This window comes from Entelurus aequoreus, linkage group LG23, assembly GCF_033978785.1.
Source record: "Entelurus aequoreus isolate RoL-2023_Sb linkage group LG23, RoL_Eaeq_v1.1, whole genome shotgun sequence".
Classification (NCBI taxonomy): Eukaryota; Metazoa; Chordata; class Actinopteri; order Syngnathiformes; family Syngnathidae; genus Entelurus; species Entelurus aequoreus.
The window spans coordinates 20,351,388-20,495,566 of NC_084753.1; the positions used below are offsets into that span (position 1 = coordinate 20,351,388).

The 144,179-nt window shown below is 39.0% G+C and overlaps 9 protein-coding genes and 1 non-coding gene across 12 annotated transcripts in view; 9 read left to right on the top strand and 1 right to left on the bottom strand.

Moving 5' to 3' along the window:
• The first annotated feature begins 2,317 nt into the window (after positions 1-2,317).
• LOC133641000 (histone H2B 1/2-like) lies at positions 2,318-3,073 on the top strand. The gene has a single exon (XM_062034775.1). It carries the CDS (start codon positions 2,330-2,332, stop codon positions 2,705-2,707), a length of 378 nt encoding a protein of 125 aa, XP_061890759.1. The 5' UTR covers positions 2,318-2,329; the 3' UTR covers positions 2,708-3,073.
• A 14,404-nt stretch (positions 3,074-17,477) lies between these two features.
• On the top strand, positions 17,478-17,817 carry LOC133640501 (histone H4). The gene has a single exon (XM_062033955.1). The coding sequence runs from the start codon at positions 17,492-17,494 to the stop codon at positions 17,801-17,803; it is 312 nt and encodes a 103-aa protein (XP_061889939.1). The 5' UTR covers positions 17,478-17,491; the 3' UTR covers positions 17,804-17,817.
• Positions 17,818-19,947: 2,130 nt separating this feature from the next.
• On the top strand, positions 19,948-20,424 carry LOC133640499 (histone H2B 1/2-like). The gene has a single exon (XM_062033953.1). It carries the CDS (start codon positions 19,953-19,955, stop codon positions 20,328-20,330), a length of 378 nt encoding a protein of 125 aa, XP_061889937.1. The 5' UTR covers positions 19,948-19,952; the 3' UTR covers positions 20,331-20,424.
• Positions 20,425-23,070: 2,646 nt separating this feature from the next.
• On the top strand, positions 23,071-23,475 carry LOC133640505 (histone H2B 1/2-like). The gene has a single exon (XM_062033958.1). It carries the CDS (start codon positions 23,074-23,076, stop codon positions 23,449-23,451), a length of 378 nt encoding a protein of 125 aa, XP_061889942.1. The 5' UTR covers positions 23,071-23,073; the 3' UTR covers positions 23,452-23,475.
• A 3,026-nt stretch (positions 23,476-26,501) lies between these two features.
• On the top strand, positions 26,502-26,900 carry LOC133640504 (histone H2B 1/2-like). Its single transcript, XM_062033957.1, has one exon. It carries the CDS (start codon positions 26,523-26,525, stop codon positions 26,898-26,900), a length of 378 nt encoding a protein of 125 aa, XP_061889941.1. The 5' UTR covers positions 26,502-26,522.
• An 8,352-nt stretch (positions 26,901-35,252) lies between these two features.
• On the top strand, positions 35,253-35,670 carry LOC133640498 (histone H2A). The gene has a single exon (XM_062033952.1). It carries the CDS (start codon positions 35,285-35,287, stop codon positions 35,666-35,668), a length of 384 nt encoding a protein of 127 aa, XP_061889936.1. The 5' UTR covers positions 35,253-35,284; the 3' UTR covers positions 35,669-35,670.
• A 4,804-nt stretch (positions 35,671-40,474) lies between these two features.
• Positions 40,475-40,793, top strand: LOC133640503 (histone H4). The gene has a single exon (XM_062033956.1). The coding sequence runs from the start codon at positions 40,482-40,484 to the stop codon at positions 40,791-40,793; it is 312 nt and encodes a 103-aa protein (XP_061889940.1). The 5' UTR covers positions 40,475-40,481.
• Positions 40,794-55,054: 14,261 nt separating this feature from the next.
• On the top strand, positions 55,055-55,127 carry trnat-ugu (transfer RNA threonine (anticodon UGU)). Its single transcript has one exon. It is a non-coding gene; the product is annotated as a tRNA-Thr (tRNA).
• Positions 55,128-57,150: 2,023 nt separating this feature from the next.
• Positions 57,151-119,903, top strand: extl3 (exostosin-like glycosyltransferase 3). The gene is made up of 6 exons (XM_062033806.1): positions 57,151-57,337; positions 104,077-106,634; positions 108,816-108,943; positions 113,062-113,206; positions 113,276-113,404; positions 117,738-119,903. Exons 2-6 carry the CDS (start codon positions 104,496-104,498, stop codon positions 117,945-117,947), a joined length of 2,751 nt encoding a protein of 916 aa, XP_061889790.1. The 5' UTR covers positions 57,151-57,337; positions 104,077-104,495; the 3' UTR covers positions 117,948-119,903.
• Positions 119,904-124,502: 4,599 nt separating this feature from the next.
• The window catches only part of syt14b (synaptotagmin XIVb), a 23,746-nt gene continuing 4,069 nt past the window's right edge, over positions 124,503-144,179 (bottom strand). Inside the window, exons 2-10 of one of the 3 annotated variants that reach the window (XM_062034772.1) lie at positions 142,592-142,663; positions 141,164-141,211; positions 137,307-137,453; positions 133,494-133,601; positions 133,175-133,431; positions 129,565-130,002; positions 129,316-129,496; positions 129,093-129,149; positions 124,503-127,774 (exon numbers count right to left, since the gene is read on the bottom strand). In XM_062034772.1, coding sequence (XP_061890756.1) covers positions 127,458-127,774; positions 129,093-129,149; positions 129,316-129,496; positions 129,565-130,002; positions 133,175-133,431; positions 133,494-133,601; positions 137,307-137,453; positions 141,164-141,211; positions 142,592-142,663 — 1,625 coding nt within the window. In that variant the 3' untranslated portion in view covers positions 124,503-127,457. Of the gene's footprint in view, positions 127,775-129,092; positions 129,150-129,315; positions 129,497-129,564; positions 130,003-133,174; positions 133,432-133,493; positions 133,602-133,739; positions 134,573-137,306; positions 137,454-141,163; positions 141,212-142,591; positions 142,664-144,179 lie in introns of those variants that run through there. The other 2 variants (XM_062034773.1, XM_062034771.1) reach the window with 2 other exon arrangements.

Here is a 144,179-nt window from a genome sequence, read left to right on the forward strand (position 1 = left end):
CACAATCACGGAGTACTAACAAGCAGTGTGTAGACAGAAAAGGGAGAATGGACGCATTTTGGCTTAAAAACTAACGATAAAGGTGAAGTTATAACACTGAAACACCCTTGTGTGGTGTTCGGGTCTGTGGGACCGGTTTTCATTTTTTACTAAAAGAAAAATGATACAATTAATTAATTTTTCAAACTGAGACTCACTGATTTTGGCTCATTTTCTGTGAAGAACATATATCAGAATACATATTTAATGACCACACACCATACACCCCCCTACACATTTCTATTACATATAAGATGTCCGGGTTCACTGGACCCGGGGCTAATAGAAGTGTGGAAATTGATGTTCTGTGTACCACACGCACCCATCCACCCACCCACACGCACGCACGCACGCACGCACGCACGCACGCACGCACACACACACACACACACACACACACACACACACACACACACACACACACACACACACACACACACACACACACACACACACACACACACACACACACACACACACACACACACACACACACACACACACACACACACACACACAGCAGGCCTAGACAGGAGGAGGACAGAGGGTGTACACAGTACATCAGAGGGTCAAATGTGCGAGAAAATGAGAGCAGACAGTGTTGACAAACAATGTTGCAACCTTGTGTGAGAACCGCAGGTGCAGAAGCACAAAAGAAGAATCCCTGTGGGATGCAGAAACTGGCAGATAAATTTTCCATGCAACGTTCATATTGTTGTTACTCAGCCAGCATTTGTGGGTCTGATGGACCCGTTACATTTTGTGGCTTTTAATGCCTCACAATCAAACACTTTTATGTTAAAATACTGAACAGATGTTTATTGGGATAAAGTAAACATCTCTTCAGTATTTTAACATAAAAATGTTTGATTGTGAGGCATTACAAGCCACAAAATGCAACGGGTCCATCAGACCCACAAACACTGGCTGAGTAACAACAATATGAACATTACACAAGGGTTAAGACATGGCTAGCTAGCTAGCGGCTAAAGTCCAGCTCCAGTCGGCAGTGTTTTAGCTACTTCTAAATCACTAATCCTCGCCTCCATGGCGACAAATAAAGTGAGTTTCTTACAAGTATCATCCCTGCAGGATGAGGAATAGCTGAACATGCTTCACTACACACCAGTGTCAAAATGTAAACAAACGTCATTGGTGGATCTACTCCTAACATCCACTGTAATGATGCCAAATACAGTAGCATATCTAGTCGATGCTACTATGATTATGTCGATATTTTTTGGCATAACATCTTTTTTCATTTAAAAAAAATTAATATATATTATGTTTATAAACTCAGGAAAAATGTACCTGGACACATGAAGACTTTGAATATGACCAATGTATGATCCTGTAACGACTTGGTATCGGATTGATAGCTAAATTTGAATCAAACAACACAAGAATAAATTATTATTACATTTTAACAGAACTTTAGATAGAACATGTTAAAAGTATGCTGATGTTAACAGTAAATTAACGAGTAGATTAATAATTTATTTTCTACCGCTTGTCCTTAATAATGTTGAGAAAATAATAGAATGATAAATGATACAATATCTTACTGCATACGTCAGCAGCTAGATTAGGAGCCTTTGTTTGTTTACTTTCTACTAAAAGACAAGTTGTCTAGTATGTTCACTATTTTATTTAAGGACAAACTTGCAATAAGAAACATATGTTTACCGAAAAGTATCGAAATAATTTTGGTACAGGTACCACAATATTGGTTTCAGGACAACACTAGTCTTTGTCTTTATGTACATCAGTGCATAAACATCTATGCACTGATGTATCTGCATTTTAAGGCTTTTTAATTGCTTATCTCAGGGCATTCAATCGGTCGCAACTGGACTGTTTGGTTTGTCTTAGAAGACGTTTCGGCTCTCATGCGAGTAAGCTTCATCAGTTCGTGCTCACAGACTTAGCACTGGTCAGATCTGGTTTAAAAACTAGAGTGCGCTCTGTTTTCCTTGACCCTGATTACTTTCCTTGTGCATCTAGACTAAACTAGATCTGACCAATCTAAGTCTATAAGATTATAATAACCTGGATGAATAAATCGCTTGCCATTCACAATGTAGCATCAAGACAGCTACACGTTTCTTTTCAACGGGTATCACGTGACTATTATTGTTGCACTACCGCGCATTTTTAAAACCACCTCCCAGTGCAAAACCACGTCAGCCAATCAGCAAACGGCGTTGTCACAGTCAAATTTGCATGACGCTACTACAAGACCACAACAGACAACCTGAAGCGTCATTCGTTTGTCGAAATCTCAATCACAATGCCTGAACCACAAGCCAAGGCTGCGCCCAAGAAGGGCTCCAAGAAAGCCGTTACCAAGGCTGCCGGCAAGGGCAAAGGAAAGAGGAGAAAGGCCAGGAAGGAGAGCTATGCCATCTACGTGTACAAGGTGCTGAAGCAGGTCCACCCTGACACCGGCATCTCGTCCAAGGCCATGAGCATCATGAACTCCTTCGTCAACGACATCTTCGAGCGCATCGCTACTGAGGCTTCTCGTCTGGCTCACTACAACAAGAGATCCACCATCTCTTCCAGGGAGATCCAGACTGCCGTGCGTCTCCTGCTGCCCGGCGAGCTGGCCAAGCACGCTGTGTCTGAGGGCACCAAGGCTGTCACCAAGTACACCAGCTCCAAGTAAATTGATCTCTCGATTTACACAATCAACGGCTCTTTTAAGAGCCACTCACTTCTTCATAAGAGTTATTCCTACACAAGTTGTGGCTTTTTCTCCTGCCTAAGTTAGAACTCCACGGTTAAAGTGTATGCAATTGACCCTCATAAGCCTATTATAATGTAACAATACATGTGTGATATTGAACGCTAGTGGCCTCCTGGATAGATCAGTATATTGTAGGATTATGTTTAATTTTGTCAGTGACAGCTCAGAAATAATTGTAATTTCTACTTTTTGTTGTAAACCATGCATGTAAATTAACACTCAACTGTATAAATTCGACGGTAAATTCCTGGCATGAGCATTTTAACAAAACCGACAAAATATACAATGGGCATGAGTAAAATGCATGTGTGTGTGTGTATGGATAAGTAAAGCAACTAGAAATAAAATCAAAACATGTTATCAGTTATTAATACAATTGTATCAAAGTTTGAAATCTAAAAAAAAATATCTCTATTGGATCAATAGTTTGTCTGTTAATGAAGAAACATGTAACCTATATATTGGATATGTGTATGCTTGAGCTATTGTGTAATAAAACAAACCAGAAAAGTACATTCAAATAAAAATAGTTTATCAAGCCAAAGTTAACTTATTTTTGATTTCACAATTGTATAATTAATACTGTTATCTTTTATAGTTGTGTGGGTTTATTTAAATGATAATTACTTGTTAAATATGTGCGCGCACCCCTCGCAACGGTTGACTGCGACACTTCTTTCAGTGGCCAATCATGTGCAACGTTCTACACATGCGCCCTGTGATGCGTGAATCGCCTCACCGCCCATGCGCGCGCTTTTGCGCATGCGCTGTGTGACAAGTAAATCAAGTGAACCAATTGTATCTTATCACTTCGGTGCGTGACTCATCAGACTTGGTAAAAATAATCACGTTTACCATCACTACATCACTTTGATGAACCACTACATGTGCAATATGACAGCAGGATCAAGGCCAAAAAATGAAAGAATAACAACACTCAGGCGGTGAGCTGTGCCTATGTTCTCTATACAATGCACATTTAAAAGTCAACATGTCTCATAAGAGCCTTTCTTCTGACTTCAGAGTCCACATCTTCCAACTGTTTCCCACAATGCATGCGTGTATATAGTCCTGTATTCATATATTTCAATACACGCACATACATAAGTTCAGATAATGATAGCCATAAAACAATATTTACACACATGACAAAGGCACATTAACATGTTTCAGAGGTGTCCACAAAAGGGACAGCGCCCACACAATTTGATTACAAATAAAACCCAAGACAATGTTATATATTTCTACTTGATAATATATATTCTGTTTAATTTATGAGTCTAATCAAGCATTTTAACACACAATCAGATATTATAAGCAAGCATTGCATGGTTGATTTTCCTCTTAATTTCTTTTTGAGATCAAAGGAGTGTGGAATAATTATTAGATAATTACTTGGACTCCTACTTGCACATACGTATGTGTGATTCTTAAATTGAAAAATATATTTCGACACACAATATATTTTTATAACATAATATACACAATAGTGTATTATTATAACATCCATCCATCCATCCATTCTACCGCTTGTCGCTGATATAGTTTAATATAGGCATATTGACGTAATAACGTTAGAGGTCGCTGTAGAATTGTCGCTGATGATTGGCTCAAGTCTGTCTTTTCCTCCAATAATTGGTTAGCTCTAGCTCACGTGATACTCAAATGGACCAATCAGCGCTCTCAAGCTTGATATAAAAAGGGCCGCTCGCTCTCTCTTTTCTCACATTACTTCAGTGTAACACACAATGGCAAGAACAAAGCAAACAGCGCGTAAGTCCACTGGCGGCAAAGCTCCACGGAAGCAGCTGGCCACGAAGGCTGCCCGTAAGAGTGCTCCTGCCACCGGCGGTGTGAAGAAACCTCACCGTTACAGGCCCGGTACCGTGGCTCTCCGAGAGATCCGTCGGTACCAGAAGTCCACCGAGCTGCTCATCCGCAAGCTGCCCTTCCAGCGCCTGGTGAGGGAAATCGCACAAGACTTCAAGACTGACCTGCGCTTCCAGAGCTCGGCCATCATGGCGCTGCAGGAGTCCAGCGAGGCTTACCTGGTGGGGCTTTTCGAAGACACCAACCTGTGCGCCATCCACGCTAAGAGAGTTACCATCATGCCCAAAGACATCCAGCTGGCCCGACGCATTCGCGGCGAGAGAGCATAAATAACCTCTTTCCCCACCTCAACGGCTCTTTTTAGAGCCATCTCACTTAACTTAAAGAGCAATTCCCATCTGACATTTTATAATATCAATCAATCAATGTTTATTTATATAGCCCTAAATCACAAGTGTCTCAAAGGGCTGTACAAGCCACAACGACATCCTTGGTACAGAGCCCACATACAGGCAAGGAAAACTCACCCCAGTGGGACGTCAATGTGAATGACTGAGAAACCTTGGAGAGGACCGCATGTGTGGGTAACCCCCCACCCCCCTCTAGGGGAGACCGAAAGCAATGGATGTCGAGTGGGTCTGACATAATATTGTGAAAGTCCAACACTCAGCGAAAGTCCAGTCCATAGTGGGGCCAGCAGGAACCATCCTGAGCGGAGACGGGTCAGCAGCGTAGAGATGTCCCCATCCGATGGACAGGCTAGCGGTCCACCCCAGGTTGGTAGCAGAGCAGAAAAGAAAAACGGCAGATCAACTGGTCTAAAAAGGGAGTCTATTTAAAGGCCTACTGAAAGCCACTACTACCGACCACGCAGTCTGATAGTTTATATATCAATGATGAAATCTTAACATTGCAACACATGCCAATACGGCCGGGTTAACTTATAAAGTGACATTTTAAAATTCCCGGGAAATATCCGGCTGAAACATTGCGGTATGATGACGTATGCGCGTGACGAAGTCCGAGTAACAGAAGTTATGGTACCCCGTAGAATCCTATACAAAAAGCTCTGTTTTCATTTCATAATTCCACAATATTCTGGACATCTTTTGCAATTTTTTAAATGAACAATGAAGGCTGCAAAGAAGACAGTTAAAGGTGGGATCAGTGTATTAGCAGCGGACTACAGCAACACAACCAGGAGGACTTTGTTGGAGCGCTAGCCGCGCTAGCCGCGCTAGCCGCCGACCTCACCTTGACTTCCTACGTCTCCGGGCCGCCAAACGCATCAGGTGAAGTCCTTCGTCTTTCTGCCGATCGCTGGAACGCAGGTGAGCACGGGTGTTGATGAGCAAATGAGGGCTGGCTGGCGTAGGTGGAGAGCTAATTTTTTATCATAGCTCTGTGCAGTAATCACGTTAGCTCGTAGCTAAAGCATTTCGCCGATGTATTGTCGTGGAGATAAAAGGCACTGAATGTCCATTTCGCGTTCTCGACTCTCATTTTCAAGAAGATATAGTATCCGAGGTGGTTTAAAATACAAATCTGTGATCTACAATAGAAAAAGGAGAGTGTGGAATCCAATGAGCCAGCTTGTACCTAAGTTACGGTCAGAGCGAAAAAAGATACGTCCATCGCTGCCTCTCAAGTCATTCACTGTAACGTTCCTCATCTACGAATCTTTCATCCTCGCTCAAATTAATGGGGTAATCATCACTTTCTCGGTCCGAATCTCTCTCGCTCCATTGTAAACAATGGGGAATTGTGAGGAATACTAGCTCCTGTGACGTCACGCTACTTCCGGTACAGGCAAGGCTTTTTTTTATCAGCGAGCAAAAGTTGCGAACTTTATCGTCGATTTTCTCTACTAAATCCTTTCAGCAAAAATATGGCAATATCGCGAAATGATCAAGTATGACACATAGAATGGATCTGCTATTCCCGTTTAAATAAAAAAAAAATCATTTCAGTAGGCCTTTAAAGGCTAGAGTATACAAATGAGTTTTAAGATGAGACTTAAATGCTTCTACTGAGGTAGCATCTCTAAATTTTACAACACATTAACCATATCACATTTGACAGTTTTATTCCAATGCAATGCACGACATGACAATAGCTTGTATCTTTTGACCCTATAATGGGATACAAAATCCGTTTAGATGCATATTATCCAAAATTTCTAAATAGAAAGAGTGGACTTTATTGTCATTATGTTTGCATACAACGAGATTAAGGACTCCAATTTAAAGTGCGGTAGTGGGAACAAATACGGTATAAAAATAAATTACACAAGAAGTAATACAGATAGTGATGGGTTGATGAGGCGTCATGAAGCGTTTTGACACATTGCAAAACTGTATTGATACTGTGTAGATCAGGGGTCACCAACCTTTTCGAAACCAATAGATACTTCTTGGGTACTGATTAATGCGAAGGGCTACCAGTTTGATACACACTTAAATAAATTGCCAGAAATAGCCAAATTGCTCAATGTACCTTTAACTCTATGTTATTATTGATAATTAATGATATTTATCTTTGTGGAAACACTGATCATCTTAATGATTTCTCACAATAAATATACTGTATATAGAAACAGATAAATATCAATATGCAACACTTTATTTTTATATTTTCTCTAAGTGCACATTTTTCAAATTGAACATTTTCAAATGATCACTTTTGTGAAATCACAATATCCCATTTTAACTAGCTAGCCACTAACATTTTTGAACAAATCATGAATTACTTTGCACCATGTTTGTACAAATAATATCTCATGTAAAATACAAAAGTCAACTCTCAAATTTTTAAATAAATCATTGAACTGGACACCAAATCTGTTATCTGTTTCTTTGTCAGTTAGTGAAGACCAAGTCTTTAAAATATTTTCTTGGATTTTTTTTTTTTTTTTTTAGTTTTGTCTCTCTTAGAATTAAAAATGTAGAGCAAAGCGAGACCAGCTTGCTAGTAAATAAATAACATTTAAAAAATAGAGGCACTGGTAAGTGCTTGTCAAGTGTTTTGCTTTTTTCACTGTGCTTATCCCACACTTGAAGGGATGTACCAATGCTGAATGTGGCTTCTGGATTTCACTCAAAAGACCAGACCGTAGTTACTTTTTTCCTTTTATTTTCCTTTAGTTTGCAAGTTTTTCCAACGAAGAAACAGCTTCTTTTTTCTTCTTTAGTCTTTTTAGCAGTGTTAGTAGACTTTAGTTTCTTTAGCTGTCATTAGCTGTCTTTAGTAGCCTTTAGCTTCTTTAGTAGGTGATAAACCTTTAAGGACAAAACACCACAAGATTAACATGCTGTAAAAAATCAATCAATTATCAATCCCATAATTTACAATTACTAATCAGGCTATCAAACACCTAACAATCAAACAAGTGCAAGAAAATGGATTAATATTTTCCCTTTAAGTTAATTCAGATTTTAAATAAATTGTCTCAACATAAATGCACCAAGATACATATAAAATACATTTAACACCAGAAACACAATAGATACATGCAGCAGAAAACCCAATATGCAAATACATAAATACCTAACCAATTAACCACCTATTTTAGATACATATTTAAAATCCATATCCTATATAAATATATTATTAATTTAGCAGTGAAACACTCAATCTTAAACGCTGTCTGCTGGTAGAAAAATACCCCTTTTCTATGCCCTCACTAGCAGCCAATGATCCAACACAGTTAAATCCAACACTTTAAAGGCCTACTGAAACTCACTACTACCAACCACGCAGCCTGATAGTTTATATATCAATGATGAAATCTTAACATTGCAAAACATGCCAATACGGCCGGGTTAACTTATAAAGTGCAATTTTAAATTTCCCGCTAAACTTCCGGTTCAAAGCGCCTTTGGAGGATGACGTATGCGCGTGACGTCGAGAGATCCACGGAAGTGTTTGGACCATATTGGACACAATACACAGAGCTCTGTTTTCTTCGACAAAATTCCACAGTGTTCTGGACATCTGTGTTGGTGAATCTTTTGCAATGGAGGCTGCAAAGAAGAACGTTGTAGGTGGGGTCGGTGTATGCGGCTGGCTGTAGCAACACAACAAGGAGGACTTTGACTTGGATAGCAGACGCGCTAGCGGCGAACTCACCTTGACTTCCTACGTCTCCGGGCCGCCGACCGCATCGTCAAACGCTGGAACGCAGGTGAGCACGGGTGTTGATGAGCTGAGGAGGGCTGGCTGGCGTAGGTGGAGCGCTAATGTTTTTATCATAGCTCTGACGAGGTCCCGTTGTTAAGTTAGCGTCGTTAGCAACAGCATTGCTTGGCTTCGACAGGCCTCGAATACACATTAACCGTGTATTTACATGTCCAGTGTTTGGTTCGGTGTCTCCTGATAGTAGTATTGTTGATCTTCTGTCTATCCTTCCAGTCAGGGGTTTATTTCTTTTGTTTCTATCTGCATTTGAGAACGATGCTATCACGTTAGCTCAGTAGCTAAGTGTGTCACCGATGTATTGTCGTGGAGATAAAAGTCACTCTGAATGTCCATTTCGCGTGCTCGACTCTCATTTTCAAGAGGATATAGTATCCGAGGTGGTTTAAAATACAAATCCGTGATCCACAATAGAAAAAGGAGAGAGTGTGGAATCCAATGAGCCAGCTTGTACCTAAGTTACGGTCAGAGCGAAAAAAGATACGTCCTGCACTGCCCCTAGTTCTTCACTCTAACGTGCCTCATCCACGAATCGTTCATCCTCGCTCAAATTAATGGGGTAATCGTCGCTTTCTCGCTCCTAATATCTCTTGCTCCATTGTAAACAACGGGGAATTGTGAGCAGCACTACCGCTTGTGACGTCACGCTACTTCCGGTAGGGGCAAGGTTTTTTTTATCAGCGAGCAAAAGTTGCGAACTTTATCGTCGATTTTCTCTACTAAATCCTTTCAGCAAAAATATGGCAATATCGCGAAATGATCAAGTATGACACATAGAATGGATCTGCTATTCCCGTTTAAATTTAAAAAATTCATTTCAGTAGGCCTTTAAGTTGAGCGACTTCACCCTCCTGATGAAGCAAACTGCTCCAACATTTATCAAACTAAGCAAAGAATATCAACACTTCCTTACCAAACAACAGTTACACAAAACACCGTGTGTATTTAGCCTCCAGACTAAGCACCCACTATTTTTTATTTTAGGCCGGTCTGAAGTGAGAATGAGATCTATGGTTGATTGGGTGGAATCACACACCCTTGTAGGTAGCGCTATTAGCTGGGAAAGACCGTGCAGATTACAAAACTTGCTGAAGGATCTGAAGACAGGCGCATCTTTGCGTTGAATATCTGTGTTCAGATCCCCAGTTATAATTTTCTCCACGTTGTCTATCCCCGCCAAGCATTCTTCCAAAACCCCATAGAAATCACTCTGATTAGGGGGTCTATAAACAGTCCCTATTAGTACCGGCTTAGCGTTTTTAATTTTGATTTCCGCCCACACAGATTCCAGGTCATTGTGGTTAAGATCAGTGCGAGTTATGTATTTAATATCTTGGTGAATATACATACAAACGCCCCCACCGTGTTTATTCCTGTCCTTTCTGATAACCGAAAAGTTTTCTATTTCTATCTCTGAGTCAGAAATACTTTGATCAAATTTGGTTTCAGAGAAACACAATATTTTTACCTTCGTGTTGAGGAACATTTCTCTGATTTGGTCGAGTTTGGCTCCAGAGAGGCTGTTCACATTAAGGTGGATGATGTGTAGTCCCCTGGAACCAAAAAGGGCATTAGAGTCCGCTGTGTTGTGGTACTGACCAGAAAAGTTGTTGGTTATTATTGCTGTTGAAGTTGAAGAATAGAAGGAAGAGAAAGGAGAGAGAGAGAGAGGCATATCGTTCTTCCTCCAGGTGAAGGGGGAGGGGCGGAGTTGGAGAGGGGGAGAGAGGGATGCCAGGTAGGGTTGCTGGGGGTGGATTTCCTTTTGGCAGGCTTTTTTGAAGACAAAGAGAACAACGAAAATGTTTTTGTAAAGGCGCCTCTAAATCCAGTGTATGCCGCGTCCTCGACCGTCATGGACCGGGGAGAGGCCGCGTGGACCCCCGTCATCTCGTGCAGTTCCCCGCCATCACCGATGGCTGGGTCGCCATCCACCGCCGCCGTGTCGTTCACCGCCGCTGAGTCGTTCACCGCCGCTGAGTCGTTCACCGCCGCTGAGTCGTTCACCGCCGCTGAGTCGTTCACCGCCGCTGAGTCGTTCACCGTCGCTGAGTCGCTGCCTTCTCTGATGACTGGGTCGTCCTCCAACGCCGCCGCCGAGCCTCCGACCGTGTCGATGAACGGGGCGAAGTCCTCCGCCGAGCCGCCGACTGCTGGAGCACAGGTGAGCTTGAGCTGAGATGAGCCGGTAGCTGAGTTAGCTTCGATGGCGACGCTAGCAGTAGCATTGCTAGTCTTCGCCAGTCGGGACAACATTAACCGTGTTGTTACAGGTCCAGGGTTGAGGTCAGTGTCTCCTGATAGTAGAAGTAATAGTAGTATTATTGACTTTCTGTCTATCCTTCCAGTCAGGGGCATGTTCACTTTGCCTCGATGTGCAGTCAAGCACGATGCTAACACGTTAGCTCCAAAACCAAGGTGCTTCGCCGATGTATTGTCGTGGAGATAAAAGTCACTATGGATGTCCATTTCGCGTTTTTGACTCTCATTTTCAAGAGGGTGAAGTATCCGAGGAGGTTTAAAATATAAATCCGTGATCCACAGTACAAAAAGGAGGAAGTGTGGGATAATCCGAGCAGTTGTTTGAATTCCCGATCGGGAGCGAAAGAGGGTGCGACCGCTCATCTCGGCGCCCTACAACAATGAGTCAATCCATTCACAACATAGAGGCTAATGCCACAACTTTTGCTCACAATACAAAAATTGTTTGTTCCCAAATATTTTGAAGTTGCACAGATTACATTTTGGGCACATATGTGACTAAAATGGTTGTAAATTCAAGCCCTGGAAATATTACTTAATTACTTGAATTAAAGTAATATCTGGATTGGGATAATTTGGCTTGTATATAATATATATATATATATATATATATATATATATATATATATATATATATATATATATATATATATATATATATATATATATATATATATATATATATATATATATATATATATATATATACATATATTATGGCAAGCCGTTAAGGAAATTAAATATATATGGAAGTATGAATAGAAATGAGAAACTTTTATATATACTGTAAATAAGAAAGACTTAGTCTACTGATCTGAAAAAGAGCCAAAGCTGTCAAAGAGCTGAGGGACCATCTTCAAAGTGCAATGCTGAAACAAATAATGCAAACAATAAAATGTAACTTCCAGTGCTTGAGATTAACGTAGTCCTGTCGTCCCGGGGACGGTAAAAAAAATGCACGGGACGAAATTAAATGCTCCCCGGGATGATGGCTTTTAACCATTTTTTTTCTTTTTCTTTTTATGTATTTATTCTTTTTACATTTTAGATTAAATGTCTTGGTTTTTCCACCCTCTGAAAATCCTATGAAATGTTTAACAAGCCATCCTATAATAATACAACAGCTATTAATGTAACAATACAATAAAACAAATATATTTAATGATGTTGTTTTCATTATTTTAACAATAGGTGAATGTATATTACTTTATATAGATTCTACAAGAAACCCAAAACTTAAAAACTACATTATTTACAATTGCAGACACAAGGTTCTTGTTCTGCAGTGCTGTGTGCTAACGTGCTTCGTACACCTGCAGGACCGCAAGCAAGGTCGCAGAGGAAATGCGGACTGGATTTTGAGTGATGTGGGCATTTTCTATATGAAAAAGTGGAATGGATTGGATACCGACGCACTAAAGGGGCTCTCTACCTTACACTATGAAGTGAGGGGAAACTGAGTGAATAATGACAGGTTATATGATTATTTATTTAAACTCATATTCGGGCCACTTTATAATGAATATGTCGGCATGTATTTGTAAAAAAAAAAAAAAATTTTTTTTTTTTTTTTTTTAACATCAAATTATTTAGGGGGGCTTGAGCCCCTCTAAAATAGGCCTAACAACGCCAATCATATAAACCAAGTCATTGTATTTCATTTAGGATTGTTTCATATCTTCATTTGAATAAAAATATATTTTGATCTTTTTTAGATACAGTCAATAAATAATGTGAACATGTATCATAACATGGAAGCTAAGAGAACGTGTTGTGAATGAGGATGCTTGTGGACTGGGAATTTTTTTGTTTTGTTTTTTTAGACATTTTTATTAAAAAAAAACAGTTTTTCCAACGTATTAAATTTTAGACGATTTGTCTTCATAGTTATTATCCTGAGTGTCTCTGGAACTTCATTTTCATGCCTGGCCCTATAATGCCTCAGCATTGAGTAGGTGGATTTGTTAATGTACGACAATTCTGTCGTACAAAATTTAACCTGCAGAAAATATGAATAGTAAACTAAGAATCCTTTTGAAGAGATTTTGAATTCTAATAGATCAAGTGGAAACTTTGAGAGAACAGGATGAAACGACAAGGAAATTAACACAAATACCTTTTTTTCCGATATATGATCAAAATATTCCCACACGGTGGAAATCTTTATTTTTGCCTGAGGCTGCTCCATGATCTCCGATGACGATAAATTACAAATGACCAACGACAGAAGTGCGGCGATTCAGTTGGCAGCAGCATCTCGTTGACAGATGCGCTTCCTTATAAACAGTTTGGCGCGCAGGCGTCAGTTCGACACAGTTCGCGTATCGGTCACGTGACCGAAACAGCTAATGATCGGTCACGTGACTTTCTAAAAGTGGTACGCGCACCGACACAGGGTTTTGCTCTATGAGCTCGACGCATGCGCCGATGCATCGGTGTTGCCGGACCCATCACTAAATACAGGTAAAACTAAGAATTGAAATAGACTACTATCCAATAAAAATAAGCAATCCTGTACAATATACAAAACAATATACAAAATACTGTACAATATACAGAACAAGAAGAGTACCGGAGTGATAATCAGTGTATCGGATGTATTGCACTCGAATGGTAATATTGCACAGTAGGGTATTAGGGTAGGATATTGTATAGGTTTATGATGGATGTTTATTTCAATTCATAACAAATATCAAAAGTCTGCTTAAAGTGGTGGATGTGGGAGTTGTTCCATCCTGCATATAATTCCCTTAAAACATCCAAACCCCTCTAGGGTTGTGTGTGTGTGTGTGTGTGTGTGTGTGTGTGTGTGTGTGTGTGTGTGTGTGTGTGTGTGTGTGTGTGTGTGTGTGTGTGTGTGTGTAAGGAACTAACCGACACTTTTTTTTAACATTTACGTATTTCGATAATTTCAAGCATAAGCGGCACATTAATTAAAAAAACACATCATGATGTTCGCTGTTTTTTTATGGACGTCGCTGATTACTGCTCACTGAGCCAACCAACAAAACATCACCGTACAAGGTCGGCTGTCATTAGGATGCCAACTGCTAGGATGTTCATTTATTCCCATTTACATCAATGACTTGCAACACTCGCGAAAAAAAGAGGGGTGGAACAAAGCTTCTTTTCGTGCAGTTCTCACCATTTCCAGATCTAAATTAGCTGTCAAAGAGCACCAAATTGTCAGAATATGTCATCTTTCTACTGTCAGGGTGAGAGCCATGATTGATGATCTAGAATAAACTTTCACAATGTCTGAGTAGAGGAAGCAACTTATTAGTCAATGTCAACATAGGCACACAAGCTTGTAATCATGGCGCCGCTATAAATAGTCTGCGTTAGCACTTAACAATATCACTAATTCTTGGTTAATATTCAAATCATGACATGTAAATGAAGTATTGATGGCGCTTTTCCACTCTCCAAATATGTTGGCATTTGCACTTCTTCCATAACATCTTAAATAATTCAAATTATCTTTTTTAATCAATCAATCAATCAATGTTTATTTATATAGCCCTAAATCACAAGTGTCTCAAAGGGCTGTACAAGCCACAACGACATCAGGTAGTTTCCGAAACATGATATAGCTTAATCGGTCTTCTCCTGTAACAGAATGTTGTATTCTGTTTGTTACCAGTATTAATTCATTCATATTAATATCAACATCCATAACGCTTTACTAATTCTCTCTTTTAACCATCACATTTTTATTTGAATATTTGTTCTTTAATTTTTTTATGTGTGTTCTCTAGTCTAGGTGATCTCTACTATGCACATTTGCAAACTTTTCCCCAATGTGTTTGCTTTTTCCTTATCACTAATTGCTATTCCTCCATTTCCTTCTTTTACCGGTATTTTTTATAATACTTTTTTACCACTCATCTTCTTTAACATTGACCACACATCTCCTTATTTCACCTCCCTTCCAATATTTGAGCAATACCTCCACAATGCATTGTGTTTGCTATTCCACCATGGGACCAGGTTCTTTTACCCCCCAACTGACCTGGGCCGCGACCGTTTATTTTCATTATAATTCAATTATTATTATTTATTTAATTAATTTTTGTTTAAATAGGGATGACATACATATGTTATTGTATAATTTAAGTTTGTGTGCGTGATTGACAGCCTAAGGCTTATGAGGCACTTATTTTATTTATTTTTTTATTTGAACTTAAAAACGTATGAGCCTATGCCTATGCCTACAACATAGGCTATGGGTTTATCTTTATTTTCCTGCCTGTCGTTGACAATGGAGATTGTCTGATATTTTGTCCATGGCTGCAGATCAACTCAATAAAGGTTCATCTTTGTCACGAAATTGTTCACTGTTTCACTGTGCACCCCGCCCTCATCCTATTTGAGCATTATAACGTGTAACAAGTTAATATTCATTGAAATAAATTCAGAATTTTTTTTTTACCTAACGAAAATATAGGCCTAGTCTTTCTAAAACATTTTTTTAACTTCTTAAAAGCATCGTTCTGCTTGCTGCAACTGCGTACACAAAGTGTGAGGAACACACTTCTGATCTGAGGGCATTGGCAACAATAGTCAACACTTTCTTAATGGAAATGACAATAATATTATAATAATGATAAATAATATTATCACGCATTAATATCTCTTAGCCTCTACTATGTGTGGCCAAGAGATATTAATGCGTGGCACGCATTGAATGTCTCTGCTGCATTGGATCAGTCTCCTTTCTTTAACAGGCAAAAGCTTTCTAACCTCACTAATGCCTTGCATCGTCTATATTAGATATATAACAACGGGCGGGTGGCGGGTGGGTGTAGTTTTGATAAAATGTTGGTTTGGGTGGATGGCGGTGGATGGCGGAGTGGATGACGACTTTTGTGATGCGGTTGCGGATGAAATAATTGCCTATACCGCGCATCTCTAATGCATAGTGTGCAGAAATGGGTTATTGTTTAGTTTTTTCTCCTTGTAACTTTTGTCTTTCTTTAAAATATGGTATTAATTGTATTTTTAGTTTGTGTGGTGGAAAAAAGAAGCAATATTAAAAATATATATATAATGTATTGTTTGCTATATCATTGCAATAAGAAAAACCAAAATGATTTTTATCTTATTGAAAACGGTTTGACCAGCATGTCATATTTTACATTTGTTGACGATATTTCCAAAAACTCATAAATACAGAATTATTTTTAATGTGTAAAATCAATTTTCACAAGTCTATAATGGATGGGGCAGCACGGTTGCACAGGGGGTTAGTGAATGTGCCTCACAATACAAATGTCCTGAGTAGTCCGGCTTGGGATCTTTCTGTGTGGAGTTTGCATGTTCTCACCGTGACTGCGTGGGTTTCCCTCCGGGTAGTCCGGCTTCCTCCCACCTCCAAAGACATGCACCTGGGGATAGGTTGATTGACAACACTAAATTGGCCCCCAGTGTGTGAATGTGAGTGTGAATGTTGTCTGTCTATCTGCTGTTAGCCCTGCGATGAGGTGGCGACTTGTCCAGGGTGTACCCCGCCTTCCGCCCTAATGCAGCTGAAATAGGCTCCAGCAGCCCCTCCCGCGACTCCAAAAAGGGTTCAAGCGGTAGAAAAGGGATGGATGGATATAATGGATGGATGATAATGTGTGTGTGTATTCCAAAATTAGGATTGACTTGATTTGATCCACCTGCTCAGTGACCTTGTGGTTAGAGTGTCCGCCCTGAGATCGGTAGGTCGTGAGTTCAAACCCCGGCCGAGTCATACCAAAGACTGTAAAAATGGGACCCGTTACCTCCCTGCCTGGCACTCAGCATCTAGGGTTGGAATTGGGGGTTAAATCAAGTGCTGCTCACTGCTCCCCTCACCTCCCAGGGGGTGATCAAGGGTGATGGGTCAAATGCAGAGAATAATTTCGCCACACCTAGTGTGTGACAATCATGGGTACTTGAACTTTATTTGGTTTGCATTAAACTAATAATTAGGAGGAACTCCCAAAAGCCAACAATTAAAGTGATCAGGAAATGGAAACTGTTTGCATGGCAGCTCCCGCCATCAGTGTGTGAATGTGTGTGTGAATGGGTAAATGTGGAAATACTGTCAAAGCGCTTTGAGTACCTTGAAGGTAGAAAAGCGCTATACAAGTATAACCCATTTATCATTTAATTTATCATTTTCATGGTAATCTGCTGTGATACAATCATGTACATGGCAACATTCTTGTTGGTTATATGACTAACTGCAACATTTCAATCAAAGTTAATACACAATGCATACTGAAATAGATCATTCTTCCTAGTGACGTCATGGGGGAGGGCTGATCACTCAAGGACCGCCTATCCCACATTACCTTAGTAGTCTTCTCTAAGGTCCGCAGTTATGTGATAAGTTGGCCGCTCAACTGCTTGCTTAGTCACTCACACATTTTACTATCATCTATCAACATGTCTGGAAGAGGCAAAGGAGGCAAAGGTCTGGGAAAAGGAGGCGCCAAGCGTCATCGCAAAGTCCTCCGTGATAACATCCAGGGTATCACCAAGCCCGCAATCCGCCGCCTGGCGCGCCGCGGAGGTGTGAAGCGTATCTCTGGCTTGATCTACGAGGAGACTCGTGGTGTCCTGAAAGTGTTCCTGGAGAATGTCATCCGTGATGCGGTGACTTACACCGAGCACGCCAAGAGGAAGACTGTGACCGCCATGGATGTTGTGTACGCGCTCAAGAGGCAAGGGCGTACTTTGTACGGCTTTGGAGGTTAAGGTCTGCCTATACATCAAGATAACAAACGGCCCTTTTAAGGGCCACGCAATTAATCTACTAGAGCATGTTTACGTTTCGCATTCATTAATGTATATGTTGCACTTACTGACCCAAATACTGGTACCACCAGTTAGTGAGATCGGCAGTTCTTTTGACTGTACTGAATCACTAGAATCAGTTCCTTAAATTGATTCGTTCAAAATATTCGTTCACCGAATCAACCCCCCAACCCCCCCCCCCAAAAAAATGGGGGGTGGGAGTGCGTGCGTAGTACAGACATTCGCGCACTGCGTAGGGACTCGCGTTAATCTAACAACGACAACAGTTGCAGTAGAAGGGATAATAATAATAATAATATGAATCAGAATTGATCCCCAAGGAGACATTTATTTTTGTTACAATAACTGTAAATAATAGCCCATGTATGTGTACATACATTAGTTATTATTTTTTATTTTAAATCTTCTCAAAACAGCCTGCTTACACTTTACCACCCCGCCCCTTCTTTCTGTCTCCTCTACTAGTCTACTCTTCATTTTGTTTTCATGTGGCTTGTTTTCATGGATCGGCAGTTCTTTTGACTGTACGAATCAGTGACTGACAACGCCACACTGTGAGCCGCAGTTCATTACGTGTACCGAATCTCTTCTGCAGTTTCTTCTTTGACAGTACGGATCACTAGAATCAGTGACTGACAACACACTCTGGCCAGTTCAGTACGTGTACCGATCACTTCTTGCAGCAGCAGTAGAGTTTAATTGCAAATCAGCATTATTATAATGATGATGACTAGCTACTAAAAACAACAACAACAGTTGCAGTAGAATGGATAATAATAATAATAATAATATGAATCAGAATTGATCCCCAAGGAGACATTTCTTTTTTCTAGAGTCCAGCAGTGAAAAACACCCCACCAAGGACTGTTTCACTCGTCAAACCTACCCCTTCATTCTAAACTATTTTAGTCTATCTTGAATCTGTCGCTACCAAGTTAATAACTAGGTTAATTGTAATTAATACTAATAAGGTTAATTGTTGATGAGACATATCAAGTCTTTTTGGACAGCTATCTAGATGATTTGAGAAATGATTTGCAAAAAATAGTGCTAAATGTTGATTTCAATTACTTTAATCAAATTTAAACAAAAAAAAAATAGATTCATTTTATGGTTTGTTCTGATATAGGTCAAGTGTACAAATTAGATAAAGTTGTACAAGTTTGTATTTACATTTTTACTATACCCTATTTTTTATTCGAATTTAATGAGCACTTTTATTAGCATACGCATTGTATTCTTACGTGTGTTTTTATCTGTATTAAAATGCTACAGAAATCTCAGTTAGGGAACATTGGAGATAGTGATACCATTGCCAATGCATGAGGATATGACACTGAAAAACAAAAAAACAAACAAAAAACATTACAACTAGCCAGTCTTTTGAACAGCTCAACGTTTCCACAACATCCGGCTCCCTTCAAAAAGCCATAAATCCCTTCTGTCATATAAAATCACAGGACAAAACAGATAACAGTGTTGTTCTGCACTAAATGCGTATCTCATTAATGTTCAACATTATATGCAGTGTATCCAATCAGCTAACAATAAAAGGACACACTTGCTGTTTTGTAATATTGAGTGACTCATTTTATTGCCAGTTATCTTATTTAAAAAATGACAGCTCAAATGACTGAGAACAGCAAAGTGTGGGGTTTTCTGGCTGAAATCAGTAAACCGACTTCCTGGAATAGTTTGGAAACTGCTCGAGCCTATTTGAACATTTTAGTCAATCTTACTTTAAGCTTTACTTTCCTAAAACATATGCCATTAAATGAATTGAAATTATTGTAACAAAAAAACAACAACAACCTGTATGTCTATATATTTATGTACATCATTGCTTGACATATAGCTGCATTTGAAGACTTTTGTCAAATTTAGAACCAAAACGGCCACACATTTCTGTTCAACGGGTATCACGTGACTATGTTGTTGCACTGCCGCGCATTTTTAAAACCGCCTACCAATGCGAAACTATGTCAGCCAATCAGCAAACGGCGTTGTCACAGTCAAATTTGCATAACATTACTACAAGAGCACAACAGGCACCTTCCGGGGTCATTCGCTTGCCGAAATCTCAATCACAATGCCTGAACCACAAGCCAAGGCTGCGCCCAAGAAGGGTTCCAAGAAAGCCGTCACCAAGGCTGCCGGCAAGGGCAAAGGAAAGAGGAGAAAGGCCAGGAAGGAGAGCTATGCCATCTACGTGTACAAGGTGCTGAAGCAGGTCCACCCTGACACCGGCATCTCGTCCAAGGCCATGAGCATCATGAACTCCTTCGTCAACGACATCTTCGAGCGCATCGCTACTGAGGCTTCTCGTCTGGCTCACTACAACAAGAGATCCACCATCTCTTCCAGGGAGATCCAGACCGCCGTGCGTCTCCTGCTGCCCGGCGAGCTGGCTAAACATGCTGTGTCTGAGGGCACCAAGGCTGTCACCAAGTACACCAGCTCCAAGTAAATCGATCTCTTGATTTACACACCTAACGGCTCTTATAAGAGCCACCCACTTTTACTGAAGGTTCACGTTTCTGCCTATCCTTCAAGTGTTCTACTCCCTGTATAAGGTCACTATGCTCCCATGAACCAACGATATGGATTTTTTTGACCAAATTATTGGATCTGTGCTAACTATTTGAATAATCTGATCCCATAAGGACTATTGTTGCTCAAAGCAGTTATCAAATCAATTGTATATCTTATGAAATACACATTCAAAATAACCTGTATATTAGAAATGGTGAACGTGGTTCGTTATACTGACTGATTCCTGTGTGTCACTCACCAAAGGGAATCGTTTCATTCCACATAAAACACGTGCTGAAGCTTGCACAAGGTTACTGCATGCTGATGCTTGCCCCCCCCCCCCCCCCCCCCCCCCACACACACACACACACACCACTTAATTCACTCAGCTATAGCGCATGCGTAGAACATTGTTCGATTGGGATTGCACAAGTCTTGCGGTCAGTCAACCGTCACAAGGTGCGTGCGAAGGGACTTGCACGTAATGTAACAAGTACTGGCATTTACTGGCACAACTTTAACCGTAACTGTATTGATTCTACAATTATGACAAAGATAAATGTAACTTTGTCTTGATGAACCGCAGTCTCTATTCAGTTAATATATCCACAGCAACAGTTGTAGTTGTTGCCCAACACGCTTGTCCCTCTCTGCCTGTTGGCTCTTCATGCAACTAAAAATATTAACGCAAAATTAGCAAACTGAATGAGATCGCTATATCGCCATTGTGGGACAAATAAGCCGTTGGGCATCCAAACATGCCTGGGTTATTTCTACTAACTACAAATCAGTTCTCAACGTTCGCTTGTCCCTCTCGAGGTGGCGGGGGGTGGCTTGAGTCTATTTCAGCGGCACAACCTGGACAAGTCGCCAACTTATCGCAGGGCCAACACATAGACAACATTCACACACTCGGGTTAATTTAGTGTTGCTAATCAGTCTATCCCCAGGTGCATGTCTTGGGAGGTGGAAGGAAACCTGAACGCATCGTCGTCACGTTGTCATTGCTGGTTTATGAGCAGGCGAGCATGTTCGGCAGCGCACAATCACGGAGTACTAACAAGCAGTGTGTAGACAGAAAAGGGTGAACGGATGCATTTTGGCTTAAAAACTATAGATAAAGGTGAAGTTATAACACTGAAATGCCCTCAGTAAGAGGTGCTTTAAAACATGGCTAGCTAGCTAGCTAGTGGCTAAAGTCCAGCCCCAGTCGGCAGTGTTTTAGCTACTTCTAAATCACTAATCCTCGCCTCCATGGCGACAAATAAAGTAAGTTTCTTACAAGTATCATCCCTGCAAGACAAGGAATAGCTAAACATGCTTTTCTACACACCGTAGCTCACCAGCGTCAAAATGTAAACAAACGCCATTGGTGGATCTACACCTGACATCCACTGTAAGGATACCAAGTACAGTAGCATATCTAGTCGATACTGCTATGATTACGTTAATATTTTTTGCCATCACATCTTTCATTTAAAAAAAATATATATATGTTTATAAACTCAGGAAAAATGTCCCTGGACACATGAGGACTTTGAATATGACCAATGTATGATCCTGTAACGACTTGGTATCAGATTGATAGCCAAATTTGTGGTATCATCCTAAACTAATGTAAAGTATCAAACAACAAAAGATTAAATGATTGTTACATTTTAACAGAAGTTTAGATAGAACATGTTAAAAGAGAAAATACGCAGATATCAATAACAGTAAATGAATATATTAGTAATATTGTATTATATATATTATATTATTTATTATCATTCGTGTCTACTTTGAGCAAACTGTGGTGCTGAATTTCCCCCAGGGATCAATAAAGTACTTTCTATTATATTCTATTAAATGAACAAGTAGATTAATAATTTATTTTCTACCAAGTTGTCCTTAATAATGTTGAGATAATAATAATATATATAATAATAATAGAATGATAAATGACACAATATGTTACTGCATACGTCAGCAGCTAAATTAGGAGCCTTTGTTTGTTTACTTACTACTAAAAGACAAGTTGTCTAGTATGTTCACTATTCTATTTAAGGACGAGCTTGCAATAAGAAACATATGTTTACCGAAAAGTTTTAAAATAATTTTGGTTCCGGTACCACAATATTGGTTTCGGGACAACACTAGTCTTTGTCTTTATGTACATCAGTGCATAAACATCTATGCACTGATGTATCTGCATTATAAAGCTATTTAATTGCTTATCTCAGGGCATTTAATCGGTCGCAACTGGACTGTTTGGTTTGTCTTAGAAGACGTTTCGCCTCTCATCCGAATAAGCTTCATCAGTTCGTGCTCACAGACTTAGCATTGGTCAGATCTGGTTTAAAAACTAGAGTGCACTCTGTTTTCCTTGATCCTAATTCATTTCCTTGTGCATCTAGACTAAACTAGATCTGACCAATCTAAGTCTATAAGATTACAATGACCGGGATGAATAAATTGCTTGCCATTCACATAGCATCAAAACAGCCACACGTTTCTTTTCAACGGGTATCACGTGACTATTACTGTTGCACTACCGCGCATTTTTAAAACCGCCTCCCAGTGCAAACCACGTCAGCCAATCAGCAAACGGCATTGTCACAGTCAAATTTGCATGACGCTACTACAAGAACACAACAGGCATCTTCCGGGGTCATTCGCTTGTCAAAATCTCAAATACAATGCCTGAACCACAAGCCAAGGCTGCGCCCAAGAAGGGCTCCAAGAAAGCCGTCACCAAGGCTGCCGGCAAGGGCAAAGGAAAGAGGAGAAAGGCCAGGAAGGAGAGCTATGCCATCTACGTGTACAAGGTGCTGAAGCAGGTCCACCCTGACACCGGCATCTCGTCCAAGGCTATGAGCATCATGAACTCCTTCGTCAACGACATCTTCGAGCGCATCGCTACTGAGGCTTCTCGTCTGGCTCACTACAACAAGAGATCCACCATCTCTTCCAGGGAGATCCAGACCGCCGTGCGTCTCCTGCTGCCCGGCGAGCTGGCTAAACATGCTGTGTCTGAGGGCACCAAGGCTGTCACAAAGTACACCAGCTCCAAGTAAATCGATCTCTTGATTTACACACCTAACGGCTCTTTTAAGAGCCACCCACTTTTACTGAAGGTTCACGTTTCTGGCTATGCTTTCAACTTTTCTACTCCCTGTAAGGTCACTATGCTGCCATGAACCAACAATATGGATTTTTTGACCAAATTATTGGATCTGTGCTAACTATCTGAATCATCTGATCCCATAAGGACTATTGTTGCCCAAAGCAGTTATCAAATTAATTGTATATCTAATGAAATACACATTCAAAATAACCTGTATATTAGAAATGGTGAACGTGGTTCGTTATACTGACTGATTCCTGTGTGTCACTCACAAAGGGAATCAATTCGTTCCACATAAAAAATGTGCTGAAGCTTGCACAAGGTTACTGCATGCTGATGCTTGCTCCCCCCCCCCACACACACACCACTTAATTCACTCAGCTAGAGCGCATGCGTAGAACATTGTTCGATTGGGATTGCACAAGTCTTGCGGTCAGTCAACCGTCACAAGGTGCGTGCGAAGGGACTTGCTCGTAATGTAACAAGTACTGGCATTTACTGGCACAACTTTAACCGTAACTGTATTGATTCTACTATTATGACAAAGATAAATGTAACTTTGTCTTGATGAACCGCAGTCTCTATTCAGTTAATATATCCACAGCAACAGTTGTAGTTGTTGCCCAACACGCTTGTCTCTCTCTGCCTGTTGGCTCTTCATGCAACTAATAATATTAACACACAATTAGCAAACTGAATGAGATCGCTATATCGCCATTGTGGGACAGATAAGCCGTTGGGCATCCAAACATGCCTGGGTTATATCTACTAACTGCAAATCAGTTCTCAACTTCTCATCATTCATTTAAAAGAGCCGTTCAAAAGACTTGACTCGTTCACAGACATCACATTGTTGACTGTGATGTCTATAGATCCGGGGTGGGCAATTAATTTTTACCGGGGGCCGCATAAGCAACCCGAGCACTGGTGGAGGGCCACACTGACAATATTTCAATTAAATTTTGCTCAATATTATTTTTGATATACCATAAGATAAATAATAATAATTTCATTTAACCTAACTTAACTTTACACAAAAGCAGATTGCTTTTGATGGTTTTATTTTTTAACACTGTCTTACACAACACTTCCTGATGTATAATACAATGCAAAAATGTCAATTTCTGAACAGGGTTAATTTCTGTGACTTTATCCTGCATTATCCAACATTTTTCCCAGTCAGATTTGGACAACCATCTGTTAAAAATCGTTTTTAATCATATTTATTTTATATTGTTTTTATATTGGTTGTATATGTAATTATTTTTTGTTTTTATTCAGTCATTGTTGGTGGAGCTACGGATAATATTTGAATATTGTTCTTAATATTGTTGAGCAGCACTTTGGAAGCATTTTGTTGTTTAAATGTGCTATATAAATAAAGTGGATTGGATTGGATTGTCACACCTGCCAGCTTGTCCCATTTCAGTCCTAACATGTCCAAACACGCATTTACCTATGTGAACAAGTCATTACCTGTGGTTGTCTCTTTAATTGACTGCATGGCTGCCAGCTCCTTTGGGGTGTGAAAGTCTGTAGTTATCCCACGTAAGAAGGTGAGCAGCTGGGCGGTGTCACGTACATTACAGCTCTCATCCAAAGTCTCCGGGCATTATCAGCGCAACAGAGTCCAATAAACTCTCCGTCAAAAAACGCCTTACTTTTTCTGGCGATTTTGTGAGAAATGACGAAACTTGTCCTGACTGCTGCATCTCTGGGGGTGTGAAATATGGCAAAAAGTCCTTGTTGGGTTTGCAGTTTTACCATCAACGCATCAGCCTCTCTTGCCCGCGATTCATCAGACAGATTCCGGTATTTTTCCTCGTGCTTCGTCGTGTAGTGGCGTTTCAAATTATATTCTTTAAACACAGCAACCGGTGTACCACAAATTAAGCACACGGCTTTACCTTTAATTTCTGTAAAGAAATACTTGAGAGTCCATGTCTTGTTGGAAACACGGCATTCGTCATCAACTTTTCTCTTTTCAGCGTCTCATCACTTGTCGCTGTGCACCTTCGCTTACAGGTTACACACGGACATACGCCCATAAATAACACTTTTAAAAATAAAAGCAGCACAGTTGTATTGCACGCACGACATAGATGTTTTTTAAACTTTATTTTGTAATATGTGATTGCCGCTGTTCACATTCACTCACACACGCGCATACGTCCACACGGAAGTAATACAAATAACGCTTTTCAAAACAAAAGCAGCACCGCTGTATTGCACACTCGACATAGATACTTTTTTAAATGTATTTTGTCATTTATGATTGGCCTCAAGCGGGCCGGACAGGGACGCACAAGGGGCCGGATGTGGCCCGCGGGCCGCAGAATGCCCAGGTTTGCTATAGATGGATGATCAAAAGACTGTCTTGCCTTTGTGTTTTTTTTTTTTAATCAAGGGAATAATCATTGGTAGTAGTTATAAGACACAATGTAAAATTAAATCATTAAAAAAATTACACACTTATTTATAGGTAGGAATCTTTCTGAAATATTGGCTATAATTTGTTTGGTTTTCATTGTAAAAAAAAAATATACATACAGCGGTGCCATATCCCCATGCTTTGACAGTAACATTATTTTGAATTGACCTTCACCTAAAAAAACCTTTCTAGCAGAAGAGTTTTTTAAAAATTCAGAAATAAATCTCAAACGATAAAGTGTATGTGTGTAACAAAAACTAGGGATGGCATTTATGGCTCTTTCATTCATTTCCTTGTGCATCTAGACTAGACTAGATCTGACCAATCTAAGTCAAGAAGATTACAATGACCTGGATGAATAAATTGATTGCCATTCACAATGTAGCATCAAAACAGCCACACGTTTCTTTTCAACGGGTATCACGTGACTATTACTGTTGCACTACCGCGCATTTTTAAAACCGCCTCCCTGAGCAAAACCATGTCAGCCAATCAGCAAACGGCATTGTCACAGTCCAATTTGCATGACGCTACTACAAGAACACAACAGGCATCTTTCCGGATCATTCTCTTGTCGATCTCCAATCACAATGCCTGAACCACAAGCCAAGGCTGCGCCCAAGAAGGGCTCCAAGAAAGCCGTCACCAAGGCTGCCGGCAAGGGCAAAGGAAAGAGGAGAAAGGCCAGGAAGGAGAGCTATGCCATCTACGTGTACAAGGTGCTGAAGCAGGTCCACCCTGACACCGGCATCTCGTCCAAGGCCATGAGCATTATGAACTCCTTCGTCAACGACATCTTCGAGCGCATCGCTACTGAGGCTTCTCGTCTGGCTCACTACAACAAGAGATCCACCATCTCTTCCAGGGAGATCCAGACCGCCGTGCGTCTCCTGCTGCCCGGCGAGCTGGCTAAGCACGCTGTGTCTGAGGGCACCAAGGCTGTCACCAAGTACACCAGCTCCAAGTAAATTGCACTCACAATTTACATAATCAACGGCTCTTTTAAGAGCCACCCACTATGTCAAAAGAGAAAGTTTCAAAGATAAAGCAGATATTGGGATATGTAACTTATATCAACAAATACACGTTCATGATGTGTATGTGTCAATGATATTAATTATGACGTACAATCAGGTAGTTAACAAAAGGAAAATCTGTAGTACAGACAGTACAGTGCAGACATTCGCGCACTGCGTAGGGACTCGCGTTAATCTAACAACAACAACAGTTGCAGTAGAAGGGATAATAATAATAATAATAATAATTAAAGCTGCAAGCAGCGTTGGTCGGGTCCGCATATTGGCAGGTGCTAGTCCTAGGTGTCCCAATACTTTTGTCCAGTGGTAGTCCTGAGTGAGACCTACATAGAGGTTTTTGTTCGTGTCTCTACGATATTCGTACTGGGAGTTAGAGGAAGTTGTGTCTGTTTTTTTCCTAGGTGCTGCGGCACAGTGGTTCTTTTCTTTGAAGTCTCGTAAAATCAAAACCGTAGCACTTATTAAAACGCTTTCGCCAACTTTTAATCAGAAGGGTTCAATCTCTCTCCTGTAGTAGTTTGAAGCCAAAACGACAAACGCGCTCAGAGGAGATAATGTTTGATGTTTGGTGACCGCTTTTTAAAAAAAAATTGTTTTGAAGTGGGGATATCAAACTTCCTGTTGATTTTTGCTGAAAAATTTCAATCTAGGAAATGTAGGTCTAAGTAAGACCTACGTAGAGGTTTTTGTTTCATGTCTCTAAAACGTTCCTACCGGAAGTTACAAGCAGTTTTGTCTGTGTTTTCCTCTGAGGAGCAGTTTTGTCTCTGTTTTATTCAAAAATTGCGCAAAAGCGCGATTTTGAGTTTTGGGATTCAGTTTTTTTTTTAGATCGCAATTTCTACCAGACCCAATGTGTGTAAAAATTTTGGTGAGTTTTGAAGTATTTTAAGGGGGTCAAATTACAGCTCAAAGAGGCAAAAACGAGTGTTTTTAGTCATTTTTTGTGTTGAAGGGGAAATTGCCAACTTCCTGTTGGTTTTTGCCCGAGGATGGGAAATTAGGAATTGTAGGTCTAAGTGAGACCTACATACAGGTTTTCGTTTCATGTCTCTACAACCTTCCTAGTGGGAGTTACAGGCAGTTTGTTTTTGTTTTTTTCCTAGGGGGCGCTAGAGCGCAATTTTGATTTTTGGGGTTTGGTTTTTTTTACTAAAGTGTGCTGTCCCAGTTTTTCTATGTGTGTATAAAATTTGGTGAGTTTTGAAGCATGTTAAAGGGAAACTTCGGTTTTTTTCAACCTGGGCCCTGTTTTCATAATTTTTTCTGTATATGTGAGTGCTGGATAAAAAATTTTTTGAGGTCGCGCCAGTATTGAGCAGGGCAGGCAGCCTCCAGCCCAGCTAACGCTCGTACACAGGGCAACTGGCTCTCGTCAAAATTCGGCCTATAAACATGCATTTTTTTCACACTGACAGGCTCAGATAGTTACAATGAGTGTCCGACAACATACTAGAAAGGAGAAATTAACGTATGTCTCTACCTTTAGCTGGAGTCATCTCTCTTCACCTCAGTCAGGTAACTGTTTTTCCACCGGTGTTTTGTCGCGAGTTATCGCGAGATTTCGGAACGAGATTTGTAGCGTGGTGAGATTTGGACACAGCTCACAACAAACAGCGATCTCCAGCTAAAGGTAGAGACATACGTTAATTTCTCCTTTCTAGTATGTTGTCGGACACTCATTGTAACTATCTGAGCCTGTCAGTGTGAAAAAAATGCATGTTTATAGGCCGAATTTTGACGAGAGCCAGTTGCCCTGTGTACGAGCGTTAGCTGGGCTGGAGGCTGCCTGCCCTGCTCAATACTGGCGCGACCTCAAAAAATGTTTTATCCAGCACTCACATATACAGAAAAAATTATGAAAACAGGGCCCAGGTTGAAAAAAAACCGAAGTTTCCCTTTAAGGGGGGCAAAATAGTGCGCAAAGCTGTGGAATAATAATCAACCTTACAATTTCAATAGGTTCCTTTGTACCTGTACAAAGGACTCCCTGAGGGAAAATCACGGATTTTCAGTGACTGACAACGCCACACGGTGGCCAGTTCAGTACGTGTACCGAATCTCTTCTGCAGTTCTTTTGACTGTACGGATCACTAGAATCAGTGACTGACAACGCCACACTGTGGCCAGTTCAGTACGTGTACCGAATCTCTTCTGCAGTTCTTTTGACTGTACGGATCAATAGAATCAGTGACTGACAACGCCACACGGTGGCCAGTTCAGTACGTGTACCGAATCTCTTCTGCAGTTCTTTTGACAGTACGGATCACTAGAATCAGTGACTGACAACGCCAAACTGTGGCCAGTTCAGTATGTGTACCGAATCACTTCTGCAGCAGCAGTAGAGTTTAATTGCAAATCAGCATTATTATAATGATGATGATTGCTACTAAACAACAACAACAGTTGCAGTAGAATGGATAATAATAATAATAATAATAATATTAATCAGAATTGATCCCCAAGGAGAAATGTATTTTTGTTACAATAACTGTGTAAATAATAGCCTATGTATGTGTACATACATTAGTTATTATTTTTATTTTAAATCTTCTCAAAACAGCCTGCCCTACACGTTACCCTCCGCCCCTCCCCCTTGCGTCGCTGCTGCTCAGCCTGCACGGATTTTCTTTAACTTTATGTGTTGAGATAATGGGGACGTGTGTTTGTTTTCATGTGGCTTGAGTCAACATTAGCCGTTAGCTTGGAGAATGAATGGAGAACGGATGCCAATGGCATGAAACATATCCCCGCGACGGGGGGAGAATCACTCGCGGCATTGGGGCGAGCAGAGCAGAGAGCGAGAGCGTTGTCGTTCACTGAGTGATTCATGTCGTTAATCCGCGGTGAACGAATCGTTCGCTCAGTCCCTCCCCCCGCCCTCTCATTGGCTGCGTCGTTCGCCGACGTCGAGGGTTCAGTGAGTCACAGAATGCGCCAGTTCCACTCATACCGGCATGGTCGCAGCGGAGCTCAACTGAACTGAGAAAGGAACGAATCAGTTCATGAAGTGATTCGGTTCAGTACGTTCACTCAAAAGATTCGTTCTTTCGAACGAATCGTTCGCGAACGACACAACACTAACTAGGATGGCAGAAGCGGGGATCGAACCTGGAACCTACCGAGCTATACCGCCCCAATCACTAATCATATAAAGAGGAAATCTGGAATTTTTTAACTAATTATTTAAAAAATTCACTTTAATAAGTAGTTTGTCTTTCAATCTAAAAAAAAAAAATCAGTTTCAAGCATTTTTTTTGTTTTTAAATAAAAATCAAACATTTCCTTCCACATTTGATGGTTCAGTATGTGGCCCTTGTGGGGAAAAGTTTAAACACCCCTGATCTAAAAATATTAGGTCTTGAATAAAAATAAAATACTCAAGATAAAAAGTTTAGTTCATTTAAAAATAATATGGTAAAAATGTCTGAATTAAGTTACAATGACGACAACCATAAACGCTGTTAACTACGTAAGTCAGTGGTACCCAAACTACGGCCCGCCAGCTTCCAAAATCCGGCCCGCGGGAAGTCTCAAGGTTTTTTTAGTTTTTTTTTAAAATGTGTCCTTTTTAATCTATTTTCTACCGTTTGTTACTCTCGGGGTCTCCTAGCCGCTCTGGCAAATCATATTGTCAAAAAACGCATTTTCCCATCGATAATGTGACATCACGATCGCGCCGCAGTGTCGGACGAGCAAGCGGCAAGTGTGCACTCTTTTAGACAATTAGTGCGTGAGGAATATATATATATATATATATATATATATATATATATATATATATATATATATATATATATATATATATATATATATATATATATATATATATATATACACGTACACACAGCCCGGCCCCCGGCCACATTTTTTTTAACCCAATGCGGGCCCCGAGTCAAAAAGTTTGGGGACCCCTGATGTAAGTGAACATTAATATTTTCATACAGGCAGAAGTTCTGACACACAAGGTTATGCAGTTACACAATAGTGTTATCATTCTTTCTCACATGGGACAGTAAAAAAAGAAAACAAGTATAAAACAATTGTATAGTATGAGGAAAAAACTGAAACGTTCTAATATGTATTGATATTATACTTAGTCAAGTATAATACAAAAGCTGACATTTTTTTAGCATTTTTTTTTTTCATAAAAATTATCAGTTTGACTTGGTTTAAAAAGTTTGGACACCCCTGAGCTAAAGTATCACAAGTATTGATATTTGAGCATAAAGATCTAGTATTGACATTACAGTATTGATCCACACATCACTAGTAATGTGTAGATATGGGGTTGATGGTCTTTTGAAGCAAACTGAGTCCCGGGGACCAATCCATCCATCCATTTTCTACCGCTTGTCCCTTTTGGGGTCGCGGGGGGTGCTGGAGCCTATTTCAGCTGCATTCGGGTGGTAGGCGGGGTACACCCTGGACAAATCACCCCCTCATCGTTCTTCCCAAATAACCGTCCCAAAGATTCGACTTTTTTTTTAAATCAAGAAATCAATCATTTGTAGCAGTTATAAGATATTGTGTGAAACTAAATAATGTAAATTTACACTAATAATTATTGTTGGGATATATTCTGAAATATTGACTATATTATTTTGTTTAGGCTACATTTAGTGGTACGCCAAATAATCTGTTAAATATTCAAACACAGTGTTACTGATCAAATTGTGTCTAATGTTGCAGAGGCCAAAATTTTTTATAAAAAAACTACGCTACTGTATTTTGATGTTGGTCATTATGGTGGTACATGGAGAGTCAAGTATTTTCTGAGGTGATACTTTGTGGGGGAAAAAATGATTAAGAACCACTGCTTTACATGTCAGAACATTTAACCACAAATGTGAAAATAATAAGAAAAAATAATAATATGTGAATCCATATGCAGCTACATTTTCTTTGACTGACTAATTTTAAGTCAGTTTGCTAGCTGGATGACACTGATTTGCATGTGCATAAAACAAGCTCCCAAATTCTCATCTCTCTGAGGCGTATGGCTGAAAATTTGGCAAGAAAAAAAAAAAAAAAATAATATATATATATATATATATATATATATATATATATATATATATATATATATATATATATATATATATATATATATATATATATATATATATATATATATATAGTGTTGATGTCAAGCTACTTCAGCTGTGTAAACTGTCATGTAGATTGCTACAATTCTCTGGGGATATCTTCCCTTGTAGCTGAGCTTAATTTAATCGAGTGTAATTACAAGCCTAGTTTACTATATTTTCTAGATATCTTGCCCATCACTGATTGGAACATTCAATAGTTTTATATAGACATATTAAGGCATGTTGTATTGAAACTGCACATACAACGCCCCAACGTTAGAGGTCGCTGTAGAATTGTCGCTGATGATTGGCTCAAGTCTGTCTTTTCCTCCAATAATTGGTTAGCTCTAGCTCACGTGATACTCAAATGGACCAATCAGCGCTCTCAAGCCTGATATAAAAAGGGCCGCTCGCTCACTCTTTTCTCACATTACTTCAGTGTAACACACAATGGCAAGAACAAAGCAAACAGCGCGTAAGTCCACTGGCGGCAAAGCTCCACGGAAGCAGCTGGCCACGAAGGCTGCCCGTAAAAGTGCTCCAGCCACCGGCGGTGTGAAGAAACCTCACCGTTACAGGCCCGGTACCGTGGCTCTCCGAGAGATCCGTCGCTACCAGAAGTCCACCGAGCTGCTTATCCGCAAGCTGCCCTTCCAGCGCCTGGTGAGGGAAATCGCACAAGACTTCAAGACTGACCTGCGCTTCCAGAGCTCGGCCATCATGGCGCTGCAGGAGTCCAGCGAGGCTTACCTGGTGGGGCTTTTCGAAGACACCAACCTGTGCGCCATCCACGCTAAGAGAGTTACCATCATGCCCAAAGACATCCAGCTGGCCCGACGCATTCGCGGCGAGAGAGCATAAATAACCTCTTTCCCCACCTCAACGGCTCTTTTCAGAGCCACCACACTTTCAACTATACGAGCGGTTCCAAGTTCCTCGCGTGAAATACCCTTCTTACAACGAATAAACTCCAACACAAAGGGATTATGGTAAAAGAACCTGTGGATGCTTGACCTAAAATCAATAAGTGAATTGGCCAGTAGTTGGCGTTGTTAATCAAAACCTACTCATAGCCCATTGAGGTTAACAATGAGCGGTACCACTGTTCTATCCGATGCCTATTAAAGTTCATGCTTGGAAGTGGCAATAATATACACAATAAAATATCTTAAAATAACATGGCTAGTGGCATAAACATAAGGTTATATAATCGAAACTGAAGTGTGTTGAGATAGTGGCATGAATAAAAGTCAAGCTAATGCAACAGAAAAAAGCAGGACTAAGTCTGAAAATGGTGCAGAGAAGCATAACGGAAATGAGTTTAAAAGTATTACAGTGTATTAGAAACTACTATTTGCATACAGACTAATTCACAAATCAGTTACATGAACATGTTAACATGAAAACACAACACAACAAAATCATCCAGCATCAACACACTGCCTCATTCACAAGTTTAGTTACGATGCTCTTGTTACTTTATTTGAGATAATGTATATTATCAGCAATATCAAATGTTTTGATTTCCATCCATCCATTTTCTACCGCTTGTCCCTTTCGGCAAGTCGCCACCTCATAACAGGGAGGAATCCGGGGTACCCGGAGGGAACCAACGCAGTCACGGGGAGAACATGCAAACTCCACACATAAACATACCAAGCCCATGATCAAACCCAGGACCTTCGTATTGTGAGGCACATGCCCTAACCCTTGTTCCACCCTGCTGCCATCTGATTTGATATCGATAATATAAAAAATGTCTGGTATTGGCGGTATCGATATTTCAGTATTGATCTGAACATCACTAGTTCAAATGTCATAGATTAATGGACTACAACAACAAGCATATATTCAATGTTTACTTGGTAGTAGTGATGTGCGATACCACTAATTTTCTCTCCATTCAGATACCATGTACATTTCAGGCTGGTGTCGGCGACATATATATATATATATATATATATATATATATATATATATATATATATATATATATATATATATATATATATATATATATATATATATATATATATATACATTATATATATATACATATATATATATATATACATACATATATATATATATGTATATATGTATATATATATACATGTATATATATATATACATGTATATATATATATATATATATACATATATGTATATATATATACATATATATATATACATACATATATATATACATATATATATATACATATATATATATACATATATATATATACATACATATATATATATATATATATATATATATATATATATATATATATATATATATATATATATATATATATATATATATATATATATATATACACGGCCTATTCTAAGCATATATATATATATATTAAACATTTGTTAATCACTTCATCCTTCATTATCTTAATTATATCCCAACAGTGTATATGTATATACAGTGGGGCAAAAAAGTATTTAGTCAGCCACCCATTGACAATCAATGGGTGGCTGACTAAATACTTTTTTGCCCCACTGTATGTGAACATTCAAAATAGTACTATCACTGTTAAAGCAAGATGGTTGTTTTGATAATGTCGGTTGGAAGTGTGCTGTGCAACAAAATTATGTAACCATATCGGCAAAACATTTCCTGCTTCATTCCCTACTGTAACCATTTCCTTTATTTTTGCAAAACAAATCAATAGTTACATATAGTTATTCAAATTTGACTTTGATGGCAGATGTTAGTTGATACACTAAGAGTCCTAATGTAAAATGATCAGAGGTTATATTCAACTAAAATTGGAATAACAGTTAAAGGTAGATATGTATTTTCTTTTGACTGGTCCTCTCAGTCCACAACACAAAAATCTCTACTAAATTGTTTCTCTTTATGATACGGAGAGGCACACGTCGATTATATTGAATAACTATAAAACAAGAAAAAGCATATTGTTTTTAGTCATGAAGTACATTTCTAGTTTTTAGCATTCGACGTGCACATATTTTTTACTTCATTAAATGCTGTGGATTAATAAGCTTGCAATGATTTCCAAACTACTTGTAGTATGATGACGTTTATATGGCAGGAGGAGCAATTTGCTGATTGGTCAACGCTGTTTCAGCTTGAACTAGCCAATCACTGAGCAGCAGATGCGTGGATAAAAGGTATGCGCCTAGGCTTGGTTGTCAGAGTGATTCAACAACTCAAACCCAATACTCGACGAAAAATAAATCATCATGTCCGGACGTGGAAAAACCGGTGGCAAGGCTAGAGCAAAGGCCAAGACACGTTCATCCAGGGCTGGGCTCCAGTTCCCGGTAGGTCGTGTCCACAGGCTGCTGCGTAAGGGTAATTACGGCGAGCGTATCGGTGCTGGTGCTCCCGTCTACCTGGCTGCAGTGCTAGAATATCTGACCGCCGAAATCCTGGAACTGGCAGGGAACGCTGCCCGGGACAACAAGAAGACTAGGATCATCCCACGTCACTTGCAGCTGGCCGTCCGCAACGATGAGGAGCTCAACAAACTCCTCGGAGGGGTGACCATTGCCCAGGGCGGTGTCTTGCCCAACATCCAGGCCGTCCTTCTGCCCAAGAAGACCGAGAAAGCCGCCAAGAAGTAGTCCACTACTACACCAGTAACACAACGGCTCTTTTAAGAGCCACCCACTCCTCTAAAAAGAGTTTTCCTAGATCCAACCAGAAACCTACATAGTAGATTCTGACCCGTTGTAGCAAGGATTTAGCAATATTGACTTAAACTAATCATGAATCTCCAAGGGGTGCTATAAAAACCCGGGCATATGACGCAGCATTTTTAATACACGGAATAGACATAAGACAGTTACATAAATGCACTGCTAAGTGTATGAAATTAGTGTCATATTTCGCGTTGAGCCATCCTGTGAGGGGGTGCCATATCGTGCTTTGACATGGACATCTCTACAAAAAATTGTATGACAGGAGCATTATAACCATACAAATGGGCATATATACAAATGAAATGAAACACAATTAAACTACTTCAGGACAACAACCTGGAAAAGTGAATCTAAAATAAACAAAAATACAAATTTTAAAATATAAATGATTAAATATTTAAAAAAAAAAATACAAGTCGATCAAAATGCTATGCTTCCTTAAACTAATTTTTTTTATATATTTCTATATAGATAGGTAGATGTGTGAATGTATATGTGTGTGTGTGTATGCATATGTGTGTATGTGTGTGTGTGTGTATGTATATGTGCGTATGTGTGCATCTATATATATATATGTATATGTGTGTATGTATATATGTGTGTTTATGTATGTATATGTGTGTATGTATATGTATACGCGTGTATATATGTATGTATACGTGTGTGTATGTATATGTATACGTGTGTATATATATATATATGTATATGTGTATATATATGTATACGTGTATATATGTATACGTGTGTATGTATATGTATACGTGTGTATATATATGTATACGTGTGTGTATATATATGTATACGTGTGTATATATATGTATACGTGTGTGTATATATATGTATATATATATATATATATATATATATATATATATATATATATATATATATATATATATATGTATGTATATATATATATATATATATATATATATATATATATATATATATATATATATATATGTGTGTGTTTATGTATATATATGTGTGTTTATGTATGTATATGTGTGTGTGTGTGTGTATGTATATGTGTGTTTATGTATGTATATGTGTGTGTGTGTGTATGTATATGTATACGTGTGTATATATGTGTGTATGTATATATGTGTGTTTATCAGGCACGTGCACATATAGGGCCCTATGGGTGCTCGAGCCCCTGCCCTTTTTTGCCTCATCATAAAAAGTGCCCTCTGCCTGTGTGTGTGTGTTTTTTTTTTTTTTCCTTTAAACAACATTAATAAATTCCTTTCAGAGATGTAAAAAAAAAAACAGCGGTACAAAAACTCCACGTTTTCTTGTAATACCGGGTGAGTGAGTGAGTAAGTGAGAGGAGAGAGAGCCAAGTTACTGCGCCCCTGAGACGTGACAGTGGAGCAACTTGAACCTGTGAGTTATGGTCTAGTCGCCGTCCACTTATTCAGCATCTAATATGGGTAATATTTCAGAAAAACGCTGTATTATTCTATTATTCAATGTGTCAGCTTCTGTTTTTGCCGGACGTCGGAGCACGGCGCATCAATTGAGCACGGCACATCAAGTCCGCACAGCAGAGCGGACCGTGCGGGACAGGAAGTAGTGAACAAAATACAAAATAAAACACAGAGTTAATTTTCAAAATAAAATGCACTGTTTACGGCAGATCACATTTTTCTCACAGTAGAGTTTTAGATATAAAGTTTATTGTGACTTTGCTATTACTGTGTGAGTTAACAAAATAATAATACTGATAATAATGATAATAATAACAATAATAAGAAGAATAAACATGATAATGATAATAATAATAATAATTATTATTATTATTATTTATAATAATAATAATTTCAGCATTCTGGGGATATAAGATGTAGGTTATCTGTTAGGAATATTGCCATCTGTATTTAAACTTGATTCATGTTGATTATGCCTGCAGCACAATGCCAAAAAAGAAAGGATACAGCCCTCTACTGGCCCCTGGTCAATATTTTTGGCCCTGTATTGAATTTCAGTTGTTTAGTCTGAGCATTAAGTGGGAAAGACCATAAGTTACAACTTGATGGTGTTTTCATCAAGTTAAGGGAAGATGGACAGATTTTCACATTAAAGTTTTTTCCATTTGGGTATTTATTTTTGTATTTTTTTTCAAAGTTCATGTTGCACTGTTCAATCTTCAATATTAAAGTGCTTATCTTTAACAATAAATAGCCTAATAATAAACCAGTGTTTTGTTGCTTTTCATGTCTTCCAAGCCTATGATAATGTGAATTAACTCATTATGACCATAATTTGTTGACACAAAAGAAATGGCAATCACTTTTAACTACAAAGGGCACACAGCTAAGTAGTTAGCTTCCTATTAGCAAATTTAATTTTACATTAATTTCCATATTGTGTAAAGCAGTGGTTCTCAACCTTTTTTCAGTGATGTACCCCCTGTGAACATTTTTTTTAATTCAAGTACCCCCTAATCAGAGCTAAGCATTTTTGGTTGAAAAAAAAATAGATAAAGAAGTAAAATACAGCACTATGTCATCAGTTTCTGATTTATTAAATTGTATAACAGTGCAAAATATTGCTCATTTGTTGTGGTCTTTCTTGAACTATTTGGAAAAAAAGATATAAAAATAACTAAAAACTTGTTGAAAAATAAACAAGTGATTCAATTATAAATAAAGATTTCTACACATAGAAGTAATCATCAACTTAAAGTGCCCTTTTTGGGGATTGTAATAGAGATCCATCTGGATTCATGAACTTCATTCTATACATTTCTTCACAAAAAAAGAAATCTTTAACATCAATATTTATGGCACATGTCCACAACAAATCTAGCTGTCAACACTGAATATTGCATTGTTGCATTTCTTTTCACAGTTCTTTTTGACAGACATTTAAAAAAAATCTCACGTACCCCTTGGCATACCTTCAAGTTCCCCCAGGGGTACGCGTACCCCCATTTGAGAACCACTGGTGTAAAGGACCAAAAAAAAAATTCCTGCCCTTTTCTGACTTTGAGCCCCTGCCCCTCTATAATCATGTGCACGTCCCTGGTGTTTATGTATGTATACGTGTGTGTATGTATATGCATACGTGTGTGTATGTATATGCATACGTGTGTGTATGTATATGCATACGTGTGTATATAAATATGTATACGTGTGTATATATGTATACATGTGTGTGTATATATATATATATATATATATATATATATATATATATATATATATATATATATATATATATATATATATATTTATATATATACATGTGTATATATGTGTGTATGTATATATGTGTGTGTATGTATATGCATACGTGTGTATATAAATATGTATACGTGTGTTTATATGTATACATGTGTATATATATATATGTATATATATACATGTGTGTATATATATATATATATATATATATATATGTGTGTGTGTATATATGTATACGTGTGTATATGTATATATATGTGTGTGTATATATGTATACGTGTGTATATGTATATATATATATATATATATATATATATATATATATATATATATATATATATATATATATATATATATATATATATATATATGATATATGCATATGTATATATGTGATATAATGTACAATTAACAAGTGTGTGTAAGCATACATAAAGTGTGCAGAAATTGTGAGTTTTTAATTCGTTTTTCTTCTTCATGATTTGTTTTGTGTTCCTTTAACATGATATTCATTGCAGTTTGAGTTTAAAATTGTTTTGTGTGGTGGGAGAAAAGAAGAAATATTGAAAAAAAAAAAGTATTTTTGCTCAATCATTGCAGTAAGAAAAATTCTAACGTTTTGTCTTTTTTAATTAAGCTTGACCGTTGGCTGTGTAGATGCCGATTGCATAATTTTGTCAATCATCTCAAAAACAGTTCAAGCCAGGATTTTGTTCCACGATGTTTGTCGGTATTTCATAAAAGATTGATACAGAAGTCATTTATTTTCAGTGTGTTAATTCAATTTTCACAATTGTGGTTCGACGAGAATGTGTACATACATGTGTTTCTAATTTTGATTTTACTTATTTTTAAAGTTAAAGTACCAATGATTGGCACACACACACACGAGGTGTGGCAAAATTATTCTCTGCATTTGACCCATCACCCTTGACCACCCCCTGGGAGGTGAGGAGAGCAGTGAGCAGCAGTGGTGGCTGCACCCAGGAATCAATTGCAGCTGAGATAGGCTCCAGCACCCCCCGCGACCCCGAAAGGGACAAGTGGTAGAAAATGGATGGATGGATGTTTGGTTTGCATTAAAACTATCATGAATTGATTAACGTGGACCCCGACTTAAACAAGTTAAAAAACGTATTCGGATGTTACCATTTAGTGGTCAATTGTACGGAATATGTACTGTACTGTGCAATCTACTAATAAAAGTCTCAATCAATCAGGTAGAAACTCCCAAAAGCCAGCAATTAAAGTGAAAAGGAAATTGAAACCGTTTTAATGGTAATCTAATGTGATATAATCATATGTTTTGCAAACCTTTTTTTTTGGTAACTCCACTACTAACTGCACTATTTGAGTCAAATTCAGTATACAATGCAACAGCCTGTAATTCTTCCTAGTTACGTCATGGGGGAGGGAGGGCTGCTCACTCAAGGACCGCCCAACCCAGATCACTGTGGCAGTCTTCTATTAGGTCCGCAGTTATGTAGTAAACTGGCCGCCCAGTAGCATTCCCGCTTAAATCATCGCTACACATCACATCGCTAAACATGTCTGGAAGAGGCAAAGGAGGCAAAGGCCTGGGGAAAGGAGGCGCCAAGCGTCACCGCAAAGTTCTCCGTGATAACATCCAGGGCATCACCAAGCCCGCAATCCGTCGTCTTGCTCGTCGTGGCGGAGTGAAGCGTATCTCTGGCCTGATATACGAGGAGACCAGAGGTGTGTTGAAAGTGTTTCTGGAGAATGTCATCCGTGACGCTGTCACTTACACCGAACACGCTAAGAGGAAGACGGTGACTGCAATGGATGTTGTTTATGCTCTTAAGAGACAAGGGCGCACTCTGTACGGCTTTGGAGGTTAAATCTGATCATTTCAACAAATATAAAGGCCCTTTTCAGGGCCACACACACCACTAAGAGTACAGTTCCTTAAACAAATTGCTAAATTTTATTTGTAATACAGAACCCATTTGGTATATAATTGATACTCTTATAGAGTATGTACACATTTGCAGAGATGTCACTGACATGACCAGTTCATATCATGCCCAGGTCAAACTAGCTCTATTCACCTGGTACTAGGTTCCTTATAGCCTTTCTTGTAAAAAATAAAATGCCTTATGCCAGGGGTGTCCAAACTTTTTCCACCGAAAAATCAAAGCAAGCGGGGTCCATTTTGTTATTTTTTTATTTTAAAAACTAATACAATCCATCCATCCATTTTCTATATATGTATAAAATATACATTTAGGCCTCCACTCAGGCTTGATCCCAGGGACCCCAAAGGATTTTGGTGAAAAAAATATTTAAAATGTGTCATTATTTTACAGAGGTGTGGACTCGAGTCACATGACTTGGACTCGAGTCATGAATTTGATGACTTTAGACTCGACTTGACAAAATGTAAAGAGACTTGCAACTCGACTTAGACTTTAACATCAATGACTTGTGACTTCACTTGGACTTGAGCCTTTTGACTTGACATGACTTGCTACTTTCCCCAAAACCCAAAGCTTAAAAAGTTATTTGGGAGCGCTCCGTATTTTTCATTTTCTTCGTCTGTGTCTATCAGCGTGTTGTTCCTGTCAGTGTGTGTGCTCTCAGTACAACAGCTAATCAGATTAGATATACGTTGTTTTCATCACACAGCATTCATCCAATCAAATTGCAGGACAACCAATGAAGAAGAGTTGTCAAACAACGCAGCAGTGAGAAACAATTATGCCAAAATTGGTTTTCCTTCGGGTATAAAAACTACGACTTGGTCAACAAAAAACGAATTGCCGTATGCAAATCACGCAGGTGGAATATTACAGACGGAGATGCAACAACTTCCAACTTCGTTCGACATTTGAAGTTGCACAAAGAAGGGTAAGTTTTGAATGTAAGATAACGTTTATTGGCTAAGTAACGTGACTTTTATTTGCTGTGTAGTTAAATCAGTGAGGCTGTAAACTCACTGCTAACGTTATAACCATAGACATCTTATAAGTAGACGCAGCATCGAGGGCTACTGCCTACGCGGGGCCGCCATCTTGGAGTGGTGATCCGCTCCACTCAGTGCAATTCATTTGGCAGGAGCAATGAACTGTCAGCGCATTTAATTCATTTTACCTCACTGAATACCACTGATTTTCACATGCTTTTTTGTCATACGTGTAGCTATGATAACGGACACATGTTTTGGCGTGTTTTATTATTCATAGTTTGCTTAACATTAATAGAATATTCTTATATGCTATAAGTGACCAGACGTCCGAGATCAAAACTGGAAATATAATCCCAGAGAAGGTGAAAAAAACGGTCAGCTATTTTTAAGTTGAAGAAACAATATGATTAGGTTATATATACATGCTACATAAACAATGTATGAATACATTAGATATCTATATATCTTATAGACCGTATCTCTGTTGCTGCAGCAGCAGAGAGTTTATTCTGTCTTGACACTTTGTATTGATATTTTGTATTACATTCTTCCCTTAAATTATCATGTTTACAGTGATTGTTATATATGTATTTTTTATGTATGTCGCTTTGGATAAAAGCGTCTGCCAAATACTTAAACATAGACATACCGGTATATAAACACCTGAAAGTCTTTATATCAGCTAAAACCACCAATCTGTTTCATTGGATTCAGAATAAAACCAAATTCTGTTTTACCCAGCAATGTTAGTATTTGAATATTGTTACTTGAAGACTTATTCCTGGTTACAATTATACTGTTAAGAAAGTATTGTCTTATATTTTGCCTAAAATGAGAATGCATCATCATCAGTGGCGGCTGGTGAATTTAGTTTTAGGTGGGGCTGAAAGTTTGTAAACCAAACCCCTGTAGGGGGTCATCCTCCCCCAGAAGATGTCTTTGTGATTTTCACATACAAATATTGAAGATCTTTGTTCCTTCTCAACTGTGTGGTAATATTATTTTCATAAAATACAACCAATAGTACGTTAATGTTAAATCTTACTTGTGAAAAGTAATCCCCCGATTCCTATTTTCAACAGTCCGCTCATTTGAGTAGAAAAACGCTGAACACCAGCTCGGCATCTTTGTTTCCTACCTGTCAACTGTTAGTTTAGGCTGCTCGCCGGCTCCTCATCACCACTTCAAGATGGCAGACGAATTTCTCGCATCACAGCAGCCAATGCTGCGTCTACTTATAAGATGTCTGTGGTTATAACGTCATTGCAAACACGGCAATCTGTTGCGTCCACTGCAGTTTGCTACCTTATTCATACTTTTTGTCAAGTGATTTGTTTTAAGCAGGGTTGCATGAGGTACCTATTAATAACGTTACGTTAGTCAATGTATCACACACAGTAACTTAACGTTAGACAGCGGTCAGCAGCACCGCGTATTTTAGCCACCTACCAAAAGACAAACATAGTCAAATAAAGGTCAGTTAAAATGTATACTATATTAAGAATATGTGTACATATTGCATAGGGCACTGACATCTAAAAAGTACAACTCTGTTCATTGTTTTGTTCATGTATTTGTTATGTTTTTCATGTGTACGCACACATAAACACACATTGAGTATGAGATGAGATCAATGAGATAAGGTAAGAACAGGATAGAAACTGCTGTGGAACTAGTTACAATACAATATGCCATGGAAATACAATGTTAACACTTTTGTACAAATAAGTACAGTTGCACTTGTTTTTTCAAATGTGTTTATTCTGTAAAGGAATGAGTTAAATGTTTAAAATGACTGGTTAATAGTGCTATTATGAAGTGCAATGTCAGCACTATTTTTTTCCTGCAATTTCAAATGCACTTGTTTTAATAAATAAATACAGCGTTTTAAAAGCATACACAATATGTGTAAATATATTGGTCTGTGGTTAAAAGGACTTGAAAGGACTCGAAACTCAAAATGCAGGACTTGGGACTTGACTTGAGACTTTCCAGTCTTGACTTTGGACTTGACTCGGGACTTGCCTGTCTTGACTCGGGACTTGACTCGAGACTTGAGGGCAACGACTTGAGACTTACTTGTGACTTGCAAAGCAATGACTTGGTCCCACCTCTGTTATTTTGTATTATTATTATTCAAGGTTTAAATCTCTAAATCAACATTAGGTCTATCTGTCAATATAACGTTTTTAAAGATTTAAGTTGTATGCCTTTTTTGTCAAAGAAAACCCTGTTTTGTTATGGAAAAAACACAAAATATGCAATAGTTTCCCCCAATAAAATTTTAAAGTGGAATATTTGTGATTATATAATAATTGGAGCCTTAAAAATGTAAGCTCATAACAACATTGATTTGAATGTATTATTATTTTTTGAGCAATGACAAAAAATTATTGGGGATCCAAAAGGGTCCTACTCATTAAAGTGTTAAAAAATAAATTATACATTTTTTTTACTGTTTACTTTAAACACAATCGTCTTGAGATCAACTTCAGATCCAACCGTCAATTATAACTTGTATTGTTGTTTAAGTTTTTTGTTTGTTCTTTTTAGGCCCTTCTTTAGGAAAAAAAAACAACTTTGTTGTTTATATGGCAAACACAAAATATGCAACATTTTCCCCAAAAAATATCTCAAAGTGGAATATTTAATGTGATGTAGTTGGAGCCTTGAATAGGTCAATAATCAATAATTCATAATGACTGATTTTGATTCATTATTATTTTTTAAAGGAAACAGCCAGCATGTTAGCTTTGTGTCATTGGAGTAAACATTGCAACATTTTCTTGTCACCTGTTTGCTTTTTTATACAACTTTTTATGTTTTTTATTTATTTAATCGTATTTTTAGAATGTGTCGTGGGGCCGTTAAAAAATTACCTGCGGTCCGCAAATGGCCCCCGGGCCGGACTTTGGATACCACTGCCTTATGCATTTAATGTTTCTAGCTGTTCAGATCGTGAAAAGGATCGATTATACATATATATATATATATACTTTTTATTTTTTTCCCCCAAGATGGTGCTGCTGTTGGCAGGAGCTCTGTGCTCTTGTGTCATCCTTTTGTGTTTCCCTCTTGTTTTCATGTGTTATATATATATATATATATATATATATATATATATATATATATATATATATATATATATATATATATATATATATATATATATATATATATATATATATATATATATATATATATATATATATATATATATATATATATATATATATATATATTAGGGCTGTGAATCTTTGGGTGTCCCACGATTCGATTCAAAATCGATTCTTGGGGTCACGATTCGATTCAAAATCGATTTTATTTTTTTCAATTCAACACGATTCTCGATTAAAAAACGATTTTAAAAAAAAAAAAATGTTATGAAAACAAAACAAAACAAAACAATACCATAATAATGCAATACAATTTCAAAACCAAACCCGACCCAGCAACATTCAGAATAGCAATAAACCGAGCAATTGAGGACACACAAACATGACACGGAACAATCTAAAAGTAGTGAGACAAAAATGAATATTATCAACAACAGTATCAATATTAGTAACAATTTCAACATAGCAGTGATTAAAAATCCCTCATTGATATTATCATTACAGACATTAATAAAAAAAAAAAAAAAAGAAAAAAAAAAAAGAACGATAGTGTCACAGTGGCTTACACTTGCATCACAACTTGAAAACACATTGTGTCCAATATTTTCCACAATGATATAGTAAGTCATATTTTGGTTAATTTAATAGTTAAAACAAATTTAAATAATGGATCCCATATTCCAATATATGACTCATTATTATCTAAACTAAATGCAGTTTTTTCTACTGATATCATCTCCATAGCTTGTGTGTACCAGTCAGTATGAGTTGGACTATTAACATATATCCATTTTTTAAATATTACCCTTTTTGTTATTATGCATATTGAAAGAAATGCATTTTTATTCTTTGATGACACGTTACTAAATGGATGGAGATCCCCAAGAATACAAGTTTGCAGTGTCATTGGGATATTTATATTAAGGACTGTGATTGCTTCTTTTGTTGTTTTCAACCATAACTCTTTTATTCTCTGACATTCCCACAATAAATGAACAAGAGTTGCCTCGGCTGCCCGACACTTCATACATAACTTGCTATCTACTACACCAATTTTAAACAGCTGAGAAGATGTAAAATACAATGTATTCAAGATCTTAAATTGAGTCAGTTTATATTTAATGCTTCTAAAGGGCTTATTGGCATTTTTCCAAATATCATTCCATGATATGTCTCTTTCATCTAAAATGTTTAAGTCCATCATCCATTTCCCAACACATGCATCATTTGCATTTCTAGTGTGGTGTTCATTTATTATTCCATAAAATAGTTTAATTAATTTCTTAAATGTATCTTGATTAAAAAGTGCATCTTCCAGTTCATGATTTAAAGACATACTTTCAGAGGATATGCATTCATTTACAACGTGTTTTAAAGAAATACAATTTAAAAAAGATTTCTGGGTACATTATATTGATCAACTAAATCATTGAACGGTTTAAAAGAGTTTTTATTAATAATATGATGAGGTTTAGTAATACCTCTGTCTTTCCATGTTGTCCATTTAACCACATTGTTATTAATTATGATATTAGGATTGTACCAAAGCGGTTGATTTACAGATGTCATTGACTTGATTCTTAGTATTTTCTGACACAGTTTTAGAATGTAAAAGGTGGCTTCTAGTGGGCTCTGCCTCAATTCATTAGGTTTTTAAAAAATATATAATGTAAACTCCCCACATCAATGTCCAAATTCATTAACATATTTTTTTCTATGTTAATCCAGTCCTTATCTGCAGAAGAATGGAATAAGTGGCTTGCTTGTTCACAACCGAAGGAGATATAATAATGTAAGAAGTTTGGTAATTGTAGTCCTCCTTTATCTTGTGTACAAGACAACCTTAAGTATGAACAACTGGCCTTCTTTCCACACCATATAAAATGTGATATCATTGTATGTATTTTCTTAAACCAACTTTTATTAATTAGGACAGGCATCATTTTCAGTATATAATTAACTGCTGGCAGTATACTCATTTATACTATGTTCACCCGACCCCAAAGTGATATTTGGAGACGTGACCAGCGTTCCATTTTGGATTCTATCTTATTTTTTAAATGTTTAATATTTAGATCTCTACTTGCATAAAGGTTTGGTGTAATGTGTAGTCCTAGATATATGATTTCTGCCACTTTCAATTTAATTTTGGAGTTCTGAACTTGTGATTTCTTGCAGTGTTTATTAAGTGGTAATATGTCACATTTGTCCCGATTGACTTTATACCCTGATAAACAGCCATATTCAGTGATGACATTATTGATATAGTGAAGAGAGGAGTTAACATGTGACAGGTAGAGAATTATGTCGTCACAATACATCGATAGCTTATTATACTGAGAGCCAATTTTTATGCCATGAATATTATTTTCACTTCTTATTTTTGCAGTTAAGGGTTCAATACCAAAGACTATAAAAATGGGACCCATTACCTCCCTGCTTGGCACTCAGCATCAAGGGTTGGAATTGGGGGTTAAATCACCAATATGATTCCCGGGCGCGGCACCGCTGCTGCCCACTGCTCCCCTCACCTCCCAGGGGGTGATCAAGGGGATGGGTCAAATGCAGAGGTCAAATTTCACCATACCTAGTGTGTGTGTGACAATCATTGGTACTTTAACTTAACTTAACTTTAATAACCAAATTAAATAATAATCCAGATGCAGGACATCTCTGTTTTACTCCTCTTTTTAACGAAAAAGGTTCTGAAATATGATTATTGGTTTTGAAATATATTTTGCAAAAAATATTTTTTGCAAACCAGTAATTATAGTCTGCAAATTATGTGTTGTTGTTGAGTGTCGGTGCTGTCAAGAGCTCGGCAGCATAACCATGTAATACTCTTCCATATCAGTAGGTGGCAGCAGGTAGCTAATTGCTTTGTAGATGTCGGAAACAGCGGGAGGCAGCGTGCAGGTAAAAAGGTGTCTAATGCTTAAACCAAAAATAAACAAAAGGTGAGTGCCCCTAAGAAAAGGCAGTGAAAGTTAGGGAAGGCTTTGCAGAACGAAACTGGCTACAAAGTAAACAAAAACAGAATGCTGGACAACAGCAAAGACTTACTGTGGAGCAAAGACAGCATCCGAATGTACATCCGAACATGACATAACAATGTCCACACAAAGAAGGATAAAAACAACTGAAATCTTCTTGATTGCTAAAACAAAGTAGATGCGGGTAATATCGCTCAAAGGAAGACATGAAACTGCTGCAGGAAAATACCAAAGAAAGAGAAAAAGGCCACCAAAATAGGAGCGCAAGACAAGAACTAAAACACTACACACAGTCATGGCGTGATGTGACAGGTGGTGACAGTACACCTAATTTGAGACAAGAGCTATAGTGATGCATGCTTGGTTATGGTTTAAATTCATATCCAACAACTGCGACAACGACCTTTTACTGTCAACTGAGTTGTTTTTTTCATGATTTCTGCTGGTGGTGTGCCACCGGATTTTTTCAACGCAAAAAATGTGCCTTGGCTCAAAAAAGGTTGAAAAACACTGGGTTAAGGGATACTTCTAGCATAGTAAATAACATTAAACAATGTCCTTGTATTGTCTGAAGATTGTCGACCTTCCATGAAGCCAGTTGGGTCAGTATGAATTAATTTTCCTATTACATTTGATAATCGTGTGGCTAAGATTTTTGCCAAGATTCAAAAGGATTCTCTCTTCATTCAATACATAGGATTTCAGCAGGATCTACCCCAGTCTGCTGACATGCAAGCAGAGTAGTAGATTTTTGTCAAAAGCTTTTATAATTGTAAAGGACAATGTTTTATCAACTGATTGCAATAATGTAAATTTGTTTTAACTATTAAATGAACCAAAAATATGACTTAATTTATCTTTGTGAAAATATTGGACACAGTGTGTTGTCAAGCTTGTGAGATGTGATGCAAGTGTAAGCCACTGTGACAGTATTGTTCTTTTTTTTTATTTTTTAAAAATGTTTTATGATAATGTGAATGAGGGATTTTTAATCGCTGCTATGTTGAAATTGTAACTAATATTGATACTATGGTTGATAATATTAATTTTTGTTTCACTACTTTTGGTTTGTTCTGTGTCGTGTTTGTGTCTCCTCTCAATTGCTCTGTTTATTGTAGTTCTGAGTGATACTGGGTCGGGTTTGGTTTTGGAATTGGATTGCATTGTTATGGTATTGCTGTGTATTGTTTTGTTGGATTGATTAATTAAAAAAACAAAAAACAAAAAACAATTTAATAAATTATAAAAGTAAAATAAAAATCGATTTTTAAAAATGAGAATCGATTCTGAATCGCACAAGGTGAGAATCGTGATTCGAATTCGAATCGATTTTTTCCCACACCCCTAATATACATATATATATATATATTTATATATATATATATATTTATATATATATATATATTTATATTTATATATATATATATATATATATATATATATATATATATATATATATATATATATATATATATATATATATATATATATATATATATATATATATATATATATATATATATATATATATATATTTTTGCATTTTGCATTTTGCTTCGAGACCCTTTGTGACTGTGTGACAAGGGGTGGCACTTTCGTGACTTCTGCGGTGCTTTTTTGTGGACTTCTGGATCTGCCTCCCGGGATCCTTTTGGCCATGGAGACCAGCTGCTGGGTCTCTGCCACACCAGAGTCCGTTTGGAGAGACTGGAGGAGATGCGGATGAAGAGACAGGGCTGCGGAGCTAGCGCTGAGCGCCGGGACGGACAAGCTTCACAGTGTCTTGGCTGAATGAGCAGGTATCGGACACCTCAGTCTCCCTGGACGTATCCTCGCTCATCCATGCAGACTGGACTCTGGCTGAGAGCTAGTTGGCAGCCGAGAGTGGAGTCTGCTCTCTTGGTTGCTTTGTTGGGTCTGCTCCTGTCTCTGGCCATGCTCCCTCCACCCCAGCAGACGATGGCGTGGAACACCGCAGAGGCTACCACAGTGTATATGTTTCTTTTACTTTTTATTCATAGCTGTATGTAGAAGTGGCTGGTTGCATCAGCTCTGCTCTTTTAATGTCTTTGATGTCCTTTGTGTTCTTTGATGTTTCCTTCTTACACACATTTAAGAGGGATGTGTGCTATGGCTATGAGTTATTTTTTCCCTTGGCCTCAGTCTGGACCCCCTCTCCAGGAGACCAGGCTTAGACCGATTTTTTTTTCCCCTCACCCCCCAGTGTTTACCTGTTTCTCACCTTTTTTGTAAGGGGCACCGGAAGTTGGCAGACCCGTCAGCGATCCTGTTCTGTCTCCCTGTAATGTTTGATCCTGTTCTGTCTCCCTGTAATGTTTGTCTGATCTTGAATGGGATTGTGCTGAAAATTTAAATTTCCCTTCTGGGATTAATAAAGTATTTCTGATCCTGATTCTGATGTGTATATGCCTGTGTATACACATGTGTGTGCCCTAGTGTGTGAATGTAAGTGTCCGTCTATCTGTTGGCCCTACGAAAAGGTGGCGACTTGTCCAGGTTGCACCCCGCCATCTGCCCGAGTGCAGCTGGGATAGGCTCCAGCACCCCCCTGTGACCCTGAAAATGGATGAATATGTGTAAATGGGTTATACGGTACTTGTATAGCACCTTTCGACCGTCAAGGTACTCAAACCGCGACACATTCACCCATTCAGTTTCAGTTCAGTTTCAGTTTATTATCGAACATGCATACAATACAATACAATGAATCACATATTTCCAGTTGTTTCATTACAGCACGCCGAAAAGGAGTAGGAAGATGCTGAGCTTATTTAATCCTACCCCTTTTCATACCATAGCAAATTTACCCTATTTCCTTGTTCTCTGTAACATAACAGTGAACAAATAAATAAATATACCACAGTTAAGTAAACAAATATTAAATACATAAATAATTTTTGTCTCAATAAAAAAAAAGGTTCAAGATGTCCACCACAATTCTTGTTCTGTGTACTTTGAACAGTCTCTTAAACTGAATCATATTGGTGATTTGTTTGATTTCTTTGGTTAATCCATTCCATAATTTAATTCCACATACTGATATGCTAAAGCTTTTAAGTGTTGTTCGAGCATAGTAATGTTTTCAAGTAGATTTTCCTCTAAGGTTATATTTCTCCTCTTTTGTTGAGAAGAATTGTTGTACATTCTTGGGTAGCAGGTTATACATAATTTTAGCCGTTTGCAAATGCACCAAATCGTAGAATTTTTCAATATTTGTGATTCACACACTGATGGTGGGAGCTGCCATTTAAGGCCTTAACCATGACCCATCAGGAGCAAGGGTGAAGGACACAACGGACGTGACTTGGGTGGTGGAAGCCGGAGATCAAACAGGCACTGCCGCTCTCCCAACTGAGCCACGCCGTCACATACGTGTGTGTGTGTGTGTGGGTGTGGGTGTGTGTACACATTTGTATATATGTGTATATGTATACGTTAGGTCAGGAAAAAAACACAGAGGCTATGTCATCCCTACAAGCCTGTTCCACAGGTTTCCCTGCTCATCAGGGGATTTTATTGTTTATAGTGTTTATATATATACAGTCGTGGTCAAAAGTTTACATACACTTGTGAAGGACATAATGTCATGGCTGTCTTGAGTTTCCAATCATTTCTACAAGTCTTATTTGTTTGTGATAGTTTGATTGGGGCACATGCTTGTTTGTCACAAAATACCTTCATGAAGTTTGGTTCTTTTATGAATTTATTATGGGTCTACTGAAAATTTAACCAAATCTGCTGGGTCAAATGTATACATAAAGCAACATACATTATCAATTTTGGTGATGTAGAAAAGTTACAATCAAATCCAATTAGCTTCATGGCATGGCCTCTTAACTGCATGTGAGTGATTATGATTGACGACACCCGTTGACTTCTCTCAGCCCATTTAAATAGGGCTCATGTGATGCAGTCATTAGACTCGGTTACAAACGCGTCAATGGGAAAGTCAAAGGAGCTCAGCACTAATCTGAAAAAACGAATCATTGACTTGAACAAGTCAGGAAAGTCACTTGGAGCCATTTCAAAGCAGCTTAAGGTCCCAAGAGCAACTGTGCAGACAATTGTTCGTAGGTATAAAGTGCATGGCAAAGTTTTGTCACTGCCACGATCAGGAAGAAAACACCTGCTGCTGAGAGAAAATTGGTCAGGATGACCAAGAGTCAACCAAGAACCACCAAAAAGCAGGTCTGCAATTAATTGGAAGCTGCTGGAACACAAGTGTCGGTCTCCACAGTCAAGCGTGTTTTGCATCGCCATGTACTGAGAGGCTACCATACAAGAAGGAAGCCCTTGTTCCAGAAGCGTCTAAAGTTTGCTGCTGATCACATGGACAAAGATAAAACCTTCTGAAGGAAAGTTCTGTGGTCAGATGACACAAAAAATTTGCTGTTTGGCCACAATACCCAGCAATATGTTTGGAGGAGAGAAGGTGAGGCCTTCAATCCCAGGAACACCAAGCCTACCGTCAAGCATGTATTATGCTCTGGGCCTGTTTTGCTGCCAACGGAACTGGTGCTTTACAGAGAGTAAATGGGACAATGAAAAAGGAGGATTTCCTCCAAATTCTTCAGGACAACCTAAAATCATCAGCCCGGATGTTGGGTCTTATGCACAGTTGGGTGTTCCAACAGGACAATGACCCCAAACACACGTCAAAAGTGGTAAAGGAATGGCTAAATCAGGCTAGAATTCAGGTTTTAAAATGGCCTTCCCAAAGACCTGACATAAACGTGTGGACAATGCTAAAGAAACAAGTCCATGTCAGAAAACCAACACATTTAGCTGAACTGCACCAATTTATGTTGCATCGGCGACATACATGGCGGACAATAACTGATACAGTCTTCGTTGCCAGTCCAAATGCATTCGTTGTTTTCTGTAGTCTTCCCTTGACGGCCAGGTAATACAAAGCACAGGCTACCTTTTTTTTTTATCACATCCACGGGAGCTCGCATTCTCGTTGACTCTCCTTCGACAAATGGATGAAGTTTTTCTGTAAGTAGTATCACAGCAGACCACGACATTGGAAAGTTCTCTTGCCGTCTGAGAAGTGTTGTATCCCAAATAGCTGCAATCGCTTTCTCTTAAGGTATTCATGTGTGATTTCCACAAGCGTCTGTACAGAGAGAAGGAGATACACAGGCATGTCTGGATGACTCATCTCCATATTTTCGGTGTTTACCTCTGAGTTACGAAACCGCTTTATTATGAAGCTGGCAGTGGCGCGTTTTTTCTGACGTCACTTGCTGTGTGGGGCGTTGTCTTTCTGGCGTCACTTCCTCTCCGAACTTAGTTTGTAAACGATCAATGAGTCCATACAAAGTTAAGAGCCGGAGATTCAAGAAATACACGGCGCACTTACCCGTGTAAAAAAATGGATAGTTTAGTGTGGCTGAAATGGGGCTTAGGCTAAATAATTATTTGTTTAAGGCAGGGGTGTCCAAAGTGCGGCCCACAAATTATTTTTTAACGGCCCCGCGGCACATTCTAAAAATACGATTTAAAAAAAATAAAAAACAGAAAAAGTGGTATAAAAGAGCAAACAGTGAAATGTAACAAGAACATGTTGCAATGTTTACTCTAATAACACAAAGCTGCCATGCAGGCTGTTTCTTTCTTTAAAAAATAATAATGAATCAAAATCAATGTCATTATGAATTATTGACCTATTCAAAGCTCCAATTACGTCACATATGCGGTCCTCTCCAATGTTTCTTATAGTCTTTCACATTGACGTCCCACTGGGGTGAGTTTTCCTTGCCCGTATGTGGGCTCTGTACCGAGGATGTCGTTGTGGCTTGTACAGCCCTTTGAGACACTTGTGATTTAGGGCTATATAAATAAACATTGCTTGATTGATTGATATACATGTATTGTATTGTTTTTTTAAATAAAAAATATCAAAATGGCCCCGGCTTACTTTAATATTTCAGTGTGCGGCCCTCAGTGGAAAAAGTTTGGACACCCCTGGTTTAAGGGGTTATCCAGCTTAATGTAGACATAGCCTCAGAAAAGTAGCGTCAGATTTACCGCCCATCCGAACACCCACTGGCAGAAATGTAGATCGGCGCCTATGCTAATAGGTAAGATCAAACTAATTCAAAATTAACTACTAACAGTTTTTGGAGGCCACTAAGGTCTCTGTTTGTAAAAATGCATATTGTGATTTTGTAAATTTATAAAGATGATGGATGTTGGTAAAACTTTACAAATATAGCAACGGTAATTTTGTGGTTGTAGTAGTATTTGTTTCAGTAGTGTTGTAATATTGCTTTACAGTACAAGTGTTTTGTGTTTGTATTGTGTTTTGTGTGTATTGTAATATTGTAAAAGAAGAAATACAAGCCACACACTAAATCTGCTCCTGCTAGCCCATGTTTTCCTGTTTGCAGTTATTGCAAAAATAAACATGTTCAAGGGGAGATGAGTTGGCCCATAGCTAAACTCCCTGCTGTTAAGAGTTAGAGAGATTTTATCACACAGTCGAGAGGAAATTACATCACAAACGGTCACTTAAAGCGCGCAATAGTCCAAATCCCGAGATGCCTCTTCAGTAATCACGAAAAGATTTGGAGGATGCGGGCATCGATCCCGCTACTTCTCGCATGCTAAGCGAGCGCTCTACCATTTGAGCTAATCCCCCGATACAAAATGTCACTGGACTAAAGAAATTGTCCTAACACAGCAGCAGTGAAAAGCTGTTTTCGGTATGTAAGAGGATGAATGCTGCAGAGTGGTTAGCTGATAATCCTAATTAAGACATTATATTCAAATTCCACTGCAGCATATCCTTACATATTTGTATGTACACTAATAAAAAACGGTCCATAGACGCTCATGAGGGGGATTAGCTCAAATGGTAGAGCGCTCGCTTAGCATGCGAGAAGTAGCGGGATCGATGCCCGCATCCTCCAGTCTTTTTTGTCAGAATGACAATCTTTTTTACTCATGACCTTTAACGTGAAGCAAACGTTAGTTACTGGGTTATGTACAAAACAAATTACGCAAGAACGGGTGACTCATAGCTAATAGTTAATTTGTCTTCCGATGCAAATGGTGCCGGCTCCATAGCTCAGTGGTTAGAGCACTGGTCTTGTAAACCAGGGGTCGCGAGTTCGATCCTCGCTGGGGCCTCGGAAGTTAATTACTTTTAGTATATTTATGTTTATTGTCGATTATGTTTTGCTATACAGTCGTACTTCACTGCATCCTATGAAGGCTTTTTATTACATCTTAAAATAATTAGCATTAAAAAAATCAGTGCAAAAATATGTCCAGTGTATAAGAATTCAGTGTAAAAAATCAGTGCTGAAAAATTCGCTGCAAAAATATTCATTGCTTCAAAATTCAAGACCCACTTCCGGTCATTTCAATAGTGTCTGCAGACCCCGAGGCTGCTTATCGGTAATTTAAGACTAAAGCGCCTCATGTGCTGGTTCTGATACAGAATCGATTGCTTCAGTTTTAATTTACCGAAAGTGAGTCTTTAGTTTTGAAGCAAAACAATATTTCTGCACTGTATTTTTTAAATTAAAATTGTTTTATACTGAATCGTTTCTATACACTGATTTTTTAAATTTTTTTTTTACACAACAATTTCACTCAATTCATTTTAAAACACTGTATGTTACTGTTTTGTTTAAACATACACTTTGCTCACAAATTTTTAGTCAATTAAATTGTAACCATTAATTATAAATTGGAGAAATTTACTTCATACTGGGAAAATTGGGTCAACTATGTCACGCCCCATAAACCTGACTTAAATTTTTCGAATTAGTGATTGTACTGCAAAAAAACAAAACGGATTACTAATATATACCTATATGTGTATATGTATGTATGTATGTATGTATGTATATATATATATATATATATATATATATATATATATATATATATATATATATATATATATATATATATATATATGTATCTGTTTATATTTTATTCTATTTCAGATTATTATTATTATTGATGTATTATTATTATTTATTTTTTCTGTTTATTTAATCCATGGGTGTCAAACTCGGGCCCGTGGGCCCAATTTGGCCCGCCGTGTAATTTCCCTTGGCCCTTGAGGCAATATCAAATTAACACTAAAGCTGGCCGGCTGATTATATATTGCCGCGGTAACACCGCATTCACCGCTAATTCTAATACTTGCCAACCCTATAATTCTACTAATACTTGCCAACCCTCCCTAATTCTAATACTTGCCAACCCTCCCGGAAGTCTTCCAAACTTCAGCGCCCCACCCGAGAATCATAACATGTGTGGCTTCTGCACGCACGCACGCACACGCGCGCGCACACACACACACACACACACACACACACACACACACACACACACACACACACACACACACACACACACACACACACACACACACACACACACACACACACACACACACACACACACACACACACACACACACAGGGAGGGAGCTTTGGTGGTAGCGGGGGTATATTTTGTAGCGTCCCGGAAGACTTTTTATATAACCAAGGCTTATATAAAAAGTTATATAAGCCTTGCTTGTTCAATATTCAATGCAAAACCTGTTTGGGTCCCTATTAAAAGGTTCATTTGTTCAACCTTGGCCCGCGGCTTTGTTCAGTTTTAAATTTTGGCCCACTCTGTATTTGAGTTTGACACCCCTGATTTAATCGATGTATTTGTAGATATTACTTCGTTTTTTGTTGTTGTTTCTTTCTTTTTTGGGGGGGGATGTGGGTGGTACGGCTGGGATATAAACACAAATATTTTGACATTTAGGGCAGACAATAGATGTATGATTTATGTGAATATGATGTAATGGATATGAATGTTGATGCTGGATGTCAATAAAAATAAAATGAAAAAAAAATCAAATAAATTGTCACCATAATTTAATTCCGTTCACAAAGTTTAAATGCAAACAATTCAGTGTTTCATAAAAGGACACGTATTAACCTCCATATTAAACAATATTTCACAAAGCTTATCAATTATGAGATATTTGCTTATTGTACAAATTCAAAATGTGGAATAAAAACACACCATCAAGGAATTGAAGTACTATTTGTAACCAGCAGATGTCGTATTTTCACCACCTTTTTAATGCCATGTTAAACAGCACAGATTCTACCCACAATGCCTTGTGGCGCCGTTCTCCGTGCTGTTTGTGCGGGCCGTCTCAGCAGCAACAATGCCCGTTTTAATGGTGCGCTGAGCTCCTCCACAGCCTCGCCCGGAATATCGATTCGTGCAAAATCATCGCAAGGGAGGATTTACGAGCTGACAAACCTTCGGTGCGGCTGTGGCTGATCCAGTCGGACATCCCGGAGGGTCTTGAGAGGGTGAGTAGCCGCTGAAGCTAACATTGGAGGGCCAGTGAAGAAGGGATAGAGAACTGCTGGCTAACATGCGAGCTAACAGACGTTCCGTAGCCCCCTTCTACATACATTTATTACACTTCTCACCTTCATTCCCAATACTTTAACTATTTACATTTAATTAACCTCATTGGATATTTTACTGTGTTGTGTTGCTCGTTTTCTGCAGCTGTTCGGACCCTACACACACGTCAACCAAGTTAGTGTGGTATGAACCTTGCGATTTTCTTCAGTAAATATTTTTATTTAGTCCACAGTCTTAACAAATTACATTAAAAAGCTTGGATTCCGTGCTGACAAATCCCCGTTTCCATTAAAACATAGTTAAACATACTGTATACTGTAGATGTAAAGTTGTGTAAATGTCTTATTTTCTGTATGCAAATTTGCAACTCTTACTTTTGATACAATCTGGTACTGTAATGTCATATGTTTGTTGTAATATTGTTTGCCAAATTAGATTTGTTTTATTTGATTTTATACATTTTTATTTCAAATATGCAAAAAAACAAGAGCAAGCCTGAGCCAATACAGTGCTGTAGCCTAAACAGCCATTATAACAAAATGAAAACAATGGAGGATAAAAAACGATACAAAAATAAACAAAATGAGCAATGGACTTTTTTTTTTTTTTTTTTTTACATATTTGAAAAGGAGTGAGAAGAAGTTTACACTTCTTAATTAATCAAACACAATTTGTTGATGACCGCCCAAAGACGTCTTATTTGAGAATGCACCTCATAGGAATAAGTGAAAATAGAAATAATCTGTTCCAGTGTCAAACTGTCACATCTGTGTGTTCATGTAAACCTGTTTTTTTCCTCCTTTTTTATAATAAATTATCTTAATTTGACTGCATCTCGGCCTCGACAAAATACTGACCTACAAATTGATTATAAACCATAATATTGTCAACGTTATTTTGAGACTAAATGAACCACTGATGAAATAATAATCCAATCATACCCTTTCAAATGCAATGAACTTGTATTTCTCATATATTTTAACATTGTAACTAGAATGTTAACTTTTAAATATACTCGTTAAAAAAGACAAACACATAAAATAAAATAAAATATACTATATATATATATATATATATATATATATATATATGAGTAAACATTTTCACTAGATTGAAAATCACAACCAAAGGCAATGTAATAGGTTCTGTCTCTGTTAAAAATACACAACCAAGTCAATAATTAATACGGCTAAATAAAGTTATTGTGACCAAAAGGATCAGGGTTATCATTACTGGTTAATTAACTTTTTGAATATCGACTCAGGTCACTGGGGATGTGAGTGACCGGAAGAAAAGCGCTGACTTGATCTGCGAAAAGTAATGTTGCACCACCTTTGCATGTATACATTTGTAGACCTCGAATGTAAGACGACCCAACTTTTTTTTAGACTTTTTTTTCTGGAAAATGATTGTCCTAAATTCCGGTCAATACATATATTGGGACATGGGAGTCGGGCTATACGTTTTGATTATGTTAGTTATCAAGTAATATATCAATTTATTTTAATAATCGAGTAATCTATTAATTAGTTTGGCAAATCGGGTAATCAGATTCAAAACACTTTATAGCCTCAATGACGTTTTAGGGGAAATAGTTTTAATAAACAACATTTTTCTGCTTTCTATAACCTTAAGTAGGGCTGGGTGATATGGCTGAAAACTGTATCACAATACAAGTGTTTTATATATCGTTCAATATTATTGATATTTTTTTATGACGCGTGACGTCAATCGTTGAACCGGAAGTATTGGTACACCATTGAATCCAATACAAAAAAGCTCTGTTTTCATCTCAAAATTCTACAGTGTTCTGGACATCTGTGTTGGTGAATCTTTTGCAATTTGTTTAATGAACAATGAAGACTGCAAAGAAGAAAGTTGTAGGTGGGATCGGTGTATTAACGGCGGACTACAGCAACACAACCAGGAGGACTTTGAGATGGATAGCAGACGCGCTAGCCGCCGACCTCACCTTGACTTGCTCCGTCTCCGGGCCGCCGACCGCATCTATGATCGTCGCTCCGTCGATCGCTGGAACGCAGGTGAGCACGGGTGTTGATGAGCAGATGAGGGCTGGCTGGCGTAGGTGGAGCGCTAATGTTTTTATCATAGCTCTGTGAGGTCCCGTTGCTAAGTTAGCTTCAATGGCGTCGTTCGGTAACAGCATTGTTAAGCTTCGCCAAGCTGGAAAGCATTAACCGTGTATTTACATGTCCATGGTTTAATAGTATTGTTGATTTTCTGTCTATCCTTCCAGTTGGGGGTTTATTTATTTTGTTTCTATCTGCATTTAAGCCTGATGTGCTATCACGTTAGCTCCGTAGCTAAAGAGCTTCGCCGATGTATTGTCGTAGAGATAAAAGTCACTGTGAATGTCCATTTCGCGTTCTCGACTCTCATTTTCAAGAGGATATAGTATCCGAGGTGGTTTAAAATACAAATCCGTGATCCACAATAGAAAAAGGAGAAAGTGTGGAATCCAATGAACCCTTGTACCTAAGTTACGGTCAGAGCGAAAAAAGATACGTCCTGCACTACACTCTAGTCCTTCACTCTGACGTTCCTCATCCACGAATCTTTCATCCTCGCTCAAATTAATGGGGTAATCGTCGCTTTCTCGGTCCGAATCGCTCTGGCTGCATTGTAAACAATGGGGAAATGTGAGGAGCCTTTCAACCTGTGACGTCACGCTACTTCCGGTACAGGCAAGGCTTTTTTATCAGCAACCAAAAGTTGCGAACTTTATCGTCGATGTTCTCTACTAAATCCTTTCAGCAAAAATATGGCAATATCGCGAAATGATCAAGTATGACACATAGAATGGATCTGCTATCCCCGTTTAAATTTTAAAAAAATCATTTCAGTAGGCCTTTAAAGTGTAACAAAGCGGTGCAAAGTGTGAAAATGTAGACAGAGAGAAACCTGAGAAGAACTAATTGTTGCACATTGAGTGCCGGGAAGTTACAGCTGTGCTCAGGTGAGCGCGGTGAAGGTAGTCTGACTACGGTCCGTTTAAAAAAAAAAAAAAAAAAAAAAAAAACCTGTCATAATGTGGAGGTGACTTTTCCTTTTTTATCAACAATTTGTTTGCACTCTGCAGAACTCGTTTTTACTTTCTCTTCTCACTCCATGAACACAATCAACAAGATGGCGCAACCAACCTTGATAGTGGATACTGTTCCCTTATTAGCTGTTTGCATGTCCCACCCACTGTTCAGGGATCACTTCCTGTGTTGCTCTGTTACCAGACAGTACGTGCTTTTGTTCATGCAACCAACCTTGCTTCGCAACTTCTGTTTTTTTCGTCAAACCGAACACATTTTTTATTGATACATCGCGATATAGCATTTTTTTTGCCCACCCCTAACCTTAATAATTTTTTTCTAATTTGATATCATTATCAACTGGGAAATTGCTCTTTTAGTATGTGTGCACTAATAAAAAATAAATAAAAAAGTTTGCCCCCACACCTACACAGCACCGCTCTTATGTGCACTGACCGGGCGCAAACTATGTCTGCGTTTAAAAAGTTCTGTGCACTTGTGGTACGGAATTTATGAATGTTTATTACTTACACTCATTAACCGATTAATCAAAGCAACAGAATATAAATTGAAGCTTTTTTTCCCCCAATCATATTTATCGATCAATCGTTGCTATTGATGGAAAATGGCCCTGTACGAAGTCCGGTATACTGTATTTATTGCAATTTATTGTATGACCATTAATATCCGCTGTGACTTCCAAATAAACATTAAAAAGGTAAAATAAGTATTAATGGTATGAATTATTTATGTGAGTACTTGATTCCTAACAAATGTGCTGTAGTATGAATAGCAACATGGCGGTCAGCTCTTATACAGTATTAATACGGTAATAATATTATGCATTTGTTTTAAAGAAATGGAATTTCTAGTGTGAAAATGATTGGATGCTCGCTGAAAAAAACAATGTCATGAATTTAGACACCCTCGCTCATCTCCTGGCAGCACCGCAACAATTAAAGGCCACAATTTCTGTAATAGAGTGTGGTTGTAAAACTGTAATACGAGACGTTGTGTAACTCGCCATGTCTCCGGAGATTAGACCGACGTGTTGACGGGCCCCATTATGACTGAGGCTCTATCGATCGCGATGTGACCTTGAGAGTAGAATGCAATGCAGCCGAGAGAAAGGAAAAAAAAATAAAAATTTGAAAAGGTTGCAGCAAATTAACTCGCGTTGTGCATGATTCTCTGCAGGATCTTTGCAGTTATGTAAAAAAAAAAAAAAAAAAGGTTTACATCACCGACCTCAGCCATCTGCTACCCTTCTCAGACCTTGGCTGGCTATATCCTCACTAGAACACTCTGTGCCTTGCACACAAAGCAGGAAAATACACCTAATTTGATATTTACCGTTGTTCATTTATTTGACAGCAAATCGTTTACAAAACATTTTGCACTCTTAATTAAAAAGAGTGCTCATTTGGGCACCACTAAGGCCCCTGGCTCATCAGGATAGCATGATGTGATGTGCGTTCAAGACTACTAGGAACCAAAAATAAATAATAAAATAAAAAGTGTAAGGTCTAACCCAGGGGTGTCAAACTCGTTTTATTGAGGGCCACATCGCAGTTATGGTTGCCTTAAGAGGGCCGCTTTTACAATGAGTAATATATGAATATAAATGTGTATATATATATATATAGGGATGATACTCGAAACCGGTTTTCCCGGTTGTTCGATAAGAAAATAACCGAGTCCTCGGACTCGAATCCCTTATCGAGACCACTATAGTAAAGAAAAGAGTTGGTTCTTTATTCGAATCCCTCGGAACGAATCCCGTCCCGACCAGAAATGCTCCGTTTGACATCACAATAAATCAGTCACGTAGCTCAGTCATTAGGCGCAGATAGCGAAAACAGGAAAACAATGGACGGGAAAAAGCGCTCCAAAGTGTAATAAAGTTCAAAACAAAAGGTATAATCCAATGAATAACTTTACTGAGAGATTTGAGGAGGGTACAAACTCATGAAGAACACTTTTACGACCCACCGGAAACATAGCAACCAGGCTAGCAACGCACCTCCTTTACGGCAGCTGGCGCAACGTTCTTAAAGCAACCGCAGCACATACATATATATACAACACATCTCCCTTTTTTAACTTTTGTTTTTCACACTGTATATGTGTTGTCTGTCTAATTATAAATAATGCAGACGAGGCGTGTTGGCTGAGTTCTTGACGTTTACTTTCACGGGTGACGACATGCAACAACACTTTTCGGGGCTACCGCGCATGCTCGTCACTCCCGTTGCATGATGGGTAGTGTAGTTGTTATATTCCCTAGCTCATAACATATTTCCCCCTATAAAGAAATAATGTTAACTCAATAAAGTGTATTTCTTTTTTTAGCTTTAACTTTTCATTTTTTAGCATTGTAACCACATTTGCAAAAAACTTTTCTCTTCATAGAATTTTCTTTCTTTCTTTAAAGTGCAAAAATGTCAAAGCATCATAAACAGTTATGTCAAATAGCAGCAGAATTGCACTTTTTGGAGAGCTGTATTATTTCCAGTTTTGTGCCCGAGGGACTGATTTTATTTAACACTATATTATTATTTATACACCTATAGTGATCACAGAGACAGGTTGTTTTTGTGTTACTGTATATATTTGTTTTTCTGAAAAATCCCACTTAATATACTTTGGGTAACAACAGTCAATGTTAATTTTTTTTTTTTTTTTTTTTTAGGGGGGTAACAGTCAATATTTATTTATTTATTAGATTAAATTGTTTTCTTATATAATAAAAGTGAGCTTTTGTTAAACCAAATATTGTGTGTGTTTTTCCATATACAACAACCTATCTGGACTCGATAAGAGAATCGATAAGGAATCGGTTCGATAAGAGGATTCGATAATAGACTCAAACTCGATAATTTCTTATCAAACATCATCCCTATATATATATATATATATATATATATAAGACATTAACAATATATAAGCTGCAAAAAAAATATAAACATTTTAATTTAAAAACTGGCAGCTCAGTCACGAGAATTTTACAGTAAAAGCAGTGTTTTTTGTTTTTTTTTACATCATATCAAAACATTTAATAAATGGAATGGAAAAACAATACCACTGTCTTTAGCGGTAACATTCAGACAACAGAGCTGCCAGGTTTTTTTTACCGTAAATCGTGTTGTTTTAATGTTTTTGTTTGTTTGTTTTTTAATGCTTTAGTGTCTTCTTGCATATGGAAAAAAACGGTACCAAAGTGGATTTTACGGAAAAAAACTGAGTCGGCGGAATTTGACCGTAAAATCTATATTAAATTTTACAGTTTACAATTTGATTGATAATTTGTTTTGAAATCTTAAGTCAAGCAGATATTTAAGTACAGTATTTATCTTTATTTTAACAAAAAATATTTTTGGTATACATGATGATATAATATTTTGATAATATTGCATTATAAAATATATGCAATTGCATGCAGTACATTATTTTTAATGTCAAAAGGGAAATAAATATATTTAGTAAGAAAGGATTAAAGGCCTACTGAAACCCACTACTACCGACCACGCAGTCTGATAGTCTATATATCAATGATGAAATCTTAACATTGCAACACATGCCAATACGGCCGGGTTAACTTATAAAGTCCAATTTAAAATTTCCCGGGAAACTTCCGGCTGAAAACGTCTATGTATGATGACGTATGCGCGTGACGTCAAGGGTTGAAGGAGACATTTTGGAATAGCACGGTCGCCAGCTTAAATCGTCTGTTTTCATCGCTAAATTCCACAGTATTCTGGACATCTGTGTTGGTGAATCTTTTGCAATTTGTTCAATTAACAATGGAGACTGCAAAGAAGAAAGCTGTAGGTGGGATCGGTGTATTAACGGCTGGCTGCAGCAACACAAACAGGAGGACTTTGAGTTGGATAGCAGACGCGCTACCGTGAGTACAGCTTTGGCTTCCAAACGTTTGATCGCTTGCCCGTACGTGCGTGGCGCTATGTGCATGTCACGTACGTAACTTTGGGGAAATATATGTTTCTTGCCGACTCTGACAACGCCCTTCGCCGCGCCGCTGTCCTCACCTTGACTTCCTCCGTCTCCGGGCCGCCGACCGCATCGATGATCGGGTGAAGTCCTTCGTCGCGCCGTCGATCGCTGGAACACAGGTGAGCACGGGTCGTGATGAGCAGATGAGAGCTGGCGTAGGTGGAGAGCTAATGTTTTTAGCATAGCTCTGTCGAGGTCCCGTAGCTAAGTTAGCTTCAATGGCGTCGTTAGCAACAGCATTGCTAGGCTTTGCCAGGCGGTACAGCATTAACCGTGTGGCTACAGGTCCAGGGTTTGGTAGTATTGTTGATCTTCCGTCTATCCTTACAGTCAGGGGCTTATTTCGTCTGTTTCTATATGCAGTTAAGCACGATGCTATCACGTTAGCTCCAAAGCTAAAGTGCTTCACCGATGTATTGTCGTGGGGATAAAAGTCACTGTGAATGTCCATTTTGCGTTCTCGACTCTCATTTTCAAGAGTATATAGTATCCGAGGTGGTTTAAAATACAAATCTGTGATCCACAATAGAAAAAGGAGAGAGTGTGGAATCCAATGAGCCCTTGTACCTAAGTTACGGTCAGAGCGAAAAAAGATACGTCCTGCACTGCACTCTAATCCTTCACTCTTACGTTCCTCATCCACGAATCTTTCATCCTCGCTCAAATTAATGGGGTAATCGTCGCTTTCTCGGTCCGAATCGCTCTCGCTGCTGGTGTAAACAGTTCAAATGTGAGGAGCCCTTCAACCTGTGATGTCACGCTACTTCCGGTACAGGCAAGGCTTTTTTTTTATCAGCGACCAAAACGTTATCGTCGATGTTCTCTACTAAATCCTTTCAGCAAAAATATGGCAATATCTCGAAATGATCAAGTATGACCATACTTGCCAACCTTGAGACCTCCGATATCGGGAAGGGGGGGGGGGCGTGGCTAAGGGCGTGGTTAAGAAGAGAGTATATTTACAGCTAAAATTCACCAAATCAAGTATTTCATATATATATATATATACATATGTATGAAATACTTGACTTTCAGTGAATTCTAGCTATATATATATATATATATATATATATATATATATATATATATATATATATATATTTTTTTTTTTTTTTTAAATTTTATTATACATATACATAAAATACTTGGATTTCAGTGTTCTGCAGGCTATCCAGTAGATGGCAGTATTGTCCTGTTTAAGAGTGTCACAACATTGCTGTTTACTGCAGACGAACTGCTTTACGGTAGACTAAACGTGACTGCTGTTGTTGTGTGTTGGTACCGCGCTGGGAGGACGTTAATGAAACTGCCTAACAATAAACCCACATAAGAAACCAAGAACTCTCTCCCCTTGTTGTGCACTCTACTCTCTAAAAGCCGTAGATGTTATGACGTCATTGGGCAGGCAAGCTGTTTATATTGTGGGAAAGCGGACGTGAGAACGGCTGTCTCCACTCAGGTCCGCATTGAGCTGGAGGGGGCGTGGCCTCCAGCTCCGGCTGAATACCGGGAGTTTGTCGAGAGAAAATCTCTGCCGGGAGGTTGTCGGGAGAGGCGCTGAATACCGGGAGTCTCCCGCTAAAAACGGGAGGGTTGGCAAGTATGAGTATGACACATAGAATGGATCTGCTATCCCCGTTTAAATAAGAACATTTCATTTCAGTAGGCCTTTAAGCATTTTATTAGCGCATATTATTTCCAGGCTTTCGTGGGCCACATAAAATAATGTGGCGGGCCAGATTTGGCCCCCGGGCCTTGAGTTTGACACCTGTGGTCTAACTTCAAGTTTCGTTCCATTCCAAAAAGTCAAGATGAAAACAATTTTCTCATTAGAAATAATTTAAAAAATCCAATTAATCTACTTCACACACTGAAAAATTGAAACACAAAAAACACTTTTTACATAAAATTATAGTTTTTAAATGCGAAAATATTGAACTCAAACTTGATTTATTTAGCACATTAAAACAACTTTGATTGACCACAGTGCTGCACATGGCACATAAGACAATGCAATAACAGCAATACAATCATATAATATAGAGCAATAAAATAACACATTTTAGCTAAAATTGTTGAGGTACTAACACAAGATTAAAAAAAACTTGTACCGCCAAAAAAAATTAAAGACTCTTGTTGGCGAGATTGGGAGGGAAGAGCCTTTTGAATGTCAACACAGCACAATTTTAACACAAAACATGCCTTTTAAAAAGAAAAACAAACATTTAAATCGGAATTATTATATAAAAGCAATACAGTGTAATGTGGTACACACAACTACAGTAGTTTTATGAAGTAATGTAATAATAATGTACAGTACTTACCTTGGAGAGTAGACTTCTCCAGCAGTGATACTGTAACACTGGGATTCGTGTACCACTAGTAGTACTGTACGTGTGTACCACTAGTAGTACTGTACGTGTGTACCACTAGTAGTACTGTACGTGTGTACCACTAGTAGTACTGTACGTGTGTACCACTAGTAGTACTGTACGTGGGCTCAATCAAGTGGTACGCCAAGGAATCACTTAATCATATTTTTGGTTTTATTGTCCTATATTCAAACACATCGTTACTGTCCAAACTGTGTGTAATGTTACAGTGGCAAAAAATACTTGTTAAACAAAACCTCTGCCTTGTTTTTAATGAATGCTTAGGCCTACTACTACTACCGGTTAGTAATGTTGGTCATATGGTAGTACATGGAGAGCTAAGTGTTTTCTGAGGTGGTACTTGATGAAAACAAGTTTGAGAACCACTGTTCCACAGTATCTCCTTCCAGCTGCTTCTGTCAAATCCACCTTCAGCAGCTTTTCCATAATTTTCTGGATAAATGTCTGCCCTTTAGATATTATTTTTATAGTCCTTGGCTAGCGATTATTTATTCCTTCTGTTTCAGTATGGTGCAGACTAGCTCAAACTGCTTCCCCAAATCGGCTACATGTTCTTGTCATGTTTTTGATCATGTTTTTCTCTAATTCAATGAATATCATCCGCCTCTCTTCTCAGTAAGCTAATGCTAGCAAATAAGACCAGGGGCCGTACTTATCAAGCTTCTCAGAATTACTCCTAAGAAGTCTGCTAAGAGTTGACTTAAGAGTAAATAAATTATTCGCTGAAAGCTGCACTTAAAAGTTAGTTATCAAGCGTCTTACTCACACTTTCAGCGAAGTGTAAGACTGAATCTTAAATGTCACACTCAGAGCTGAATTACGACATTACTATGTGCCGTAAATGGAATTTTAGGTGACTTCATTTCTGTGTCCATAGAAATGACCAATCACGAAAGGGAATCCGTTGTCTAAGAATAAAGAAATATCTTGGAAATATTTAAGTGGACAATGGGAGTGTATATTTTGACAATAAACAACAAAATAATACAAAACAAACTAGTCCCCGCCGGCACTCACGCTACCGCTCCCTCTCTTCTGTCGCCCACACACTCACTGACGTCACTCACCTCACGGCCACACACATACGCTACTGTCATAACATTTTCTTTCCAATTCATTAATTAGGCAACTAATTTGAAACTGGTGTGGGTGGCTCTATATATACTAGCCCACTGCAGCCACATGCAGAAATCAACATGGAATCGAAAAGTATTAAATCTGTGACAAAAATAATACCCGCTCTGTCTAAACGATACCGTTTGATCAGCTGCTCGTCATCAAACAAATCCAGAACATCGTTCTGCTCCCTGAATGTTCGCGCACGTCTCTCTCGCCTCAGTGCCATCCCCTGCTGGCAACTCCTAACCACTTAAGACACCTCTGAAGGTCTCTTAAATATTGTGGAGAGTAGGAGTGATTCTTAGACTTAAGAACGTTGATAAAAAGCTTTTATTCTTAAGTTTGAGAGTAGGACTAAATTTCGCAAATTCTCAGGACTTAAATGTAAAATGGCACTCTAAGAAGCTTGATAAGTACGGCCCCAGATGTTTTTGGCAGATCTTACAGGGTTAATTGAGACATTCGCTATGGCAACTAACGGCAGGGATGCTCGTAATTCCAATTTTTGCTCTCAACCTAAAGCGTAACGACTAGCCGAAATAAAACGTATCTCAAAACATTTGTAAATTGGGGCAGAATGTTGGCGAAAATTGACGCTTGACTGTACACTCAAGTAGGGCTGGGCGATTATATGATCGTGATTGATGATAGTTCGATCACAGTGATCAGCTGTTACCATAATTACCTCAATCAAACATGGCGGAAATGTCTGTTAGAAGATACTGCAGTAGTAAACATCAGGGAAGCAATGGTATAATCCTGCACAGAACATTCCGTCTTTATTGACGGAATGGTGCATGTCTGTGAGTGTGTTTGTGTACTGTACTGTGATTGTTTGTGTCCATGTATGTGCAAAACCGTCCCTGTACTCCGTCGCGAAAGTCAGGCTCGTCACGACGTAGTTAATGTCCAATTAACGTTGTCTCTTCCCCCTTACACAGCTGGGAGTGCAGCCCAGAAGAACAAAATATAGAAATATGGACAACACTTAGGGATGATGTTTGATAAGGAATTATTGAGTTCGAGCCTATTATCGAATCCTCTTATCGAACCGATTCCTTATCGATTCTCTTATCGAGTCCAGATAGGTTGTTGTATATGGAAAAAAACACACAATATTTGGTTTAACAAAAGCTCACTTTTATTATATAATAAAAAAATAAAATTTAATAAATAAATAAATATTGACTGTTACCCACCTAAAAAAATAAAATAAAATAAATAAATATTGACTGTTGTTACCCAAAGTATATTAAGTGGGATTTTTCAGAGAAACAAATATATACAGTAACACAAAAACAACCTGTCTCTGTGATCACTATAGGTGTATAAATAATAATATAGTGTTAAATAAAATCAGTCCCTTGGGCACAAAACTGAAAATAATACAGCTCTCCAAAAAGTGCACTTCTGCTGCTATTTGACATAACTGTTTGTTATGATGCTTTGACATTTTTGAACTTTATTTCTTTATTGAAAGAAAATTCTATGAAGAGAACATTTCTTTGCAAATGTGGTTACAATGCTAAAAATGAAAAGTTAAAGCTAAAAAAAGAAATACACTTTATTGAGTTAACATTATTTCTTTATAGGGGGAAAAATGTTATGAGCTAGAGAATATAACAACTACACTACCCAACATGCAACGGGAGTTACGAGCATGCGCGGTAGCCCCGAAAAGTGTTGCATGTTGCCACGCTGTGAAAGTAAACGTCAAGAACTCAGCCAACACGCCTCGTCTGCATTATTTATAATTAGACAAACAACACATCTACAGTGTGATTTTGTTTTGTTTACAAGGAAAGAAAAACAAAAGTTAAAAAAGGGAGATATGTTGTATATATATGTATGTGCTGCGGTTGTTTTAAGAACGTTGCGACAGCTGCCGTAAAGGAGGTGCGTTGCTAGCCTGGTTGCTATGTTTCCGGTTGGTCGTAAAAGTGTTCGTCATGTGTTTTACCCTGCTAAAATCTCTCAGTAAAGTTATTCGATGGATTATAGCTTTTGTTTTGAACTTTATTACACCTTGGAGCGCTTTTTCCCGTCCATTGTCTTCCTGCTTTCGCTATCTGCGCCTAATGACTGAGCTACGTGACGTCAATTCTTGTGATGTCCCACGGGGCATTTCTGGTCGGGACGGGATTCGAATAAAGAATCAACTCTTTTCCTGTACTATAGTGGTCTCGATATCGGGTACCGGTTCTCAAAAAGGGATTTGAGTCCGAGGACTCGGTTCTTTTCTTATCAAACAACCGGGAAAACCGGTTTCGAGTATCATCCCTAACAACACTAGCTTAGAAGTTCAAACAAAACATTAAGAAGGAGCAGCAACTTCCGTGACAGACTTCAGTCTCACTGACGTCGTTGTGTGTGCAGTAATCCTTCCCTGAATGTGGTCTCGCAGGCAGGCACAGGATGTCTATTAATCCCGACTGGGAGAACAAACGCCTACTAATTCAATCAGGAACAAAACACATTTTATATGTAGATATTTTTTAATCAGACTTTTTGTTTGTGTTTTCTTTGATTCAACTCCTCTGATATAACATGTAGTGAAACATATTTAAGAAAAACTGGAGACAGGTTTTGTTCAAATAATTTTTGAGTCTGTGGATGAAAAACATTGTTTTCCTAAAATAATAATTAAACATGTTTTATGTCTTGGTGCACATTATTTTGCAGTACCTCAAATTCAAACTTCACTTTAATGTATTAGACAAGTCACAAATCTAGTAGGGAGCACTATTATTAATCTGCTTTTCTCCGTTTCTCTCATAGCACAAATGCTGTTATGTGGAATAGTGGATGACTTTATTTTCCACAGAGCTTGCAACTTCTTAGCTGGTTATTATCAATGTGTGCCACTGTTTTCTAGCTATGAAAAATTACTGAAAGTGTAACAGCACTTTTTTGGTATTTTACCTATAATTCACAATCCTTATGTGAGACAAGAATGCTTATGTTTTTCTCTTTTTTATGCATTCTAACTCATAAATAAACGCTAGCAAGGGGTCGCTAACAATGCAGATAATGGGGATTCGATACAGTATATTCCGCCTATAAAGTGCTCTGAAAACCTCCATCAACGTTTTATATATATATATATATATATATATATATATATATATATATATATATATATATATATATATATGTATGTATATGTATGTATGTATATGTATATATGTATATATGTATATATATATATATATATATATATGCTGTATGTATATATGTATGTAATGACATATTTTGCTCATTCTGATCATATGGCGGTGCATCACAATGTTTGCTATTTCCTTCAACAACAACAACAACACTAATCATTGCAGACTTAATGAGATCCAATGACTACTTTGGGACAAATGGTAATCCAGAACTTTATATTTTTTAGCCTGATTATACGGAGGATGATCTACAAGTTGTAGAAGCTTAGTGATCAGCAGATCCAGTGAAACACTAAGCATCATGTAGCAGTATTGCTAAGTGCTGAAAAATAAATACAAACTAGAAACATAATAAAACAATCACTTACTGTACAATGTCTTTTCTCAATAGGATGCCAACTAATGGGATGTTTATAGCTTTTAGCACAAAACTTGTTTTCCCCATTTAGAGGAATTCATCATAATCCTCACTCAGGTAAAATAAACAAATAAAATAAAATAAAAAGTGGGTGCAAACGCGCGTTGTTGACCAACTTCTCGGTTCATGACCACAGCCTTTGACTATACAAGTGAGAGGCATGAATTAAAATCTAGAATAAACTTTCACAAACTCAGAGGCGATGCAGCCCCTCACCGACTCAGTATGTCATAGCTGCATAAGCTAGTTACCTCTCTGTGATCACGGCACCACTAAAAGTAGTTCCTCGGCATTAGCTCTTATAATAACAATTGGTAATATGCAGGTCATGACATGTAAATGGAGTTTTGTGGCGGTTTTTGGATTTTTTTTTATGGGCGGAATAGGATTACTCCCATTTGCTACAACTGTTGGTTCACTAGTACGAGTCATTGTTTAAAAATTAGACTGTATAAAAAAAGAGAAAAACATGTGTTCTTGTGGATTGTGAACAATAGGCAATATTCCATTAAATTGCAGTTCCCTTTTAAAGTTTTTGAGCATACATTTATTGACTGAACATGGCAGCTCGTACTGTGAAAAACGATATCGATTTTTTTCAAAGTCACAATCGCCGATTTGTCTTTGACATTATGTGTGCTCTCAAATTGATCTCCTCTCGTCACAGTGTTGAACAATGACATATTGGCATCAGCCCTGCAGTTATTATCTTATATTATCCTGAGCACTATGGCTTATGCCAGGGGTCGGCAACTCAAAATGTTGAAAGAGCCATATTCGACCAAAAATACAAAATAGAAATCTGTCTGGAGCCGCAAAAAATTAAAAGACTTTTATAAGTGTTGTAATGAAGGCAACATATGATATGTCTATATTAACTATATTAGCCTACTATCACAATGGCTTTGTGTCGCAGGCTGATGCAAATCGTTGTTAAAGGCCTACTGAAATTTTTTTTTTTATTTAAACGGGAATAGCAGATCCATTCTATGTGTCATACTTGATCATTTCGCGATATTGCCATATTTTTGCTGAAAGGATTTAGTAGAGAAAATCGACGATAAAGTTCGCAACTTTTGCTCGCTGATAAAAAAAAGCCTTGCCTGTACCGGAAGTAGCGTGACGTCACAGGAGCTAGTATTCCTCACAATTCCCCATTGTTTACAATGGAGCGAGAGAGATTCGGACCGAGAAAGTGATGATTACCCCATTAATTTGAGCGAGGATGAAAGATTCGTAGATGAGGAACGTTACAGTGAAGGACTTGAGAGGCAGTGATGGACGTATCTTTTTTCGCTCTGACCGTAACTTAGGTACAAGCTGGCTCATTGGATTCCACACTCTCCTTTTTCTATTGTGGATCACGGATTTGTATTTTAAACCACCTCAGATACTATATCCTCTTGAAAATGAGAGTAGAGAACGCGAAATGGACATTCAGTGCCTTTTATCTCCACGACAATACATCGGCGAAATGCTTTAGCTACGAGCTAACGTGATAGCATCGTGCTTTAACTGCATATAGAAACAAAAAAAATAAACCCCTGACTGGAAGGATAGATAGAAAATCAACAATACTATTAAACCGTGGACATGTAAATACACGGTTAATGCTTTCCAGGCTGGCGAAGGTTAACAATGCTGTGCTAACGACGCCATTGAAGCTAACTTAGCAACCGGACCGCACAGAGCTATGCTAAAAACATTAGCTCTCCACCTACGCCAGCCAGCCCTCATCTGCTCATCAACACCCGTGCTCACCTGCGTTACAGCGATCGGCAGAAGGACGAAGGACTTCACCCGATGCGTTTGGCGGCCCGGAGACGTAGGAAGTCAAGGTGAGGTCGGCGGCTAGTGCGGCTAGCCCGGCTAGCGCGGCTAGCGCGGCTGCTCTCCATTAAAGTCCTCCTGGTTGTGTTGCTGTAGTCCGCTGCTAATACACCGATCCCACCTACAACTGTCTTCTTTGAAGCCTTCATTGTTCATTAAACAAATTGCAAAAGATGTCCAGAATACTGTGGAATTATGAAATGAAAACAGAGCTTTTTGTATGGGATTCTATGGGGTACCATAACTTCCGTTACTCTGACTTCGTCACGCTCATACGTCATCATACCGCGACGTTTCAGCCGGATATTTCCCGGGAAATTTTAAATGTCACTTTATAAGTTAACCCGGCCGTATTGGCATGTGTTTCAATGTTAAGATTTCATCATTGATATATAAACTATCAGACTGCGTGGTCGGTAGTAGTGGGTTTCAGTAGGCCTTTAACAAAAATGCTAAAATGTAATATTTATTCTACACATTTTTACAACACTGGAAAAAACGGAGGGTTCTCAGAGAGTAACATAACTCCTGGAATTTACTGGCTTAAAGTGGTCAAAGGTATAGATGTCTGTGTCAAAGGCAGGCTGTCTTCTTTTGATGGATTTATTCCAGACTTTGCAAGCTGGGTAATGTTTGCAGTGGTCTATAATGGCACACAAACAACTATTAAAAATGCAGCCAATATTACATACAGATAATGTGTCATGACACATGCAAACATAAATTAAATACACAGAGGAAATAGTGACGGAAATTAAATGAACTCAAATGCCTACAAACGAGGGACAATGATACGTACATACAGCTAGCCTAAATGGTATGTTAGCATCGATTAGCTTGCAGTCATGCAGTGACTAAATATGCCTGATTAGCACTCCAACAAGTCATTATTCTCAACAAAGCTCATGTTTGTGCATTCACGCACAGCATAAAAAGTTCGGTGGACAAAATGAGACAAAGCAGGAGTGGCAGAAAAACACGTCTTACTGTGGCAGCGTCGGAGAAAGTTTTACATGTAAACAAACTACGGTAAGTTCAAGGACCGGCGAAATTAGTAGGACAAAGCGGTGCTCGCCAAATACTCTAATCAGTGAAGCATGTTTAATATAAACAGCGGGATTTCTAACAATTAGGAAGTTTTGTGTCCTGTTCGTCCTCCTACAAAAAACATATTAAAACAAATCCATCTTTTTACCAGTTTCATACATTTTTGCAAAAGCTCCAGGGACCCACTAGAGCGGCGCTCAAGAGCCACATGCTGCTTATGCAGTACAATGATAGATGAGTTTGAGCAAGAGATTGGACTTTCTAACAGAATCAGTTTGGGATCGCAGCAAGAGGAGGCGAGCAAGTGACAGTGATGGAGAAGTTTTTGAGAAGGGAAAATGCAAATGCCGAACAGGGTCCTGGACAAAATTCTGACACAGATGAAGGCCCTAGTATGAGTGGTCAACAAAATAAAAAAGACAAGACGGTGAGCTCGAGGCAATACAGCGAAAGCTACCGTATTTTCCGCACTATAAGGTGCACCTAAAAACCTCAAATTTTCTCAAAAGCTGACAGTGCGCCTTCTAATCCGGTGCGCCTTATATATGGACCAATATTGAGCCACAACAAACCTAAACTTAATTTTCATAAAGTTTAGGTCTCGCAACTACGGTAAACAGTTGCCAACTTCTTTTTCCCCGTAGAAAAAGAAGTTCTTCTTCTATGGTAAGCAGCCGCCCCCGTAGAAGAAGAAGAAGCGTGCGGTGCATGCTGGGATATATGACGTTTCATTTCCATTTGTGTGTTTATGAAAAGACCCCAAAATGGCTCCTATTAAGAGACACGCTTACGACGCAGACTTTAAACTCAAGGCGATCAGTCACGCAGTAGAACACGGATGACAGAAGGCGAACACACGTTCACCAAGACAGGGAGACAGCGCCGGACGACATACGCCACTATCTGCCAGTGGATCGAAAATGCCTGGGCTGATATATCAGTCTCAACTGTGGTCCGAGCTTTCAGGAAGGCAAGAATTGTCACTGAACTGCTAGACAACAGCAGTGACACTGACTCGATTAATGACGACTTCGACGAGACGGAGCAGGGCATTTTGGGTGCTGTATTCGCCCAACTGTCCAATTCGGACACTGAAGAAGAAGAATTTGAGGGATTCGTGGATGAGGAATAACTTCATAAAGTGAGCTTTACATGTTTATTTTGTGTGTTGTGTTGTGTGACATTAACGTTTGGGCAACGTTGAGTTATTGATATATTGTTATTGCTCTGCACTATTTCGAGTGTTACTATATTGTGATTGCACTAACGTTTGATTTACCGTAACACAAGTAAATCAGCTGTTTATTCATTTTGGGAGTGAACAGAGTTGTCAGAACGCTGGTTTGTAATCTATTAATAAAGTTTGACTGACCTATCTGACTGTTTTGTTGACATTCCCTTTAGCGCAGCTCCATCTAATGGATGCATAAGTGTGCCTTATAATCCGGTGCGCCTTATATATGAACAAAGTTTTTAAAGGCCTACTGAAACCCACTACTACCGATCACCCAGTCTGATAGTTTATATATCAATGATGAAATCTTAACATTGAAACACATGCCAATACGGCCGGGTTAACTTATAAAGTGCAATTTTAAAATTCCTGCCACACTTCCGGTTGAAAATCTCCTTTGGATATGATTTATGCGCGTGACGTCATAAAATGCACGGAAGTGTTTGGGCCCTATTGGACACAATACACAAAGCTCTGTTTTCTTCGACAAAATTCCACAGTATTCTGGACATCTGTGTTGGTGAATCTTTTGCAATTTGTTAAATGAACAATGGAGGCTGCAAAGAAGAATGTTGTAGGTGGGATCGATCGGTGTCTTAGCGGCTAAGTACAATACTTACAGCAACACAACAAGGACTACTTACCCTGATAGAAGACGCCTAGCTGATGCTTGCCGCCAAACCCACGGATGAAGTCCTTCGTCGCGCCGTTGATCGCTGGAACGCAGGTGAGCACGGCTGTTGATGGGAAGATGAGGGCTGGCTGGCGTAGGTGGAGCGCTAATGTTTTATCATAGTTCTGTGAGTTCCGGCTGCTAAGTTGCTAAATTAGCCTTAGCGTCGTTAGCAACAGCATTGTTAAGCCTTACCAGGCTGAGAATTTTTAACCGTGTAGTTACATAATAGTATTTTTGCTCTTCTGTCTATCCTTCCAGTCAGGGGTTTATTTATTTTGTTTCTATCTTCATTTGAGAACGATGCTAGCACGTTAGCTCAGTAGCTAAGTGTGTCACCGAAGTATTGTCTTGGAGATAAAAGTCACTTTAAATGTCCATTTCGCGTGCTCGACTCTCATTTTCAAGAGGATATAGTATCCGAGGTGGTTTAAAATACAAATCCGTGATACACAATAGAAAAAGGAGAGAGTACATAGTTCTGTGAGTTCCGGTTGCTAAGTTGCTAAACATAGTTTATTTGCTGCCATGAGGTGAGCATACTTGCCAACCCTCCCAAATTTTCCGGGAGACTCCCGAAATTCAGCGCCTCTCCCGAAAACCTCCCGAGACAAATATTCTCCCGAAAATCTCCTGATTTTCAGCCGGAGCTGGAGGCCACGCCCCCTCCAGCTCCATGCGAACCTGAGTGAGGACAGTCTGTTTTCACGTCCGCTTTCCCACTATATAAACAGCGTGCCTGCCCAATCACGTTATTCCACACGAGGCGTCCGGCATTCTGCCGATGAGCATGGTGCAGGGGGAGAAGATCTTCACGGCGTCCATGTTGGCGCACACGTTGCCAAAGCCGACGCTAGTCAGGCTGCTGAGGGTGAAGTAGAGGGCGGCGATGAACAGCTGCGCACCGACGGGCTGCCAACCGTGTTGTTGACGTAGGACATCTCCAGGCGTTTGCCCAGCTCATGGAGCCATCCTCGGGGAAGAGACGGGAGGACAACAGGGACAACTAAATCATCCAGACTAGAGATAAATTGTGTTATTATGTTTACCTTACCTAAAAATAAATATATTTATTAATTTTAAAAAAAAAACAAATACATTTTTACTATATTTTGCTAAAAACATCAAAATTAATTGTATTTTTATTTGTATTTTTTCTGACTCCTTATTACATCCAGCCATAGAATTATACATTAAAATAAACATATTTAAAATAATTAATTTTAAATGATCATAATAATTCATTTTAAAATGACCATATTTAATTATTAAAATAATTGCTTGTTTATCAACAACTTTAGCATTTTATTCGTTACATTTTAAAGCTCTCAGAAGCCAAGTTATGTTATGTTCCTTAAGATTTATTTATGCAAGTTTGAAGTATAAATGATCTAAACACAGTTTTGTTTGCATATTTTCAGGATGTAGATATATATATATATATATATATATAGCTGGTGAATTCTAGCTGTAAATATACTCTTCCCCTCTTAACCACGCCCCCACCTCCCGAAATCGGAGGTCTCAAGGTTGGCAAGTATGGAGGTGAGGATTGCTGACTTGGAAGCTGCTTTGCACTGTGGAGGGATGTTAGCCGCTAGCTTGCTAACGAGAATGCTACATTGTCTTGAGGACGCGGTCATTGGCTTGCTGCGGTCAAACTGGTGTTATACAGCTCGATTGTGTAATCAACATGCAGTGTCACAATATGATGATAGTATTAAAGCTCTGTGGTCGGCCAAATTGCTATCATTTATGTTGTACTCTTACTACTGTGCATAAGTCATTGACCATATGATTATTAAACTTTGAGAACATGTGTCACATGTATGCTAGCATGTCTACCAAAGCATTTTGAGTACAAACTATAGGTGGTGCCGCAATTGTTCTCATTGGACTAGTGCTTGATTGCATTGTGTATCCGACGCGTGTGTACATCACCAATTGGAAATATATGATCATCTTTCATCTGTTGTATCGACACTGGCGTTCATCCATATCGTGACACTGGCGTAACTCTACCATGTCAAGGATTAATCACCCTGGCTCTTCTCCCGCAGTCCATCGGTGTCCTGGAAGATGAGGCTTCCGGCGGGGTTCTAGCAGCTGTTGTCGGCTCGAGTCAATCTGTTACAGTCCAGTCCATGTGGCGTGTGGAGTCTCGAGAAGATGCAGCCAAGATATATATATTTTTAGATGTTTCTGGGCTCGTTTTTCCACGGAAATATTAACAACTAATGTTAGGACTTTGAGTGCTGTAACAACACCAGGATTACCGCCTTCCTCATGCGATGATTAGTCAGCTGTTTTAATAATCACCATGAAATGCTCCTTATGTTGTCTGTAAATTGTCAACTAGTTAAAATTCAAACAAGCTAAAATAATATCGAGCAATAGTCATCTGATGTTGCTGGATGAAATATCAACATAACACCTAAGTCTTCAGTGTGCATATCTTCACGCAGCATGGTCCTTCTTTAAAGAGGACAGTGTTCTAGTGAATTTAAATAACTTATAAAGCTGGACGAGCCTTCGTTTTTCTACATTCTTTACGCACATTTCTTACGAGTCCTATTAATGGATTTATCTCACATTCCCTATTGCATGAGCTGCCAGAGACATACATAGTGGCAAGAAAATGAAATTGGCTGACCATTGAGAGTCCAGGCAAATATTTCCGTACGTCAATGCCTGAATGAATGTGTTTTCTGTGGGCAGGCAGAAGTATAATATTTTGTGAGGTGGTTGAAACATGATGGATGACAATAAACCAGCTCCCTGACACGTTCATGTTACTTTGTACACTTGTGTTTGACAAGCCAGAATGTCTGCTACCAAGAAAAGCCTGCAGCCATGTTTGTTTTCAGACAGCGGTTTCAATAATCGTATTTCCGAGAAGCTGTTAGTGTTTGCATAACTGACATCAACAGCTCTTATCAACAAATACATATAAAAAAAAGTTGCTGACCTTCAAGTTGTTTACATTTCCAAAGGACTGCAATCTATTTGGGGTGGTGCGTTGGGCGACGGGGGTAGATTACAGAATCGTCTAATTTGCAGAATTGAAATGATGCTTGATCGTGTAATTGTAACGGATGAAATAAAGTTGTAAGAGAGACAAAATGTGACTACAAAACATATTTAGAAGTCCAAATTAGCTTTAGTTTTTTTCCCACTAACAAAACGGAGCCTCCTTCTTTTAGATAAGTAAGGGGCCCACAGCAATACCTTATTCTTATGATTACAGTACTTTCCGGGCTGTAGAGCACATCAGTATTGAAGCCGCACCCACCAAATTTTGGAAAAATAAATATTTTTGCATATATAAGCTGCCCTGGACCATAAGCCACAGATATATACCGGTACAAAATAATTAGAAAATGTTTATTTACAAACAGAAGTCATCGTCATCGCCAAACAGACTCAATAACCTCCATGGTGACGTTTTGGTTTATTTTTGGAACTAAATCAACAAAAAGAATGCCATTTTTACTTAATAATACTAACACAGACTCTTGTAAACATGTTAGCATATTTGTTAATGCTAATGATGTTATCTTAATAACGTTACAATAGCACTTAAAGGCCTACTGAAACCCACTACTACCGACCACGCAGTCGGATAGTTTATATATCAATGATGAAATCTTAACATTGCAACACATGCCAATACGGCCGGGTTAACTTATAAAGTGCAATTTTAAATTTCCTGCTAAACTTTCGGTTGAAAACGTCTATGTATGATGACGTATGCGCGTGACGTCAATAGTTAAACGGAAGTATTCGGACACCATTGAATCCAATACAAAAAAGCTCTGTTTTCATCTCAAAATTCCACAGTATTCTGGACATCTGTGTTGGTGAATCTTTTGCAATTTGTTTAATGAACAATGAAGACTGCAAAGAAGAAAGTTGTAGGTGGGATCGGTGTATTAGCGGCTGGCTGTAGCAACACAACCAGGAGGACTTTGACTTGGATAGCAGACGCGCTATCCGACGCTAGCCGCCGACCGCACGGATGATCGGTTAAAGTCTTTCGTCCTTCCGTTGATCGCTGGAACGCAGGTGAGCACTGGTGTTGATGAGCAGATGAGAGCTGGCGTAGGTGGAGCGCTAATGTTTTTATCATAGCTCAGTGAGGTCCCGTTGCTAAGTTAGCTTCAACGGCGTCGTTAGCAACAGCATTGTTAAGCTTCGCCAAGCTGGAAAGCATTAACCGTGTATTTACAGGTCCATGGTTTAATAGTATTGTTGATTTTCTGTCTATCCTTCCAGTCAGGGGTTTATTTCTTTTGTTTCTATCTGCATTTAAGCATGATGCTATCACGTTAGCTCCGTAGCTAAAGAGCTTCGCCGATGTATTGTCGTGGAGATAAAAGTCACTGTGAATGTCCATTTCGCGTTATCGACTCTCTTGTTCAGGAGGATGTAGTATCCGAGGTGGTTTAAAATACAAATCCGTAATCCACAATAGAAAAAGGAGAAAGTATGGAATCCAATGAACCCTTGTACCTAAGTTACGGTCAGAGCGAAAAAAAATACGTCCTGCACTGCACTCTAGTCCTTCACTCTACCAGTATGTGCTTATACGAGTTTTGATTGGGGTATGGCATTTCTTAATGAAGAAAGATGTTAATGTCTCTTGTTTTTGTGTTACAATTTAAGGTAGTGAGCAAGCTAAAGCTAGTCAGTCCATCATTTAATCAACATTTGGTTATCAATCACGGTTTTGCGATTATTTTAATTGAATACAGTAATACTAAACGTCGGGAGTTTTACAGCGGATATCTTTACTACCGTTTGTCTGCATGTAAAACAAATGCCCGCTGCAAAGAGTGACCGCTCTGCTTCTAGAGACCCGTCACAACAAATGCACACGACGGTTATCGAGGCTGACAAACTTATCGAGTTCATTTTCATTCATTGTTCGGTTTATTGACATATTGAATATCAGCCCATGCCTAAGTGTGGTCAATTTTGCCTGTAAGACTACAAAAGTGTACTTAGTATTGGATTGATACCCAAATTTGTAAAATCAACCACATGTATACTATCCAAACAGGAGGAAAAAATTGTTTTTATACATTTTAACAGAAGTGTAGATAGAAACATGTTACAACAGAAAGTAACTAGATATTAACATTAAATTAACGAGTATTAATAGTTTTGACAAAATAATACAACTAAAAATGAGGCAATATGTCCCTGCAAATATTACATATGTTATATTTTATATAGCTACTATGGTATATTTTTAGTCTACTTAAACCTGCATTATCCTTTCCATCCTTACCCTTTCCATCTTTTGTAACTGAGTTACTGTGTGGAACAACTTCCCTTGTGGATCAATACAGTTTGTCTAAGTCTGCATATGTTTGCAGCTAAACTATGAGCCTTTTAACCTTTTTTGGAAATTGATCTGTTATAGGGTTGTACGGTATACCGGTATTAGTATAGTACCGCGATACTAATGAATAATATTCGATACTATACCGCCTCTAAAAAGTCGTCGTTGTCACGTCGTGTCATTGCTGGTTTACGAGCAGAGGAGCATGTTCGGCAGGACGCACACACAGAGTACTTACAAACAGACAATGTGTGTAGACAGAAAAGGGAGAACGAACACATTTTGGCTGAAAAAAACTAAAGATAAAGGTGGAGTTATAACACTGAAACGCCCTCAGGAAGAGGTGCTTTAAGACATGGCTAGCTAGCTAGCGTCTAAAGTCCACCCGCAGTCTGTAGTGTTGTAGCTACTTCTAAATCACTAATCCTTGCCTACATGGCAACAAATAGTGAGTTTCTTACAAGTATCATCCCTGCAGGACGAGGAATAGCTAAAGATGCTTCACTACACACCATAGCTCACCGGCGTCAAAATGTAAACAAACCCCATTGGTGGATCTACACCTAACATCCACTGTAATGATACCAAGTACAGGAGCGTATCTAGTCGATACTACTATGATTACATCGATATTTTTTGGCAGAACATCTTAATTTTTTTATATTTTTTTTATATTATGTTTATAAACTCAGGAAATATGTCCCTGGACACATGAGGACTTTGACTCTGACCAATATATGATCCTGTAACGACTTGGTATCGGCTTGATACCCACATTTGTGGTATCATCCAAAACTAATGTAAAGCATCCAAACAACAGAAGAATTAGTGTTTATTACATTTTAACAGAAGTGTAGATAGAACATGTTAAAGGGAAAGTAAGCAGATAATAACAGTAAATTAACAAGTAGATTAATAATTAGTTTTCTACCACTTGTCCTTAATAATGTTGACAAAATAATAGAATGGAAAATGACACAATATGTTACTGCATATGTCAGCAGACTAATTAGGAGCCTTTGTTTGTTTGCTTACTACTAAAAGACAAGTTGTCTTGTATGTTCATTATTTTATTTAAGGACAAACTTGCAATAAGAAACATATGTTTAATGTACAGTAAAAAAAATGTTGTTAAAATAAAGCCAATAATGCAATTTTTGTGGTCCCCCTTATTTAGAAAAGTATCAAAGTACAGAAAAGTATCGAAATATATTTTGGTACCGGTACCAAAATATCGGTATAGGAACAACACTAATCTGTTGTCATTATTATGCCAAATACTATTTTGTGATATATATCTTTATCGCAGGAGGCTTTGGCTATAACGCCCATCACCAAATGTATTTATTAATAGTGCTTTTTATTTAATGCAAACCGTTCCGTTGTGGGTTTTTTGGACACACAAATATCTTCCTGGTGTCCTTTCATATGTAAATGTGAGCGCATTAAAAAGCAGTGGTTACAGTGTTTGTTGCTTTCTCCAAGCCTTAGTTAGCATCGTCTCTCGTTCTTTCATCTTTGTCTAACTTAATTGCGCAGTCAAAGCATGTGGCAGGCCTTTTAATGAGATTTTAGCTAATGAAGGGGGTCACATTCCAGTTGCAGGCGCTCAATTAAAGTAAGCCACCGTTTTTGGAAACCTGATCGGTACACTCAGCTTGTGGGTCTTTTTGGAGGTTTTCGGAAGTTGAAGCTCATTATAAAACTGCATGCGCTGCTGTTAAATGCTGATTCTTTAACTTTCCTTTTCTAATTGGCGGTCACATTGTGAAGTTGCTGCCCTCCTCGCTTTGGTGGAACTGCTGGACCGCAGTTTTGCATCAGATGTTTCAGTGACAGCTTAGCACTCTTGCAGCTGTTACAGGCCAAAGTGTTTTGTCTGAAGGCATATACACTTGGGATATAACAAGATTAAAACAACGTCAGTCTACAACGGTTATAGTAACTACAAATATTTGGGGTTATCATTATTGCGGTATTGTTGAATATGCTCAAAAAGTACGTATACATAAACTAAAATTTTTGGATTAAAAAAAATAACAAATAGACACACTGTAAGAAAAGCCACTATTTTGCATGTTTTGTGTTTGTTATGCTTTACTTATTGTGTTTTAGTCTTAGTATTGTATCTGTTTTAATGGCTAAGCTTTTATTGTTTTAAATATTGGTTTGTACTCTAGCACTTTAAGATTTATTTAAATGAAAAGTATGTAGTAGTTTCTCTGAGTAGAGAAGGATCACTTTGTTTTAAGAGAGCACAGCTTATAGGCATACTTGCCAACCTTGAGACCTCCGAATTCGGGAGATTGGGGGTGTGGGCGGGGGCGGGATTAAGGGGGAGGAGTATATTGATTGCTAGAATTCACTGAAATTAAAGTATTTCTTATATGTATATATATATATATATATATATATATATATATATATATATATATATATATATATATATATATATATATATATATATATATATATATATATATATATATATATATATATTAGGGCTGGGAATCGTTGGGTGTCCCACGATTCGATTCAAAATCGATTCTTGGGGTCACGATTTGATTCAGAATCGATTTTTTTTTTTCAATTCAACACGATTCTCGATTCAAAAACGATTTTTTTATTTTTTTATGAAAACAATACACATAATACCATAATAATGCAATACAATTTCAAAACAAAACCCGACCCAGCAACATTCAGAATAGCAATAAACAGAGCAATTGAGGAGACACAAATATGACATGGAACAATCTAAAAGTAGTGAGACAAAAATGAATATTATCAACAACAGTATCAATATTAGTAACAATTTCAACATAGCAGTGATTAAAAATCCCTCATTGACATTACAAACATTAATAAAAAAAAATTAAAAAAAGAACAATAGTGTCACAGTGGCTAACACTCGCATCACATCTCATAAACTAAATGTCTAATGATAATGTCAATGAGGGATTTTTAATCACTGCTTTGTTGAAATTGTAACTAATATTGATACTGTTGTTGATAATATTCATTTTTGTTTCACTACTTTTAGATTGTTCCGTGTCATGTTTGTGTCTCCTCTCAATTGCTCTGTTTATTGCAGTTCTGAGTGTTGCTGGGTCGGTTTTGGTTTTGGAATTGGATTGCATTGTTATGGTATTGCTGTGTATTGTTTTGTTGGACTGATTCATTTAAAAAATATATATATATATAATTTTTTTTTTTTTTAAATCGATTTTTTAAAAATGAGAATCGATTCTGAATCGCACAACGTGAGAATCGCGATTCGAATTCGAATCGATTTTTTTCCCACACCCCTAATATATATATATATATATATATATATATATATATATATATATATATATATATATATATATATATATATATATATATATATATATATATATATATATATATACTGTATATACTGTATATATATATTGTGGCGGGCACTAGGACCATGCTCACACTCAGCAGAATGGGTGTGGTTTTATGTACGTTCTTGGGCACACTATAAATGTGCATATTGTGTTTTATTGTGCATTCTTATGTTGGCAGTCTTACAATAAAGACCTCAAAGAAACAACGCTGTGTTTCCTGCATTTGCCACATTGGTGACCCCGACAATGTTTCACGCAGAAGAGGAAGCTGTGTCTTCATCGGCCATGTCGCCCCAACTCCAGCAACCTGCAACCCCCGCGGGGACAAAGCTTCCGGAGTTCTGGCAGAGCGACCCGGCATCATGGTTCCAGCACATCGAGGCACTTTTCCACCTGCGAGGAATCGCCGGCGACGACTCCCGGTATTACTTGGTCGTAACAGCCCTCGACCAGGCGACCACTCGCCGCGCCATGCAGCTGTTGCGAACGCCTCCACAGCGCGGGAAGTACGCTGCACTCAAGAATCTTCTGCTTCGGAGATTTACTCTAACTGACGCTGAGAGGGCAGATAGACTTCTTTCCCTGCCCGGTTTGGGCGATAGCACCGCCTTGGATCTGATGGACAGTATGCTGTCGCTGCTGGGCTCCGAGGAGGGCGGGTTCATTTTCATCTTTTCTTGCGGCAGCTACCACCTGCGGCCCGTGCGGTGTTGGCTAACTCCGCTTCTCTGGCCTCCGGCGACTACCGGGGCTTGGCTGAAGAAGCTGACCGGGTGCTTCTGGCTTCCAGACGGTTTGCCGTGCAGAGCGTAGAAGCGCCCCCCCTGCAGACGATGGAGAACGCGGACCCAGCAGTGGTGGCGGGAGTTGCTACCCGGAAAAGGCGCAAAGCGAGCCAGTGCTTCTTCCATCAACGTTTTGGCGCCAAAGCTTGACGGTGTGTCCCTCCATGCCCCTTCACGGCCCCGGGAAACTCCAACGCCAGCGTTCAGTAGCAGCTGTGGGCGCCGGCGAAGCAAGTGAGCTGCTCTTCATCGCTGACTCGTCGTCAAGGAGACGTTTCCTGGTGGACTCCGGTTCGCAAGTCAGCCTGTTACCGGCCACGGACGCGGACAGGGCGACAGGTGGCTGCGGGCCGCTCCTGAATGCCGCCAACGGCTCGTCGATCGACACTTTCGGCTCCAGGTTGGTGACTGTGTGCTTTCATGGACGCAGATTCCAGTGGGACTTTATCATCGCCGCCATCACGGTTCCCATTATTGGCGCGGATTTTCTGTGTGCTAATGGACTGCTTGTTGATGTTGCTAACCGCCGATTGATTGATGCTGTGTCTTTTTCAACTTTCACATGTAAGGCGGGGGGACTTGGACCGTTAACACACGCTAATTATTTGGTATCTGGTGACGTTTTTCAGCGTTTGCTGGCGGATTTTCCGTCATTAATCACTCCCGCTTTTTCCACCGCGGACACTAAACACGGTGTCGAACATTTCATTCCCACGATGGGCCTGCCAGTTTTTGCGCGCGCGCGCCGTCTTGACGCGGCTAAATCGACCATTGCTAAAGAGGAGTTTGCTACTATGGAGCGTTTAGGCATCGTTAGGCGTTCTAATAGCCCGTGGGCCTCGCCCTTGCACATGGTGCCCAAGTCAGACGGTTCCTGGCGGCCTTGTGGGGATTTTCGCCGCCTTAACAACATCACAACGCACGACCGCTACCCTATTCCGCACATCCAGGACTTTTCGGCGCGCCTGGCTGGCGCCGCCATTTTCTCGAAGGTAGACTTAGTTCGTGGTTATCACCAGGTGCCGGTGCGTGCCGAGGACGTGCCCAAGACCGCAGTAATAACCCCGTTTGGGCTTTTTGAGTTCCTGCGTATGCCTTTTGGCCTGAAGGGGGCAGCACAAACCTTTCAGAGATTAATGGACTCAGTTTTGCGTGGCCTCAATTTTGTGTTTGTTTATCTGGACGACATTTTGGTGGCGAGTCCTTCAGCCGAGGAGCACCAGTCACACCTAACACAGGTGTTCACACGTCTTGACGAGCACGGCCTGATCGTCAGTCCTTCTAAATGTCAGTTTGGGCTGTCAGAGATTGATTTTTTAGGTCACGGTATTTCGTTGCTGGGTGCGATCCCTTTGCCTTCAAAAGTGCAAGTGGTGGCAGATTTTCCTCGTCCCTCCACTGTCAAAGCTCTGCAGGAATTTTTGGGCATGATTAATTTTTATAATCGGTTCCTTCCTCGCGCTGCCCACCTCCTGCAGCCTCTTTATGGTGCCCTACGGAACAAAAAGGCAAGCGATTCCCTCGAATGGTCTCCTCAGCGAGTCCAAGCTTTTCATAGGGCTAAATCCGCGCTCGCAGAGGCTGCTCTCCTCGCCCACCCTGTTTCCGCGGCGCCCGTGGCTTTGACAACGGATGCGTCTGATGTCGCCGTGGGCGCTGTAGTTGAGCAGCGGGTGGCGAATGTATGGCAGCCCCTTGCGTTCTTCAGTCGTAAACTGCGAGATAACGAGCGGAAGTACAGTGTATTTGACCGAGAGTTGTTGGCACTGTATCTTGCAACACGCCATTTTCGTTTTCTGTTGGAAGGTCGGTCCTTCACGGCTTTTGTTGACCACAAACCCCTGACGTTTGCCATGTCAAAGGTCACAGAGCCTTGGTCAGCCCGTCAGCAGCGTCACTTGTCGGCCATCTCTGAGTTCACTACGGACATTCAGCATGTGGCCGGTAAGGCCAACCCTGTGGCTGACTGTCTCTCACGCGTACTCGTGTGCCCCGTGCAGCTCGGTTTAGATTTTTCGGGAATGGCCGCTGACCAGCCCGACGACCCCGACATCCGCGCACTCAAAACTGATGGTACAGCGCTAGTGCTCGAGGAGGTGGTAGTTCAGGATGGCGGTCCCGCCCTCCTCTGCGATGTTTCCACTGGCCGCCCTCGGCCGGTTGTTCCGGTAGACTGGCGCCGCCGGGTTTTTGACGCAATACACTCCCTGTCGCACCCTGGCGTTCGGGCTTCCGTCAAGTTGGTTGGTGCCAAGTTTGTTTGGCCTGGCCTTAGGAAGGATGTTAGGCAGTGGGCAGCCGCATGCGTGGCATGTCAGCGCGCCAAGGTCCACCGGCACACAAAGGCGGCCCTCGAACCATTTCCGATTCCGGTCAGGCGGTTTGACCACATGCATGTAGACTTAGTTGGCCCCCTCCCTCCGTCGCAGGGTTATACACATTTGCTAACGATGGTAGATCGTACCACCAGATGGCCGGAAGCGGTTCCTCTTTCCTCCACTGCCTCGGTAGACGTTGCTCGCGCGTTTCTGTCAGCCTGGGTTGCGCGTTTTGGCACGCCGTCTGATATCACCTCGGACAGGGGATCCCAGTTTGTGTCAGAGCTTTGGTCAGCGTTGGCCCAGTCCTTGGGTGTGCAGGTGCACCGTACTACAGCCTACCATCCCCAAGCTAACGGCGTATGTGAACGTTTTCACCGGTCGCTTAAGGCGGCTTTGCGTGCGGCGCTCGTTGATAGCAATTGGATTGACCGTTTACCTTGGGTTATGCTCGGGTTGCGCTCAGCCCCTAAAGAGGATCTTGCAGCGGCCCCCGCTGAATTGGTGTTCGGTCAGCCACTCCGCGTTCCGGGGGAATTTTTACCTGAGGGTTGTACCCCGCGACCGTTTCCCTTTTTGTCGAGGGGGTCCTTGGCTCCCGGCCCGATTCACCACTGTTTCCCTAAGTCGTTTGTGCCATCGGAGCTTAAATCTGCCCGTTTTGTCTTCGTACGTCACGACGCCCACCGTTCGCCCCTCCAACCGCCTTACGATGGCCCATTTAGGGTGCTGGAACGCGGTCCTAAAAACTTTGTGCTGGATATGGGCGGGCGCAGGGAATGCGTTTCTCTGGACAGACTTAAACCGGCGCATTGTGTTGCAGGTGAAGAAATACTGCCGGGCCAAGTCCCCCGCCGAGGTCGCCCCCCAAAATCTGTTCGGGTTGAATGTCTTTCGCCTGATGTTTGTTCTGCTCCACAAGGCACACCCGCTTCGCGGGATGGACATTGTAGCCGTTACGGCAGGCGAGTGAGGCCCCCTGACAGGTTTTCTTTTTCCCCATATCTTGCTGTCTGGGTGTTCGGGGGGGGGGGCTGTGTGGCGGGCACTAGGACCATGCTCACACTCAGCAGAATGGGTGTGGTTTTATGTACGTTCTTGGGCACACTATAAATGTGCATATTGTGTTTTATTGTGCATTCTTATGTTGGCAGTCTTACAATAAAGACCTCAAAGAAACAACGCTGTGTTTCCTGCATTTGCCACAATATATATATATATACTGTATATATATACGTAAATGATAAATGGGTTATACTTGTATAGCGCTTTTCTACCTTCAAGGTACTCAAAGCGCTTTGACAGTATTTCCACATTCACCCATTCACACACACATTCACACACTGATGGCGGGAGCTGCCGTGCAAGGCGCTACCAGCACCCATCAGGAGCAAGGGTGAAGTGTCTTGCCCAAGGACACAACGGACGTGACTGGGATGGTAGAAGGTGGGGATTGAACCCCAGTAACCAGCAACCCTCCGATTGCTGGCACGGCCACTCTACCAACTTTGCCACGCCGATATATATATATATATATATATATATATATATATATATATATATATATATATATACGTATATATATATATATATACGTGTGTGTGTATATATATATATATATATATATATATATATATATATATATATATATATATATATATATATATATATATATATATATATATATATATATATATATATATATATATATATATATATATATATATATATATATATATATATATACACACGTATATACACTACCGTTCAAAAGTTTGGGGTCACCCAAACAATTTTGTGGAATAGCCTTCATTTCTGAAGGAAGGTCCGTTTTGTAGCTTCTGTAACGAGCTAAACTGTTTTCAGATGTGTGAACATGATTGCACAAGGTTTTCTAATCATCAATTAGCCTTCTGAGCCAATGAGCAAACACATTGTACCATTAGAACACTGGAGTGATAGTTGCTAGAAATGGGCCTCTACACACTTATGTAGATATTGCACCAAAAACCAGACATTTGCAGCTAGAATAGTCATTTACCACATTAGCAATGTATAGAGTGTATTTCTTTAAAGTTAAGACTAGTTTATAGTTATCTTCATTGAAAAGTACAGTGCTTTTCCTTCAAAAATAAGGACATTTCAATGTGACCCCAAACTTTTGAACGGTAGTGTATGTGTGTATATATATATATATATATATATATATATATATATATATATATATATATATATATATATATATATATATATATATATATATATATATATATATATATATATATATATATATATTAGTATAGTAATCAGTAATGAAAACACAGTTGTTCTACTAACTGTACTGTACTTGCTGCTTACTTAAAAAAACAAAACACTTACCTTTCACTATTTGAGTAGCTTTTGTTCTGCCATTTGAGTACTGGCAAGCGATCTCTGAATCCGGGAACATATCTTTCACGGATTTGTTGAAAACATCCGCAAATGAGAACGGAATGTTGTTTGCAAGGTGGCCTATAATACTGCGTTGCTGCCGCCTTGTGCTTCTCTGACCGTTCATGAGTGACTATATCCATTCGGCCTCCGTGTTATGGGTTATAGATAAACCTATATATAACGGAGACATATATAATAGTCTCATTTTAAGGTGAGAGGACGCTAAAGGCAGTGCCTTTAAGGCACGCCCCCAATATTGTTTGTCCGGCTGGAAATTTTGGATATTACAACTTGCCGTAGTTTTGAAGCAATGCATGATGGGAATCCGGATGTTGTGTGTCAGTGTATTAACGTGCCGCCTGGAATAAACACACGCTGAGAAATAGCTCTGTGCCTGCCTACTTTATGGGTTATAGATAAACCTATGGATAACGGAGACATACTGTATATAATAGTCTCCTTTTCAGGTGAGAGACTATGCTAAAGGCAGTGCCTTTAATGCACGCCCCCAATATAGTTGTCCGGCTGGAAATCGGGAGATTTTCGCGAGAATGGTTGTCTCGGGAGATTTTCGGTAGAGGCACTGAAATTCGGGATTCTCCTGGAAAATTCTTGAGAATTGGCAAGTATGCTTATAGGTTCAATGTGCAAAATTGAAGAGTTCAGTTGCTCAGACAGCAATATATAACTGCAGTTATCAATAACCATTTTTTGATCATTTTAATTCAATATGTTGAGTTTTACCACCGTTAATTATTAGTACCGTTTTACCTCTGCATAGTTTTTTACTTTGCTTTACCTTCTATTGAAAGGGCACATTTTATAATTCCCTTGTGACCACTGTGCCCACTTTGACCATTGTGTCAGTTTGTGTCATATCAGAGGTGCTGTGGCGGTTGAAGCCAGTCAGTACGAACTAATTTTTCATTCCCCTTTTTCTCACCACATGTCTCAGTGCTAATTTTGACAGCAGTTTTTAATTTAGTTTTCATGTTATTTTAGTTTTTGTCAAATTTTTGCCATTTAAATTGATTTAGTTTCAGTCCAGTTTTAGTCAACCAACTTACACAACATTGTACTCAGCTGAAGGTACAGTAAATTTAGTTGACTAAAATATAGATGATCATAGATACGACCTCTTTAAAGTCTTTATTTAGGTAAAGTAAGGAGCTGAAAAATCCAACTTCCCTATTTCACAAAGAAAATAACCTGATTTAGGGATGAGCGATATGGCATAACATCAATATTGCAATACGTAAAAATCTTTATTGTCCTTAGGTGGGGGAAGTAGATTTTTAAATGCATAGCAATTCGGACACGGGCGATTATAGAATCGATTAGTAAACGTCGATAATCAATTTATTTATTGTAATTAAAAAAAAGTAATGCAGACAGTTTTAAAATGTGGCTGACTGCAGCACACCACCTCACCGAGAGATCCGGCCCGCTTCTTTATTATCGGGCACTTATACTACTAATGTGGGTATCACTCCAATACCAAGTAGTTACAGGGGCAGTATTGGTCATAGGACGGCGGAAAAGATCATCAGGACTCCTCTTCCTCCTATCCAGGAAATCGCAAAAAGCCGCTGCCTGACCAGGGTTTAGAAAATATGTAGAGACTCCTCCCACCCCCACCAAGGACTGTTTTCACTGCTGGACTCTAGAAAGAGGTTGCGCAGCCTCCGTAGCAGAACCTTCAGGTTCTGTAATAGCTTCTTCCCTCAGGCCATAAGACTCTTAAACGCCTCATAATAATCCCCTCAAATCCCCCCAAAAAACGATTAACTTGCTGGACTATAAAGACAATAGAACATACATCCATAAACGTGGATGCATATGCAAACGTGCATTATATTTATCTGTACAGTAATCTATTTACATCTGCACCTTATTGCTCTTTTATCCTGCACTACAACAAGCTAATGCAACCAAATGTCCTTCTTATCTGTACTGTAGAGTTCAAATTTGAATGACAATAAAATGAAGTATATACCAATGCTGATACTCATGTGACTATATTTGTACCCAAAGGTAGATTTGTTCTGCAGTGTAAAATACAAAAGAATGGCATATACATATATATTAAAATAAACAAAGGTATTAACACAAAACAGATCACAACATGACAAAGTACTCAAAAGGCTGCCTGGGACCAGGACCAGGAAAAGAAGGAAAACAAAGTCACATGAACAAAAGAGTAAAAGTTAGTAAAACACAGTAAGATAAAACTACCATGAATTAATAAGTAGATACAAAGAAATACATATGTGCAATATAGCTATAACTTCTTTAAAAGAATAACTGTGGCTGGAACAAAGCTGTTCCTATACCATGATGGTGGTGATAAAGAGAGTGGGCGATTTCTGCTGTAATTGAGTTGGCAACCCGCTGTACCTGCCGAGTGTACAGGGACTCCAAACTCAGCTGAGGCTCACCAATAAGTTGACTTGACCACTTGATTATTTGGCTTACTCGGTTTCTCTCCTTCAGAGGCAGCTATCCAAACCATGACACCAGACAAAAAGATAAAACCGATTCAATAAAAGCACGATAAAATCAAATAAAATCATCATGGTTTTGTCAACATGAAGAAACGGGGACCTCTTTTGCAAACAGCATCAAAGTTATCCTTAAAATTCAAAGTATTGTCAATAATGGTCCTAAGTACAATACTGATACTTAAAATTGTCTAAATCCTTGAATGATTCAATTTTAAATCACAATTATAATCAGGCAAAATTTCTTTATCTGCCCTTAAAGTCCTCCAGTGACCAGGTACTTATTTTTAAAGTTTGTAAACAGTCGCAAAAACTAGAAAATATTTTGTCATCGTAAAAGTATCGATTTAATCATAACATAGACTCTTATGCCTTGTATGGTTACAGTCGATATTTGTTTTGATCCACCGATTTTTTTTTTTACATTCAAAAGCGCTAGCTTGCTGTTTGTGGTTAGCATGGCTTTTTGTATCCTCCTATCGTGTGTAGTGTAGCATGTTTAGCTTTTTCTCGTCTTCCACGTTAGCTACTAGCTCATTAGCGTGGATGCTGCATTGCGTGGAGGATGTGCTTGTCGCTGCCAAATTTGTGGAACAAAACTAGAATAGTTATCTCGTGATGATGCATGTTGATGACACAGTGTCAAAAGCTCTATCGTCGGCCAAATGTATATCATTTATATTGTATACCGTCCAAATTTAACCTCATTGCATATCCTTTGTAACTCTCTCGTACATTGTTAAAGAGCTGTGATTGGATAGTTTCCAAGCTTTTCCCACCCATCTACAAGACAAAATTAAATATTAAATATACAATACAGGCCAAAAGTTTGGAAACGCCTTCTCATTCAATTCGTTTTCTTTGTTTTCATGACTATTTACATTGTAGATTGTCACTGAAGGCATCAAAACTATGAATGAACACATGTGGAGTTATGTACTTAACAAAAAAAGGTGAAATGACTGAAAACACGTTTTGTATTCTAGTTCCTTCAAAATAACCACCCTTTTCTCTGATTACTATTTCGCACACTCTTGGCATTCTCTCAAAGAGCTTCAAGAGGTAGTCACCCGAAATGGTTTTCAGTTCACAGGTGTGCTTGAAGCTCATCGAGAGAATGCCAAGAGTGTGCAAAGTAGTAATCAGAGCAGAGGGTGGCTGTTTTGAAGAAACTAGAATATAAAACGTGTTTTCAGTTATTTCACCTTTTTGTGTTAAGTACATAACTCCACATGTGTTCATTTATAGCTGTGATGCCTTTAGTGACAATCTACAATGTAAAGAGTCATGAAAATAAAGAAAGCACATTGAATGAGGAGAAGGTGTGTCCTAACTTTTGGCCTGTACTGTATATTAATGATATTACAATACATCCAATCCTCCTAGCAAGATTATTCAGCCCAATACAACAATGGCATTAAAGAAGATGTACAGAACATTCAGTGAGATTCTCCAATCCCATCTGTCTTAAAAAAATTAAGGTGAAGAGTTAATGAAGATTCAGTTGTAATTTCCAGCTGACATGATACAAAAAGTAAATTGTCAAGTCATGACTTCAACAGCTGTTCTCCTAGGCCAGTGTTTTAGCCCCGCCTCCTCCCCCCAATAGCAGCTGTGTCATATTTTCTCCTGGGCGTCCGGCTTGACTCCATGTCCTCTATCACAGTTAATGATGACAGGGGTAGCCGCAAGAACAATGAGCTCCAAAATCCCCTGTAAGGACACATGTGCATGAGGAGTCCCGTCTTATTTTGTTCTAAAATGTTTAAACACATTGTGTAATAAAGTGTTTGAAAGCATTTTGTAATAAATAAACAAAATGCATCAAAGTTTATTGCAAAATGCGATCAAGAATTGTGTTATATTATATTCAATTTCTTGAACGCATTTTGTAATACATTTTGAAGCATTTTGTAATAACTTGTAACGTTTTTAGAAAATGTGTCAAAGTTTATTACAAAATCAATCAAGAATCTGATTACAAAATGATAAAATACTTGATCGCATTGTCTAGTAAATTTTGAAGTATTTTGTATTACCTTGTCACATATTACAAAAGTTTTATCACGAAAAACGTCAGATACTGGTCTGCAACCAATGGATCAGCACATCCCTAGTGATCAGTGTAAATATGGTTCTTAGAGATCAGCATAATGGCCTAAAATCTTTATTGTGCTATACACAGCCTCTTACAATAACGATATACATCACAATATCTTATTTGTCATATAAATGGTAATAAAAACTATTTCAACACAGGTTACAACGGTTCCTAATTTGTGAGGTAATAGTGTGTCATTTCCAGTTGTACTACTTGATCTAGCTTGGCGGTGAGCTATGCTTTTTTTTTTTTATCCCCCCCTACAATGTGGTATGTAGCGTGTTTAGCTTTACCTTGTCCTCTAGTCCATTGGTCCCCAACTACCGGGCCGTGGCCCGGTACCGGTTCGTGGACCGATTGGTACCGGGCCGCGCAAGAAATAAAATACATTTTATTTGTATTTTTTATTTTTTTATTTTTATTAAATCAACATAAAAAACACAATATATACATTGTATATCAATATAGATCAATACAGTCTGCAGGGACACCGTCCGTAAGCACACATGATTGTATTTCTTTATGCCAAAATAAAAAATACCATAACCTCCCCCCCACCCGGTCCGTGGGACAAATTTCAAGCGTTGACCGGTCCGCAGCTACAAAAAGGTTGGGGACCACTGCTCCAGTCCTCCAGTGAAAATGAAACTTGTGAAAAACGCAGTTTATTTGCTGCCACGGGGGCTAAGATTAAAAGTTATAGTAGCAATGATCGTCACACACACACGAGGTGTGGCGGAATTATTATCTGCATTTGACCCATCACCCTTGATCACCCCCTGGGAGGTGAGGGGAGCAGTGGGCAGCAGCGGGGGCTGCGCCCGGGAATCATTTATGGTGATTTAAACCCCAATTCCAACCCTTGATGCTGAGTGCCAAGCACGGATGTAATGGGTCCCGTTTTTATAGTTTTTGGTATGACTCGGCCTGGGGTTTGAACTCACAACCTACAGAGCTCAGGGTAGACGCTCTAACCACTAGGCCACTGAGTAGGTTAGTGATTACCGATTAAGAAGCTGCACTGTCGAGGGACATTAGCCGTCAAATTTGCATGACACAGCTAGAATGTGTAATCAGCATGTATTATTACAAGTAGGACAACATAATTAAAAGTACTATTGTCTGCCAAGTTTATATTATTTATGTTGTATATTGTCTATATTGCGCAACCCTATGGGTCCTTATAAAATAATTGTATAAAAACATTGAAGGATCCCTTTCACATTTTGCTGCGTAGTTATCGGGTTGAGCCTTTGCAGTTATGTTACAAATGAAGAAAATTCCTCCTCGTTCTCAGCAAGTATTTCTTGATCATTAAAGTAATAAATAAAGATCTGTCGTACTTATATCTTAGACTCCCTGTTGCTACCGCTTGCTTCTCGTCTTGCTTCTCAGGGCCTTATTAAAAATGCAGGCTCAGTGATCTTCTTATCAGAGCTTAAATATTCCCCCTTTCCTCAATTTCTGTCTAACACTCAAGAGAGGGGTAAAAAAATTCTTCTTTACTCTAAGGCTGGTCTCCCAAGCGGCCCTTCGCTCACTCCACCTGCTACTCCTTCTGCCCCGCCATGCATTGTGATAGGGCTTCTAGAAAATGGACATTCCTGCTCTCGCCATTCTTTCACGAGAGGAATTTTAGGACTGAGTCGGAAAGCTGTGCTAGTATGTGGGAGACACTGTTCATTTATACAAGTGCTTGTCCTCAAATGTCTGGCAACTGGGAAGCAGCATCCGACTGCTGATAATGACTCATTTCTTACTGGAAAATTATATTCTTGCAACACTCTTCCTTAGCCAAAATGGCAAACAGAGTAAGAGCTGCAGATCTGTTTTCATTGCATGTAACTTACTGGCTTCCATCAGAGTAATTCTATTGTAGTGTTTAATGTGAAGGACAGTGCTAATGGCTACCAACTGCAGTATGTTATAGTCCTTAACAGCCTCAAAGTTCAAGGATGCAGTAGGTAATGTGGCATTATTATTGATCCACACAAAGTAAGTACACAGCAATCGATGCATTTCCTCTTTTCAGCTTCAAACGAGAAGATATGCCGCAGATGGCACAACAAAGGGATTTTGATCTGGCTTGTTCCGAGTCAAAGATTATGCCACGCAGCAGTATTTGCTAACATCTGTCTATCATTATTTCCCCTGCTGCAGTCATGCAAGGGCCGGACAATTAATCAATTTTTGATGTTGATTTCGATTATGGCTTCTCATGATCATGAAAAATATTAGTTATTATTGGGCTGAGCAACGTGCTTGCAAATTCCGGAATGTTTAACTTGATGAGGATCGAATTAATGAAAAAAGACCACGTCTCCTAGAAGTTTAGGATCTCATCATGGTTGCTACCATTTATTTGACACAGCGCTTATCAATAATCACTAAACTCAACAAAATAAGTAAGGCGTATGATTTCCACGTTTACTTAACCGCAGACGAAATCACAGATTTGGACAATAAAACGGAATCTGCTGTTAAATGTCCAATATCACAGAAATTGACATTATTGTGAATGAAATGCTGTCATTGTGAGAAGGATTATTTGTTTCGGAAAATAATGTGTCGAGTACAGATCATTCGTCCCCGAAAGATCAGTCACCCCGTCCTGAACTAAATAATGTCGAGACGACCACTTGAAACAGTGACTAAACAACGAAGCTAAAGCTGGCACGAACAATCCATACACCTACAACACATATCATCTGCTCGTGTGGTAAACGACGAAATGGATGTAAGATCAAGGTACAAACAGAATACAGCAGTCACAACTTGAGAGGCTCTCTTTTTTTTCAAGTCGTCTCAAAACTCGTCAAGTTTAGAACCGAAGCACCCCCCCCCCACCCCCCCCCACCCCCCCCCTTTCACAATAACAGAACTGTGCGCAACATCTGGTCTAACTGTGCTAAAAAAATAAAAGTTTCAAGAAGTACCTTACACTAGCATAATGTATTATTGAAACATTTCCAAAAGTATTATGCTTTGGCCTAAAATACTGGTCAAAATTGTGTAAAGATGTATTGCACCAATAAATGTGAGGGTTTTTGCATTTAATTAAAAAACATTTTGTTAAATTTTTAAAATGTTACAAAAAGTGGAAAATTATTTGTCAAAGGTAAACATTGGAATTCAAAAAACTTTATTGTACGCAAATGTTAGTTTCTTTGTATTGCAATTGTTAATGTAATTTATTGCTTATCTGTTTGTTTTTTAAAATTATATTTAAAATTGAGATTTGTTGGTACTCATGTTTTTAAATTATTAAAATACTTGTGTCGTTCGTGAGTTCAACAAGAATCAAAATAATTGTGATTATTGTTTTTGCCATAATTGTCCAGCTCTAAGTCATGCTACAAATAAACAGACCGTTGAAGGTTTGCCACACAGACTCATGACTGAGGAGCAGGGTTGCCAGACTGCATTCAAAGGGTCACATGTGTTGGGATTTTTTTTGGTACCAACCATGACACAAACAAGTTAGTCTGAAGGCAAAATGTGTGCAATCTCTTGTTTAGGTGAATAGAAGAAGTGTGATTGTTACATAAATACTTGTCTCATAACAACTGATTAGACTGTTGACTGACACATTTTAGGTCAATTGTGTATGCAGTTACATGTCATCTGATAGCGGCACATCTTTTTATCGCATGGAGTACGGTTGAGCAATGTAGACGATATAAATGATACACTGCTTCTGTCAAATCCACCATCAGCAGCGGTTCCATAATTGTATGGATAAATGTCTGCCATTAAGAAGAAGCAACAACTTCAGTGACAGACTTTAGTCTCACTGACTACTTCAGCTTTGTGTGTGCAGAAATCCTTCCCTGAATGCGATCTCGCAGGCAGGCACAGGATGTCTATTAGTCCCGACTGGGAGAACAAGCATGCCTACTAATTCAATTAGGAACAAAAGACATTTTATATGGAGATATTTTTGAATCAGACTCTCTGTTTGTGTTTTCTTTGATTCAACTCTTCTGATATAACAAAACCCAAAACCAGTGAAGTTGACACGTTGTGTAAATCGTAAATAAAAACAGAATACAATGATTTGCGAACCCTTTTCAAAGTATATTCAATTGAATACACTGCAAAGACAAGATACTTAATTAATGTTCAAACTGATAAACTTTGTTTTTTTAAAGATTCTCAGTTCAAACATTAAACTGAGAAACTTTATTTTGAAGTTTCTCAGTTCCAACATTAAAGCTTTTGTCTTTGCAGTGTATTCAATTGAATATAAGTTGAAAAGGGTTTGCAAATCATTGTATTCTGTTTTTATTTACAATTTACACAACGTGCCAACTTCACTGGTTTTGGGTTTTGTACATTTAGTCGACAATATGGCTTTTAATACTATCGTTATATCATTATAATGCATGTTGATGACACATTCTAGCTGCGTCCCGCAAATTTGACAGCGACAAGCGAATGACCGTGTCCTTAACGCAATGTAGCGTCCTCGCTAATATCCCTTCCCAGTGCAAAGGGATTTTACGTTAGTGTGTTAGAATGTTTTCTCATTGTCTGTGAACACATCGTGTCGGCGGAAAATGAGGAAGTGTATTTGTTTGTCCACGGGTGAAACACGGAGACATATGTGCTTGGACGAAATCCTTGTTTGGAATTGGGCCCGTTGTTAGCATAAGATTGGCAATAAAAGATAAAAAAGAGGGTCAGACTTTGTGTGTCTTCTTCTGGACGCTACAATAAATTATACTACTTTATTTTGTTTTCACATTAAAAACCCTCATTTTTAAGGCGTGGTGGCTAATATGTTGCCACCGCCACAATCAAATACATTAAGAGTAAACCCTGGTGCTATTTTCTGCTACCTTGTATATTGTCCAGTTTTGTGTTTTGTTTATTAGTGCTTGTTCACGAACAAGTCCTTGTGACATTTACCGTATTTTTACAGAGTATAAGGCGAACTTAAAATCATTTTTTTTTCTCTCAAAACTGAACAGTGCGCCTTATAACCCGGTGCACCTAATGTAAGGAATACGTTTGGTTGAGCTTACCCACCTCGAAGCTATTTTATTTGGTACATGGTGTAGTGATAAGTGTGACCAGTAGATAGCAGTCAAGCATAAGAGATAAATGTAGGCTGCGCTATGATGGCAATGTCTCAAGTAAACAACACCAACATTTTAAATGTTCCATCGAAAATATAGAATATTACTCACGGCGCTCAAAAACCTATCAAAATGTTTTAGTACGGCTTTGGTAAGCTATGAAGCCGCACCGCTTGATGGATTGTACTGTGCTTCAACATACAAGTATTATTATGGTGTGTGTATAAGGTAAGGCATTATTATCTAGCGTTTTGTTTTGCAATATTATGCAAAAGCAACTTTTATTACCTTCTGGTACCTGCTGATCTGTATTTGGGATCTGCATAAATCCTGAAAAATTGTGCGCGTTCGCGCCGACGCCGTAGTCGATAAGCTTTTTCTTTTTCTCTATCTTCTTGTTATGTGACATTCATCCTCCGGTGTTACCATTTCTAATATAAAGTAGTGTAAAGTTCTTACTTATATCTGTCAGTACACTCGCCATGAAAGCGCTAAAACATACCGGTGTATTGAGTTTAATTCTTCACCCAAGGAACTTTTAATTATTAGAGTTCCGGTCGGACGGTTTTTAACGGGACACATTTCCAGTGTTGATGTTTCCGGATGAGGAGATGCTGCGCTGTTATTGATTTAAGTAAAGTCTGAATGTCATTAAAACAGTTAGTCTTTTGACACTTCCACTCCCGTCCTTGCACGCTACACCGCTACAACAAACATGACGGGAAGAAGACGCTGTCGAAAGTGAGCCACGTAAATAAGACCGCCCATCCTGAAGCGACTGTCAGAAAGCGGCTTGAAGATGGTCTGTAAAACATAATCTATGCAACATTTTGACCAAAGAACCACCATTACATGTTATGTAGACCACAAGGAAGTGTTTTCAATTTACAAAAAATAAATAATAATATGACCCCTTTTAATATATAAATGATTAATTAAAAAAAAAAGAAAAAAGATAAAAAATAGACCATTCATCGGCAGTGCGCCTTATAATCCGGTGCACCCTATGGTCCGGAAAATACGGTAATAGTCTTCTGACATATTACGGTTCACTTGGAAAAGACAAATCCTGGATGAAATTTACCACATTGAGACCAGAGAAAGTGAACTTTAGGTCTGAAATTGCTGTGTGTAGTTTTTTTTTAGAGGTTTTATCAATACACTCTATCGGTTGTTTTAATTAGTGTGCAAGAAATGACCAACAAAACCCTGTCCAGGTGCTAAGTAATGTGACTTTTAAAGCAAGTGTATGTTGATCAGGTTTTTATTTTTCCTAGGTTTGTAGTAATTGGGTTATTTTCCCAGGCTTTGGTCCAAACAGGCAGTGGTAAAAACAATACACCCGCAGAAATGTAGCCCATGCTATGAAAAATGTAAACAAGATTAAAAAAGAACCATCTTGGCTGGTTCAAAAGGGCCGAAACATCAACACACTGAACATGATTCAGAAAAAAATGCCATCCGAACCAGTTCCTCTAATGACCTGAAGAGCAGTTCAAAACGCAGTCCACACAGTCCAAACACCTCCCAAATGTCATTATCAAGACTATAAAAAAATGGGACCCATTACCTCCCTGCTTGGCACTCAGCATCAAGGGTTGGAATTGGGGGTTAAATCACCAAAATGATTCCCGGGCGCGGCACCGCTGCTGCCCACTGCTCCCCTCACCTCCCAGGGGGTGAACAAGGGGATGGGTCAAATGCAGAGGACACATTTCACCACACCTAGTGTGTGTGTGACAATCATTGGTACTTTAACTTTAACTTTAACTTTAACTTTAAACTGATGTCACTGTTCTGGCTTTAGCCGTGTACATTTAACAGAAGCAAACCAATTATTTGATACTATGGGGACCATGTTTTCGTCAAATATTATATGAATCTTATTTCTTAGATTTTCTGCAATTGTTTGACTACTTCATTGTCCACCATCAACCTTAAATAAACATCAGAACTCTCCCTCTGTTGTTTGCTAACTTGTTCAACAGGAGAGCCACATTTCCATGTATGAGTGAGTCGTTTGGTGCCACCTGTTGGTTTAAATGTACAAATCTCTAGGCCAGGGGTGTCCAAACCTTTCCCATTGAGGGCCGCACACAGAAAAATCCAAGAACGCAGGGGCCATTTTGATAGTTTTCATTTTCAAAACCAACATCTAGATTTTTTTTTAACCGTTATGGCTCCCCCCAAGTTTGGTCCTGGAAGGGTCTCAATCATAAAAATGTTAAAAAATAAGTTATATATAAGGAGAGCCCAGATTACCAAGTCAAATTCCTTGTGTGTTAAACATACTTTGCCAATAGATCTGAGTTTGTCTATATACAAATATTTTTCATATGACCCCGAAAGGGACAAGCGGTAGAAATGGATGGATGGATGTTTAATGCCTTTTTGGTCAAAACCCTGTTTTTTATGGCAAAAACAGAAAAGTTGCAAATTTCCATTGGAATATTTGATGTGAAGTAATTGGTGCCTTAAGTAGGTCAATAATTCATAATATAGTTGATTTATTGTTTGACTGTTTAAAAAAAGAATAATTCCACTAATTTTCGGGGCTTTTTTTTCAATGCTTAAGTCTCTAGATCAACTTCAGATCTATCCGTCCATTATATGTTTTTATTATGTTATGTTTTTTGTTTGTTTTATGCCCTTTTGTAAAAAAAAAAAAAAAAGTTTTTATATGGCAAACAGAAAATATGAAATATTTTCCCCAAAAATAATCAGAAGTGGAAGATTTGATTAGATTTGTTTTAAAGCAATGTCCGCTTTAGAGAAAAAAACTGTCTGCCTGTCAGCTTTGTTTAATTAATCAATATTGCAAGTTTTCTTTGTTACATTTCACCTGTTTGCTCTTTTATTCAAACCTAGGCTGTTTTAAGATTATAAGACACTGCTTAACTCTTAGCTGTGCTTTTACTTTTATGAATGCAATGAAATTATGGCTAGTTGGGCAACAATCATGTTCCCATGTTTACTTTTAACTCATTTTTACTAATTGGTTTTTATCTAGTCTGCACTTTGTGTTATTATTATTATTGGCTTTTATCTAGTTTGCACTTTGTCTGTATTATTACTATTATCATTATTATCGACTCATTCTATTTTTGATTTTCCTATTTTAATGATGTTGGATCTGTGTTGTTGTTGGAGACAAGTGTTGTAAATTAGCTTTGGCTACAAATACTATGATGCATACATTGGATAACTGTTTCAGATGTCTATGTTTTTGTATCTGTCCCTATTTCAAATAAACCTCTACAATAATAATATTCCATAATATTCTTTGTTTTACTATAGTATTTCTAGAATGTTCTGCTGGCCGTTAAAACAATTGCTGGGGGTTGCAAATGGACTCCGGGTGACACCCCTGCTCTAGACACTAAAATACAACGCTTGTATTTGAGTTGTTGTTAATAGCTTTTTTGGCATCATAGCTGGAGTCACATTGAACTTTTAATGTCTGATTTTGCTGTTGAACCATTTGCGTGTTAGAAAAAAACAAACAGCCCTTGGGGTCTTGTTAAATTAACATTTTCCAGCCAAACAGCTCCCGACAGAGTGAACATGACATGAGACTGATGGGTTGAGGTCAGCTGTGGAAGGAACAGCTGGCTTCCTTTTCCTATTTCAATCCAGTGAAAATTGTATGAGATTGAATCTACATGGGTAGATTCCGATATATTTTTGCTATTTTGGCACGTGGTTTGATAAACATCCAGACTGATACATGAAATTAAGCTCTTGTACTCAAGAAACAACTTAAGCCACCACTCATCTGTCATTTTCTGTTCTCTTTCAGGTTTTCCTGGACCATCTTCCAGGGGACTCTCAAAATAGGCTTCAGAAAATGGTTACACACTGGATAAAAGCAAGTGGACCACCTTGTTTAGCACATCTTTGAGGTGCCATGCCTACCCCATATCACCCATTGAGGGGAACCCCTCATCAAAAAAGGAATGGTTTCCTCACTTGATTTGGAACACCACATGATAGAAATGGCCTTAGCTTGTTTCAGGTATCAAACGGTTGGGTACATATTAATTTACAGGTGAAGCTGGGTTCTTAGTCCATCCCAACAGGCCCAGAAGAGGAGGCTTGAACCCAGCTTTCATGATATAGTATCCATCCACCTGCCCGACAAGGTCGAATCATGGCTGCTGCAGAAGATATAATTGATTCTTTGGTACGACAAGGAGTAAGAAAGTAAAAAAAAAAAAAATGCAGCGCAACGGCGGCGGACTTGGAGCCGGTGGGCAGCCTTGGGTGTTAAGGCGTGTGCGTCTTACCTGGCTCAGTTTCATGCTCTTCTTTATCCTGGTTTTCTTCCCGCTCATTGCTCACTACTACCTCACGACCATCGATGAAGCCGGGAGTCCAGATAAGCGTATCTTCGGGCCCCGGCCCGGTGGCGAATTGTGCGAGGCCAAACACGTGCAAGACCTGTGCCGCATACGTGAGTCTGTCAGTGAAGAGCTGCTACAGCTGGAGGCCAAGCGACAGGAGCTCAACGGTGAGATCGCCAGGCTCAACCTGCGCATTGAGGCTTGCAAGCGCAGCATTGACAGTGCCAAGCAGGACCTCCTGCAACTGAAGAATGTCATCAGCCAGACAGAGCATTCCTATAAAGAACTAATGGCCCAGAATCAGCCGAAGCTTTCTCTGCCTGTCAGGTTGCTTCCTGACAAAGAAGACCCAGGACTCCCACCACCGAAATCCGCCCGCTCTTGCCGCCTACACACCTGTTTCGACTATGCCCGCTGCCCCCTCACATCTGGATATCCTGTGTATGTGTATGATGTGGGGTCCTATCCATGGGGGGAGCATATTGACCCACTGGTTAAGCAGGCTTTTGCAGTGTCTGTCAAGAGCAATATTTATGTAACACATAACCCCACCATTGCCTGTCTGTATTTGGTGCTGGTTGGGGAGCTACAGGAGTCTCCCACATCCCCACCTCCTAATCCTCTAGATTTAGAGAAACAACTAAAAGCTCTTCCTTACTGGAGATCAGATGGGCACAATCATTTACTTGTGCATCTTTCAAGAAAGTCCACAACACAGAATTTTTTGTATAATGTAAGCACAGGGCGGGCATCAGTTGCTCAGTCCACTTACCTGGAGCAGCAGTACCGTGAAGGCTTCGACTTGGTTGTGTCCCCACTGGTGCATGCCCTCTCGGAACCCAACTTTTTGGAAGTGCCTCATCAGGTACCAGTGAAAAGAAAATATCTCTTCACATTCCAAGGAGAGAGGGTAGAGTCACTGAGGAGCCGCTTGCAGGAAACTCATCCTCAGTCGTTTGAGGAAGACATGGAAGGAAATCCACCAGCTGACTACGACGATCGTATCATCGGCACCTTAAAAGCAGTACAGGATAGCCATTTAGACCAGGTGCTTATAGAGTTCACCTGTAAAATCCCTAAGCCCAGTTTGCCAACTGAATGGTCTCTTTGTGGGGAGCGAGAAGACAGACTAGAGGTACTGAAGACATCTACTTTTGCTTTGGTGATTGCACCGGGCGATGGTCAGCTGGTAGCCTCAGCAGGCTGTGGAATGAGGCTTTTTGAAGCTTTAGAGGTAGGGGCCATCCCCGTAGTGCTAGGAGACCACTCTAAACTACCCTATCACCAGTTTATTCGATGGAGCGAAGCAGCCATTATGGTGCCCAAGCCTCGTGTGACAGAGTTACACTTCCTGCTGCGGAGCCTATCAGACAATGATATGTTAGCTATGAGACGACAGGGACGCTTTCTGTGGGAGACCTACTTCTCCACCTCAGAGAACATACTTAATACTATCCTGGCTAGCATTCGTACAAGGATCCAGGTTCCTGCTGCACCCATAAATGAGGAGCCTGCACAAGAGATCCCCCACAAAGCGGGTAAACTTGCTGGGACTGATGCCAACCTTGCAGACAATGGCGATCTTGATTTAGGACCTGTAGAAACGGAGCCACCCTACGCTTCTCCTCGCTTTCTCCGCAACTTCACCTACACCGCCGTGGACATCTACCGAACATGGAACAGTGCTCCCGGCCCCTTTCATTTGTTTCCCCACACTCCCCTGGACCCCGTTCTGCCCTCTGAAGCTAAATTCCTAGGTTCGGGTACTGGTTTCAGGCCCATCGGTGGCGGTACTGGAGGATCCGGGAAGGAGTTCCAGGCAGCTTTAGGAGGGAATGTTCCCAGAGAACAATTCACTGTGGTCATGTTGACATATGAGCGTGAAGAAGTGCTGATGAACTCTTTGGAGAGGTTGAACGGACTGCCATACCTCAACAAGGTGGTGGTGGTGTGGAATTCCCCTAAACCTCCTTCAGATGACCTGCTGTGGCCTGACATTGGGCTACCCATTGTGGTAAGTTTCAGTCTACAAATAAAGATAGCTTCGAATGAATCAGTCTTTAAAATCGATTACCTGTACTGTTGATTCTATCTAGCCTCTAAAGTCAAACAGATTCTGGATGGTTATGCTGGTTAACATTTTTGCACAAATTTGAAAAATGTCGAGTGAATTCATTTGTTCTCGGCTCAAACCTGTCGCTTTCTTAAAACTTTCTTGTGTTCCAATGTTTTTTTCAAACTGTCAAATACTGTATGTCTAAAGAAGTTTACAGTTTAGCAGATTTGGTATGGACAATTTAACAATATGACTTAGACAAACTTTATTGATCCACTAGGGAAATTGTTCCACACAGTAGCTCAGTTACAAATAATGGAAAGGGTAAGGATGGAAAGGATAATGCACACAAGGGCACAAAAAGAGGGCAAAAACAAAAGGTATAAAGTAGACTAAAAATGTACCATAGTAGCAATATAAAATATAACATGTAATATTTACATATTATGTATACAGTATATAAAATATTCTGATATATCATTATATTATGTTATATTTTTATATAATATATAAGTATATATATTATAAATATAATATAATAAACATATGAATAAATATAAAAGTAATATAATATATAAATATAATATATAAGCACAATATTTAAAGTAGTTCCTTATTCTCTTTTATTATACACAATTATTTGATCAAAACAAAGTCACTAGTACGCAATAACTAAATAGAAGCAAAAACTGCTTAATTTAATCCTTTTGTCTTTGCCTTCAAAGTCTTCTTTTGTCCAGGAAATTATTCCCTGAATTTGTAAACATTAACAAGAAGTGATTTTGAGAAAAAAAATTAAAAATCTTTGTAATCACTCTAGCAATGATCATGTACTGATGCTACCCTTGGTATCGACGCCACCATTTTATGGATGGTTAATTTTGCTGTTAATAGCTGCTTACTTTCTGCTGTAACGTGGTTCCAAATGTACTTATGTTTTGGTGTTGATTCAAGCTAACTTAGCGGCTAGCTTAGATATTAGCATTCCTTTTACTGGTTTGCTCTCAGTGTGTAACATGTTTAGCCTCATTCTCAATAGATACTTAAGTTTTTATGCTGCAATTAGAAGTGGTTATTATTAATTTCGGGAATCGGCATCACACTGTGTATGGAGACACACAATTAGCTGCTTGTTTGTCAGCCGGGGGGCTAAAAATAAATACACTGTAAGCCAGAAGGGATCAGTGTTTTTAATCGGCAATACGCACATACTTGTCAATGAAAATCGTCCAATACTGATCGGTGGCCGAACGATCAGCACATCCCTGGTATAAAGAGATGTTAACCACCATAAATAAATAACACTACTCACCTCTCTCTGAATGGCACAAAATGGAAGGTTTTTAAGCAGCGACTGCCTTTCATATGTTGCAGTAAGTTCCATTGCTGTTTTAGTGGTTATCGCCACAGTTTCCTTTTTGTCATCTCTGGTATCGTTTTGTGGCACTGTCACAAAATACAAAGATCACAAACCTAAGTCTCTCAAGAATTACCGATGTCTCTCATGAAATTGCGCATAGAAAATTCTATTTGAACTTTATATTGAAAAATTTTTGGGGCATTGGACTTTCTCGGCTCCTCTGTATTGCTAAGGGTTTCATACATAAAGGATCAAATGGACATATGATGAGACAAAGAGTTTGAGATAAAAGAGTTAAGAGTAAAGGCTCCTAGTGCCCTACTAATGAACCTAAAACTGAACTGTGCAGGACTTAGACTGCACACATTCAGTCCTGTGCTCCAGTTTGCTAAGCATTCACTAGTGTATTGTTCTTTAACACAGAATACCTAATGTGTCTTATTTGTCAGTATTTGTCAGAGTTGATACAAAGTTTACTGGAATACACTGCATGTATAGCTGTCTGGATTACTGCCTCGCTGGAGCTCAAATTCACCACAGCTTTACTTAAAGGGATCCGAAGGCTGCTTCTAAAAAACTGTTCAAAAAATGAAGCCAGATGTTCTTGACTGGAACAATCTGCTATCTCCTAAGATAAAAGGGAAAATTCAAGTTACGTGACACAGTGCATCAATAAATACTTAATAAAAACTTTAAACGCAATAAGAATGTGGTGCAATAAACAGGGCAGTACTTGTGGGAAAGTCAAATAATTAAAAGCCATTTTTCTCCCCTGTCAGGTTGTCCGCACAGAGAAGAACAGCCTCAATAATCGCTTCCTTCCCTGGGACGTCGTAGAGACTGAGGCCATCCTCTCGATAGATGACGACGCCCATCTGCGTCATGATGAGATCATGTTTGGGTTCAGGTCTGTGAGGGTGATATTTTGCATGACACTCCGGGCCAGATTTACTAAAGGTTTTGCGTGTCCTAAAACAGGTGCAAACTTGATAGCACACGCAAAGCTGATCTGCTAAACATGTGCAAAATGGATTGTGTTTGTTAGGTGAGCAGAATAAGGAGTGCAATCAATTTTGGGTATATGTCTTCATTAATTTGCAAAATATATGCTGATCATCAAAACGGCCACAATACTGGTCGAAGAAAATGCAGCACACAGTATGTGATTTATCAACACTCATCACCGTTTTACGAGCACTGTTTTGAATTGTATTTACAAACTGACACAGTTCCACACACACCTGTGAGAGAGGAGTGCTCGCGCTGCACAGACACACGATGGACAGAAAATCCTCTGTCGTACGTGTGGGTGTGTGTGCGTGTGTGTGTGTCAATATGTTTGGACGGTCAGAAATAAAAATATTAGAAATATTGTCTATTCAGCAACTTCCTTTGATGGCATAGCTGCTGGATGATTTAGGGACGGATTAAAACAAATTCAATTGATGCATTTTGGTGTCATTTAATCATTTTGTAATGACGTTAGTAATTTACATTCTATGTGAAAAAACAAACATATATCCTATATGATAAAAACTTCATGAAGTATGCATTTTTTGCGTCTTGAGCACAATAGTGCAGCATCCCTCCCATGCACCTTCAGCAGTAAAACAACAAACAGTGGTGTCAATGCACTGCACGGATGCTTTTAAAATGCCCATAAAAAGTGATAGTCTCCTGCTTGTTTGAAAACATGGCCAAACTCCAGAGGTAAGAGCATGAGTGAGCAATAATGACGGAGTGTCTCCGTTGTGATGCCTCTTATAATACACGCAAAATCATCTTTTAAAAAAAGGACCGCTTTTCACTTGCACATGCTATTCTATAGATTGCACACGCTGTTTAGTGCTTGGTATTTAGATCTTAGTAAATCAGGCCCTCAGTGACTGATCTACTGAGATCCTAAATAATAAGCTTTGCTTCTTCCTACTCTTTTTCAGATATGTTGAAATGTGCAAATGTTACCACGTGATGGTCCTTAATGTAACTTGTTAAAAATGTCTGAAACAAATAAATCATAACATAAACAAGTGCTAAATATCGTGGGCAAATTAAAAAATTGTGTGTACTATTAGTAGGCGTGTTGCGCGTGATCTACTAAAACTGCGTGTGCAGTTGTGCAAAAGTGGTGCAGACCACATTATTTACGTAAATTTAAATGGAAACACTAATTTTCCTCCACATTTATGTTAAGTTCGTACCTTTGGCAAGTTGCTATATTTTGAAACATGCCGCAGACAACTATAATATTAGTAACACTTTTTCTGGGCTTCTTTAGAAGCTTTCCTGCAATGCGATCCACTTTTTAGTGCGCCGAAGGTGCACATTTCGGGGGACAGTGGCACTAACTGCGAGCATGCGCTGGAATGATCTAGTACAAGAAAATGCATATTGCAATTTTTTTTTTGTATTGAAGATATGTTAATTAGTATATCTCTTGTATGAAAAAACTAACACCATTATAAAAACATCAGCAAACACTGTCAGCTGTCTCCAAATCGAACCCTTATTCGGACTACAACTAGCGATTATTTTGGTATTCGACAAGTCGGCAAAAATGTTTTCAATTAGTTGACAAGTCAAACGATTATTTATAATGATCTGCTGTACACGTTTGAGTTTGACTTTGAGCCCGCAACATGATTTCAACTAATTTTAAAACCCATTATAGTAAATTCAGTGGTAACAAAAGAAACTATTGCTGAGAAACAAATGAGTTTGTTTCATTACACAAATTATATAACCACAGTTAAAAATAATTTAACAGACTTTAAAGTGCAAGATGTCCCGCAAACGTGAGATTCATTGCATAAAGTGTGCATAAAGTATTTTTTATAAAGAACTGTTAGGGTTATTTAAGTTAAAGTTAAAGTACCAATGATTGTCACACACACTTTATAGCTGCCATTATTTAAAGAAATTAAAGTCCATCAATCCATTTTCTACCGCTTATTCCCTTTGGGGTTGTGGGGGGCGCTGGAGCCTATCTCAGCTACAATCGGGCCGAAGGCGGGGTACACCCTGTGAAAACATGAATATTCCTATCTGTCGAGCAATTCAAATTTTATTAAGCGACTCATCGACAATAGCAAATATTTGTCAATAATTTTTATAATCAACGACGTCAATTATATAGACTAATCGTTGCAGCTATTAAATGGTAAATGGGTTGTACTTGTATAGCACTTTTCTACCTTTTTTAAGGAACTCAAAGCGCTTTGACGCTATTTCCACATTCACCCATTCACACACACACATTCACACACATCAGTTCAAAGATGGATTTGCTGGACAGGTGATATGTCAAATTACTACACACACAAAAATATATATACATATATATATATTGTCGACACAAGCACAAAAGAGTCTCTCTCCTTTGTCTGTCATACTCCACTGATTGTCTTCTTCTGACCGCGACACAGCCATTTGTGTGCAAGTTTGCAAAAACATTTCAAACGTGCAACTTAATAACGCAAAACAGCGGTCGCAAAACAATTTCATGCTTGATAAGCGAGCTTGATAAACAAGTACAAAATGATTTTAATCGCATCTCCTCCTCCTACCATCGTGGGCGATTCTGATTATTTGTGCACTATTGACAAGTGATGTACCAAAAAACTTGACCACTGAAAAAGACTAAAACCACGCTGCCGAAAACCGGATGTAAACAAAACGCACAACTTTGTGTCTGTCTGGAGTGTTGTCAGCATGTCTGCAATGTGGATGTAATTTTAATATATCACAGATATACCCGCGGACAGCCATCTACAAAATGTGCAAATGTTAAGAGGACAGTGGCGGCTTTTAAGCAGAGAAAGTCCAACTGGAGCAACAGCGCGAAGCATCGGTGACATCGAGGAACAGAAGTTAGGAGTCTCTTAACATGAGTACAGTCTATAATAACACCAGAAGAAGATGCTAGATTCGTTGCTAGTTTTTATTTTAAAAAGTCATTAAAAGTATCAACAAAATACATTGTACAAAAAACAGCAACCATGGAAAATATGAAAAAACGGTTAAATAATGTATATGTTAATACTAATTAATATTAAAAGTTTTGTTTTTTTAATATATACGTTTTTTGAGCCTTTTTAAAGAAAATCATATCACAGCAAATTACTTGATGATGTCATGGTGACCAAACCCATAACCACACCCACACCACCACAGGTATCTTGGCAGTTAAGGGTAAACCCTTTACATGTACGTCTTTAGTTGATCAGGCCTTGTCTTCTCTGTAAATACTGATTCGAAACTCTAATCCCTACAATTAAATGCCTATGGTATGTGCCAAAGTAGGAATGTTACAGATAAACACAGGAAACTTAAAAAGGCAGAAGGATCACATTCCAGAAAACGAGCAGTCCGATAGAAGTGATAAGCTCGTACAGAAGTAGAAAAAAAAAAAAGACAAATATGTCCGCTTCTTACATTTCTTGTTCACTAGAAGTGAGAGGTTAAACAATCACATGTCCCCCCTCTAAGATATGTCTGTGCAAACCGCACACATTACAGCCTGTTCGGGCATGTGCCGTCTGTTTGCATGCGCGTGTTTGTGTGTGTGTGTGTGCGTGTGTGTGTGTGTGTGCGTGTGCGTGTGCGTGTGCGTGTGTGCGTGTGTGTGCGTGTGTGTGTGTGTGTGTGTGTGTGTGTGTGTGTGTGTGTGTGCTGGGACAGGAATTACTCTAAAGTGCTCCAGAATTACTTTGGAATGTTCCCTCAGCTCCTCTCTAGCCCAAGAGAGGAACAATTTGTAGCCTCTGACTGCCAAGTGATCTCACAGGAACGCACTGCAAGCATTAAATATTTGTGTGCGTGCGGGGTTTCAACACATTGTGGGGACTATGGTGTGACTGTTAGCATCTGTCTGTTGTAATTATGTCTCACGAGTACAACAGAATGTCTGATTCAATTCGTCTGACGAGGAATAAGGCATGAACAAACGCACTGAAGAAAAACCAACTTTCAGCGCCAGTCGTTTCCCCCTCTCCACTCACACTCCTGTTGTCTTCCTCATCTCAGAGTGTGGCGAGAGGCCAGAGATCGTATCGTGGGGTTCCCTGGCAGATATCACGCCTGGGACGTCAACCATCAGTCCTGGCTCTACAACTCCAACTACTCCTGCGAGCTCTCCATGGTGCTGACAGGAGCAGCGTTCTTTCACAAGGTCTGCACCCCTTCGGCACCCACGCCTGAAACGTCCCTCGATGGTTAATCAATTGCATGTTCCCCATAGTACTACGCCTACCTGTACTCATACGTGATGCCCCAGGCCATCAGGGACATGGTGGACGAGTACATCAACTGTGAAGACATCGCCATGAACTTCCTTGTCTCGCACATCACCCGCAAACCGCCTATCAAGGTCAGTGCAATTGTACTCAGCATCAGTAAGGCGTTTATCCCCCTCCCAAAGGCCCTGTGTTATATCACCGTCCTCATCATTTCACCATTACTCAGACTGACACATCTAATATTCCTCACAGTATCAAAAACTCAGTCCTTTTTTTTTTTTTTTAAATGAAATGTGGGAGGGAAGCCATTGGGGCCAAAAAGTTGTTTTGATTTAGGGCGTTTCAAAGGAGAGATCCCTTTATAACTTTGTGGCTCTTGTAAGTCAGACCAGTACATGGACGATGGCCAATTTACGCTGTCAACGGTTTTAAAAACTGTTGATCCCAGTTGTAGGATGTGGTCGATAATGTTCCTCTCACGTCCTGTGGGTGGAATTATTGCTTATTACAACTGGAGCAGAAATGACTATTCACAAGGATGAACTAGAATTACACACAGAGGAGCACTTGTTGAACGTGTAGGACAGACCTGGGCATTGTGCGGCCCGCGGGCCGCATCCGGCCCTTTGTACGTCCCTGTCCGGCCCGCGTGAGGCCAATTATAAATTACAAAATAAATTTTAAAAAGCATCTATTTCGAGTGTGCAATACAACGGTGCTGCTTTTGTTTTGAAAAGCGTTATTTGTATTACTTCCGTGTGGACGTATGCTCGTGCGCGCAGCGGCAATATTAAATTACAAAATAAATGTAAAAAAACATCTTTGTCGTGCGTGCAATACAACTGTGCTGCTTTTATTTTGAAAAGTGTTATATGTGCGTATGTCCTGTGAGGGAAGGCGCACAGCGACAAGTGATGCCCGGTTATCCCCGAGACGCTAAAAAGAGAAAAGTTGATGACGAATGGCGTGTTTTCAACAAGACATGGACTGCCAAGTAAAGGTAAAGCTGTGTGCTTATTTGTGGTACACACGTTGCTGTGTTTAAAGAATATAGTGTAACGACCTGCTGAAGTAGATGTTGTCTTCTTGAGTTGCGTAAATGAGGAGTAAGGAGACGTGCGTGTGGAAGGAACGAGATATGTTGAGCTGTGTTAGTATAGCTTGCTCAATAAAAGTTTAAAAAGAGCGTCAGACTTGATGTGCGCTTCTTCTGGACTCTACAATTGGTGGCAGAAGTAAAACTTTGCGCATACTGCACTGTTTGTGTGCTACGTCATCCGGAGGTACGTGCCACGTGAGGAGCTCGCCGCAAAGAGAGAGAGAGAGAGCGCGTTTACAGGTGCAGCCACGCTGCTTGCCACGGGGGGAATTCCGCCCTCAATGAAGACTCCCAGGTTTGATGGCAAGGCGAACTGGGAGGCATTTCATCCCACTTCTGACATCAATTGTAGCGTCCAGAAGAAGTGCACACCAAGTCTGATGCACTTTTTAAACTTTTATTGAGCATGCTATACTAACACAGCTCAACTTATCTCGTTCTTTCCAAAAGGAAAACCAATCCTCACTCCTCATTTCCGCAACAGCAACGCTTACTCCTTCTTCGCCAATCACCTTACAGGCGTGCTACGTTCACAACGTTTTCTTATCTGGTTAAATAAAGGTTCTACAACAAAGAGGATGCAGGATAAAGTGACAGAAATTGACATTTTTGTATTGTAATATACATCAGGAAGTGTTGTGTAAGAAAGTGTTAAAAATAAAACCATCAAAAGCCATCTGCTTTTGTATAAAGATAAGTTAGGTTAAATGAAAATATTATTATTATTATTATCTATCTTACGGTATATCAAAAATAATTTGAGCAAAATTTAATTGAAATATTGTCAGTGTGGCCCTCCAGCAGTGCTCGGGTTGCTCATGCGGCCCCCGGTAAAAATTAATTGCCCACCCCTGGTGTAGGAGCAGCTTCATCTGCTTTGACGCAAGAGGTGGGAATCTTTGGGCACCTCACGATTCGATTACGATTGTTGATGCATCTTTAATTTATGTATATTGATGCAGTTTTACATTTCTTTTCGTTTCACTAAAACAGCGTTGATCACTTGCAACTTGCAAAAAAACAGTGCATTTGTAATAAAAGACAGTTAAATTCATTCCCATCCATCCATTTTCTACCGCTTGTCCCTTTTGGGGTGACGGGGGTTGCTGGAGCCTATCTCAGCTGCATTAGGGCAGAAGGCGGGGTACACCCTGGATAAGTCGCCACTTCATCGCAGGGCCAACACAGATAGACAGACAACATTCACACACTAGGGCCAATTTAGTGTTGCCAATCAAACTATCCCCAGGTGCATGTCTTTGGAGGTGGGAGGAAGCCGGAGTACCCGGAGGGAACCCATGCAGTGAACATGCAAACTCCACACAGAAAGATCCCGAGCCCGGGATTGAACTAAGGACCTTCGCATTGTGAGGCACATGTACTAACCCCTGTGCCTTCTTCATTCATTCCCACATATGTTAAATGAATAGAAATGTGTGCAAAACTGGAACAGAAGTGTCCTAAAATAAAGGAGCTAGTCGGATCTCTCAATAGGTTGGCTCGCTGCGGTCAGCCAAATTTTAGAACTGTCTGCAATACTTTATTTACGATAAATAAAATGATTATTGACGTTTACTAATCGAGTTTATGATCGTCCATGTCCAAATTGCAATTCATCTAAAAATCGATTTCCCCCACCTCTATTTGTCACTGCCACACTTGGCTCTCATGCAAGTAAACAAATATGATCACTGTCAAACCTGAAGATTGATGACCTTTATGTGTATGGTGTAAAAGAAAGTGCATCTCTATCCTCCTTCAAAACCGCACTAAAAGAACACCTCCAGACAACTTCAACCATTGACTAACACCCTCCCCCCTCCACATCCCACCTCCCCGGATTGTAAATAATCCAATGTAAATAATCAAATGTATATAATCGTTTTTATGCTTTCTGAACTCACTTTGTTCACTGCTCTCTGTACATATCCTACCAAGTCAGACCTACACTGTTTCAATGTCCATTTCTCTGATGATGCAATTGTTGATGACTGAAGTGCTGATATCAACCCCCCACCCCTCCACATCCTACCCCCCGGATTGTAAATAATGTAAATCATTCAATTTATATACTCTGATGATTAACTTGTGTGATGACTGTATTATGCTGATAGTATATATTTGTACCATGAATTGATTTACGTGGACTCCGACTTAAACAAGTTGAAAAACTTATTCGGGTGTTACCATTTAGTGGTCAATTGTACGTTATATGTACTGTACTGTGCAATCTACTAATAAAAGCTTCAATCAATCAATCAAAAACTAGGATTGCGTGATAAAGACGATATAAATTACTAACATTTGGCCGACGGTAGCGCTTTTAATAATATTGATATGTCGTGATAATGCATGCTGATGACACATTCAGGCTGAGTCCTGCAAAATTTGACAGCGGCAACCGAACGGCCGCGTCATCGACACACTGTAGCGTTCTTGCTCGCGGCTAACGCCCCTCCTCAGTGCAAAGCTACTTCTAAGTCAGCAGTCCTCGTCTCCATGGCGGCAAATAGACTGATTCATTATCACTGGAGGACAAGGAGTAGCTAATCATGCTTCACTACACACCTTAGGAGGATATGCTAACCGCTGAGCTACAGGTGGACGGATCGATACAAATATTGACAGTAACAATACCAGGTATAGTATCAGGTCAATAGTACAGTGGTTAGATCAGTACTTTTTGTCAACATTCTTTGTTGTTTTTGTTATTGTTTACAAAATATTGGTATTGGGACAACCCTACTCTAAATATACAGTACAGGCCAAAAGTTTGGACACACCTTCTCCTCATTCAATGTGTTGTCTTTATTTTCATGACTATTTACATTGTAGATTGTCACTGAAGGCATCAAAACTATGAATCATGTGGAGTTATGTACTTAACTAAAAAAGGTGAAATAACTGAAAACATGTTTTATATTCTAGTTTCTTCAAAATAGCCACCCTTTGCTCTGATTACTTTTGTGCACACTCTTGGCATTCTCTCGGTGAGCTTCAAGCACACCTGTGAAGTGAAAACCATTTCAGGTGACTACCTCTTGAAGCTCATCAAGAGAATGCCAAGAGTGTGCAAAGCAAAACATGTTTTCAGTTATTTCACCTTTTTTTGTTAAGTGCATAACTCCACATGTGTTCATTCATAGTTTTGATGCCTTCAGTGACAATCTACAATGTAAATAGTCATGAAAATAAAGAAAACACATTGAATGAGGAGAAGGTGTGTCCAAACTTTTGGCCTGTACTGTATTCAAATTTCCTTTGTATCAAATTATCTCTTGAAAAGATGTACTGTGCTGACATTTGTAAGAAATGCTGGCCGGGAAACATTTTCTTTCCAATGGACATCTCTCTCTTCACCTCAGGTGACGTCTCGTTGGACTTTCCGTTGCCCCGGCTGCCCTCAGGCCCTGTCGCACGACGACTCGCATTTCCACGAGCGCCACAAGTGCATCAACTTCTTTGTCAAAGTGTACGGCTACATGCCGCTGCTCTACACGCAGTTTCGAGTGGACTCTGTGCTGTTCAAGACCCGCTTGCCGCACGACAAGACCAAATGCTTCAAGTTCATCTAGCGGGTGGAGGAGCGATCGCAGGTATGGCGGAGGAGCCGCAAAGCACGCTTTGAATACGACCCCGGAAGCGGGGGGTGTGGCCCACTGAAGCTGGTGGGCATCTCCACACCTCCCCTCAGGGCCTCACTGCCAGCCAAAAAAAGAAGTCCTTCAAGTGGATTAAGGTCCGTTTTTCGTGTTCTTGTCATCATGCTTGGTGGTGAACCACACACCACTACAGATATTCTTTTTTTTTTTTTTTTTTATTCCTCCTACTGAGGAAAGGATGTACAGAGAATATGAGAAAATCGCCACGGGACTCACGGCTAGCCTGGTGTTGGCCTGCACACTTTCATCGCCTCTCTGCTTTTTTGTCTTTTTCATTTCACAGCAACTAACTGTACGACTTGTACATACTGTATATGTGAGAGAAGCACTGATTGTCAGAAGTATTTTATTGAGCAGGTTTATTTTAGTTTTGACGTTTCATTGTGGAAAAAAACCCTTTTGTTTTTTCCCGTTCTTAGTCTTGGACCATCGACTGAAAAACATTTAGCAAGTAAGTCACCATAATGCCTCAATTTTGTCATGGAAACCAGCCACCAATTATTTAGTGTGTACAATTACTGGTGTGCTGCTTTTTATGAAGGAGTATTAGAGCCACACTGAGAAGAATACAAAATAATACTACTCCAATTTTACCCAAATGACAAAAAACAAGTCAAATCTCTTTTTGTTTTTTGTAATCCTTCCCAAAAAGGTCAAACAAAAAACTAATCGTAAGAAAACCCAAGCAAGAAATAATGTAAATCCAATGAATATGTTCTATACCACCCCAAAAATATAAACAAAAATACATGTTATCAATATTTGTAGTTGTACATGCAGAAAGCAATGCCAAATACATAGTTGAAAACATCCCTTTTACCTTTTATTGAAGACTTCTTGGCGAACAGCAGCGTCGCGGATAATTAGTTCCATAAATTTCCACAGAATTCAAAATATCTTTTGTTATTTACGTTTTTTAACATTAATGAAAGCATTCCAGGCATGAAATAACCCCAATATACACAATATAGTTGCCATGACAACAAGAAAATGACATTAGACATATTGCAGTGTTTACCGTACGCCACAAGTGAAGAATTGGAAAAAAAGAATAAGATGTATTTTTTTTTTACTTTTTTTTTCCATATATATATATATATATATATATATATATATATATATATATATATATATATATATATATGTTGTGCGATACAGGAAGGTAACACTTCGCCTTCCAGGTTGTATATATGTTGAATCGAGCGCCACACAACATTGATTACGTTTTAAAATTAGACTTTGAAATTTGAGCAACAGGCTTCTGTAGCTGAGCATCTGAGTGACCTAACAGTACAAAGTCAGCATCAATATTCGTTTCCACAGAGTTTAGCGACAATATGCCTGTCACCAAAAATGCATTTGCTATTTTATGTCAATTTTGTTCGAAAAACTGTCATTTGTTAAACATTAGTGCAAGTTTAAAATGATCACAATATTCATCTTTATTAGCCTGTCAATGAGCTCCAGCATAAGATAACAGATTTGTTTTAGAGTATATGCTAAGTTTATTTTTTAGCCTTTTCAAAAAAAAAATACATGCACCATAGTCAATGATGCATATTTTATGACATTTTTATACTGTCTCAGCCACAAATAACAGTGGGAAAACACTGTACTGTACAGTAATATAGACTGCTACACAACCACTAACCTGGAAAAATACAGCAACTTGTTATGTGTTGTGCAGTACCTTAGATGTGCTAGTCATTCTTATGCTTGGAAATGCTTAATTTAGGTCATAAATACCTACTAAATTTGTTTAAATAGGCATATTTTTGACTAATAGTACACACAAACAACAATTGTTTTTTTTAAAATATATTTTTAAAAACATTGATAGAGTGACAAAGCATAAATCGGATGGCAAAAACGGCAAGTTTTGTTTTTATTTTATATATATATATATATATATACTGTATATATATACTGTATATATAAATATATATTTTGTTTTGTTTTGTTTGTTTTTTTTGTTTTCATTTTTAAAAATGTAATCACGAAAGTTTTTATATATATATATATATATATATATATATATATATATAGCACAAAGCCGCAAAAAGGGCGAAGGACAACTGTACCTTACTACCACTTTCTTCTAGAACTCAATAGTGTTGCTCACCTTCTTTATCAAAGTGCTGTTACTAGCAATTCCTTCTTGAATTCGATTGTTTTTCTTACGTTCTTTGGCCCCGTCGTGGGGTTTCCTGCGGGTCCACTTGCTTCTTGAATTCAATTGTTTCTCACCTTGTTTGTCAAAGTACCAGCATTCGAATCTTTCCCAATATGAGTTTAAAAAAATATATTTAAAAGAAAAATGTATGGAACAAAACCGCAAAAATGGGCGAGGGACGACTGTACTTTGCTATGACATACTTATCAGATTCAATAGTGTTTCTTACCTTTTGTGGTGCTTGCACTCGCAACTTTATTTGGCCCCATCGTAGTTTTTGTTGCGGTTCCACTTCTTTCTTAAATTCAATTGTTTCTCACTTTCTTTATTAAAGTACCGTCAGTCACATCTTTCATGATATGACTTTATAGAATTTTTTTTTTTTTTAAAAAGCAAAATGGGCGAGTGACGACTGTACTTTGCTACGACATTCTTGTCAAATCAATAGTCTTCAATAGTGGTCCTCACCTTCTTTATCAAAGTGCTGGCACTCAAAATTTTCTTTGGCCCCATTTTGTTGCGGTTATACTCAATTAAAAATGTTTGGTTTGGGCACACAAATGGACAAAAAAACAGAATCATAGAAAAAGTGGGGCGTACAAAAGCAATAGGTTTGATTGTAAATATTACCAGTATTCTTGTAAAGGTATCACTACAAAAAAAGAGAATGTTACTTGAAAAAGTACAGGGCTGACCTAAGAATAAGAGAGTACCTTTTGTTCTTTTTTTATTTAATTTTTTTAAACGATAAAATCAAAGACTTTATTTCTTTAACCATTTTTACAGGTCACTGTTGTGTGTGTGACAGGGAGAAAAGCTTCAACTAAATGTTACTATTTTTTTTTTTTTCAATGTGGCCTTAACACTCCTTTGTAATTAGTAGAAAAAGTGTCATTGTTACCAGCAGTCTCTTACACAATCACAGCTGCCAAACACCGCAAAAAGACTTTTCTGCTCGTCTCCAGTCAAACTGTTAAGATAAAGGTTAGAAAACGGAGTATTGTGGTTTTAGCACACTGCTATTATTAGATGTGTTCACCTACTTGTACAGAACTCTCCCACCACAGACGTGAAAGTCACTTTACAGTGTCGCCATATTGGTTCCACTTTATTTGTTTTTTTTCAACAATTGCTCTGAATGTTTAGGTTATTTTTTTATTTTTTTTTGCCAAAAGGTACGACGTTTGCTGCTTTACAGAGGAAATGCAGTTCGGTACGCCCGCAAGCTAGGTGATCCATTTCACTTGTCCTGTTTACTATTTCAAAGTCTTTTCATTTTTATTTTATTTTATTTTTTTTAAAGGAAACCCTTTTACCTGAGCACATCCCGTAGTTGCAAAAATAGATCAGGATGCTTTTTATGAAACAAGACATGCTCAAGTCAATTGTTCCTGTATATTTATTGACTTTTTTAATTGTTATAATTATTGACTGAATGACACATGCAATACAGTGGCAGGACAATGTAGTTGACTATCTCTGATGGCAAAGAGTTCCCACTCTGACACAGAATGCCAAGGAAAACGAGCTTGTGCCATCTGATGGAAGCCCACGGCAGCGTTTTGCTACGAGTCTGTAAAACATTTCATTTAACAACTTTGCCCCACAGCCCCTTCTGAGACACTGAATGGTTTAGATGGGGTTTTTTTTGGAAGATTTTGTCCTCCAATTTTTTTTTTTTTAACCCTAGAGAGAGTCTGTGGCACAGCTGGTTTTCCATGGCTCAGAGCGGGGAAATTTCCACGGAATGCAGCAGCGGTTCTGCAAAATAATAGTCAAACGTACGCGCTCCCATCCTTGAGTGTGTGTGTGTGTGTGGAGGAGGCTCGTTCCCAACCAGCAGAAGACGAGAAGCGGGTGAACGGAAATAAAAAAAACTGACCTTGTCTCAATCCAAATTTTTGTTCTTTGTTTTGTTTTCAATGCTATTGAACAATTCCGTTGTAATGAGTGTGTGAGTCATTCTGCAGGTAGATTCTTGGATGTAGAAGAGCTCAACATGAAGACGACCAACAGGTCGGATTGACAAATTTCTTGCGCAATATTTATATATATATATATTTTTTAACTTTGCATATCTTTCAGAGAGTACCGTGCTCGTGCATGAGTGCACACGGCCCAAGGCGGAATGGTGAAACAGACACCGTCAGCTTGCATCATGTGAGTTAAGCTTGACTTATCTGGTAAACCTCCTGACTGATAATAAACAATGACCCTTGCATAATGTGGTGCATGTAAACAAACTGTACGAGAAGCACAGCTCGTGAGTAAAGTTGCAGCATGTTCTAGGCCCCACCCCCCTTCTTTTTTCTTTTTTCCTTTTTTTTTAACAGTCGGTGCATTTTTGCTTGTGACTTTAAGAAATGTCTGCTATGCTGGTGGCAGCTGACCACGTAGAAGAAAATACCAGTGGAGGAGAAGTCCCAGCTCTTTGGTCCGAGGTACCAAGACAGAAATGTGTCCATATTATATATACATACATATGTAGATATACAATATATATATAAAGAAAGACTATATGCTACATAGAAGGTTATTTACATTGTAAACAGGTAGCCCGCAGGTTTCATGCTGTTGCTGCAGGAATACGATGACATAGTGAACACACCCCTGTTAAAATAGCAGGGTTTTTTTTCCCATGGTAAAAACAAATTATTGTGTGGACCAGGGGTCCCCACACTCTTTGACCCGGGGGCCGCATTGGGTTAAACAAATTTGGCCTGTGTGTGTGTGTGTGTGTGTGTGTGTGTGTGTGTGTGTGTGTGTGTGTGTGTGTGTGTGTGTGTGTGTGTGTGTGTGTGTGTATATATATATATATGTATATGTGTATATGTATGTATATGTGTATACATATATATGTATGTGTAAATATGTATTTGTGTGTGTGTATATACATATATATATGTATGTATGTATATATATATATATATATATATATATATATATATATATATATATATATATATATATATATATATATATATATATATATAATGTGTGTGTATATATGTATATATATATATATATATATATAAATATATAATGTGTGTATATATATGTATATGTGTGTGTATATATATATATATATATATATATATATATATGTATATATATATATATATATATATATATATATATATATATATATATATATATATATATATAAATTTGGCCAGAGGCTGGGCTATATACGTATATAATCTGTCTCAATGCAGGGTTTTTAACATGTAAAGCGACTTTGGGTACTTAGAAAAGCGCTATATAAATCCCAGGTATTATTATTATTATCAGATTAGACAAACTGCCTTTTCCCTACACCAGGGGTCGGCAACCCGCGGCTCCGGAGCCGCATGCGGCTCCTTGACCACTCTGATGCGGCTCAGCTACATGCATGCCGACCCCCTCGATTTTCCCAGGAGACTTATGGATGTCAGTGTCTCTCATAGACTACTCCCAGGGGAAAATAATCCTATTAACACTCTAATTACTATATAAAGGGCGTGCCCTAATTGCACTGCAGTAATTGTCCTCTATAGCATTTACTTACAGCATGCCAGGCCAGCCACATTTTGTATGTTGTTATTACTTGCTCACACAGGAGACAGCAAAGCATAGTTACTCATCAGCCACACAGCTTACACTGACGGTAGCCGTATCAGACAACTTCAACATTGGTACGTTACAAATATGCGCCACACTGTGAACCCACACCAAAAAGAATGAAAAACACATTTCTGGAGAACATCCCACTGTAACACAACATAAACACAACACAACCATTACCCAGAATCCCATGCAGTCCTAACTCTTCCGGTCTACATTATACACCCCGCTACCACCAAATCCCCCCACACATCAACCCCCCCCCCCCTCTTCGTGGTTGGTTGAGCGGAAGAGTTAGGGCTGCATGGGATTCTGGGTATTGGTACCGTCAGTGTAAGATGTGTGGCTACTGAGTTAGTAGCCTTGCTGTCTCTTACGTAAGCAAGCTAAAGCTGCATTCCACTTGTGGCCAAGCAGGTACACAGATTGGGCAGACTGTAGAGGGCGCCAAATGCAGTGTCATCACGCTCTGATATTCGGGAGTCTCCCGGGAAAAATGAGAGGGTTGGCAGGTGTGACGCAAGCGACATTCATCCAAAACTCGCGGGCTGCACTAACATCAAATTCCCACATTAAAGTGCGTGCCGGTGCGTGTGTCTGAGACCCCTGGTTAACATAGCACAAAGCATGTAAGCTTTGTATGCGGTGTTTTTCATTTTAAATTTTAAAAACATTTTTGTGGCTCCCATTACTTTCTTTAATGTGTGAAACTTGCCAAAATGGCTCTTTGAGTGGTAAAGGTTGCCGACCCCTGCCCTACACTGAACAAAAAAAAAGTCATATGTCCACTGATGTTTAAAAACTTTACACTCAGAGTCTATTTTACGTTTTCCCACTGAATTCGTAATTTTTTTTGCCTCATGCACTAATTGACTGAAAAAGCGCACACTTGTCGCGCGATGGGAAAATGCATTCTTAGACAATATGATTTGAAATTGATTGATGGATTGGCTAGAAAGGACTGATTAAAAACATATTAATAATTTTTTTTTAAAAAGTAAATTATTTTACTCGGGACTACCCGCGGGCCGGATTTTTGATGCTGGCGGGCTGTATCTGGCCCGCGGGCCGTAGTTTGGGGGCCACTGGTGTAGACGCTGCATATAAAATGATATTTTTTTCCTCGTTTGGAAAACACTGAAAAAACTTGGTAGGTAGCTATGTTAATTTGAAAGATTACAACTAAAAACACAAAAAAAAAAATCTAAAAATCTTTATTTTATTTCTTTAAACAAAATGGGTGAAAAAAGGCAGTTTTATATATGGTCGATACAATACGGCATTTTGCATAACATCTGTTTATTTTAGATTCGGTATGAGTGTTTTTAATTCTTAAAGCGGTAAAACAATTGGAAAATCTATTTTCTTAATTTTATCATACTCCTATACTGGTAAGTAAAATATAAACAAAACTATACCATATATTTAATGTATGGATTTCATTATATACTATTGAATATTATGCCGTTTATATTACAACACAGATCTTCAAATGGGGGTCTATGGAAATTTTTGGTCGATTAGACTAAAAAATAGTTTTTTTTTATATTCTTGCAATTTTTCCACAATGTAAATGTCCTTAAATACACTTAATATGGATCCAACACACTGTAGTGTAGTTTACAAATGGCAGTGACATCGACACCCCACTTAATGTACCTTGCAGTTTAAAAATAAAAACATGACTATAGAATTATATTATTCTACTCATGTTAGCATTTAAAATAATTAGCAATTTGTGCTTTAGTTTGCCTGCCTGCGGTTAGCACACCGGTTCTCAGCTAGCAATTTGCGCTCTGGTTTTTAGCTAGAGATTGGTGCATCAGTTGTTAGTTAGCGATTGGTGCGCTAATTTCCAGCTAGCGTTTAGCGATGAACGCTGCCAGCTAGCACTATGGTGCTCTAGTTGTAAGCTATTGACCAACGATAGTCACACACACACACTAGGTGTGGTGAAATGTGTCCTCTGCATTTGACCCATCCCCTTGTTCACCCCCTGGGAGGTGAGGGGAGCAGCAGCAGTGGCCACGCCCGGGAATCATTTTGGTGATTTAACCCCCAATTCCAACCCTTGATGCTGAGTGCCAAACAGGGAGGTAATGGGTCCCATTTTTATAGTCTTTGGTATGACTCGGCCGGGATTTGAACTCACAACCTACCAATCTCAGGGCGGACACTGAGTGTATTAGCACACTAGTTGTCAGCTAGCAATTGGTGCATCAGTTGCAAGCTAGTGATTAGCGCACCATTTATCTTCTTGAGATTAGCGGCATAGCTGCCAACTAGCAATTAGCGCACCAGTTTTCAGCTAGCGATTGGTGCACCAGTTGTCAGTTTGCAACTGGTGTGCTAATTGTTAGCTAGCAGTTAGTGGTGCAAGTTGCCAGCTAGTACTTTGCACTCCAGTTGTCAGCTTGCGATTGGCACACCAGTTGTCAGCTAGTGTATAGCGGTAAAAGCTGTCAGCGAGCAATTTGCGCTCTAGTTTTTAGTTATCGGCGCTCTATTTGCCTGTTAGGGACTAGCGCACCAGTTGTCAGATAGCAATTGGCGCATCAGTTGCCAGTTAGCGATTATTGCATCAGTTGTCATCTGCAGATTAGCAGCGTAGCTGCCAACTAGCAATTAGAGCACCAGTTGTCATCTTGCATTTAGCGCACAAGTTGTCACCTTGCGATTAGCACACCCGTTATCAGCGAGCAATTGCCGCACCACTTGTCAGCTGGCGATTGGTGCGCTAATTGTTAGATAGTGGCTAACGGTGAAAGCTGCCAGCGAGCAATTTGCGCTCTAGTTTTTAGCTATCAGCGCTCTATTTGCCTGTTAGCGATTAGCGCACCAGTTGTCAGATAGCAATTGGTGCGCTAATTGTTAGATAGTGGCTAGCGGTGCAAGATGCCAGCTAGCGTTTAGCAGTGAAAGCTGCCAGTTAGCAAATTGCACTCTAGTTGTCAGCAATTAGCATGCTATTTTTCTGCTAGGGATTAGCACACAAGTTGTCAGCTAGCCATTGGCACATAAGTTGTCCGCTAGCCTTTGGCGCGCCAACTGTCAGCTAGCAATTAGCTCGCAAAGTGTCAGCTAGCGAATATTTCAAAACCTTAGTATTGTAGAAAAAGGTACCTTTAGGACGTTTAATTTCAAATGTATATGAGATATATAAGTAGGGAAATGTGTTCTCTTAAACAACTGTTAGTTAGCCTTTTGGGGTGTTTTTATATTTTTGGTTAAAAAATGTAATCTAAAGCCAATATGATGCTTGGTTGAAGTACTTTTCAACAGCATAGCACATTTGACATAAAGGCTCTCTCTCCTATGTATTTTCAATAGGATTTAGGTCTGGGCTCTGGCTGGTTCATTCCAGAATTGTATGTTCTGTCATGTTCAATTTCAGGAGATCTCTGAGGGTTTTGGACCGGCACTGACTGTTTAGAACTGTTCTACCTTGACTGAATCATTCCTGTCCCATCTGGCATGATGCTGCCATCCCCATGTGGTGTTGTTGTTTTTTTTCACCCTGCTATTTTAACATCGCTGTTCACTTTCTGGTTCGTAAAAAAAATTGTTGCCTTCAGGAAAAGGATGCTTCCGCCTCCAAGGTCAGTGAGTGCACATCACATCCAAGTCTGGGATGCTTTTGGTCCCCGCTATGTGTCAGTAAGCGTGTGCCAGTGACACACCTGTTGCCCCTCGGCCTCCTTCATCTCCGTCCAGTGGGCCAGCTGCTCCTCGCCGGTGCTGTTGAGTCCCAAGGAGACCCAGCCCACACGCTCCCTGGGCCTCATGCTGCTGCGGCGGCAGAACACCGACAACACCAGCGACACCTCGGAGAGCTGGAAGAGCGCCACCTGGAAGACGAAGGTCTCCTTGTAGGTGGGGCAGGGCTGGCCTCTGCACACCGCCGTCTTGCACTTGGACATCTCCTTCCCCTTGGAGTCCAGCATGCTCAGCGTGACGTAAGTGTCTGCCAGGGGTGGTGGGGGGAGAGTGACACCAAGTGGTGGAATGTTAGTAGTGCAGCATACGTCACATCCTGTGGCAGAGTGCAATGTCTTATTCAATCAATCAATTTATTCTAAGTATTCTGAATATACTTCTAAATATTGGGGATGTTATCACTATATTTAATTATAATGTACATCATCATCATTATACATTAGGTAATTATAGTAAATATACAATTACATCTATTTATTCATATTATATTATGCGATTCATACAGATTATTTATAATATACATTTGTTAATATCTTATTTAAATTACATGGATTAAGTATATAATTTATATTATCAATTATGTAATTGTATGCATATGGCTTATGTAATTACAAAATACATATTTGTTTCGATGATAGAATTAAAATATACATAACTGAAATGTTGGTTTGTGTTTAGGTATAAAATACATATTTCCTAAAATATAATGAATTATTTAAGTACTATATATATATTTACTAAAATTATATTAAGGACTAATTAAATGTACATATTTAATATGTTGATTTATTATAATCTAGAAATATGGAAAGTATATGATTTGTTCTAATGATACAAATGTATTAACATATGGAATATTATGAATATATGTATTGCTATAATATGGATTACACTAGTATAATAAACGCATTTATTATGCTTTATTTGATTATACAAATTTGTTAATGTCATATAATTATTAGAATGGCATATTTAATATTTCATTGATTAATGAATTATGATCTACATAATATTTTATTATGGATCATTTTAATATACATATTTATAAATATATTATGGGTCATTTAATTAAAATATGCATATTTTCTCCTACTGTATATTATGATGGACTAATTATAATATACAGTATTGTACATATTTTACTTTATCATGATACAAATGTTTGTTTTTTTAAATGCACATATATTATGGGTTATTCATAATAAATTAATTTGTTATGGCTTATTTAATACATTTATTTGCTATGAACAAACTTTAGTTAACTTGTTACGATTTATTTAATTATAATATGTTAATTATTATGGATTATTTAGTTATAATATAAATTATTATAGATATAATTATATTGTACACATCAATTAAATATGTTGTTATGGATCACTATTATAATCTACATATTTAAAGGTTAGCACTTTACATATTCCTCAAATCTAAGAAAAATATATATACTAATTGAATAAAGACAAACCAAATTTTAATTGAATGCTATAAAAAAATAAATGTTTAGTCTGAGCAACATTTCTGCTCAAAAATATTAAATCATTGACTTATGTATAGTTTCTTACCTCTCATGATATACAGTTGTCCCCCAACGAAATGTTTTACACAACAAAAAAGACCATCTGTGACACACACACACACATATCACACAAAGTTGGAAAGAAAAAGGAAATGAATAGTGTAAAAGGTAGAATTGAGAGAGATATCGATGCAGCAGAAAAACAGTTTCAAAGAATCAACAAAAAGACAAAATCCCAGAATGCGCGAGTAAAAATAAAATGTACTTACTGACGGGTTTATCGGACGAGGTGGTTTTAAAGTGGCTGCCCTGGATGACCTCGGCAGATAAACTTCCTGTGGCAGAGTTGTAAACGAGGCCCAGGAGGATCTCCGGCGAGGACGAGTCCTCTGTAGACCTGTAGGACACGGCTCCTGCACTGCGGGACACGCTCACCACCGAACCACAGCCCTGAAAAACAAACATACAGTAACTCTGTGATATGTTCAGGTTATTAGTAGATATGAATCCTCTCTCACTGTAAGTTCGGAGCCAGGCTCCAGGGTGACTGGAAGAGCCATCTTCCCCTGCAGGTTGAGTTTAGTCAGGTGGAAGACCTTCTCGCCCAGGATCTTCTCCTTCTTCATGCGCCTGATGCTGTACAGGCGGAATCGTACAGCACAGTCGCCCAAGGCCTCTTGTTCCACTCTGGAGAACTTGAAGGTCTCCGTGAAGACGGGACACGGTCCCTTTTGGACGCCCGTCTTGGCCCGCTGCTTCTTGGTGGGCAGCAGGACCAGGTGGACCTGCCACGAGATGTTGCCCGTCTGCTTGAGAGCGGGGATGTCCGTCGCCGCGGTGACCGTCACGGCCAACCACTGCTCGGTGGAGTCGTACTCGAAGGCGACGTCCAGCGTGCCGTACTTGGCTAGTGGCTCCGGCTCGTAGGCTGAGAGGAGCTGAGGGCCGCAACTGTCCTAAATGTTCACATTCAGACAGGGAAGTTCATTACTCACGCACATTTTTTCACCACTACAGTGTTAGATTTGACTTGATAATAGTCATTATAACGCTTATATTCTATACCAGACCTGGGCTTTTCAATCTGGCCCACCAGACATTCCCAAATATTGTTTTTTAGATCTTTAAAGGCCTACTGAAATGAATTTTTTTTATTTAAACGGGGATAGCAGATCCATTCTATGTGTCATACTTGATCATTTCGCGATATTGCCATATTTTTGCTGAAAGGATTTAGTAGAGAACAACGACGATAAAGTTCGCAACTTTTGGTCACTGATAAAAAAAGCCTTGCCCCTACCGGAAGTAGCGTGACGTCACAAGCTGGAGTGCTGCTCACATTTCCCCATTGTTTACACCAGCAGCGAGAGCGATTCGGACCGAGAAAGCGACGATTACCCCATTAATTTGAGCGAGGATGAAAGATTTGTGAATGAGGAAAGTGAGAGTGAAGGACTATAGTGCAGTGCAGGAAGTATCTTTTTTCGCTCTGACCGTAACTTAGGTACAAGGGTTCATTGGATTCCACACTTTCTCCTTTTTCTATTGTGGATCACGGATTTGTATTTTAAACCACCTCGGATACTATATCCTCTTGAAAATGAGAGTCGAGAACGCGAAATGGACATTCACAGTGACTTTTATCTCCACGACAATACATCGGCGAAACACTTTCGCTACGGAGCAACGTGATAGCATCGGGCTCAAATGCAGATATAAACAAAAGCAATAAACCCCTGACTGGAAGGATAGACAGAAAATCAACAATACTATTAAACCATGGACCTGTAACTACACGGTTAATGCTTTCCAGCTTGGCAAAGATTAACAATGCTGTTGCTAACGACGCCATTGAAGCTAACTTAGCAACGGGACCTCACAGAGCTATGATAAAAACATTAGCGCTCCACCTACGCCAGCCAGCCCTCATCTGCTCATCAACACCCGTGCTCACCTGCGTTCCAGCGATCGACGGAAGGACGAAGGACTTTAAACGATCATCCGTGCGGTCGGCGGCTAGCGCGTCTGCTATCCAAGTCAAAGTCCTCCTGGTTGTGTTGCTACAGCCAGCCGCTAATACACCGATCCCACCTACAACTTTCTTCTTTGCAGTCTTCATTGTTCATTAAACAAATTGCAAAAGATTCACCAACACAGATGTCCAGAATACTGTGGAATTTTGAGATGAAAACAGAGCTTTTTTGTATTGGATTCAAAGGTGTACCAATACTTCCGTTTAACTAGTGACGTCACTTGCATACGTCATCATACAAAGACGTTTTCAACCGGAAGTTTAGCGGGAAATTTAAAATTGCACTTTATAAGTATTGGCATGTGTTGCAATGTTAAGATTTCATCATTGATATATAAACTATCAGACTGCGTGGTCGGTAGTAGTGGGTTTCAGTAGGCCTTTAAGATCGAAACTGTAGCTGCCATTATGAAGTGCAGTGATGTTTTCAAATTACCGTAAGTCTTGAACTATACAAAGTATTTCCTTGATTGATTGATTGATCTGCGCTTTTGCATGATACACTAGTTACTATGGTAATCTACGTCACAGCAGCTCAGACGAGGCACCAAGCAGTGTGGGTGGGGAGCGTCTCCACAGAGTGTTTCCAGAGCGGTCAGCCTGAAATGCGGGTATCAGAGACAGACGCAGAAGGAGATTTTTACAACAAAGTTCTAAAGCTTAGTGATATATCAGATTGTAGGTGGGTTTATTTTGTACCCTTTGCGTTCATATTTCGCTGTGTTTGTTGCATTTTTGTTGCGTTTCGCTTGATTGTAAAATATGTCGATCGAGAGGGCGTGTGACGTTCATATTTTGTCAATATTCAGTGTTTTATTGTTCATAGTTGATATTGTAAGTCACATTCTTTATTTTCATGTACATTCCGGGTAAAAAGCATCCAAAATCGGCCCACGGGAAGTCTCAAGTTAAAAAAAGTGTTTTTTTACTTTAAAAAAAAAAAAAAAGTGAAATTCCATTCCAGCTTTTCAGGCGGTCTGTCATAACGTTTTTAGCATTCAATCAGACATTATTGTGAGGTTTTGTATTAGTGTTCCTAAAAATAGATATACTGCCCCCCCCCCCCCCCAGTCAAAATAATTGCCCAGGCCTGCTCTATACTATACAACAACTGATCATACATTAATAATATTTAAAATAGTGACTTTAATATTTACATCACAATTTCAATATATTTGAACTTTTTACTAAATATTTATTTCATCCGTTTCTTTTTTATATCCCAGAACCTTTTATTTAAAGGGGAACTGAACTTGTTTGTTTTTTTAGGATTTTACAGATAAAACCCGCTTGAAAATGAGTCACCGTAGTCGCCTTCAAAGCCCTCTAAAACAACTTCAAAACCCTGCATCAATATTTTGTATACACACTGCAAGTTTATATATAAAGTAGTAACGGACACATTCATAACAATATGCAGTATGTTCAATATTTACCGTATTTAATCATTGTAATCACTTTATTTAATTTAATATTTAAATATTTAATCGTAATAAAACGATTTACTAATTATTTCACAATTAATTTCTATTTTTACATTTCAGGAAATGTTTTGATATTTAATCCCATTTTTATTTATTAACATGTTCCTTTAGTTAGCGGAATATTTTAAATATTTAACGACTTATTTATTTAATGAACTTTTATTGTTATGATGCTTGCTATAGAAACCTGATGGAATGTGACTTGAATTAATTAAATCTGTCAAAGATTTGGATGTCCTCAACAAAATGCAATGTAAAAAGGTCATGTAAATAAATTAAATAATATAATGTTTCAATATATTTCTCAATTATTGGAATATGTAACCAATATTTCACATTTAAATGTCTTATATTAGTAATCAATGTATTTCATTTTGGTACCAAAAAATATACTTTTCTGATCATTTTTTTCAAAACTGAGCATTGTTTTTGTTTTATATCAATATTTAATGACAGCAAGTCCACAAACACGTACCTTAATATTGGTGATGCAGTACTGCTTTAATAGGCTCCAGCACCCCCCGTGACCCCGAAAGGGATAAGCGGTAGAAAATGGATGGATGGATGGAGTACTGCTTTAAAACTGTGCCTCCAGGAGCCCCCCCCACTTACCTCTGTGCCCACCACAGCAGTGCTGTCACTGGGTATGTCCTCCTCGCAGCCTTTGTTGAGGTAGCTCTCCGTGTCCTGGTCCACACTCACGGCCTCGCTGGAGCAGCGCTGAGGCGACGACCCCCTCCTTGCCTCTCGTGTCGAGCGAGAGGAGGACACGCGTGCCACCCTTCCCCGGTCCCGGTCCCGGTCCCGGTACGGCGGCGGTTGTCCCTCCATGAGCGGTGGGGCTTTCTTTACCCTCTGTATGCTGCCGGCTGCCCAAAGTCGAGACAGAAGATGACGACATGGCGAGGTGAGCGACACTTTCTGAACTCACCGTGTTGGCTCGAGGCCTCGCTGCTGTGTCCTTCCTGCAGCACTACGGGACTCACGTTGGACTGGACTGCAGCGTCTTGGTCCTCCTCACTGTCTGTTAGCAGCACCTCTGGTAGGACACAAACATCCGCCTTGTTTCATTCATGCGAGACCCAAAGAGTGACAGCACACTTCATTATAAAAGAGGCAGAACTTCCAGTGCAGGAAAGAAGGTTGAAAGCATCCAAGCAGCACACCTTCTTCTAACCTTGTTTGATTTTCTCCTTCTTCTTGCTCTTCTTCCTTTTCTCCTTCTTCTTCTTCTTTTCCTTCTTCTTCTTTTTCTTCACTTGAGCTCCAGAGGCTTCGTCCACCTCCTCGTCATCACCTTCACCCTCCAGGCTGCACTTCTCCTCCTGTTCGTCCTTCTCCTTCTGTTGGGACATTCTGTCGTTCCCAAGCTGCGATGTTTCATTTTCAGGTTCCTCACAGTCGTCACGAGTCGTTTCTTCGCCGCGACTCTCCTCCTTTTCCTCTTCTTCCAACCCGCCGTCTGCGGCCTCTTCATCCTGGAAATTGTTCTTCTGAAACATGGCGGCCGTCTGCAAACGCTTCTCTCTCCTCTCTTTCCTCCTCTGCTCTCGCTTCTCTTGCAGCTCCTTCTCCTCCTTCTTCTTCTTCTCCTCCTCCACTAACTCGGCTTCCGTCTTCTTCACCCGCCAGCACCCATCCCTCCATTCCCACTCCAGTTGACTGGCCGTGTTCTCCGCCTCCGCCGCATCGGCGCTTTGGTTGTTTTTGGTACTGGAACTTGTTTCTGACTCCCTGCTCAAAGGCCACACGCTTTTACCCTCCGGCGCTCCGGACGTCGGCGCCGCCTCCTGCTCGCTGTCTTCCTCCTCCTGCACCTTGTTGATGATGGTGTTGACCTGCTCGGTCAGCTGGTCGCTGACGGCGTACGTGACGTCGCTGACGGCGTTGGCCAGGTCGTCCACTCGGCTGCTCACCGAGTCCAAGATGGAGGAGATGTTGACGGACGGGAGGTTCTGCTGAAAGCTCTTGAAGAACGCCATCTTCCCACAGGTTAGATCATCGCGGGCACTGGCACGGACATGTGGTCGTTAGCAGCGAGCAACAGTGCCGCTGACGCCATCTCTCACATATAATGCAATATATTTCACACTATATATATGATAGTACCTCAACTTACAACCTTAAAGTACCAGTAGAGTAGAAAAACAAGTTGTCTCTATATTGAGAGCTATTATCATCCATCCATCCATCCATTTTCTACCGCTTATTCCCTTAGGCTCCAGCGCCCCCCGCTACCCCGATCTCAGCTACAATCGGGCGGAAGGCGGGGTACACCCTGGACAAGTCGCCACCTCATCGCAGGGCCAACACAGATAGACAGACAACATTCACACTCACATTCACACACTAGGGCCAATTTAGACAATATGTTTAGTATTTTTTATTTTTGACAGTCATACTCCCAGTATTGTGGCCGTTTTGATCATCAGTATATATTGTGCATATTCATGAAGAGAGACACGCTAAATCAGGCCTGGGCAAATATTTTGACTCGAGGGGCCAAATTTAGAGAAACAAAATGTGTCTGGGGGCTGGTATATCTATTTTTAGGAACACTAATACAAAACCTCACAATAATGTCTGATTGAAAGCTGAAAACGTTATGACAGACCGCCTTAAACTGATTGGAATTTATAATTTTTTTTTGCTGAATAAGACACCCAAAATGTACATGAAAATAAAGAATGCGAGATTTACAATATTAACTATGAACGATAAAACACTGAATATTGACAACGTATGAACGTCACCCATATGTATCTGATTTAAAAAAAAAAATGTTATACATTTTTTATTGACATCCAGCATCAGACATTCCTATCAATTGCATCATATCTGCATACATCTATTGTTTGCCCTAAATGTCAAAATATTTTTCTTGTTTATATCCCAACGACGCCACCACTCTCCCTCCCAAAAAAAAGAGAAAAACAGCAAGAAATCAAACCAAAGTAATATTTAATATTAACAAATAAAAAAATCAAAAATAATAACAAATAAAATAAAATAAAATAATGTATAGTAAATTTTAAAAAAACTATAGACATATATAGGGAGTAATCTTTTTTTAAACAGTACAATCACTAATTAAAGAAAATAAAATCAGGCTTATGGGGCGTGACATAATTGACCCAGTTTCCCAGTATAAAGTAAATTTATCCAATGTATAGTGAATAAACGCAGTTATCTTCTCCATTTTATAAATGTCCATTGTGATTTCCATCCATTGCTTCAAAGTTGGGCTTGTATCTGGTTTATGACACCAAAAGACTTCCATAGTTTGCGAATAAATAGATATGACTCACCGACATTTCAGATGCCATTTTGAGAGTTAATCAGAAAGCCAGTCACGTGATCCGTGACATAGCGTAAGAAACCACAGATCTATTCTCCATACACAACAATGCTAATCAAGCAGACTTTGTGAGAGTTAACAATGATTACTTTGGGGAAACTTATGATACAGGACCTTGTATTTTTGAGCCCGAACATAAAGAGGATGAACAATACGTTCAGCCAAGCGCTAAACTAGCATCCGCAGCATTGCTGGGTGCTAAACATACAAACTAACCATGATAAAACAAACACTTACTGTACAAGTTCCACTCTCGTTGGGAAGCTGACCGACAGGACGCTCTCATAACTCCGTTTGGATGAAGATTCAATCACAATCCTCACAAAGGGTTTAAAAAAAAGTTGCCGCAACTACTGTCTCTTTCACCATCTCGTGGATGACAAAGTGGACCAGTCTGTCGGTCCATGACCCCATTTGTCTACTCCTAGGTGACAGATGCTTAATTATAATCTAGAATTTACTTTTATCAAGTTTAAGACGAAGCAGAAGCAGCCGCCGGGTTAGCGTGTGAGCAACAGCAGGGTAAGTTAAAGTTAAGTTAAAGTACCAATGATTGTCACACACACACTAGGTGTGGTGAAATTTGTCCTCTGCATTTGACCCATCCCCTTGATCACCCCCTGGGAGGTGAGGGGAGCAGTGGGCAGCAGCGGTGCCGCGCCCGGGAATCATTTTTGGTGATTTAACTCCCAATTCCAACCCTTGATGCTGAGTGCCAAGCAGGGAGGTAATGGGTCCCATTTTTATAGTCTTTGGTATGACTCGGCCGGGGTTTGAACTCACAACCTACCGATCTCAGGGCGGACACTCTAACCACTAGGCCACTGAGCTAGCATTAGATCACTGCTATCAATGCACCGCTAACATAGGCCGTCTGCGTTGGCGCTTATAATAATATCACTCATATTTGGTTCATTTTCAGGTCACGACATGTATTCTTAGCGGTTTCTGTATGTTTTTAGAGGGTATAACGGGCGCAATAGAGGACCATTGATCTGTTGACTCAATTGTTTGCTATTTATTTACGATTTCGAATACCGGTATATGAAAAAAAAAAAAAAGCCAACCATATGTATTCTTGACTTACATAAGGATTGTGAATGATAAACAGCACATCTCTTTCCTATGTTTGCGTATTTCGAGTGTGACTGGTCTGATAACATTGTCAGAGTGCAGAATAGAGTAGAATCTGCGGAAATTGCTGGAGATATTCGGAGCGGAATATTCAAAATGGTACTTATCCAATTGTGTTTACTTTGCTTTACTTTGAATTGAATCGTGACGTGCCCAAAGATTCCCACCTCTATTAAATATCAAGGGGTGTTTTAGCCACACCGCCCCAAAGATGCCTTAAGTAGGTGTGTGGGTGTGTGTGTGTGCATGTACCTGTGTGGCTGTTGTGATAACCGCCGAGGTGTGGCAGCGTGTCGGGACTGTCCACAGACAGCTTGTTGCTGAGGTAAAGAAAAAACAGGGCCATCAATGCCATGAAGGCGGCGATGGAGGACAGGACTCCCAGGAGCTCAGGAGACACTGAGGACGTAGAGAGGCAGAGAGTTTGTAATAGTTAGCAATAATAACAATGATGAGAGTCGTCTGTACTCCACAGGGGCAGCAGCTCTGTATGTAGGCCAGCCGTGCTGCATGGAATCATGGCCGTGCTATTTTTATGTGAGCCATCTGAATGAAATTGAGACCTAGTTAACTTCCCCAGTCTGGCTCTCACGCCAGCTTAGTCGGATGCGATACAAAGATCGTCATGTTTACCATGAAAATACCTTGTTTTAAAGCTGGCCCACGGTCCCTAACCACTCGTTTGGAAGCTATAAAAAATGGGAACTGCAGAATGAAATGTAGCCAAAGCTAAAGTCCCAAGAAGAGATAAAGAAGCCTTTGCTGCTCCAGTCCAGCCTTACCGTCTGCTATTCCAGGGGGAAAAAAAGCCCCTTCTGGATGTCACACAAAGTTATCTTATTTTCAATTATTGCTGTTACCTTCCTGCATCCCGTTGTGTGGCGAGCGAAACGCCATATGGTATACGGCAATACTCTGCAAATGTGAACGATAGCTGAATAATTTAAAGCCCGGAGGGAACCCGACCCCTCACTCCATCCATGTAAGCTGGAAAGTAGAGATGCAGCCACCCAACCTTGGTGTCTATTTTATATTAATACAACACCCGCTATTGTTATTAATATTATTATATACAATTGCAACAATATACATGATCAAATGAAGAAAATAGTAAAGGAGAATAAAAAGATAATGTCATATTACAGAGATAATGAGCATATTTTATGAGACAAAATCATAAAGTTTTTAGAACAAATGAATCCTATACTTGCCGAGCGAATGTCAAAATTGTCATTTAGGTGCAAACATAACCGTCTGAGGCCAGCAAGCATAATACTGGGACTTTTGAGGATTTTTGTTTGAATTAACACTTTCTTGTAACAAAGGAATTGCATTATGAAAAAATGACAAGTTTTTTTGTTTTTAAATTGAGATTTATTTTCTCATAGATTATGATTTTATGCTCAATATATAAAATGTTTTTTCTCAAAATACAATCATGTGATTTAAAATGTATATATATTTTTTAACTCTTGTACAATTATGATTCAATATCTCGCAAACGACGACTTTATTCTAAAAATATTTGGACTTTTTTTCTTATATATAAGTGTGACTTTTTTCTCTAATTTTGATTTAACTATCATAAATTTATGATTTGTATTTTTAAATGTCTGACTTGTTTTGTGTGTAAAATTATGACATAATTGCCTTTTTATTTGCACTTTAATTCACGTAACAAAACAGTCTGAGACCAGCAATCATACAACTGGGACTTTTTTTCCTCAAGGTTTTAGATGTAATTTAATTTTTGGAATATATTTACAAATTAACACTTTATTTCTTGTGCAAAAGAGTTGAATTTGATATTTTTACGATACAATTAAAAGTTTTTTCTTCAATAAATATAGATGGGGTTTTTTATAATATATTATGATTTAATTGACAAAAAAATATAATTTTTTGTCATAAAATCAAGGCTTTTTTTGGTGTAAAAATATTACCATTTTAAATTATGATTATTCTTTAAATATTGGAAAAAATGTTTTAATGAATTCAACTTTTTTCTCAAATTATTATTTTATCATAAGTTTCGGATTAATTTTCTCAAAAATGTCTGACTGGTTTTCTCGTAAAATAAAGATATTTTTTTCTCGTATAAATTTGACTTTTTCTCCAAAATGTATTTTATTTTCTTAAAATTAGGGTTTTATTCTCAAAATTATATATTTGACTTGCTTATTCATTAAAAAACATAATTCCAAATTAATTGCCATGTTATTTGGACTATAATTCACGACGCACAACAGTCTGAGACCATCAATAATACAACTGGGTTTTTTTTACTAAAAAGATTTGTATTTTTTGTTTTTTAATTAACAGAGTGGATCCTGAAATTATTATGATACAATTACAAGTTTTTATTTTTCCTTATTGAATTCAGATTTGTTTTTCTCTCAAACTATGATTTTATTCACGCAATATGACAACAGTTTTCTCAATAAAATCAAGACTTAGGTGTAAAATATAATTTTAAATGGAGTCTTTATTCTCCAAATATTTGGCTTTTTTTTCCTAATATAAATTTGCCTTTAAAAAAAAAAAAAAAAAAGAGAATATGGTTTTTACTCTCATAAATGTCTGGCATGTTTTCTTGTAAAATTAAGAACGTTGTCCTGTATATATTTAACTTTTTTCTTCAAATTATGATTTTATTTGTGTAAATTTAGGATTTTTATTTTCAATAATGTCTGACTTATTTTCTCGTGTAAATTACAAAAAATCTCATGAATGTCATTATTTTCTCCAAAACTATGGTTTTATTGTAAAATTTTGATTTGTATTCCCATAAATGTCCTACTTTTTTCTCTCCCAAAATTAAGAATTTTTCTCATATAAATTTGACTTTTTTCTACACAATTATGATTTAATCAGCATAAATTTTGATTCTCATTCTCATAAACCTCTAACTTGTTTGTAAGAAAATATTGTGTGTGTGTGCAAAATTACGACTTCATTGCCATTTTATTTGGACTTAATTTTACGTATAGCATAGTTTCTGTTCAGTAATCTTGATTTTCACGTACTCGTCTTTTTTATTGTGAGACAAAACTGTAAGAAAAAATGAGTACACAAATAGCACCAGTATGAAGATAATTAAGTCCAAGTCCGAGTCCATGGTTCTCGCCCGGAAAAGGGTGGAGTGCCATCTCCGGGTTGGGGAGGAGATCTTGCCCCAATTGGAGGAGTTCAAGTACCTCGGAGTCTTGTTCACTAGTGAGGGAAGAGTGGATCGTGAGATCGACAGGCCGATCGGTGCGGCGTCTTCAGTAATGCGGACGCTCTATCGATCCGTTGTGGTGAAGAAGGAGCTGAGCCGGGAGGCCAAAGCTCTCAATTTACCAGTCGATCTACGTTCCCATCCTCACCTATGGTCATGAGCTTTGGGTTATGACCGAAAGGACAACATCACGGGTACAAGCGGCCGAAATGAGTTTCCTACGCCGGGTGGCGGGGCTCTCCCTTAGAGATAGGGTGAGAAGCTCTGCCATCCGGGAGGAGCTCAAAGTAAAGCCGCTGCTCCTCCACATCGAGAGGAGCCAGATGAGGTGGTTCGGGCATCTGGTTAGGGTTAGGATGCCACCCGAACGCCACCCTAGGGAGGTGTTTCGGGCACGTCCGACCGGTAGGAGGCCACGGGGAAGACCCAGGACACGTTGGGAAGACTATGTTTCCCGGCTGGCCTGGGAACGCCTCGGGATCCCCGGGAGAAGCTGGACGAAGTGGCTGGGTAGAGGGAAGTCTGGGATTCTCTGCTTAGGCTGCTGCCCCCGCGACCTGACCTCGGATAAGCGGAAGAAGATGGATGGATGAATGGATGGATAAAGATAATTATCCTTGAAGGGAATTTTAAATATTCATCCCATTTTTGAGACTTTCACACTTTGCTTGTTTAAAAGGGAGATAGACAATCGACAAACATTGCTTACACAAAACAAAACCTGGACCTGAATAAATTATGAACGCTCGCCGCCACCTTTTGTCGAAGTGAGGCAAAACTCGATACGTCATTCATAATTCAGCAACTTGTCAGGCCAACAAACTTACAATCAGAAGTGTACATACAGTCTTGGAACATATAAAACACGCCTGGGGCGGTTTGGCGTTACCTCGTCGTGCGCAGATGAGCTCGTGAACGCCACAGTTCCTCCCTCCCCCTAAAGAAGAATAAAGACATAATGTAGTGTATTAATATGCAGTACAAACATTTGTTCATTAGAGTTGGTATTAATGGGTCTTTGAAGGAGTCGGATCTTGAGGAGCTGTTCCTTTTATAGACCCATTCAAAATTAAATCAATTGATACTCTATTTGTGGGAAATATTTTTTAATACTGATCCCATTGATTTAATTTGTCTAGAATTACATCACTTTTTAGGTTTTTTTATGTACACAAGCTACAGATAGCTTCTGTGCAAATCAACTTCACTGTAAAATGTTCCACACTAACATTTTAACAATTGCAGAAAAAATATAGCCTGAAAATATGAAATGAATACAATGTACATTCGTCCTCGCTACATCCTGCCTCAAATATTGCGGCTTCACTACATTGCAATTTCTTTTGTTTTAATTAAGAATTTTTTAAAAGCATAATTCTACAATTTTCTGATCTTTAAATAGGCATTTTCAAGCATAAAAATGGATAAAAAACGAAAAATATAGTGTTGGCAGCTAGAGAAGACCAAACTCGTACAGTTAAGATGTTTTGTATGAATTTAACTTTTTTTGCCAAAATGTAGATTTTTTTTAACCATAAATTCAGGAAATGTATTTTTTTTAATGTCTGACTTGTTTTCTTGTAAAATTAAGACTTTTTTTTCTCGTATAGATTTGACTGTTTTCTTCAAAATTAAGAATTTTTTTAATCATAAAGTTTTTTAATTCCCCATGACTTATATGTATTCTAATAAAAATGTTTTGGTGCAAAATTACGACTTCCCTCGCCTCATCGTGCATCAAATATTGCAGCTTCACCGCATCGCTGATTTTTTTTAAATTAAAATAATAATCATTTTGTAGCATAAATGTGGCTGAATAAATTAAAAATATCAATACTACAGTAGTATTGGCCACTAGAGAAGACCAAACCAATCAGAGCGCCCTGTTCACTATGGTGGCCACTGATTGGCTCAGCGTCAGGGGGCATTAATGTTTTGGATTAAACAAATTTAAAGATGATTGTAGGTTGTTCTTTTATGTCTAGGGGCCTCTTATAATGTTGAAAAATGTATTTAGAAAGTTGAAAACAGGCTTTTTTATGCTTTTGCTATAAAAATAGTTAATAATGATTCCTACTTTGCGAAAATTCATTTATTGCGGTCATGTCCGGAACCAATTAACAGCAATAAACGAGGGGCTATTGTATTTGAAAAAAATATAAGTAAAAATGACAACACTATATGCAAAATTACATTACCTTTATTTTAAAGTGAAAATATGGAATGTTTTGATGAGAATTATGTTTTTTCTTCTGACTTTTCAAAAGTGATTTCTGGCATTTAAAATGAATGTAGAAAAAGCATGCATATACAATACCCCCAAAGTCTGTGGCAATAGCTACAACTGTATTGTACCACTGGGGCGTGGGGAGGGTTGTGGTCTGAGAACCTAAGAGGAAGGTGGCGGGTGTTAAAAAGTTTGGTTTGATTGGCAAAAGATGAATGAACCAACAGAGAGGCTGATTTGTGTTCTGTCACACAGCAGACAGAAGCTCTCCAGACCAATTCACTTGAAAGTGTCTGCTGGCTTTTCATCCTCGGGCCAAAAACTTAGCAACGTCAAAAAGTGTTGCAGCAGCAAAATCTAGAGCACCGATTTACAACAGGAGAGGGAGGACATGTTATCCTGTAGTTTTGTAAGTTTTGCATACCATGTCAACTCCAACACATAAACCTACGTTTGTGTAAATACAAATGCAAACTTTTTTCGACAACATTAATTCATACGGTTGTCAACATTTAAATGTTTTTTGTCTTGTGAATGACAGTGCTATAAAACCACAAAATAATTGTTTGTATGTATCTGTCCAACAGATGGCACTACTTTTTCTCATTCAAATCATGCAGAAAAAAATCTCACCTCACTGTTTTCTGCAAAGATTCCTTGTAATTACAAACCCCGTTTCCATATGAGTTGGGTAATTGTGTTAGATGTAAATATAAACGGAATACAATGATTTGCAAATCATTTTCAACCCATATTCAGTTGAATATGCTACAAAGACAACATATTTGATGTTCAAACTTATAAACATTTTTTTTTTTTGCAAATAATCATTAACTTTAGAATTTGATGCCAGCAACACGTGATAAAGAAGTTGGGAAAGGTGGCAATAAATACTGGTAAAGTTGAGGAATGCACTTATTTGGAACATCCCACAGGTGAACAGGCAAATTGGGAACAGGTGGGTACCATGATTGGGTATAAAAGTATGAAATGCTCAGTCATTCATTAACAAGGATGGGGTGAGGGTCACCACTTTTTCAACAAATGCATGAGCAAATTGTTGAACAGTTTAAGAAAAACTTTTCTCAACCAGCTATTGCAAGGAATTTAGGGATTTCACCATCTACGGTCCGTAATATCATCAAAGGGTTCAGAGAATCTGGAGAAATCACTGCACGTAAGCAGCTAAGCCCGTGACCTTCCATCCCTCAGGCTGTACTGCATCAACAAGCGACATCAGTGTGTAAAGGATATCACTACATGGGCTCAGGAACACTTCAGAAACCCACTGTCAGTAACTACAGTTGGTCGCTACATCTGTAAGTGCAAGTTAAAACTCTCCTATGCAAGGCGAAAACCGTTTATCAACAACACCCAGAAACGCTGTCGGCTTCGCTGGGCCTGAGCTCATCTAAGATGGACTGATACAAAGTGCAAAAGTGTTCTGTGGTCTGACGAGTCCACATTTCAAATTGTTTTTGGAAACTGTGGATGTTGTGTCCTCAGGACCAAAGAGGAAAAGAACCATCCGGATTGTTATAGGCGCAAAGTTGAAAAGCCAGCATCAGTGATGGTATGGGGGTGTATTAGTGCCCAAGACATGGGTAACTTACACATCTGTGAAGGCGCCATTAATGCTGAAAGGTACATACAGGTTTTGGATTAACATATGTTGCCA

What these genes read in the sequence shown, in the direction of transcription:
- LOC133641000 (XM_062034775.1), top strand. Translation starts at nt 2,330, where the DNA reads ATGCCTGAACCACAAGCCAAGGCTGCGCCCAAGAAGGGCTCCAAGAAA.
- LOC133640501 (XM_062033955.1), top strand. Translation starts at nt 17,492, where the DNA reads ATGTCTGGAAGAGGCAAAGGAGGCAAAGGTCTGGGAAAAGGAGGCGCC.
- LOC133640499 (XM_062033953.1), top strand. Translation starts at nt 19,953, where the DNA reads ATGCCTGAACCACAAGCCAAGGCTGCGCCCAAGAAGGGTTCCAAGAAA.
- LOC133640505 (XM_062033958.1), top strand. Translation starts at nt 23,074, where the DNA reads ATGCCTGAACCACAAGCCAAGGCTGCGCCCAAGAAGGGCTCCAAGAAA.
- LOC133640504 (XM_062033957.1), top strand. Translation starts at nt 26,523, where the DNA reads ATGCCTGAACCACAAGCCAAGGCTGCGCCCAAGAAGGGCTCCAAGAAA.
- LOC133640498 (XM_062033952.1), top strand. Translation starts at nt 35,285, where the DNA reads ATGTCCGGACGTGGAAAAACCGGTGGCAAGGCTAGAGCAAAGGCCAAG.
- LOC133640503 (XM_062033956.1), top strand. Translation starts at nt 40,482, where the DNA reads ATGTCTGGAAGAGGCAAAGGAGGCAAAGGCCTGGGGAAAGGAGGCGCC.
- extl3 (XM_062033806.1), top strand. Translation starts at nt 104,496, where the DNA reads ATGCAGCGCAACGGCGGCGGACTTGGAGCCGGTGGGCAGCCTTGGGTG. An exon ending in ACATTGGGCTACCCATTGTG is followed by an intron (nt 106,635 to 108,815) that starts GTAAGTTTCAGT and finishes CTCCCCTGTCAG; the next exon opens with GTTGTCCGCACAGAGAAGAA. An exon ending in GAGCAGCGTTCTTTCACAAG is followed by an intron (nt 113,207 to 113,275) that starts GTCTGCACCCCT and finishes TGTTCCCCATAG; the next exon opens with TACTACGCCTACCTGTACTC.